Consider the following 143,431-nt stretch of genomic DNA (forward strand, 5'->3'; position numbering starts at 1 on the left):
ATTTTGTGATCTTGTTATTATTACGCTTTATCCAAGATAGGCCTATCTTGATTAGGATTAACGGCAAATAATGCAACCTTCACTATTTACTACATTCAATAATAAACTGCATAGCCTTTTGAGCCAGAAGATGGCGCACTATGCATGCCAAATATGGCTTTGCTGAAATAGAGTTTCCTTGAACTAACTGAAGAAATAACATCCCAAATGTAATGCAAAATGTCCTTGAAATCTACAGGATTGTTTTTTTTTTTAGGATAAGGGCTAGGGGCCAACTGAGAATTCAGCAATTGGCTGTGTTGCTCCCTCAACATGGAGCTCCAGAACCGAGCTTGGCTCACAGCTGGACCCCGGAAAACCTGGGTTTGTCTCCCTGGACCTCTGCTCCCTATCCTGGGCTGGCCTGGGCAATCTGCACTTGGCTCTGGGCCGCCACTGTCAGCCCAATACAGAGATCCAGAGGATGAGCCAATAAATCATGTGCTGGACAATATTTGTAGGCTACTTGATATACTCTTTATACAAGTGGGGAGCTTGAGTGAATTGAACAAATCAAAATCATAATATTAGTCCAAAAAGTCTTTATTTCTGAATTCCAATGAAAAATAATGCCACATTTATGCCCACACAGCAAAGGAAAACATTCTTTGCACAGGAGGTTGGTGGCACCTTAATTGGGGAGGATGGTTCGTGGTAATGGCTGGAGCGGAATCAGTGGAATGGTATCAAATACATCAAACACATGGTTTACATGTGTTTGATGCCATTCCATTAGATCCGTTCCAGCCATTATGAGCCGTCCTCCCTTCAGCAGCCTACACTGGTTCTTTGTTCACAAAAGCTGGTGCATTCAATTGTTCAGTTTCTCATCTACAAAGGGGGCATCAAAGGGAATGAAATAACTTAAATATAAATTCTTTAACATTTTCTAACCCCCCCCCGAACTTACATGGTGAATCACCAGGGAAGGACCGGTCGATAAGCAACAATTAGGTCAATGATTTCACAATAAGGAAGTAAAAAAATAAGTAAATATACAAAACTGTAATGGGTCAACAAAATTAAATGTTTTACATTCATTTATCATTTCTTTAACATTAATTATTAATTGTATTGTATTGTTCAGTGAACATTTTGAACCATTTCCTAAATAAATAATTTATATTCAGAGGGGTTTCAACTAACTTCAAATTAAATAAGGCCTTAACACTTAACAAACCTAGAATATCTGGACACAACGTAAGTTACCATTAGCAAAATGTGGATATCCTCACTTGGATTCAATTAAGACCATTGAGGTATTTACGTCTCAAATATTTTTGATTTAATATGTAAAAAGGTAAGCTTCTCATTTGTTTTCCTTGACTAACATACCATACATAGCCAGTGAGTTTGTGACAAATCACTGATACAAATGCATTGAATTGTTGGCCTCACAGACCTGTCCGCACAATCGCTTGTGTACACACACAAATACATAGTCATCCTTCCTTGATGGTGGATAGTAACAGCCTGTTTGGTGTGTTTCGCTGCACCAGTAACTGTCTATGTACAGTAGCTGTCTGTCTTAAAGGGTACTGTAACAGTGACCTCAGTGAGGTGATGCTAAAAGCATTGGGGAGAAAACACCCAATAACTGGAAAGGATCGCAAAACAATAGAACAATTAAACGTACAAACAAATAATAGGCTACCTGTTGAGAATCTAACAGCAAAGAGAAGGTCGTTGGTAGAACAGAACATTCACACCATTCATTTTGTACACTCAATTCCAAAGGTTCGTATCAGTACATGAGCATGCCTTTCAGATGATCATATCCCCCAGTTATCAGTCAGTGCGACTCCGGTAAGGTTAAGGGTCAGGGCGAGGTTGTAAATCTCACACAAACTAAACAAGACTTTGGTCACAGTTCTAGCTAAAAGAAAGACATTCATTTCAAACCATTCATTTTGTATCAGCATTGCCCAGCCACCTATCCCATCTACCCTCACGAGGATTCCAGTCACAAATATGTTTGCTCCTTCTTTCCTCATACCACAGCCCTATGTTATTGCACAATTACATTTACTTAGACCAGGTAGTCTTCCCACAGTATACAGAAACTGTCCACCAAGCTAAGGGTCTTCAGAATATGTACTGGAACATGGCTGGTAAGAGTTTTGTTATACATTGTTCGGACTGTGACCTGTGCTCTCAATACCAGATGTTTGTGGAGCAACTGCTTGATTGGTAAATCGTTTTAAAATCTTTACAGGCGAGCTTCAGACTCTTCTGTTGTTTAAGCCATGCATGTGTCAGCATTCAATGGCATGCTGGTAGAAAAACGCATTTTTTTTAAAGTTGATTTCTATTATCAACATGTAGCTAGCAGCTAACAGGTCTACGAGCATGGTTCTCTGCTAAATATAAAAAGTGACTTTTATTAGCTATCTCAATGTACTTTGAAGTTGTATATGTCTATAGCTTTAATAGAGAAATATAAACCAACAAAAGGGTTCCTTACACATGATTTCAACAGAGCCCATTTGTTTAATGGGTAAATGGATATAGTGGCCTTTCTAACGAAACAAGTACGTACATCCAGTCATTTCACCATACAACCTAATATGTATCAGGAAAATACCCATCTTCCCTACTGTGGTTGCAGCAGGAACTTTTGCCCGCTGAGTTGTACCGGAATACCAAGATTGCTATTCGCATGAAAACAACCTATTTCCCAAATCTTAAAGGTAACCAGATACACCAACCCCCCACAAAAATGTCCTTTATAATCCACACACCGTTTTGTAAATTTCACTCTGCGCCACGCCAATTCACAGGTGGTGTGATCCTGTACACCAAACTTTCACTGTACTGTAGTCACTCTAAGGAAAGCTTAGGCCAGAAGGCGAGGGAGGCCAGTAACACTGAAGAAAAGTAGAATAACAGATCATTCGATAGACTCCATTTCAGTACTCTAGTCCTCACTGCTACTAGAAGGTGTGTGTGTTTGGGAGGATCAACATTTGAGAGGTGAGAGACAGCAGGGTCATGTTCAGAAGTCACAAAATAGGAGAAAGCAAACAGGAGGTGCTACGGCAGGGATGGGCAACTTTCCAAAAACAAAGTATCTTATTGTTTAGAGTAACAATAGTAGAATACACAAGGTGCAATTTCTAAATTTGGTTGTGCATAAGCAGTTTCTCTTGTTATGTCAGTCACTGACAGTCCCTCAATTTGCCCATGTCAGCTAAGATATTTTAGATTGGTAGTTAGTCTAGCCAGCTTTCTAAACTTGTAGTAATTATGGTAAATTTAACGGCCGGGGGGCCCCCATTGATTTTATTAGTCACTCTCACTCAGATATATTAAAAACTGCAAAACTGCATATTAAAAACATCTCTCCACCCTATGGCAAAATGTGTAGAATAGCAGCAAATTAGCTGTAAAGCTGAAAAATCCTCTCCTCCCCAAGGCAAAATGTGTAGAATTGCAGGAAATGAACTGCAATTCTAACTTAGGGTCCCCCAAAAGGCTAGGGCCGGACTGACTGCATGCGTGGGTATGGATGTGGGTAAGCAGACCCGCGAGCCACTGCGGCCCCTCGTGATGAGTTCCGATTTTTTGTGGCCCCCACCCTCACCAAAGTTGCCCATCCCTGTGCTACGGGAACTTGTTTAATAAGAACACATATTTTCATTTTCAAAACGTTTTGCTTTGTGGTGCCCTACTGAACACAACCCAGGTGTGGAGCTTTAGTGTTACCTCTCGCAAACCTCTGAATATCTGTGAGTCTTTGAGAGCACAATGGCAGTGGTGGCTAGTAGAAGATGGGAAGAAGGAGGACTATTTCTAAAGATCACGCTATGATGTTTCCTTTGCTCCATCAAAATATAAAGCTAATCATTTGTAGAAATAGATAGTGTACCGTTTAAAAAGCTCATTTTCAGAGATTGTGTATAACTGTGCTTCTCTTTTTTCCTTTTGAGGCTAGCTGCATATGTATCATTGACAGAAAATCATGTTGCCATGAAGAATTAGGTTGGCCGGTCACCACTGAATCTTAGTGACTTTTGACCTCTAGTCCAAGTGTGTTCCTATTGGCAGGCAACCGACTCCTCCCCTCTAAGCAACACAAGTACAGTATTTGAAACACTGGTGACACCAAGGGAGACTCAATAGTCGAAGGTGGCCTTCCACTCCTTGTCTCCTCTCCTCCCCTGGACTCATCTGAAGAGGAGAACAGGCTAAGAAGCCAAGCTAGACAATTGAGATGTGCCCCAACAATTACAGAACAAACAGACAAAAAAGAAGATAAACATGAGTGAGGTCATAGATGGCCTATGAGGATGAGTTCTGTTCAGAGATTGGGGCATTAGGGTGAGAGCAGTATGGTCCATAAGAGGGTGAGGAGAGGGTAGAGGGGGTCTAGGCTTCGGTTTAGGTTCAGGCTGTTCCACTGGCAGAGTAGGAGAACTGGGGGAAGTGGGGTCTCCTGTCGCTGTCGAAAGACTCCATGCTGTCATCTGGGAAGGAAAAAGAGGGCAAGTTAGAGAAAGAGAGTTAAAGCGTAATTAATTCAAAACTGACATTCACGTTCCAAAATAATAAAACTCAGTAACAAAGCAGTTAAGTCAAATTGTGGTTCAACTAGTAGTATGAAAGCTACTAAGCCCACTAGGGGTAGTCATTGTGCTATACATCCATCAACTCTTTAAAGCAGGGGTGTCAAACATATGGCCCGGGGGGGCACAAATTACTGCACTCAGTATCAGAAAATAGGCTGATCCTCTTGGAAGTCTCGTAGATCGATGCGTTGCACGTGTTTTTGTTTATAGAGTCCTTTGCATAAACTACCACCGTACGCCACTTCTCTGTTAACCTACAGAAATACAAGATATCAGACAGGATAGTCCATATCTCCAATCATCTTCGCTGATAGCGATGTTGTGTTTCCATAAGTGGATTTTTATTTTACCTTTATTTAACTAGGCAAGTCAGTTAAGAACAAATTCTTATTTACAATGACCACCTACCGGGGAACAGTGGGTTAACGACCTTGTTCAGGGGCAGAACGACATATTTTTACCTTGTCAGCTCAGGGATTCGATCCAGCAACCTTTCGGTTAATCACTAGGCTACCTGCCGCCCCATATGCTTAACATACAAAATATATAAGGGGAGGGAGGGTACCTTGTCCTGGAGGCGTGATGGTGATGGTCTGCCCGGTGAACTCCACATCAAAATAGCGGGTGTCTGTTTCCGAGGTGACCTGGGGCTTGAAGGGTGGGACCAGCTGAGAAGAAAAGGAAGGAGTCATGATAGTGGGCACCTACATGTCATAACACTTGTCATAACCAAGAACAATGAGAACTAGTGGAGGCTGCTGAGGGGAGGACAGCTCATAATAATGGCTGGAACGGAGCGAATGGCATCAAACCCATGGGAACCCTGTGTTTGATGTATTTGATACCATTTCACTTATTCCGCTCCAGCCATTACAACGAGCTCGTCCTCTCCAGTTAAGGTAGCTCCGACCTCCTGCGATGAGAACACATAGAAAGCTAAGGATACGATACCTTCTTCTCATACACGTCTTGCCACTCGATCCCAGCGAAGAACTTGTGCTGCATTATCTCCTTGGCGTCATCAGGCCCTCCACCTAACCTAAAGAGAGGCACACACACACACACACACACACACACACTGACTCAGTGTCTTGCACTACTTTACCTATAGTTAAAAGCCATTTGTTTTCAGGCTGCCATAGCACTTCATTTATTGAATGACCATTGTTAAAAGCAAGGTGTTTTGAGGTTGTACTTTCAATCAATCAAATCAATGAAATGTATTTATAAAGCCCTTTTTACATCAGCCGATGTCACAAAGTGCTATACAGAGGGGAGGACGGCTTTAGCACGTATTGGTCGTTAGCACGTAGGGCGCTCCGATTGGTGTTACCTTAGTCTGTGTTACACCTGTGCTGGTTGCCATCTCATTAGTGGGAAGGCGTTTCATCTGTGCTGACTCAGGTGCTATTTAAGAGTGGCTGGCCCAGCGCTCCAGTTGTCTTGAGAGAAGTGGAGGGTCAACACCTTTATTTGGCTCTCCCTATTTGATTTCTAGAAAAACATTCATTTGTCTCATTTCCCTGATCTAATTTTGCTCCACCTTTTTCGTTTGCTTCCTATCTTTAAGTTATGTGTGAGATTATCTTTTTGCCTCTTCTTGGGCAAATTTAGTGGACATCTTTTAGGTTCCAGTTGTTGTTGCTCCTAAACCCCCCCGTTTCGTTTTGGTTGTTGGTCAGTGACTCTTTGTTAGTTCCCCCTTCTGTTTAGCGCCATTTTTGGTTTTCTTGCTTGGGTATGTAACGCCACCGCATACACATGCAGAAACATACTTCACCCTGTCTTACCTCTGCTTGGGGTCCTTCTTGAGCAGACCAGAGAGCAGGGACTTTCCCTCGGGCCCCAGGGTCCTAGGGAAGCGGATCTCCTCCATCAGGATCAGCTCAAACAGCTTCTCGTGGTCCTGGTTGTAGAAGGGCAGTCGACCGCACATCATCTCATACATGACCACACCCAGACCCCACCAGTCCACAGCACGACCGTAGTCATTGTCCTCCAGCACCTGTGTGTTAGGAAAGGGGGAGGTAGAACATGAGTGTCATGTACAGGTGGCTAGTAGATCCTCTGGAAGGGCTTTCAAACCCTTAACTTCTATGTTAGTGGTTCTGATGATAGCTTTCTATCAGTGGAAGAACAGGGTTGATGGGTAGGCGTTTACCTCGGGGGCCAGGTACTCTGGCGTCCCACAGAAGGTCTTCATGGTGGCCCCGTCCTTAATGCCCTCCTTACACAGGCCAAAGTCTGTGATCTTGATGTGGCCGTCTTTGTCCAGCATCAGGTTTTCCAGCTACAGTAGAGAGAGAGTTAGGGAGGTTCCAATAAGAACACATATTATTATTTTCCATTGCGAAATGTTTTCCGACTCCTTAACTTACCTTCAGGTCCCTGTAAACCACGTTCTTCTCCGAGTGGAGGTAGTCCAGCGCCGACACGATCTCCGCTCCGTAGAACCGGGCCCTCTCCTCGGAGAACACACGGTCTCGTGATAGGTGAAAGAACAGCTAGGTGGAAGGAGATGGCGATTGTGTCAATTACATTTACGGTCACATAAATCCGACCCATTTCCCCTCACCCTTACTAGTATTAAGTTCACTCCCATCAATTGTCTTACATGTAGATTAAGGAGCCATGTCTGTTCTATTCATTACAGTTCATCTGCAAGGTTCAGAGTATTTCACCTCACTGATAAGGTCTATACCCCGGGTAAAATGCAACACAGTACTCACCTCTCCTCCATTGGCATACTCCATAACGAAACACAAGCGGTCAGGCGTCTGGAAGGAGTACTTCAGACCCTTAATGGTAAGGAGAAGGAAAACGTTTAAGAAACACAATGCTACCCATTTATATTAGGGTAAAAGTAAACAGAGGGAACACATTTGCTGATGCACACCAATGGAATGGTCTCTCACCGTTAAGAAGGGGTGTTTGGAGTTCTGCAGTACTCTGTTTTCAGTGAGAGTGTGCGCTACTTCATCCTAGAGAAGACTAAGGAGATGAGCTTGATCCAAGTAAAGGAAATACCAGTATGTGCAGACACAAACTGAGACAAAGACACACGCACACACTCGTCTACTCACTTTCGCCACAATCACTTCTTTCTTGAGGATTTTCATAGCGTAGTATTTTCCTGTGGCTTTTTCCTTCACCAGGATAACCTTCCCAAAAGTGCCTTTTCCCAAGAGCTTGAGGTATTCAAAGTCGGGCATAGTCTAGGAGTTGAGAACAAAGAGTTGGATTAACTTTATTTGACCATATCTAAAACCCTGCCGCTGGTATTTGTCTTGTATTAAAGTAACACAAAATGCTGAGTAGAAAGGGTTAGGGCTAGGGTTGGGTGTACGCACCACTTTAAGTTTGGGTTTGGTGAGGTACATCTCCATGTCCATGGGGTCTGGCGAGGAGTCCATCCTCTCCTCCTCCTGTTTCTGCAGCCCATCAGCCACCTCCTGGATGGCCTTCGTCCACTGCTCCCTAAGGATGGAAGGAACCAGAGGGGGATGTCACGTCCTGACCATAGAAAGCTTTTATTTTCTATGGTAGAGTCGGTCAGGGCGTGACAGGTTTTTTTTCCTAGTTGTTATTTTCTATGTGGGGTTCTAGTTTAGTTTTTCTATGTTTAGGTGATTGGTGTGATTCCCAATTAGAGGCAGCTGGTAATCGTTGTCTCTAATTGGGGATCATACTTAAGTAGCTTGTTTTTCACTGGGGGGTTATGGGATATTGTTTATGTATAGTTGTATTATAGTCACGGTTCGTCTATTCTTTATTTGTTTTGTATTTTGCATTACGTTTCACTTTATAATAAATTATGTGGAACGCTACTCACGCTGCGCCTTGGTCCGATTATTTTTATGACGAACGTGACAGGGGATGACTCTACGGGCTCTATTTTCGGCTGGTGCTAAGGAAGCGCAAGTGTCAAATGAACATTAGTTTGCAATTTCGTCAAGTAAAAACTGACGCACTTTCATTTTCCACCCCTTAGGCCAGGTTTGGACATTTACCTGTCTCACATCAGCTCGCTTGCGCTGAGGTGGGAGGGATGGAAATATTTAAGATGCGCCAATAAGCCAATCACAGTGAAACTAGGGATATTTAAGGCCAACCAAAATTTGGTCTTAGCGCTAACTCAATTGGTTACGGCATTGATTTAGCCAGCGGAGGCACACACAGTAGCCTTACATTAGTGTACATCACTAATGTTTTATTCAAATATCAGAGCAGCAAAACAGTCACAGAACTTCTCCTTTTTTATTTATTCTGGACATTCTTTTTTTCAGCTTCTGTGAAAAGTTTGGACTCATTATGTACAATGCGCATGAAAGGTGTCAGTAACTGTAGGAAGCCTGTTTAGGAACATCAAGTTATTGAAAAAGACTGCTTATTGTTTTTTTGTTGATCAAAAAATCTTCCACTTTCCTCTGCCGGACCAAACTGTCAAATTGTGGGAGATCTGATCACTGTCCGTGGTGCTTAATCCGCTTGTAGGCTATATTTGCCCGTTTGTTTACCTTTCACGTAGCAAAGCATATCAATGGCAGGCTATAGCTATATGTACACATTACCAGTAAAAAGTTTGGACACGCCTACTCATTCAAGGCTTTTTATTAATTTTACTATTTTCTACATGTAGAATAATAGTGAAGACCTCAAAACTATGAAATAACACATACAGTGAGGCAAAAAAGTATTTAGTCAGCCACCAATTGTGCAAGTTCTCCCACTTAAAAAGATGAGAGAGGCCTGTAATTTTCATCATAGGTACACTTCAACTATGACAGACAAAATGAGAAAAAAGAATCCAGAAAACCACATTGTAGGATTTTTAATGAATTTATTTGCAAATTATGGTGGAAAATAAGTATTTGGTCAATAACAAAAGTTTCTCAATAATTTGTTATATACCCTTTGTTGGCAATGACACAGGTCAAACGTTTTCTGTAAGTCTTCACAAGGTTCTCACACACTGTTGCTGGTATTTTGGCCCATTCCTCCATGCAGATCTCCTCTGTTTTGGGGCTGTCTCTGGGCAACACGGACTTTCAACTCCCTCCAAAGATTTTCTATGGGGTTGAGATCTGGAGACTGGCTAGGCCACTCCAGGACCTTGAAATGCTTCTTACGAAGCCACTCCTTCGTTGCCCGGGCAGTGTGTTTGGGATCATTGTCATGCTGCAAGACCTAGCCATGTTTCATCTTCAATGCCCTTGCTGATGGAAGGAGGTTTTCACTCAAAATCTCACGATACATGGCCCCATTCATTCTTTCCTTTACACGGATCAGTCGTCCTGGTCCCTTTGCAGAAAAACAGCCCCAAAGCATGATGTTTCCACCCCCCTGCTTCACAGTAGGTATGGTGTTCTTTGGATGCAACTCAGCATTCTTTGTCCTTCAAACATGACGAGTTGAGTTTTTACCAAAAAGTTATATTTTGGTTTCATCTGACCATATGACATTCTCCCAATCCTCTTCTGGATCATCCAAATGCTCTCTAGCAAACTTCAGACAGGCCTGGACATGTACTGGCTTAAGCAGGGGGACACGTCTGGCACTGCAGGATTTGAGTCCCTGGCGGCGTAGTGTGTTACTGATGGTAGGCTTTGTTACTTTGGTCCCAGCTCTCTGCAGGTCATTCACTAGGTCCCCCTGTGTGGTTCTGGGATTTTTGCTCACCGTTCTTGTGATCATTTTGACCCCACGGGGTGAGATCTTGCGTGGAGCCCCAGATCGAGGGAGATTATCAGTGGTCTTGTATGTCTTCCATTTCCTAATAATTGCTCCCACAGTTGATTTCTTCAAACCAAGCTGCTTACCTATTGCAGATTCAGTCTTCCCAGCCTGGTGCAGGTCTACAGTTTTGTTTCTGGTGTCCTTTGACAGCTCTTTGGTCTTGGCCATAGTGGAGTTTGGAGTATGACTGTTTGAGGTTGTGGACAGGTGTCTTTTATACTGATAACAAGTTCAAACAGGTGCCATTAATACAGGTAACGAGTGGAGGACAGAGGAGCCTCTTAAAGAAGAAGTTACAGGTCTGTGAGAGCCAGAAATCTTGCTTGTTTGTAGGTGACCAAATACTCATTTTCCACCATAATTTGCAAATAAATTCATAAAGAAATCCTACAATGTGATTTTCAGGATTATTTTTCTCATTTTGTCTGCCATAGTTGACGTGTACCTATGAAGAAAATTACAGGCCTCTCTCATCTTTTTAAGTGGGAGAACTTGCACAATTGGAGGCTGACTAAATACTTTTTTGCCCCACTGTATGGAATCATGTAGTAACCACAAGTGTTAAACAAGTCAAAATATATTTGAGATTCTTCAAAGTAGCCACCCTTTGCCTTGATGACAGATTTGCACACTCTTGGCATTCTCTCAACCAGCTTCATGAAGAATGCTTTTCCAACAGTGTTGAAGGAGTTTCCACATATGCTGAGCACTTGTTCGCTGCTTTTCATTCACTCTGTTGTTCAACTCATCCCAAACCATCTCAATTGGGTTGAGGTCGGGTGATTGTGGAGGCCAGGTCATCTGATGCAGCACTCCATCACTCTCCTTCTTGGTCAAATAGCCCTTACACAGCCTGAAGGTGTATTGGGTCATTGTCATTTTGAAAAATAAATGATAGTCCCACTAAGCGCAAACCAGATGGGATGGCGTATCGCTGCAGAATGCTGTGGTAGCCATGCTGGTTAAGTTTGCCTTGAATTCTAAATAAATCACAGACAGTCACCCGCAAAGCACACCATCAAAACCAACTGCTCCATGTCATCACATATGGGAATCACACATGCAGAGACACGGCAGTTGGAACCAAAAATCTCATTTTAACTCATCAGACCAAAGGACAGATTTCCACCTGTCTAATGTCCATTGCTCATGTTTCTTGGCCCAAGCAAGTCTCTTCTTTTTATTGGTGTCGTTTAGTAGTGGTTTCTTTGCAACAATTCGACTGTGAAGGCCTGATTCACAGTCTCCTCTGAACAGCTGATGTTGAGATGTGTCTGTTACTTAAACTCTGTGAAGCATTTATTTGGACTGCAATTTATGAGGCTGGTAACTCTAATTAACTTATCCTCTGCAGCAGAGGTAACTCTGGGTCTTCGTTTCCTGTGGTGGTCCTCATGAGAGACAGTTTCATCAGAGCGCTCGATGGTTTTTGCAACTGCACTTGAGGAAATTTCGAAGTTCTTGAAATTTTCAGTGTTGACTGACCTTCATGTCTTAAAGTAATGATGGACTGTACTTTGCTTATTTGAGCTGTTCTTGCCTAATATGGACTTGGTCTTTTACCAAATAGGGCTATCTTCTGTATACCACCCCTACCTTATCACAACAAATTAACTTTTCACAAGGCACACCTGTTAATTGAAATGCATTCCAGGTGACTACCTCATGAAGCTGGTTGAGAGAATGCCAAGAGTATGCAAAGCTGTCATCAAGGCAAAGGGTGGCTACTTTAAAGAATCTCAAATATAAAATATATTTTGATATTCTTTCACACTTTTTTGGTTACTACAGGATTCCATACGTGTTATTTCATAGTTTTGTTGTCTTCACTATTATTCTACAATGTAGAAAATAGTAAAACAATTAAGAAAAAGCCTTGAATGAGTAGGTGTGTGCAAACCTTTGACTGGTACTGTGTATTTGGGAGCAGTATAATGATGAGTGGACATTCCCACTTTCTCCTTATAGTTGATCTTCTTCCAGCTCCTATGAAAAGTTTGGATGTGGGTAAAACCCTCCATAGTCTACGTCGTCTTAGGCCTAATATCATATGCCCACGTGGAACAATTATGGTGCCTGTAACTGTATTTAGACAGCCTATTTAAAACAAGTTGTTATTTTTTGTTTAAAAAATGTTTTATTAGAATTATTCACTGTCTTTTTAGGTCTCATCAATAATTAATTTAATATTGATTATTGACAATGTTTGGCATGTCCATGGCTCAGACATAATGCATTTTACAGTAGGCCTATTTCAGTGTAAATCCATTTTGAAGCCGTGCAATTTCTTAGAACAATGTGGACTGCAAATATGCTCAACATATTTAGCAAATATGGGATAGGCCTACATTTGTTTTTTTTTGTTTCTGTAGGCTATTTAACAAACTAGGCTATAACAGACTAACACTCAAATTGGAGTTGTGAAAACACAATACATAAAATTCTTTACATACACAACTTGAAGCAACCACATATTTAGCCATGGAGCACATTCCGGTTGGCCAGTGAGGGATCAAGCCTAGACACACCCACAACTTACTTATTAATCAAAACCCAGCCCTTTCGCGACACCGTCAGCTACTGCGCCCATAATTCTGGTTGTGAAAATAGCTAAAGTATTTCAGACACACCCCTGACCCAACCACCAGCGCTACGATTGACCATTATGTTAGGTTCGTTAAAATAGAGCCTTGTGTGTGCAATCTACCTCTCCTCTGGGCTGTCCACGTGGAAGGTGCGCTCTATGACAGTGGTCCATTGCAGGCAGCGGATGATGAATGTGTTGGGCTTAGGACGCTCTGTTTTCATCAGCTGACATTCTGCTGGTCATAAGGAAGAAGAAAGAGCGAGGGAGAGAAAGACGGGAAGCGAGCGAGAGATATGTCACGCGGTCAAGTGAAACATCAGGGATGCATAGAGTGTAGTGCAAGGCTAGAACAAAAATGTGGAACCTCGGAGGAACTCGAGGACCAGAGTTGAGAAACACTGCACAATTATTTGGTTACATTTTGTGGTTAGGGCAGAGAGTGTCAGAGGGTTGCCTTACGTGCTACTGAGAAGTTATTGAGTGGCGTCTCCAGTTGGTCGACGTCTTGCGGTCGCTCCTTGTACCCGATAAATGTACCGTCGCTCTTCAGCAAGAAATACCTGGGTCTCCAAGTCTTTATGTACTCTCCTGAGAGAGAGAGAGAGAGAGAGAGAGAGAGAGAGAGAGAGAGAGAGAGAGAGAGAGAGAGAGCATATCACATCAGAAAGGACAATACTCTGTCAGCCTTGGTCAGTGCAATCCTAAACCTAGCCCAGTCTGAAGAGCATTAACAACACGGCGCTATCGCTAACCCTAGGGTGAGCTAGTAATGATAGCACTTTGGACAAGCGTGTGAGAGACAGATTCTCTCAGTCTGGTTGACCGCAAACTGAGGCCTTTCTCCTGGTGGTTTCAGAGAAAACGGAACTTCTCTTATTAGGCCTTTTCCTTCTCCTTTTTATGCATTTGTATTATTGCTTGTTTACCTCCTCTTTACACATTATGGTGTGTGTTGCCAGCCTGTACTGTACCTTTAAGACAGGCAGCTAGTAAACACGGGGTCTCACCCAGTTTTTTTATTTTTATAACTGTGGCTAGAGGTACTTCTGGTAATCAACAACCAGATTCTAGAAAACAGGAAGTGACACACTAACAGCATGGGTAAACACCACAGTTAGAAAAGAACAAACCCCAATCAGGTCTAATGTCAGTGCTGCTGCTGCTGACTCATTTGTTAACCGCTCAAAGAGGTGCGATGAGATCAGAATCCTCGGAAAACAGTTTTTATTTTCACACGCACACACTGCAATGGAATGCCTAATGAATAAAGCAGCCGGAGTGTATGCATGCTACCGAGCCTGTGCATGTTTTCGTGTGTGCATGCGTGTGGCATGGACCGGATGGTGTTTTCACATAGCCAACAGCTGCAGGCGCACAGGATGCTCCTGGGGCAAAGAGTGAGCTAATGAAAAAGCTGTTAACTTATAAAGTTAATCCATCTCTGTCTATTAAGTGTTGTTGCATGGTGCCTGTCTAGACTCACACAGCAATGCCACTCATCTCCAACCCATTTCTTTACAAACAGCACATAAGCCTGAAAACATGTTTGAAGGTACATGTTTTAAGTGGGTGAGCCTATGATAATGTACTGTGCTGTAAGTACCTGTGCAATGTGCTGCTAAATAGATACTCTAAGGACAGTGATTTCTAGTGACAGAACTGGACAGGTGAAAGCAATCCATCCATGCACCTCCACCCTAATGCTAGATCGGTACAGTTGGGGTAAAGGAGGGAAGGCGAGGAAGACGCAGTAGAAAATTGAGATGCACACTAATAAAGCATAAATGATGGAAAGCTACCCAGGCAGGCAGGAAGTTCAGTTTATTGGGATCCTCATTAGCTACTGCACATGCAGCAACTACTCATCCACAAAACGTACAAATACATGACAAAGTACAGAACAGTAATAGACAAGAACATCATAAGTGTACATTAAATTCAAAATAAATAAGAGTTATATATAGGAAAGACCACAAGAAAAAAAACGAGAAAAAAACTGTTGACAGTGTACAAAATATTAGGAACACCTGCTCTTTCAATGACAATAATATCACCTGTTAAATCCACTTCAATTTGTGTAGATGAAGGGGAGGAGACAGGTTCAAGAAGGATTTGTAAGCCTTTAGACAATGGAGACATGGATTGTGTATGTTTGCTATTCAGAGGGTGAATGGGAAAGACAAAAGATTTAAGTGCCTTTGAACAGGGTAGTGGGTGCCAGGCGCACCAGTATGAGTGCGTCAAGAACTGAAACGCTGCTGGGTTTCTCACGATCAACAGTTACCCGTCTGTATCAAGAACGGTCCACCACCCAAAGGACATGCAGCCAACTTAACAACTGTGGCACACATTGGAGTCAACATGGGCCCGCATCCCTGTGGAATGCTTTCGACACCTTGTAGAGTCCATGCCCCAACTAATTCAAATCAAACTCTATTTGTTACATGCGCCGAATACAACAAGTGTAGACCTTACCTTGAAATGCTTACTTTACAAGCCATTAACCAACAGTGCAGTTCAAGAAGAGTTAAGAAAATATTTACCAAAGAAACTAAAGTAAAAAATTATCAAAAGTAACACAATAACAAGGCTATATACAGGGGGTATCGGTACCAAGTCAGTGTGCGGGGGTACAGGTTAGAGGTAATTGAGGTTGTTCTAAGGGCAAACGGGGGTGAAACTCAATAATGTTTAATGTTTTGTACACTGTGTATACATATTCAGTACAGTTAAATTAGATCTTTAGAAAGAGGAGAGGCTCTAAGATAAACATATTGTATCTGTTTTTAAAGTTAAACTTGCTTTTTGCCTGAGTAACCTGTGGTGGCAGAACATTCCATGATGACATGGCTCTATACATAACTGAGCGATGCATTAAATCGGTTTTTGGTTTGGGTACAGTGAAGAAACCCATAGTGGCATGTCTGGTGGGGTAGGTACAGTATGTCTGTTTGAAGTGTATGCAAATAGATTATGCATGTGATTAGGCATTTTCAACACACAAATACTTATTAAAAAATAGAGAAGTAGTCAGTCAATTTCTCAACCATGAAAGACTATCATGCATGCATTATTATTTATTTATTTGGGGGGCTAGATCAGCTTTAATATTGGAGATAGACTGTGGCTTCCATCAATGTAATTGTCTGCATAATTTCTAATCCTACAAACATTTTATTTTTTATATATACAGAGTTCCTCTGTGGAGATGGGAGAACCTTCCAAAAGGACAACCATCTCTGCAGCACTCCACCAATCAGGTCTTTATGGTAGAGTGGCCAGACGGAAGCCACTCCTCAGTAAAAAGGCACATGACAGCCTGCTTGGAGTTTGCCAAAAGGCACCTAAAGACTCTCAGACCATGAGAAACAAGATTCTCTGTTCTGATGAAACCAAGATTGAACTCTTTGGCCTGAATGCCAAGCGTCACGTCTGGAAGAAACATGGCACCATCCCTACAGTGAAGCATGGTGGAGGTAGCATCAGACTGTAGGGATGTTTTTCACTGGCAGGGACTGGGAGACTAGTCAGGATTGAGGCAAAGATGAACAGAGCAAAGTACAGAGATCCTTGACGAAAACCTGCTCTCAGACTGGAGCGAAGGTTCACCTTCCAACAGGACAACGACCTGACACTGTACATATCTGATGTTAGAGAAGCTTCCATTGAAGAATACTGAGTTATATTGGATAAGTAACTCTCCAACCATGCGATGACAGGTAATGTAAAGCCATAGTTTTTTAATAACAAATGAGGATCAATAACAAACGGAACACTGAAATCTAGCAATACAGCTCCAACTATCATCTTATTATCCATTTATTTTGGTCAATCATCAGTCATCTGAGTCAATGCAGTACAAGTTAGGTGCCCTTCCCTATATGCATGCTGAGCGTCTGTAGTTAGCATTGTATTTGTTCTAACACAACACTCTCCAACAGTTTACTATGAACAGGCAGCTGTTACAGCCAGCAAAGGGTGCTTTACCATTTTTAGGTAGAAAAATGTCTGTTTGCATCAGAGACCTTATCTAACATCACACACATATTCTCCAGATACTGACAATTTGTACTTGGTGGCCTATAGCAGCACCCTAAAATAAGAGGCTTCAGGAGTAGCAGGTGGATCTGCATCACAGCACTTCTACTTCATTTGTCATGAGATCCTCTCTGAGCTTTACAGGAATATGGCTCTGAATATATTCAGCAACACCTCCCCCTAGGCATTCCTGTCTTTTCAAAATACACTGAACAAAAATATAAAACGCAACATGTAAAGTATTGGTCCCATGTTTCATGAGCTGAAATAAAAGTTCCCAGAAATGTTCCATACGCACAAAAAGCTTATTTCTCTAATTTTGTGCAGAAATTTGTTTACATCCCTGTTAGTGAGCATTTCTCCTTTGCCACGATAATCCATCCACCTGCCAGATGTGGCATATCAAGAAGCTGATTAAACAGCATGATCATTACACGCAAATTACTCATCTCATGAGGCTGGATATATTTATATGAGCTAACTTTAAACCTTTCTGGGGTAGCTTATATAAAACTGAACTCAATGATAAATGGGTTGTATTTCTAATAATTCTATTTATGATAATAACAAAAGGAATTAATCCATTTTTGAGGAGATTATGTTCAGCAGATGCCTGGTTTAGCTCGGCTGCAGCACGTTGCTCTATTCTTGGTTCCACTTCTGGACTGTTGGTCCCTTCTGATTGGGGTGTTGTCCTGTAAGCATGGGGGTAGTGGGGTGGGGGGGTGCCGTCCAATCTGGATGGGGTCCGATGGTGTAGGGTGGAGCTGGCCGCTCTGGATGGGGTCTGATGGTATAGGGTGGAGCTGGCCGCTCTGGATGGGGTCCGATGGTGCAGGGTGGTGCTGGTTTCTCTGGGCGGGGCCCGATGGTGCAGGGTGGTGCTGATATCTCTGGGTGGGGCCCGATGGTGCAGGTTTCTCTTGGGGGGGCCCGATGGTGCAGGGTGGTGCTGGTTTCTCTGGGCAGGGCCCGATGGTGCAGGGTGGTGCTTGTTTCTCTTGGTGGGGCCCGATGCTGCAGGGTGGTGCTTGGTTCTCTAGGTGGGGCCCGATGGTACAGGGTGGTGCTGGTTTCTCTTGATGGGGCCCGATGGTGCATGGTGGTGCTGGTTTCTCTGGGTGGGGCCAGATGGTGCAGGGTGGTGCTGGTTTCTCTTTGTGGGGCCCAATGGTGCAGGGTGGTGCTTGTTTCTCTGGGTGGGGCACAATAGTGCAGGGTGGTGCTTGTTTCTCTGGGTGGGGCCCGATGGTGCAGGGTGGTGCTGGTTTCTCTTGGTGGGGCCCGATGGTGCAGGGTGGTGCTTGTTTCTCTGGGTGGGGCATGATGGTGCTTGTTTCTCTTGGTGGGGCCCGATGGTGCAGGGTGGTGCTCGTTTCTCTGGATGGGGCACGATAGTGCAGGGTGGTGCTTGTTTCTCTGGGTGGGGCACGATGGTGCAGGGTGGTGCTGGTTTCTCTTGGTGGGGCCCGATGGTGCAGGGTGGTGCTTGTTTCTCTGGGTGGGACACGATGGTGCTTGTTTCTCTTGGTGGGGCCCGATGCTGCAGGGTGGTGCTTGTTTCTCTTGGTGGGACCCGATGGTGCAAGGTGGTGCTGGTTTCTCTTGGTGGGGCCCGATGCTGCAGGGTGGTGCTTGTTTCTCTTGGTGGGACCCGATGGTGCAAGGTGGTGCTTGTTTCTCTTGGTGGGGCCCGATGCTGCAGGGTGGTGCTGGTTTCTCTGGGTGGGGGCTGGTGGTCTTGATCTTGGAGGATGTATGGCAAAGTTCCTCTTATTTGGGGTTTTTGCTTTGTCCCAGAGCAGTTTATTTCAGTTTTCTAGCAAACACCTTGACACCCTGTTTGATCAAGTGTACTAGGTTGTACATCAGCTGGGGGTGAATGTCACAGTGGTTCGCTAGGTAAACATTGTCAAAGAGAGCACAGCCTATAGCCAGCTCAGCATTGTTGCTCTGAATAATGTGGAAGGGCACATCTCCACGTAACAACAGGGTGGACACAGTGATTTTGTGTTAGGAAATCCATCTGCAACTCTGGCTGCCACTTGCTGCATTGCAGGATCTACATGTCTTCTCATTTCTATCAAATCATTAGTAGCTGTGTGAATTTTATTACGTTTGACCCCATTTAATGTGTTGCTTGACAGACGGACATGCCAGTAGTGCTGAACTTTTAGTGCTTTTTAAGGTCGGTTCGGTTTCAGTTCGATCATGTGTGTGTATCTAACCTAACATAGCAGCCGTAAAAGTGTATCCATCTGTGTCCGAGCCAGAAAAGAACAGGCGCAATGGATTATGGTTAGTGTAGTTAATTGCCACGTTTATTTGCTGAACTTGGTTGAATATTTGCTCAAGTAAAACAACTCCCTTCAGCCCAGCGTCCCACATAGTTCTTGACTTAATTTATCTCGTGAATGATTTGATTTCTCTCCAGAGAAATGGCACGTTGGGCTCACAAAAACCTAAATGGAGCTCAAGTAATTAATCAGACGTCGGTCAATTGGCTGTTTAATATACGGAAAAAACATTTGGTTAATCAATAAGCACTACATGCCAGGGAAAAGCAGTTTCTCTGAGAAATGTGTCCTTGGAGTCACAAAATAAAAGCCATAGGGTGCTCTGACTGCGTGCTGCTGTTGTGGGCTGTGGTGTCTGGAGTGATGTTCTTTGGAGTGCAGTGGGGTGGTGACCACAGGTGGCCTTTCCTTGTCTTCCTCTCTCCTCAGGGTCCCAGCATGGCTCCACTGGCACTCTGGGACTGGGATGTGAGGATCTAAGGGAGGTCTGGTCAGACCCATCTGACGAGGAGAATGTGAGGAGTGAGGAGTTGCACTGGGTCTGGTTACTGACCTCTTGTGCTGAGTGTGTGAATTCTGGGAGGTTCACTATGAGAAGCTGTGGTACTGCTGATGAGGGGATGTGAGGGTGTGGCAGTGAGGGTTGTGGTAGGGCCCAGTTGTTCTCTTATATGGTGGATGGCGCTATAGCAATTCTATGACAGCTAACATAAGTCAACAGTGGCTGAACATGGTGTTGCAGTGACAGGGAAGATAAGAGATACCAGTGCAGTCTGGGATAGAAGGAGGAGGATGTGGTTTCAAAGGAACTGTGTGGCTTATAATAAGAATCCACTTCCTCCTGTACCTCCCCCACACATACACACTCGGAAACACACACACTCGCTCTGATACACGCCCACTCGGGGACACACACCCACACACACACAAAGGCCTAATCTAATTCAGCTCAGCCAACAGTGTGGTAACCAGGCCCCTCGAATAGGCAGTTTCTTCTAAAAGAGGCAAACACTGTACACTATTGTGTTGTATGCATGTGGATAGATACAACAGAAGCAACTCAAACTAAGTACCGCCACCTTTATTGGGGGAGCAATCATCCATGTATGTAGAGATAGATATATATATATATCACTGTGAAAAGAGTATGACATGCAAATAGCTTGTGAGCAGAATGAATGCGAGGGTAGACAGTTCCTGTCTATACTTTGAGATAGACTAATGGGTCAAAACATCAGTCAGATGTCATACCTGTCTCTGACCTCTTCCATTCAAGCACAAGCACAGACGACAGAGTGCTCCAGTAGTCTTCTGGTCAGCGGTCCCATTTGCAAGCAACTATGAACCTTATGCTAGGCCTTGGTAACAACAATGTGGTACAGTAAGTGCTGTATGTGTCCCTTTGATAACTCAGCACACATTTCTCATCCATATGTAAGTTTTAAGAGGAGACACCACCACCAGTATATCTCTGCCTTGCAGCCACTCCTCAATATGCCTCACCTGACCCCGTACTGTGCTCAACCACACTGGGTCTGAGGAGGCGTTTGGTAAGGAAGGTACTGGTTAGCCTGGCTGACACATGACCACCCTCCCCCCACCCTACAAATCCTCTGCACCAACTGTAACTGCCAATCTCCACAGACTGATCCCGGTGTACCCGTCTCCTCTGCAACGTTTGCAAACGGAATGCTTTGATCAGGCAAGAGTGGCACACCATCGCAAGCCACATAGCCCCAGGCTAAAGGGTGTGGCTACTTTGCCATATCAGGAACCAACCAGCTGCCAAGACACTAAACAGTATTTAGGCTGATGCTGGGATTTAAGAATAAGCCTTTCCAGTTGTGAATCTTGAGTCGAGGAGTCACCTCCAAACCACATTTTTCTCCTACCTCGTGTATGACTCATTTGCTTGGAATCAGAGGACTCCTAGCCATGCTGAGATATTGGCAGAAAAAAGGGAAAGGTAGATGCATTCCAGGGAGTCCAGATGTTTTCCTTAGAGCAGGCTTTTCCAATGGTTGACTAACACCTTGGTTGGAGCCCCTGCTGTGTTTAAATGTGAAGAGTCCCATGGAGGTCGCCCTAGCATCCATCCGTGTTTCAATGTGAAGAGTCCCATGGAGGTCGCCCTAGCAACCATCCGTGTTTCAATGTGAAGAGTCCCATGGAGGTCGCCCTAGCATCCATCCGTGTTTCAATGTGAAGAGTCCCATGGAGGTCGCCCTAGCATCCATCCGTGTTTCAATGTGAAGAGTCCCATGGAGGTCGCCCTAACATCCATCCGTGTTTCAATGTGAAGGGTCCCATGGAGGTCGCCCTAGCATCCATCCGTGTTTCAATGTGAAGAGTCCCATGGAGGTCGCCCTAGCATCCATCCGTGTTTCAATGTGAAGGGTCCCATGGAGGTCGCCCTAGCATCCATCCGTGTTTCAATGTGAAGTGTCCCATGGAGGTCGCCCTAGCATCCATCCGTGTTTCAATGTGAAGGGTCCCATGGAGGTCGCCCTAGCATCCATCCGTGTTTCAATGTGAAGTGTCCCATGGAGGTCGCCCTAGCATCCATCCGTGTTTCAATGTGAAGGGTCCCATGGAGGTCGCCCTAGCATCCATCCGTGGCTTTTGATTATCCCTGGAATAGTGGGAAAGTCCAAACTCGGTCGGCAGTGATGGAACCAATGCCCTTCAGTATTCGCTTAAACCCAACTAGTTGACTCACTTGAAAGCAAGAAACCTGGCATAACCGGGTCATTCAGGCTACATTTATATACCTTGCTTCCATTACATACAAACCAGTTCAGCATATTGTCAACCATACAGAGGAGACATGATGCACGTTGGCATGTTTAAATTAGGTGGCTGGTATACAGCGCTTGAATGAGCATGACCCTCCTAAACTAAAGTTGTTGTATAAAGTTTGAGAGTGACAGGTGGGAAAAGCATGAGCATTTTAAAAATGCACCCTGAGCTGAAAGAGCCTGACAGCACCACCCTGCAGCCTTCATGGTTTCCCATGGGTGATGTCACCATGGCCACATCGAGAGAGACAAAACATCTCCCCCCAAATCCCTTGTGGGCAAAACAGGCTCGCCGCCACACTAAGCGGCACAAATCCAGCATCGGCTGCCTTCCTTTTGAACAGGGCCCAGAGCCATTCCGGGTGGTGTCTGTCTGCATAGCTGAACTGGGATGACCCCCAAACTCCTAGACACGGCGCTACACTGTCCGACTGTCCGAGGCTGGAGGGAGGGAGGATTCTCCCGTAATAACCCATTGGCCTTGCAAACTCCTCGACCGTCCAACTTCCACAGAGTGTGTAGGAGTCTTACTGCTGCTGTCGCTCTCCACCACACCCTTATCCCTGCTCCATTGCAGAAAGTTAAGTTGCGCCTCTGTGATTGAAAAGGGTTTTGTACACAACCCAATAACAGAATTCACTCAGAAATATCCAGTGTAGGCAATTAGAGGATTTCATATGTGAAAACAAACATAAGTGGCTGAAACCATCGTTTGTCATTGTCAGTCATTCTCTGAACTCCTTCATTTTGCAATCCGTTCTTCCCCGTGGCTACAGCTGTGTCGAGGTGAGGCGGCATGCGCTGGCGACAGTTCAGTCATACAGTGGGGGGTGTCATCCTCTTTGTTTATAGAACACAGAAAGGGTCAAAGGTGAAGCAGGTGCAAGTGAAAAACATGCACGAGGTTTGGCTTGGGTCACAGCAGAGACCCAGAGTTCAACCTACACACAGACTAACCCAAAACAATAGAAAAGGTTGAAAAACAACCCTTTGAAGTTAATAGTGCATTTCTATCCAGAAGAGGGCAAATATTTTGTTTCACCCACTTAAGTCCTGATATAACCTCTACTAGTGTGTGTACACTAACAGGTTTGTTATGAGAATGTATTCACAGGCCTTAGGTGTTAGGATCAAACATTTTATGGACCATGAACATTCGTAGGGGCCATTAAATACTTCAGAGCAGTAAACATTCTTATAGACCGTAAACCATATTGAGGACCATAAACATTGCATCACTTGCATTGTAGACCTGGTTATCTATGAATGGAGCTGAAACAACAGGAAGCAATCTCAGAAATCTGTGATACTGGGACGACTTTATCTGTCCATTTAGGTCAAAAGACAACAGGTTGGCTAATTAAAAAGGATGCAAAAATAACCAGAAAAATCTACAAAGAAATCTACATTTATTTCATATCAAAACAGAGGAAGAATCAATGGAAGATTGTGTGATTTCCAAAGCCTTAGGTAAGAGGGTGGGGGAGATGTAGGGAATATGTATTTACCTCGTTTGTGAAGCCATCCCTCCTTCACAATGACTACTTCGCCCATGGTGGTCTGCGGAGGAATGGGGGTAAGGGGGAGGTTCTGTCCACTGAGGGAGTCCCACAGAAGGAGAAGACACTCTGGTCCCCTTCACTCAAATCAGAAGGGTCTAGTGCTGGGGAAGGTTTCAGCCAGCACTGGTTACCTATTGGAGTAAGACAAAGAGACAGGCTGGATTTGAACTAGGACACCCTATTACACATTCTTCAATGCTGCAAATATTAACACAACACAGGCAGTGATAAAGCGACATTAAGAGACAAAGAAACAAGGACTTCAAATGGCAATCAGTTATTATTCCAGAAAAACAGCTCAAGTCATTTACTATACAGTTACAAAGCAATTACTAAATCACTATGTAACAAAATACAATGTTAGAGTAATTACAGTTTTACTACACATGAATAAGGACAAATTCATGTAGTGTTGCTATTTCTATCTGTATTTTCTGTAGCGTTGCACCCTACTGAACCAGTGTCTGGTATTTGTTATTATAAACTGGGTGGTTCGAACCCTGAATGCTGATTGGCTGACAGCCGTGGTATATCAGACCGTATATTTATTTTTACTGCTCTAAATTACGTTGGTAACCAGTTTATAAGAGCAATAAGGCACCTCGGGAGTTTCTGATATATTGCCAATATACCACAGCTAAGGGCTGTGTCCAGGCACTCCGCATTGCGTCGTACATAAGAACAGCCTTTAGCCGTGGTATATTGGCCATATACCACACCTCCTCGTGCCTTATTGGTTAAATTAAAAGACCGGGTCCTTACTCGGATGGCACCAAGACACAGAACTATGCAGACCGTTTAGCAGCTGTCAAATCTTTCTACCTTGTTATGGCTACCACCCCCACGTATCCCTCCATATCTATCAACAGTGGAAATATTGCTTCAAAATTGTCCCTTGGATATATAGCCTACTTTGTGCAATGCCATATAGGATCATTTAATACATTTAAGTGATAATGAACGCCCTCGAAGCCAGTGTTTGGAGGATACATTGGCACGGGTGTTGTTAGGCCCGAGACAAAGTCGAGGGGAGGCAAACCGTGCCAATATATCCTCCAAACACCGGCTTCAAGGGCATTATCACTTTTATATAATGGGTTACCAAGATATTCAAATAATGATTGACATATTTTCTTTAAAATAATTTGATAAATGTATTCATACTATTTCATCCTTCCACAAGATATAGCCCCGACAAAACTAGAGTTGCTACCCAAGCCAGCTGGTCGTTCATTCTATCGGTTTGGTTGCCAGAGATGCAACTCAGTCGTTCAGTCTTTTTGTTCTGTATCTATGGACGCGACACAGGTCTTCGTTCTAAATGTTCCATTGCCATATTGGCTGGCAACATTCTTATCCCTTGCTTGCTAGCTAGCCAACTACAGCTAACTTACAGTCATGTCAAACATTGCAGCCAGAACAGTAGCTGCATTTGTTTAAGCTGTTTCCTAGTGACATTTATTTGGATGCATCCATAACAATGAGCTAATGAAGCGCGATTTCGCCAGTCGTAGAAAATGTGCTCTCATCAGGACACTGTTGTTCAGAGGAGCTAGCCAACAACGCAGCTAAACACAATCACTTCAAACTGAAGCTGGGAAGACTACAAACTAGCTGCACTTCATTTCATTTTCTTTTTTCAATTGACATTTCTTTGTGTATATATATCCATAAAAAATTATGCCAGCTGATTCATGACTTCGAATGGCTAGGAAAAGCTGCCTGCCCGTCTGTCTCATCCCGACACGTTCATTACTATGGGACAGCTGGAGATCGAATGTCAGAGAGACAGACAGCAAGCTTTATCCAAACCTCCGCTGTAGAAAACTAAGTGTTTTTATAGTGGAGATCAAGTTTACAAATTGCCTGACTGGGCTGATGAGACAGTGGATTGCGCAGTCAGATGGAACAGAGTAAATAGGCATTTTAACATTATAGATTTAGCCAGTGGTATCTTGGGGAAAAGACACCGGCTGGAATGCAGTTTTAACCAATCAGCATTCAGGATTAGAACCACCCATTGTGTAAAATGAAATAATAATCAAGGTGGTTCACAGGATGGGTGTTCTGCTGTTGGACCAAACTAAATCAGGTATATTCAAGGAATGAGGGAAATTTCAGATTTCCATTGGTAGGCCTAAAAATTATAATATAGTACTACAACTACACTATGATCACCATGATTAACATTAGTGCTAGGCTAAAAAATAAAGAGAACCGTTGCTGAGCCTTGCGGAGCTTTATTTGTCCTAATCCTCTGGTTGTTGAAATCCTGCCCCTTGACTGCAACCCAATGATATTATATTAAATGACACCAATGTTCATCAGAATGATATGACTAGCCATGAAAAGAGCTTAGGAATGCATTGGCAGAAGATCTGTACGATAGAGAGAGGGGTTAATGCAGGTTCACATTATTTAATATGGCTTCAACAGACAGCAGGTGCTGTCTAGCACAGCAATATGCCAAGTGTTTCTACTGCTACTGTCAAACTCTGTATGGAAATGGATGCATTCCAGATATACATTTTCTGCACGTCTATACAAATTACAGGACGGTTATAGCATGTTGATGTGGTTGTGCTGAGATGGTAAAGATGTTATCCAATGACTTCAAGGCACAGGGCTGGGGGAAGGAGGCAGCAGTTCTGCAGACGAAGCCCAGACAGAACACCCCTCCCCACTGCACAACCCTACATGCTCCATCTAGCAGCTAGTTACATAAAACAACCTGAAACTGTCTTTACTATGCAGCTTCTTGTTTTTCATCTACCGATCAAGTATCATTTCACCTGGGGAAAAAATAACAGATGCCCATAGTGAACTGTTCAGAAGCCCAAAACAAACAGACATGAAAGACAGGAGCAAGTATGTTTACAAAATGGCCATTCAGTCGACCGTAGCCCATCAGGCTATTTGTTTCTGTTTAACTAACTAGCTGCTAGCCATGTTCTGATTTCTTCATTTGAAGATCTCTCTCCAGGCCTATTGCAACCATTGGTGGTCACCAAATTATATCCAGGGGAGCTACCGTTAAACCATCAATACACGTGCTAAGTAACTGTCCAGTGAAAATGTACTTTTAAAAGTTATTATTCTGTTAACTCATACCCATATAAATGTTCTTGACTGATCCTGTATTTGTGGCCAAAGCATAAATTGAAGACAAACACACAAAAAAAACACCCTAAACTATGTAAAACAGACCATTAAAAAAATGCTTGCCATTTCCTCATAAAGTATGATGTCATACTCCTGAGGAGGATGAGCTGGCCAATCAGCCTACTGTCAATATAAATATGTTTCTATGACCAGTATACACCCATACCATTCTGTTGTTGGGATATGCCCACACTATTCTAACACGAAAAAGCTGCTTTTAACATATGTAATTCCAAAAATGTTGGTAAGGAAAACTATTTCACGCATATTGTAAGTCATTATAAGTCATACTTCATAGAAATCTGGAAACACTGGACAATTACTTTAACCTCTCTAGGGTAGGGGGCAGTATTTTCACATCCGGATAAAAAACGTACCCGATTTAATCTGGTTATTACTACTGCCCAGAAACTAGAATATGCATATAATTGTTTGATTTGGATAGAAAACACCCTAAAGTTTCTAAAACTGTTTGAATGGTGTCTGTGAGTATAACAGAACTCATATGCCAGGCCAAAACCTGAGAAGATTCTGTACAGGAAGTGCCCTCTCTGACCATTTCTTGGCCTTCTACACCCTCTTTATCAAAAACAGAGGAGCTCTGCTGTAACGTGAAACTTTCTAAGGCTCCCATAGGCTCTCAGAAGGCGCCAGAACGTTGAATGATGACTTTGCAGCCCCTGGCTGAAAAACAGTAGCGCATTTGGATAGTGGTCGATCTGAGAACAATGAGACGGGTGCGCACGTGCATGCGAAGAGTCCATTTTACATTTTCAGTCTTTGAACAAAAAAGACATCTCCCGGTCAGAATATTATCGCTATTTTACGAGAAAAATCGCATAAAAATTGATTTTAAACAGCGGTTGACATGCTCCAAAGTACGGTAATGGAATATTTTGAAATTTTTGGTCACGATACGCGTCCGCGCGTCACCGTTCGGATAGTGTCTTGAACGCAAGAACAAAACAGAGGATATTTGAACATAATTATGGATTATTTTGAACCAAAACAACATTTGTTGATGAAGTAGAAGTCCTGGGAGTGCATTCTGACGAAGAACAGCAAAGGTAATCCAATTTTTCTTATAGTAATTCTGAGTTTAGTGAACGCCAAACTTGGTGGGTGTCAAATTAGCTAGCCCGTGATGGCGAGCTATCTACTCCGAATATTGCAAAATGTGCTTTTGCCGAAAAGCTATTTTAAAATCTGACACCGCGATTGCATAAAGGAGTTCTGTATCTATAATTCTTAAAATAATTGTTATGTTTTTTGTGAACGTTTATCGTGAGTAATTTAGTAAATTCACCAGAAGTTTTCGGTATGTTTGCTAGTTCTGAACGTCACATGCTAATGTAAAAAGCTGGTTTTTGATATAAATATGAACTTGATTGAACAAAACATGCATGTATTGTATAGCATAATGTCCTAGGAGTGTCATCTGATGAAGATCATCAAAGGTTAGTGCTGCATTTAGCTGTGGTTTTGGTTTTTGTGACATTATATGCTAGCTTGACAAATGGGTGTGTGATTATTTCTGGCTGGGTACTCTCCTGACATAATCTAATGTTTTGCTTTCGTTGTAAAGCCTTTTTGAAATCGGACAATGTGATTAGATTAACGAGAGTCTTGTCTTTAAAATGGTGTAAAATAGTCATATGTTTGAGAAATTAAAGTAATAGCATTTCTAAGGTATTTGAATATCGCACCACTCGATTCCACTGGCTGTTGACTAGGTGGGACGATTTCGTCCCACATACCCTAGAGAGGTTAATAATTTGTATTAATAGTAATTTCTTATCAAGAGGGGAAAATAAAACATCCCTGTACTGTCCACATCTAAAATGTGTAACTAAATCAAGCAAACATGAGATCAACGGATCTGCAGGTTTACTCGTGGGTTTTTGTTTGCAAGCAAGGCTGCTTAAAGGCTGGCATCTCCCATTGGTAGAGTTTGAAGAAATCCTGCACTATAGCAAGGTGGTTGCAATTGGCCAGTCAAATCTAACTAGTTAGGCTACCCCACAGTAACAACAACAAAAGGTGAATTGCAAAATATTAGAAATCTACACATGGTATTCTCTTGCCCTGGTAGGGCTTCAATCTGTGCAGTACAAAGGGGCAAGCCAAGGGTCAAGAGGTTGTGTGTATGTAATGTCTCCTATAATGAGTTGCCTGTAGGAGAGAGCGAACAAACCCAGAGGGGTTCACCAGGAGGTCGTACACAGCTCCCAGAGAGGCATGTTTGTCTGTGTTGAGGCAAACATGAAGTTACAGACCTTGCGGTGACCTTTTTTGCTTGCTGCCTTGCAGTACATGGAGCCCCACTGTCAAACCACACTCATGTTGCACAGCACAGAAAGAATGCTGACAGGACTAAGCCGAGGTTAAGGTGAGGAAGCCAGGAAGGGGGAGATTGCGAGACAGTGATTTTTCATTTCTTAGACCTTGTGGGAACTGTCCGTCAACATAAAACGCACATTTCCATAGGATGTACAAACTCAGCGAGCCACACTATAAGTCAGACTACATCCGTTGTGATCTTTTAAGGCGCATTGAAGACATACGTAGTCTTCAACAAAACAGACAGACCCCTAACTGTACAGTCGTGGTCAAAGGTTTTGAGAATGACACAAATATTAATTTCCACAAAGTTTGCTGCTTCAGTGACATTAGATATTTTTGTCAGATGTTACTATGGAATACTGAAGTATAATTACAAGCATTTCATAAGTGTCAAAGGCTTTTATTGACAATTACATGAAGTTGATGCAAAGAGTCAATATTTGCAGTGTTGACCCTTCTTTTTCAAGAGATCTGCAACCCGCTCTGGCATGCTGTCAATTAGCTTCTGGGCCACATTCTGACTGATGGCAGCCCATTCTTGCATAATCAATGCTTGGAGTTTGTCAGAATTTGTGGGTTTTGTTTATCCACCTGATGTCAGCTGGCCTCTTGAGGATTGACCACAAGTTCTCAATGGGATTAAGGTCTGGGGAGTTTCCTGGCCATGTAGCCAAAATATCGATGTTTTGTTCCCCGAGCCACTTAGTTATCACTTTTTCCTTATGGCAAGGTGCTCCATCATGCTGGAAAAGGCATTGTTCATCACCAAACTGTTCCTGGATGGTTGGGAGAAGTTGGTCTCGGAGGATGTGTTGGTACCATTCTTTATTCATGGCTGCGTTCTTAGGCAAAATTGTGAGTGAGTCCACTCCCTTGGCTGAGAAGCAACCCCACACATGAATGATCTCAGGATGCTCTACTGTTGGCATGACACAGGACTGATGGGGACCTTTTGCAGAATATCAGTCTGTCCCTGATGTTTTTCCTGGAGAGAAGTGGCTTCTTTGCTGCCCTTCTTGACACCAGGCCATCCTCCAAAAGTCTTCGCCTCACTGTGAGTGCAGATGCACTCACACCTGCCTGCTGCCATTCCTGAGCAAGCGCTGTACTGGTGGTGCCCCGATCCCACAGCTGAATCAACTTTAGGAGACGGTCCTGGCACTTGCTGGACTTTCTTGGGCGCCCTGAAGCCTTCTTCACAACAATTGAACCGCTCTCCTTGAAGTTCTTGATGATCCGATAAATGGTTGATTTAGGTGCAATCTTACTGGCAGCAATATCCTCGCCTGTGAAGCCCTTTTTGTGCAAAGCAATGATGACTGCACTTGTTTCCTTGCAGGTAACCATGGTTGACAGAGGAAGAACAATGATTCCAAGCACCACCCTCCTTTTGAAGCTTACAGTCTGTTATTTGAGCTCAATCAGCATGACAGAGTGATCTCCAGCCTTGTCCTCGTCGACACTCACACCTGTGTTAACGAGAGACTCACTGACATGATGTCAGCTGGTCCTTTTGTGGCAGGGCTGAAATGCAGTGCAAATGTTTTTTGGGGATTTAGTTCATTTGCATGGCAAAGAGGGACTTTGCAATTAATTGCAATTCATCTGATCACTCTTCATAACATTCTGGAGTATATGCAAATTGCCATCATACAAACTGAAGCAGCAGACTTTGTGAAAATTAATATTTGTGTCATTCTCAAAACTTTTGGCCACGACTGTACATTTGATTTGCATCATGTTTTTTCACCCAGAATGGGATGTACAGTGTAATGAATCTCAGACGGACCTATAGGCAGACCAGAGGAACTGCTTTGAGATGATCCGGTGATAGCAAGGGGGGTGCAGCAAGGGCCCTATTGACTGGGACTAGCCAATGAGACCAGAGATGGTAAAAGGTAGACTAATTCCAGAGAAAAATCCTGCTGCCCCCAGCATACACCCCTCTTCCTCCCTTTCTCCTTGCTACACACACACACACCCACCACCCCTCAATGTCTGGAAGGGGTGGGCATGACTAATCGAAATACTCAAACAGACGTCAAAACTCAATATTGAACCAGAGATAAAAAATATAAAAAAATTAAAAGAAAGTCCAATACTGTAAAACTATTTGATCAAAATGTTGTCTTGACCAAAAAGTTCATTTACTTTGACTCTAGTGTTCCATTTGTACCTGTGCATTTGCAGGACACAAGAAAAAACAAACCAAGCCAAGCATCACACATTCTGCTACCCAAAAGCCTTTACCCCTCTGAGTCTCACTCAATTGTGTTCCGAGCGCTCCCTCTACACACTGGAGTGCGCCTACAGAAATAAATGCCCTTAAAAACATATCTAACTGATGGGATGACGACAGTTTTATCACCAATTTAAAATGGACTGGTTAACTGAAGTAGCAAAATATGTGTTCCAATAATGAGCTGCAATTTTGGAACAATTGCGTAATTTCCCGCTTCAGCTACTTTGCGGTTGTCACTAGCTGCCAGTCACAAAATCAAAGTCTCTATATCAGAAAAACTCATGAAAGGTTGGACATAAGGTCAGCAATGTGGTTCAGGGTTAAGTTTAAAATCTGATTTTAAAAAGAGAAATTGTAGAAACAGGCAGGGTTTATGATTAACGACTTATTGTTTATGACTGTGGCTGTGGTAACTAGTGACGACCCTACTTTGCAAATCGCTAGTGCCATTTAAAATTGGTTAGCCTAGGGTATAACCACCCTAAATAGACAAGTTCCAGACTGAAAATATGCAAAAACATTATTTTGATAAAGACAAAGATCATATTTTCGTCAGAATCATTAAGAATAGACCTACTCAACAAACACATGTCTAGGCCGTAATACCTCCCCATGTGGTGTCCAATGTGGACTTGTTAACAGTCAGGATAAACTAAATCAAAACGTCTGTATATCAAAAAGAAGACCTATTTTGGTTTGTACCCCTGAAAAATATTTTTCAGCTCTCCAAATTAAGCCCAGTTTCAAATGATCACTGTTTGAGAATAAGTGTTACAGACAGGAGATGTGCATCACTTCTGTTCTATTTTTACTATAAAATGTGTCTTGACTGTGATACGGACTCAGGAAATAAGAGCATCTTGTCTGCTAAATTAACAAAACAAGGCTACGCCATTGCACAGCCATAGGCTTCTACAAACAAGCGCCACACTGCTGAAGGTTCAAATTCTAAAAGCTTGATGATTAGTTGATTATTTGAATCAGCTGTGTAGTGCTAGCACAAAAACTAAATGTGCACCCCTTTGGGTGCCCAAGACCGAGCATGGGAAACCTTGGCATGTAGACAAATTCACCACAAAAAAATTCCAGTGCAGGCATTGTGTTCTAAAAATAGCTTTTATTTATTTATCATTAAGAGTACTCAAAGAAAAAAAAAGTACCGCGAGTACTCAAACAGTTCAAAAAGGTCAAATGTCCATCCCTAATGTCTGGCTCCTCGAAAAATGAAGTACGCTTTATGCGACATTCTTTAGTGCGGACCCATCACACCCTTTTGCTTTCTGAATTCACAGATTTTACACATCAACCAAACTTCTGGGAGAGCGCGATGGTCCCTTTTCGATTTCCTTGGTACGCACAGAAAGAGACCACAGTGTTCCTGTGAACGACATAAATATTTAACAACAGCCCTCTTGCCCATGTGGTTAACTCCCCTGCCCCAACGTGCAGCACAAACACACACTCGTATTATGCCAGCAGAAGCACACGGATGCACAAACACACACTCGTATTATGCCAGCAGAAGCACATGGGTGCACAAACACACTCATATTATGCCAGCAGAAGCACATGGATGCACACAAAACAGCTAACACTAAATCATCCAACGACAGACATACAAAACATGTAAGAAACAGAAACACTCACTCCTCTCACACCTGTCTACAGCATGCAGTCCAACACATGGGAGCATGTAGAAACATGTGCAGTAAACACATTCTCACAAAAACACCTATAGGCTGATACAAATGGTCATGTCATGCACACACAAAACCAGACTAACAACTAACAAATGCTACCGTACCAAAACCACACAAAAATGTCTCATACATGCAACACACACACACACACACACACACACACACACACACACACACACACACACACACACACACACACACGTGTCCCTTAGGACCTCACACTGACATCTCCTCCTGGTTCAGGCACACTCCTGCAGCCCAGAGCGCTCCTCCCCTCCCAAAGACGCCTGCACGTCCCCCCCCCACCCACCCACCCACCCCGCCACTGCCGGCTGGCTGCGGAGGGGAAAAGAGACTTGGCACATGGCCAAAACACTCGCTCCCTCAGACATACACACACACACACACACACACACACACACTGCAGCACTCGAACGAACCCAACGCCCTCACAGCTGGTCACGTGGCCAAGCCAGAGAGGGAGGGGAGGAGAGGGAGGGGAGGAGAAGGAAGAAAGAAGGAGAAAGAGTAGGAGCGAGAGAAAGACCGATACAGAGGGAGGGAGAACGAGAGGGAGGAATGGGAAAGGAGGGAGGGAAAGAAAGAGGGAAAGAGAGGAAAAAGAGAGGCCCCTTAGGGTTGCCACCGCCACGCCTAGTTCGACATTTGTGGCCTCGTCATGGTGGAGTGTGCACCACGCGCCCCAGTGTCAGGGAGCCAGGGAAGCTGCTGCAGAGAAGAGAGAGGGAGTGTATAAAATACAGCAAGAAAGAGGATGGACTCTTCTTCATGCCACGCAGCTGCACATCCACAGCTGGGATTTGGGGGATGTCAGTGGACATGCCTCGACATTAATTAACATGTGGAGTTGCAGGGTTTTATGGTGAATAGGGTGCATCCCAGCAGCGGCTCTGTGCAAGTGTGCCTTTCAAAGTACAGGAGATGTTGGCCCTTTGGAAAGGATGATAGCAGGCAAATAAACCTGCAGTTTTGTCAATGGATTGAGTTAACAGCACACAAAGTCTGCCAGGCCAGAAACAGCAGACGGTAGATAATGTGCATGAGCCAGTGTGTGCAGTGCAAAGGCTGAGGGAGGACTTTTGGGTGGAATCACCCTTAGTCCTAACGACTCATACATGTAGCAGCTGTTTCTGCCAGGTACAGATCCTAACAGGTAGAGTTCCCCAGGTTTATTCCACTAAATGGGTGAAATGACGCAAATGCAAGAGTCAGCCACGTTGCCCATAGTAGACCTATTTTGTTTGCTGTTCTGTTTGGTTACTAACCAGGTGACCACTGACCATGTTTGCTAATGATCCCTTACCTTCTAGTACACAATATTCTAAAGAAAGACCCCCAATCCTGTGGTGCGACTTTCTTCAGATTGACTGTTGTTTCCAATCATGTCTGGCAACTTTGAATAATCTGTCAGAATCAATTGAGACAGAAACGTGACAAAAGTTACTCATGTAATCAGTGTGGAGGTAACTTCTGTTAAGAGTTGTTTAAAAGAGTCTGTCAATATCCTCACATTCAACAGGCTGTCAATATCCTCCCATTCAGCAGGCTGTCAATATCCTCCCATTCAGCAGGCTGTCAACATCCTCCCATTCAGCAGGCTGTCAACATCCTCCCATTCAGCAGGCTGTCAACATCCTCCCATTCAGCAGGCTGTCAACATCCTCACATTCAGCAGGCTGTCAACATCCTCCCATTCAGCAGGCTGTCAACATCCTCCCATTCAGCAGGCTGTCAACATCCTCACATTCAGCAGGCTGTCAACATCCTCACATTCAGCAGGCTGTCAACATCCTCACATTCAGCAGGCTGTCAACATCCTCAATGTTCAGGAACAGGCTGAGCAAAAGGGAACAATGAGTGGGTAAATAGCATAGAAGGCGCATTTACTGGACCCAAATATAAAACTCATTTCCAGATCCATTCCTTGAATTCTAATGACTTTGGACAGGGTGGTTCGCCTCTGAATTACAGTGTTTAGATTGTTGTTTGTTTTTATGTTAGGTAACTAAGCAACCACCACACCCCTTGTTTTCGAATGGACCACCTTGAGTGAGTCGCCACATTTTTTCTGAGGAGCGTGAAGATGGGTAAAAGAGTGCTTATTTATGCAATTAGTGTACAGCATCTTTCCCCTCCCTGTAAAACATAAGCATATGAAATACACTCAGCTTAGTTAAGAGAGACTTACTGGGTGTAACAACTGGGCTGGCGCTGTAAGCTTGACTGGATGTCTGCGCGTGAGAAAGAGTTCAAAAGAGACTGACTATGGATTGCAAACAGAAGTGTCTGTTTTAAGGTGGTTGTGGCTAGTTCCTTCGTAAACCCTTGAGAAGTAGCCATGATTAGACGTTTCTTCCAGACCTCATCTGTCTAGACAAGAAATTGGGTTGAAAGACTCTGACAGCTGACATGCTGTTTGACTGATATCCTTCACGCTGCCCCGCTCCTTGACCTCTGATGGGATTCAAAGAGTTATCTTTCTCAAACACACAGAGACAGTGGAATGCTTTGAGGGCTGTAAGAGGTGAGGGTGGACCCCTTGTTAAAATGTCATGAGATCTGGAAGTTGTGTGTGTGTGTGTGTGTGTGTGTGTGTGTGTGTGTGTGTTGATACAACAACTCCTCTTGCCATTTGCCTGATAATACATCTGAACCTCTTGGCTCGCTGACCAGCACAATACGCTTGTCTGTGCTACAGCAGCCGATTCCAGAGACATTCCTCATATTCAGGCTACAACCAAATATATGAGGTATTTACATCCACACGGCAAACAGTTCACACTACCGCTTACTTCAAAAGGTTGTCACAGCCTGTCTCTTACACTCTCCATCCTCTGGTGTGTTTTTTCAGTCTTTGTATTACGTTTTAGGTCTCCTGCTCCTCAAAACAACCGCAGGCACACACACATTGTATGTGAGATGTTCGTAACCATCTAACTTTTGGCTTCAAAATGATTTATCTGCCATGTTTAGCAACAACTGGGTGTATTGACCATGATCAAACAAAGATGTTGGCATTTAGTAGAGAACTGTTCCCAACTGCAATGGATTATTTTCATGGCAACTTGTTTGTTTTAAGCCTCAATATGCTCCCTCTTCGTCCTCTGAAAAACTGTCAGTGGTACCCTGGCATCACCACAAATCTGCCTTGAATCCTGTCTGACCTCCTTGTTAATGTGTGCTCTCTCTCTCTCTCTCTCTCTCTCTCTCTCTCTCTCTTCTCAAGGTAATCCACACACACTAGATTTTAGGAGCATGTCTAAGAGGAGATAGCAGTTGTGTGAGAGAGACAACGTGTGTGCGTGGTGTCTGATTTAAGAATAATTTGCATGTTATTCATTATGCTCACAATAACCCTGCCCTTGGCTTGGGTTTTGGTATCGAAAGATGCTGAGTTGGGTACCAGAGGAAAGCTACATTTTCACAGGTCACTTTGTAAGGATTTTAAGTCCATTTTTCTGTTATGTAATTGTAGTGTTTTGAGAGGTATTTTTGCTGTAGGCATAATTTCAGCTCAATTATTTCTGGAGATTGAAAATGAATACTAGCCTCTGTCCATCACATCTTGTTTTTAAATGCTTCAACACAAACACACAATCTCACTATCTCCTAAACTTTCTATATTTTGTTCTCTAAGTAATATGGAGTAAAAGTTAAAAAGTAATAAGAAGAATTCATTGTGATTATTGCACTTCCTCGCTTGTGGCAAAATCCATAATTGAGAATAGGCAGATGCACTGTAACTCTGACAGTTTAACATCACATCATTTTTGCAAATGGCATGTCATGACACAAATCGATCACACAAAGATAGTGTAAAATCTTTTTTTTTTTTAAATGCAGTAAAATAGGTCATTTAGAACTTCATACAGTGGTTGCTTTTCATGAAATACATTTTGTAATCAAATCACCGTTTGAATACAACGTTTCAGCCAATCTTTTAGGGTTGATACACGAGTAGCCTGTGTGGATACAATGTTTCCACACTATAACGCAATAAGTGGGGGCCATTGTTACAGTAGGGTTACAGCACACGTGTTAGCCTACTGCAAAAAGCAGGTTCCCTTATTCTCTATGGTTAGTCTGCATTGTAGAAAATATATCAATGGAACAACCTTCAAGTCCCGGTCAGTTACTTCAGGTTCATCAATAAAATAATTCAACTAAGTTTCAACTAAATGAGTCTACAATACAATAATGAGTGAATAGGCTGAGCTTCACCAAAGAACAAAAAGATGTTGGAAAACTTATTGGACTTGTCACTAATAACACTGTACGGCGGATGTACACTCCTTGCTGTGGCCAAATGATGCCAAGCGGCATAAAGCAATTGTACTACTAACATAACAATTAATGACAGAGAATTGACTTTAGTTTCCCGAGCACTGTGCGCGACACCTAAAAAAAAACAAGATTGTCCAGTAATTATGTGAACTCTTCGTAAATATAATGTAAGAAATGGAATAACGTGCATTACTGTGGAAATGAGCTATGCGTCACAAAGCTACACATTACACACGTTCGGCTAAGTGGAACAATATCCCGAATTGTAAATATTTCTCATATTTTGTCTCGTTTTTTTTTTTTTACAGTTCTAGGCCTAGTAGCAGATTGGGTAAAGAAGATATCCGCATCCCACTGACTACAATAGGAACTACCCTTTCTGGCATGACTGAAGACTGAAACAACAAAATAAGAAATCAAACACAGTACTTTACCTTAACCAATTCAAATGTTATTCCGGGCCATTGCTTGGACTCTTTGACAATGTATCAGCAGATATGTCCATGCGTATTCGTTAATGTATCCTCGTGCACTAGAAGTCTAGCCTTTCTCCCATTAAACCAACCGAGCCTTATGTCTGAACGACATTTGAATCGCTCCTGGGTCCTAAAGCCGCCCGCATACCTGTACCGTAACCTCATTTGCCTTTTCACCCGTTTCAAGAGTTCAGTGTGTGCGTTGCATTGAGTGTGTCCCTCAAGATGCAAAATGCCACGTTTTCTGGGACTGTGTTGTTAAACTAGAACGTTATACGGGATGATGATGATAAAATTGAGAACTTTACTGTAGGCAGAAACAACTTGCTTTGGATCTATCTAATGTATTTACGGGTAATTGAGAGAACATTATCTTTCATTGAGAGAATATTCTATCATCATTATTGCTAAAATGAGAATGAATACCCCTTATGAGTATAATTGATGCAGAAAAATACCCATTAGTTATATAAGCTAATTACTTACAGTATACACTATAGCAAACCATTAGTTGGGCTCTTCTTTCTTGATAAGTTACATGAATGCCACATATTTACCATAATGATTGGGAGGGAGTGCATTAGAAATATGGAGCAGCGTTTGTGTGTGTGGGGTGGGGGAGTAGTGTGTTTGTGGGGTGGGGGAGTAGTGTGTGTGTGCCTACTCATATTACACATGAAAGTGTGTAATAAAGGTGTAAGTGTGTAATAAAGGTAATGCCACAATGACAACACTTCAACACAGTTTCGGTAAAAAGCCTCCATGATGAGGTTTAGGGATTCTTTTTTTGCCACAGAGGAAATCCCCTGTCAGAGCCTCAGCCGGTAAACAAGAAGTCAGAGCAGAGTGGGTCTGCCAGCAGGACAAAAGGCCTCCATTCAGCTGGCTCAACTACGAGAAACACACACACAGCCGCGCTTCATGAGCTATTTGTTATTGGAAAACTACTCGGACACTTTTCAGTGTTCTGTGACACCACTTTGGTTCATTGACCTCATTTGGAGTGGTTACATGCTTAACTAGGCTACTGCTGTCTAACTGTTCTGTCTCACAGACTTTGTCTCTTAAAGAAACTATATTTCCTTAAATGTCTCACTTTCATTATCAGTCACAATTTGTTTAGTTATGAGATCAGGAAGCTTATATGTAGCTTGTTTATTTCCATACCTCTTTACTTTGTGACACAGAGAGTTTGGCTTTTATAGTATTACTGTTGTATAAAGTAATCAACAGAAATGGATTAACGAGCAAACCGTTACTGTATGTTTTACTGTATATTGACCCCCCTCACTCATTCTCTCTCTTTCTCCCTCTCTTTCTCTCTCTCTCTCTTTACAGCGTATTCAGAAAGTATTCAGACCCCTTCACTTTCTCCACATTTTGTTACATTACAGCCTTATACTAAAATGGATTAAATAAAAAAATGTCCTCAATCTACACACAATACCCTATAATGACAAAGGGAAAACATTTGTAAAAATTTTGCAAAAAACTGAAATACCTTATTTGTATAAGTATTCAGGCCCTTTGCTATGAGACTCGAAATTGAGCTCAGGTGCATCCTGTTTCCATCGGTCATCCTTGAGATGTTTCTACAACTTGATTGGAGTCCACCTGTGGTAAATTCAATTGATTAGACATGATTTGGAAAGGCACACACCTGTCTATGTAAGGTCCCACAGTTGACAGTGCATGTCAGAGCAAAAGCCATGAGGTCGAAGGAATTGTCCGTAGACCTCTGAGACAGGATTGTGTCAAAGCACAGATCTGGGGAAGGGTACCAAAACATTTCTACAGCATTGAACGTCCCCAAGAACACAGTGGCCTCCATCATTCTTAAATTGAAGAAGTTTGAAACCACCAAGACTCTTCCTAGATCTGGCAATCAGGGGAGAAGAACCTGATGGTCACTCTGACAGAGCTCCAGAGTTCCTCTGTGGAACCTTCCAGAAGGACAACCATCTCTGCAGCACTCCACCAATCAGGCCTTTATGGTAGAGTGGCCAGACGGAAGCCACTCCTCAGCGAAAGGCATATTACAGCCCGCAAGGAGTTTGCCAAAAGGCACATAAAGGACTCTCAGACCATGAGAAACAAGATTCTCTGATTGAACTCTTTGGCCTGAACGCCAAGCATCACGTCTGGAGGAAACCAGGCACCGCTCATCACCTGGACAATACCATTCCTACGGTGAGCATAGTGGTGGCAGCATCATCTTGTGGGGATGTTTTTCAGCGGCAGGAACTGTGAGGCTAGTCAGGATTGAGGGAAAGATGAACAGAGCAAAGTACAGAAAGATCCTTGATGATAACCTGCTCCAGAGCACTCAGGACCTCTGGGGCGAAGGTTCACCTTCCAACAGGTCTTTGAGTAGCCCAGCCAGAGCCTGGACTTGAACCCCTTTCGAATATCTCTAGAGAGACCTGAAAATAGCTGTGCTGCCATCCAAACTGACAGAGGTTGAGAGGATCTGCAGAGAAGAATGGGAGAAACTCCCCAAATACAGGTGCGTCAAGCTTGTTGCGTCATATTCAAGAAGACTCATGACTGTAATCGCTGTTAAAGGCGCATAAAGAAAGTACTGAGTAAAGGGTCTAAATAATTATGTAAATTACATTTTTTTAATATATTTTTTTAATACATTTGCAAAAATGTCTAAACATGGTTTTGTTTGTCGTTATGGGGTATTGTGTGTAGATTGATGGGGGGGGAAATAATTTAAGGCTGTAACGTAACTAAATGTGGAAAAGGTGAAGGGGTATGAATATGTTTCGAATGCACTGTGTATGTATATATATTTTTTTTTTTCTGGTAAGAACTCAGCCCCCCAAGCAAAGGTCAGATTGCCAAAGCATCTGGCACCTTCTTCTCCCCTGAAGTGTTTTTCTTACAATTACACACAGCCAGAAAGAAAATAGAGCTCTTAAATCCAATTAATGAGAAGATAACCGTTTCTCCCTTGGGTCTTTGTGATGACACATTTAGTGATGCAAGGTTTTGTTTTCTTCTAAAAGAGAAATACGGTATTGCCCAAGGCAACAGACACCTGCCGAGAAGTGTTTTAGGTGTCATTTAACACTTTAATTGACCACAGCTTTCACTTTTACACATCGCTATCTCTTCAAAAAGGAATTTCCATGTCAAAACCACAGTATGGTTACTGTATGTTTTAACTCAAGCTGCAACAAATTATTTTTCACTAATATCTGTCAGGTCTTTGAGTGTTATTATGACTGGATGTTTTCCCAGATGAAGCAAAGAGAGAAAGAGAGAGAAAGCAAGAGATAAAGAGGGGGGGGGGCAGAAAGCAAGAAAGAGAAAGCAAGAGGGAGAGTGAGAAAGAGAGAAAGCAAGAGAGAGAGAAAGAATGTGAGGTGAATAGAAAGATAGAGCAACAGCAGAATTGGAGGCAGATGGTGTGACAGAAGACAGTGACACCCCTACTGTGCAAAATGCTGAGTGGCAGTCTGTGAAAGAAAGCCACACACAGCACCTTTTCTCTTCAAGCCCAATCTGTCTTTGCTGTGTTGCCCACTTATAGTGAGGGTCCTACTGGGAAGGTTATTGTAATTGAGCCACACCTACAGTATCAATCTACTACAGCGATGTAATAGTAATGCAACTACAATCTAAAGTAATAGCAATGTAACTCACCTCAATAAAAGTATTGTGCTTCAACTGTTCAAGTTCTATGTGGGATTTAATGGCTTTGTTTGAAATCAGAGCCATTTTAGATAGTACATATCTCTCTGAGGTGCTTCTGATACCCAGACTCTAGCATGTTGTAAATTACATTACAAGAAATAAATAACGTGGACATCCTCCTCAATATCGGCAATTAAAAGTTATCCAACAGCCAGTATAAAACCAGAAGCAAAGATATGACCTCGTTTCAACATTACGTTAGTATTGGCTCCTGCTGGACCAGAGGAACACAACAGGTGTAACAACAAACATCCAGAAAAGAAGGCACAAACACATAAATATAAATGTGCAAGGAAAGGAAGAGATGTTAAGTAGCGAAACAGGGGAAAAGACCTCCTGTTCCTCCCCTGCAGGGACACAGTTCCAGGAACATTTTCTCATAGCAACTATGGATTTAATGTCAGTAAAAGAGACAAAATGGCCCCCTGCTAACCGGATGAGAAACTCCAGCAGGCTTGTATCTAATATGCCCTAACCTTCTCATGACACAGCCCTTCCCTGGGTCACGGTCTCTGGCTATTTTCAGGGAAGTGACAGCGGGTGGCGGTGGCTTTCTGGGGTGACACTCAGAGCAGGGGGGAGGGTCATGGGGACCAGGTGTGGTAAAAGGGACAAGTGGCTGTGATTTAATTTCAAAGGGTCTTAATCTGATAACCTGAAATGGCCAAACAGGAGCCCCATTGCCACTATTTCAGCAGTGAATGGCGGTGCAGTCGTACCGGCCTCTCTGATGAGACTAAATAGAGACAATGTTCCCATCACCACTGTCTCACCAGCAGGTTACTATCCACACCGCTGCCAAATAAATAGAGGGATTTCAGGTTCTGACAGGTGGAAAGAAAGTCCCTTGAATGACATTTTCCTATGTATTATGTCCACCTATTATGTTCTCAGAATGGTGCAGATAAAGGTAAGGAGATAGAAAGAGGAAGCCCCTTCAGACTGTAGAGATGTGCTGCCAATTGAAATAATCCAGTGCGGTACATGATGTCAACTCCCCAGTATTCGCCAGAGTTGTGCCTACTGTTATCTTTTCTTGACAGAGGGGTGAGCCAGAGATGTACACTACCGTTCAAAAGTTGGGTCACATAGAAATGTCCTTGTTTTTGATAGAAAAGCACATTTTTTGTCCATTAAAATAACATAAGATTGATCAGAATGACAGTGTAGATATTGTTAATGTTGTAAATGACTACTGTAGCTGGAAACGCCAGATTTTTTATGGAATATCTACATAGGCGTACAGAGGCACATTATCAGCAACCATCACTCCTGTGTTCCAATGGCACGTTGTGTAAGCTAATCCACGTTTATGATTTTAAAAGCTAATTGATCATTATAAAACCCTTTTGCAATTATGTTAGCACAGCTGAAAACTGTTGTTCTGATTAAAGAAGCAATTAAACTGTCCTTCTATAGACTAGTTAAGCATCTGGAACATCAGCATTTGTGGGTTCGATTACAGGCTGAAAATGGCCAGAAACAAAGACCTTTCTTCTGAAACTCGTCAGTCTATTCTTGTTCTGAGAAATGCGAGAAATTGCCAAGAAACTGAAGATCTTGTACAACGCTGTGTACTACTCCCTTCATAGAACAGCGCAAACTGGATCTAAACAGAATAGAAAGAGGAGTGGGAGGCCCCGGTACACAACTGAGTAAGAGGACAAGTACATTTGAGTGTCTAGTTTGAGAAACAGACACCTCACAAGTCCTCAACTGGCAGCATCATTAAATAGTACCCGCAAAACACCAGTCTCAACGTCAACAGCAAAGAGGCGACTCCAGGATGCTGGCCTTCTAGACAGAGTTGCAAATAAAAAGCCATATCTCAGACTGGCAAATAAAAATAAAAGATTAAGATGGTCAAAAGAACACAGACACTGGACAGAGGAACTCTGCCTAGAAGGCCAGCATCCCGGAGTCGCCTCTTCACTGATGACGTTGAGGCTGGTGTTTTGCGGGTACTATTTAATGATGCTGCCAGTTGAGGACTTGTGAGGCATCTGTTTCTCAAACTAGACAAACGAAACATAGATAATACACAACAGATCAATTTTATGCGATGTAACAGATTTATTTGCATATCAGATTTCCACTTGTAAAAGTGTTGCACTAGAAAACTTTTGGGGTATCACAGTGTCATTTTCTTAGCTGTTACAGTACAGTGCCAATGGGGGACATACTATTACTGGGAAAACATACATTTGACTGGCAAAAAAATCCATAGAAACCGAGCTCTAATTGCTACAACAATACATTTGTTTTATATAATCAAATGTGTCACAGAAGCAAAGAACAGGATCCCTGTGATTTTTCAACATAGTGTGGACAGCAAAATACAGTATCGCACTTCAGTTCATGGACAAGTATGAGGACACATGATTTCCACCTTGACCACAACATGTCATATAACTACCTAATTCTGGCCATTGCACATTGCATTGTTCAAAATAGTTTTACATATCAGCTGTAGTTCTAGCATGCAAGTACTATATTAGACATCAGATACTGGCCAATGTTAATTCAAGTCTAAACAACGTCGGTTAGCTGACATGACAGCAATATCAAATCAAAACAATATTCAACAAAAGACGAAAATGCTGTATCAGTGCAAAGAACAGAATTGGAACATAAACAAGTCGATTTGAACTCACCTAAGACAATTTCATGGTTTGTAAATTGCAACAGAGAAGAACTACTGTGACACAATCAATATAACTATTATTTGCTCACTTTATTGTTCTTTTTGAACCATGTATAGTAGATCATGGTGGTTGTACAAACTCTCATTTGAACCTGTTTCTTAGTCCAGGAGTTGGGGTCTGTGCAGCTGCTGCAGCCCCTTAAAAAAAAACATTTTCACAACAAAAGAAACCTGACCAGAGCAGATAAAGCCATACCACCTCAATTCACCTTCATGGAGAGAGGAAGGAGGAAGGACAAAGGTCTTGTTGTGTACTAGAACATCTGGATCATAGACTCCCTGGCCTTGCCCACTCCAACCCATTTGACTGGAAAGAGAAAAAATTGATTAAGAGCTATTGAAAAATGTTTAAGTATTGATTTATTTCATTTTAAAATAACAGGTAAGTCCTGCATTTGGAATAGAATACTTACTGGGTACGCCGACGTGGTTCTCCACAAAGCGGACGTAGTTCTGGGCTTTGACTGGCAGATCTTCCCACTTCCTACAGGCTGAGGTGTCACTCTTCCAGCCAGGCAACTTCTCGTACTCCACCTCCACTTTCTGCAGGACGTCCATGTTAGCTGAGGGGACATGGGTCATACAGAATATAGAGAAAGGTTTCGTGTTAACAATTTCCAAATGAATCTTATAAAGCCAACATCATCTTCTTTGTTTGATTCACCACGTATACATGTATGAAGAGAATATGTACACTTGCAGTCAGTCTTACCTGGGAAATAGGGAATCTTTTTGCCCTTGAGTTTATAAGACACTCCCACTTTGATTTCATCCATCACATCAAGGATATCAAGTTTGGTTAATGCAAACCTGTTATTGAAAAAAACAGGGTAAAAATGTAACATATATCTCTAATCTCTTGTCAATCCCTTATTAAATAAAGGTTAAATAAATGTTTTTATTTAAAAATGGCATCTAAGCTAAAAGTTCCCAATAAGATCCACTAGGTGGCAATGTAGCCCAACTTTTCTATTAAAAATACAGGACTGCACAACTGTAGGGAAAGGGGCAAACCCTGCAGTGAAACTCACGCCGTGAAGCCGTTTATCATGTTGGCGTAACGCAGGATGACCAGATCCAGCCAACCACAGCGTCGTTTCCTCCCTGTGGTCACGCCCACCTCATGGCCCCGCGTCTGCAGCAGCTCCCCAACCTCCTGTAAGGACGGATGACAGCAGAGAAGCTGGTCTGAGCAATCAGACCTTCAACTACTCTATTCTGTGTAGACTTGACTACTTCGAGTTGAATTCTAACATTATGTTCTACAATATAGATCTCCTCTAATTTGTATTTAATGTATCATGTTTGGGGTTCGACTCACATTGAGTTGTTCTGTGGGGAACGCCCCGATGCCCACCCTAGTGGTGTAGGCCTTCACCACCCCGTACACATCACCAATGTTCAGAGGGGGGATGCCCAGTCCTGTACACACACCACCCACGGTGCAGTTTGATGATGTCACAAATGGGTATGTACCTGGGAGACGAGCGCAAGATTTTAAAGGAATGGATTTGTGATAGCCTCCTGGATGTGCACCAGACCCAGAACTATCGGGCAATGTCTACTTTTGAAATGTCCTTATTGCATAATAATGACTATATGTGGTTATGTCAACAGGTGTAAACAAGGACTGTGTAGACCCAAACACAAACCTACTCTAAGGATACATACCATGCCTATGAACATCATACCATGATTCTCGGGCCAACAGTGCTTACTCATATTCATGTGTCTATACCCGCCTCGTACGGTCAGCCATAGGGGAGTATAGTATTTCCTTACCAAAGTCAATGTCAAGCAGGGCAGCGTTCGCGCCCTCCACCAGAATCTTCTTAGGGGGTCCATTAATAGCGTCGTACATGAAATAGACACCGTCTCGCACCATGGGTCTTATCCGCTCAGCATACTCCTAAAAGGTTAGACAGGGTGCACAGGGGAGATTTGTTCCTACTGTATGGATAGATGGATAATGAGAGCAGAGCTACTGTAATTGTCATCTGCTTCTCTGATGCTAAATTTAGACATCACCCCATGATGTGGTGCATTTCAGGGTCATTACGGGGTGATGATGATTATGATGAGTTAGGAGTATGCCCAATTCAGACAGACCTTTTCTACTAGCTGAGGGGGGGTTGTTTACCTCATCGCCATGTCAACACATAGTGTACACAAATAGCACGGGAAAAAGCGCACTTCATGAAACTCACCTTTAATTTCTTCAGCTGACCTTCAACATCTACCACCAGTGTGGGGAACATGGCCTGGTACTGCTGAGCAAGATTCTTGAATCTAGGACCAAGCCACCATCAGAAGAACATGAATACACTTTTATGTTCACAATAAATGTTCCTATTGTCAGGAAAGCCAAATGCCAATTGGCACTCTCCATAACCTTACCTCGTAGAAAACTCTTTGAAATCATCTAGGAGGTCACAGATACGCAGCCCTGTACGTGACGCTTTGCTTGAGTAGGTCGGTCCGATGCCTTTCTTTGTGGTTCCAATACTGTATGAAGTAAATGTTGAATTATAACACTAGAATTGAGGAAAATAATATTTCAACACTACAGGAATGCTAATAAAACATTGAATCTGGTAACACTTTACTTAAAGCCTGCAGGTAATGCTTAATAAGACATTACAAGCATTGTATGGTTTTATAATGAATCATAATTCATGACAAGTCTTACAATGCATTATTCAGTGGTGTCATGTAAGTACTAACTATGTTTGTTTTCTGGGGTATCTGCACTTTACTTTACTATTTATATTTTTTACAACTTTTACTGCACTACATTCCTAAAGAAAATAATGTACTTTTTACTTCATACATTTTCCCTGACACCCAAAAGTACTTGTTACATTGTTCATGCTTAGCAGGACAGGAAAATGGTCCAATTCAGGCACTTATCAAGAGAACATCCCTGGTCATCCCTACTGTCTCTGATCTGGCGGACTCACTAAACACAAATGCTTCGTTTGTAAATTATGCCTGAGTGTTGGAGTGTTCCCCTGGATATACGTAAATTAAAAAAACAAGTAAATTGTTCCGTCTGGTTTGCTTAATATAAGGAATTTCATATGATTTATACTTTTACTTTTGATACCTACAGTTAGTATAGTTGAGCAATTACATTTACTTTTGTTACTCCGTACTGTATATTCAAAATCAAATACTTTTAGACTTTTAGTCAAGTAGTATTTTATTGGCTGACTTACTTTTTCTTGAGTCGTTTTCTGTTAAGGTATCTTAACTTTACTCAAGTAATGCAATTGGGTACTTTTTCCACCACTGGCATAATTAATGAATCTCAATGCATTACACCTGCAGGCTTTAGTAGTGTTGTTTAAGTGTTGTTTGAGCCCTGCAGAAGAAGGTGTAATTTACTGTTCTTACTTTTTCCCGTCCTGTGCTTGTCTCTGTATCTCCTGGAGCCCGTCGACTGCCTGGTGGAAGTCAAACACTGTCCAAAGGGTAAACAGGTTATTTCACACCATGGACACATAAACACAACAGCAGAACATGTCATTGGAACATGTGAGCAACATGAGAGACTATGGGATAAATGTATCTCCATGTTCTATAATTATCTGCAACAACTGTTGACAAACTGTTGTCACAACACCAACGACATGAAGTACAAACATATAAATCGATTAGCAATTGATTTGCGAACAATCAGCAATAATCACAGCCGTTACTATGCTTGTTTGTCTGTTTTAAGTGCTATCTGAACTACATGTCCTTTGCCCTCTCTTTTAAATGCAGCTGCTTTCCCATGAGACAGTTAGTTACCAATGTGGGCCCTGTCTGAGATTATCAGTCTCTTCTCCCAGTCTTTAAGGCCTGTGGGAAGGAAACATAAAATAGTTAGGCACTCTGTCCTCTCATCTGCTGACTGCTGTTCCTTTCTAAATAGATTACTAATGTGAACATTCTAAGACAAACTATAGCTAATTACTCCACTTAACACAGTTTTCTAAATCTTCCCACCTTTCTTTTCATTTTTTTCCGCTTCTTCTAACAAGCCTGGCAGATGAATGACCACACCATTGCCTACAGAGACAGAAGGGATGTTTTGTGTAAAAATAGATGCGATTTGATATGATTTTTACATACAGTACCAGTCAAAAGTTTAGACACACCTACTCATGCAGGGTTTTTCTTTATTTTTTGTTACTATTTTCTACATTGTAGAATAATAGTGAAGACAAAAACTATGAAATAACACATATGGAATCATGTAGTAACCAAAAAAGTGTATTTTATATTTGAGATTCTTCAAAGTAGCCACCCTTTGCCTTGATGACAGCTTTGCACAATCTTGGCATTCTCTCAACCAGCTTCATGAGGTAGTCACCTGGAATGCATTTCAATTAACAGGTGTGCCTTGTTAAAAAATTCATTTGTGAATTTTGTTTCCTTCTTAATGCATTTGAGCCAATCAGTTGTGTTGTGACAAGATAAGGGTGGTATACATGAAAATAGCCCTATTTGGTAAAAGACCAAGTCCATATTATAACAAGAACAACTCAATTAAGCAAAGAGAAACGACAGTCCATCATTACTTTAAGACATGAAGGTCAGCCAATACGGAAAATGTCAAGAACTTTTAAAGTTTCTTCAAGTACAGTTGCAAAAATCATCAAGCGCTATGATGAAATTGGCTCTCATGAGGACCGCCACAGGAAAGGAAGACCAAATAAATGCTTAACAGAGTCTCAACATCAACTGTTCAGAGGAGACTGTGAATCAGGCCTTCATGGTCAAATTGCTGCAAAAAAACCACTACTAAAGGACTGTGTGAATCAGGCCTTCATGGTTGAATTTCTGCAAAGTAACAAGTACTAAAGGACACCAATAAGAAGAAGAGACTTGCTTGGGCCAAGAAACACGAGCAATGGACATTTGACTGGTGGAAATATGTCCTTTGGTCCGAGTTCAAATTTGAGATTTTTGGTTGCAACTGCTGTGTCTTTGTGAGACGCAGAATAGGTGAACGGATGATCTCTGCATGTGTGGTTCCCACCATGAAGCATGGAGGAGGAGGTGTGATGGTGCTTTGCCGGTGACACTGTCTGGGATTTATTTAGAATTCAAGGCACACTTAACCAGCATGGCTACCACAGCATTCTGCAGCGATACGCCATCACATCTGGTTTGCGCTTCGTGGGACTATCATTTGTTTTTCAACAGGACAATGACCCAACACAACTCCAGGCTGTGTAAGGGCTATTTTACCAAGAAGGAAAGTGATGGAGTGGCCTCCACAATCACCCGACCCAACCCAATTGAGATGGTTTGGGATGAGTTGGACCACAGAGTGAAGGAAGAGCATCCAACAAGTGCTCAGCATATGTGGGAACTCCTTCAAGAAAAGCATTCCAGGTTAAGCTGATTGAGAGAATGCCAAGAGTGTGCAAAGCTGTCATCATGGCAAAGCGTGGCTATATTCAATAATCTAAAATCTAAAATATATTTTGATTTGTTTAACACTTTTTTGGTTACCACATGATTCCATGTGTTATTTCATAGTTTTGATGTCTTCACTATTATTCTACAATGTAGAAACGGGTAAAAATAAAGAAAAACCCTTGAATGAGTAGGTGTGTCCAAACTTTTGACTGGTACTGAATGATTTGACAGTAGGCCTACATCTTACTGGCAAACCAAAGAGCAGAGTGACTGGTTAGGGTGATCTGCTGGTGATAGGGAATAGAAATGTACACACCGATCACAGAAACAGCTTTAGAGTTGATGATCCCACTGGGTAGGAGGTGGAAGTCATACTCCATCCCATCCACCACCACCGTGTGACCTGCATTGTTACCGCCCTGGGGTCCGAAACACAAGAACAACAGAGAGGGCACTCAGGAACGCAACAAATGTATGGGTTATCTTATCTCCTCCAACAAGTCTACCCTATCTAGGCCATCCCCTCCTCCCCTAATCCTCTCTTCTCTGTTCCAGCCTCCCCTGCCTGCAGATACACAAGACTGACTAGTCACTCTATAAAATGCCTAGGGGGGAGGGGTGCCTGGGGAAATAGTTTTTCCCAGATCAAACTAACCGGCAGTCAGCAGAACTAGACTAGTAGCTATTTTAGCCGCAGCAGCGATCGGGACAAGGTGACACGACACCCCCACACACGTACTCCATGTAGTCTGGGATATGGGGGGAGTGCAGTCTGCCCTTCTCATGTATCCATGCTTCCCCAGGCATGTGACTCCTCTTTATCCCCTAGGCTGGCAGGCACACTGGAGGAATGGGGGCATCCCAAACTGACACTCAAATCACATTTTATTGGTCAGATACACATGTTTAGCAGATGTTATTGCGGGTGTAGCGAAATGCTTGTGTTTCTAGCTACAACAGTGCAGTAATCTCTGTCAAGTAATATCTAACAATTTCACAACAATACACACAATTTTACGTATCTTTGAGGACTTTAAACGTTACATATAAGGAACTTGCTTCCTTGTCCTAAATGTTATGTGTACAGTATGTTGTTACTTCCAGTATCCCCTCTGCAGCTGCATTTCAACCCTGTCTTTCTGCAGGATTCTCTCTTACGTCTCCACCAGTGGGATCACAGATTTATGCTGTCAGGTTTACCAATACCAGTCACAATCCCTTCCTTCGGCAATGACAAAGAGGAAACTAAATGTGCTAATGTTAACACGTGTAACACCTCTGCCAATTACAGTAAATAAACATTAAGACATCTCTGTCATCAGCAGTAGCTTACTATAAATACGCTCTGCCATATTTGTAAGGCTACTTTCCAACAAAGACTAGTGTTGATTTGTCAGTCAAAGGACCAGAATGTTCTTGATTCAAATGATTTCCACCGGAGCACTGAAAATGATTACGGAGTGAACAACGTGAGGCTAGTATGAAAGAATGAATATAGAAAAATACTTACATTAGTGAGACATGCCAACAAAAGTTCAGAGATTAAACACCATTTGGCCATATTCAATAACATCATTCATTACATTATCCACGAAAACAGCCTTATCTACACAGACAACTCAGAATGATAGCATTGAGTGACCTTAGGACACTGCTGCCCATTGTCACTGCCAAACACTCTCAATTAGGATAACTGAACACCACTCTTCAAAAACGCCATGGTTTTCTATACTGGATAGAGAATATTTCGGCGTCCAATTTATGTAGATTTTGGAGCGACGGCGCGGGCAATAACATAACCATGTCTCTTGTGTATCTCTGACTTCCAGTTTTGTGTTGTCTCTGGACAAAGTGCTCACTTAACGTCCCAAGCATCTCAAGCGAGTCAAGATAAATGTGGATGAAATGCCAGGGGAAAACACTATTTTTCCACTGCAGTAACTCTTTTTGTGACCAAATGGTAAAAATGCTGAAGCTGCTAAAATTGGTTCCTGATTTTTCCATATTTTATCTCAAAACATTCTGAAGACCCCAGTGTTAATCAGAGAACACAGACGAAAGCCAACATGTCTCTGTCACTTTGCATAACTATAACGCTGATGGAATTCCCTTGGGTGACATCAGTGTCAGAAGTAGGAGTGTGTATATGGTCCACGTCAGTGGGGCTAGAGTTGCATAATGGAATGCATTATAAGCTGTATCCCAAAGAAGGGGTAAGGATCCACTGACATGATGGGTGCAAACTGTCAAAGGCTTGTGATCCATTTGCAAAGGGATGCGCTGACAGGGGGACTAACAAGGGTCCAAATCCCAGAAACAACACTGTCACCCTAATTGGTTGCAATATGTTGACAGGAGCCTTCCCCCCCCCCCCACCTGGCAGGCAAAATATTTTAGTGGTCCCCCTCTTGGCAGTTAATGTCCTGCAATTCTACACATTTTACCATGGGGCATAGATAAAATGATGCAGATTTAAAGCACATTTTCTGCAATTAAACACATTTTTACATGGGGAACAGAGAAGATTTAGCAATTTTATAGCTAATTCCCTTCAATTTTACACATTTTACTATGGGGTTGAGAGAAAAATGTGCAATTTTAAAGTTAAATTCCTGCAATTTTAGAAGTGTTCCAAGGGATGGAGAAAACAATTTGCATTTTGCTATAATTACTACAAGGTTCAGATAGCTGGCTAAACTAAGTTACCTAGCAATCTATAAAATGTGAGCTGACGGGCTCAGTGGCAGCCCGTCCAATAGAGCGTTAGGGGCAGTGCCTCACTATTTCAAAAATATTTACAGTACCAGTCAAAAGTTTGGACACACCTACTCATTGCAGGGTTTCTTTATTTTTACTATTTTACCAAGAAGGAGAGTGATGGAGTGCTGCGTCAGATGACCTGGCCTCCACAATCACCCGACCTCAACCCAATTGAGATTGTTTGGGATGAGTTGGACCGCAGAGTGAAGGAAGAGCATCCAACAAGAGCTCAGCATATGTGGGAAGTCCTTCAAGACTGTTGGAAAAGCCTTCCAGGTGAAGCTGGTTGAGAGAATGCCAAGTGTGCAAAGCTGTCATCAAGACAATGGGTGGCTACTTTGAAAAATGTCAAAAATTGATTTTGAATTGTTTAATAACACTTTTTTAGTTACTACGTGATTCCATATGTGTTATTTCATAGTGTTGACGTCTTCACTATTATTCTACAATGTAGGAAATAGTAAAAATAAAGAAAAACCCTAGAATTAGTAGGTGTGTCCAAACTTTTGACTGGCACTGTATTTTATATCATTCAAGGATTATGTTTAAAATGTCCATAAAATGTCCATAAAAATGTGGTTAATTTTTTTTACATATGACTGTTTAAAAAATCTATTCTTAAAAAAAAGCTGTTAAGTTATCTACTGCTCTGCCATCAGCAGCTCTGCCCAGAGGGAGTTTGGTTTGCATTGCCAGCTATTAAATTGCTATTTGGGGTTAAAGCAGCAATGAGATTGCAGGATTTCAGTACCTGACTTTTACTGCACAAAGTAAATGGACTGTCCTGGGGCATTGAAATGAACGCTTAGACCTTCTGAGTCTGCTCTATGCTATTGCTCAATCAGAATCTGAACAGATGGTGCTAAAGAAAAAAAAAGGCTCTGTGCCCAATTCGCAACACTGTTTTTTGTTTCTCCTGCCATTAGATGCTAGCTTCCGGCAAGCTAGTATGCCAGTAGCTAGTTTGCTAGCTCATATGCCCATCAGGTCTAACTAAAGTTACTGGTGACCTCGTCATCCTTGTTACATTGTGCTAGCTAGCTATCCCAAGTTATATCATTTGTTTTCACATCTGTGCTAGTTGCATTTTCCCTGTGCTTATGTCACCGATGCACTTGTGCGCTGGCAGCAGGCTGCTTGTTCTAAAAATATAACTTTTGATAATTCTGCTTTTACATGCAAAAGTGTAATAGGTGTATTTATGCTGTTGCTTAATTAAATGCACAGATCACTTTATATATCTTCCCAAAGAAACAACCGGTAATTTGAAAACTTGGGCTGCACCGGGTATTCAGCCGATCAGCTGCCACCACTGCTTGGGCTAATTGAGTGACTGTCAGACATAACAAGAGGAAATCTTCTAATGCTCTGTCAAGTTTTGGAATTGCATGTTGTGTATTCTACTATCCTAACTAACAGTAAGTTGAAAGCCCAACTGACAAAAAAACTAAATGTGTTTAGGTTGGGTGTTTTTACTTTGGGGGGGCCTCTAGCGGCCGCTTATGGGCCCCTAGCAGTCGCAATGTGTTGCTTATGCCTAGAAATGGCACTGCCTTCAGTAAATCACAGTTGGTTAGTCTACCACTTCTCTGATGATCTGCGCGCATCACTGCGTGTTGACACATATACATATATATCAGGCCACGGTATCAGGCCATAGAACTGAGGGGAATGTGGCATGCCACTGATGCCGCTGAGACCTTGGGCTGTCTGGAACATAGCAAGCAAGTATAGCAAGCAAACTGTATAACAAGCAAACTGTGGCGCTGGCATCCCTCGCCTCTGCTGGGCTGGGCCTCTCCAAGCCCTTACTGTAATAGAGCTTGCATAGATACCTAAACTTCTCAGGGCTAGGCGTCCCGTCAGCGGGACACCTGTCGACAACATCTGGTGAAATTGGAGGGCGCGCAATTCAAATAAATAATCGTAATATTAAACATTTATGAACATACAAGTATCTTATATCGGTTAAAATCTTAAATTCTTGTTAATCTAACTGCATTGTCCGATTTACAATAGGCTTTACAGCGAAAGCATACCATTAGATTGTTTGAGGACGGTGCCCCAAAACATATTTTTCAACCAGCACAGGCTTCATAAAATCACAAATAGCGATTAAATAATCACTTACTTTTTGAAAATGTTCCTCTGTTTGCAATCCCAAGGGTCCCAGCTACAACATGCATGGTCGTTTTGTTAGATAAAATCCTTCTTTATATCCCAAAAAGTCTGTGTAGTTGACGCCATCGATTTCAGTAATCCACTCGTTCAACATGCAGACAAAGGAATCCCCAAAACTACCGCTAAAGCGCTTTGTTAAAACAAGAAACCTCATTTGTATTTAATCCTTAGGTACCCTAAATGTAATTAAACTATAATATTTAATACGGAAACAAGTATGTTCAATAGAAAATAAAAATTTGCAAATGCGCCCACAGACTGATTTCCAACTGTGACTCCTTGTACCAAAGCTCAAAATTCTTCCTCGTTTTGGAAGAAACAAGCCCGAAACCTTGAACAAAGACTGTTGACATCTAGTGGAAGCCTTAGGAATTGCAATCTGGAAGCTGGAATTGCATCAGACCCATAGCTTTCCATTGAAAGAGCATGGGATCTCAAAAAAATAATAATTCCGGTTTGTTTTTCTTTGGATTTTCGGCTACCATATCAATTGTGTTTTAGTCTCATACATTATTTTAACATTTCTACGAACTTCAGTGTTTTCTATCCAATGGTACCAATTATATGCATATCATGACTGGTCCTGAGTAACAGGCCGTTTACTTTGAGCACGTCAGTCAGGCAGAAATTCAGAAAAAAGGACCCTAGCCCTTAAGCATATAAAAAGAGCCCTTAAGCACACATAAAGAGCTCCTAACTCCTGTTGAGCCGGGTTCATGTTACAACAGGCGGGTATTTCCTTGAATAAACACAGGGTCTTTCAATCCAACATGTCACGGTGCTGCGCTGAAATAGTTCATGCCCAATCTGCTTTCTCTCATGCGCCTGGAAACAAAGTTAACTATGAACTATGAATCAAAATATACACTTTTCACACTGGCACCTACTTTACACTGACTGACATTGCAGAGTTGCACAGCGGAGCAGCTGGAATTGTTAACAGGTGCGTAAAACAATGTGTCCAAATAAACAGAAAGATCTTGCATGTGCAAACTTCTCAAATAAAGAAAAACGCAGACACATATAAAAATGAGTACATTTCTTTATGTATTTTTATTTCCTCACCTGGCATCTGCAAATGATGTCCGACTCTGTCGCCAACAAGTCGACCACTTTTCCCTTCCCTTCGTCGCCCCATTGTGCACCAAGTACAACTGTCACCTTGTTCCCCTTGTCGTTTCGAGGTCGCTTCCCCCCTGTGCCAGGGTTTGTATAACAACTTTTGTGAGACATATTTATCCTACGCCAGCGCACTGCACGTAGTAAAATGACAACTCGTATGTGATGAGAAATATGTCCCCTCAGTGCTCAAGACTCCGGTCTAAACAAAAACCGGTTTGCCGCCTGATATTGCGGGTGCACACCCACGGTAGTCTAGACTGTACATGATCTCGTGTCTATATTTACCGCCAGACCCTTATCAGTTGGTCAAGACTACCACGAAAGCGAGAGCCAATGAGAATCCATATAGTGTAGGCCTAATCATTCTCCGAGCGCTTGTCTCATCTGGATGAAGCTACTCGCACACGTTGCGCACACCATGTTGAACCAATGGACCGGCCATATTTTAACTGTGAACATATTTTAACTGTGAACATACTGTCCCTAGCTATTAGCACACACATATAGCCGAGATAGACAAATCGCATTAAAAAAATGCATGGAGTGTATCAGATTATTTTATTGTATTTAGAGTATTTTTATAGCCTACTAAATCCCTGATTAGCATAGCTTTATTTAAATGACAGTGTTAATGCAGAGTGCAATAAGAAACAATAACTGTTACTGTTACAAAAGAGACTACAGCAAATTATCACTATAACATTGTTGTGTCTGGAAAAACAGGTGAGTTTATTATTATGGTCTATCTATGCTGTTACCTTGTCAATATTTAATGGATAACTGATCATGAACCAATATTCATTACAGTCATTACAACAATGCTTGGCTGTAGGCAAAAGAGGCCCTCTATTTGCCAAATTAAACGAGGGGCCCTCTATTTGCCAAATGACACGAGAGTCTGTATCAACAAGTAAACATAACATGTAGACCTACTGTAAACATTTGTCTCAGTATCAAATTCAAACATTCTATACATAGACATGTTGATTTTTGTCAAATAATGTATAATATTTCAATGAAATTGTGTCCAATACATTGAATGTCCATGATGAAATTGTAACATGCAAATTATCCCATCATCATCATCATCATCCATACTTCCTGGGGTTGGTTGCAAAGCAGTTCCTGTCATATCATTGCCAAGTCCTGTTATCGATGTAGTAAATAATACAAAGACCCCACTGTAGGGGGTGCAAAAGGAAGTCTCCATTTTGAAAAACAAGCATCACCTAGGTTCGTTAGGTAATCCTTTGAAAAAAGTGTGAAAAACATGCATGGCTGATATAGATATTTGTAAGTACAGTATAATGTTAATGTATACCATAGCATTTGTTTGGCAGACAGGGGTGGAGCACTGGAAGATGGCATCAACATTCATTGTTTCTTTTTGCCTTTGGCCTTGTCCTTCTTCTTGCGTCCACCTAGAAATAGAGATACAAGATAGAATCAGTGTTGTTGCATATACCAACCACACAGCTATAGCTAATTTAATTTCACCCAGAATACAAGAGGATAGACCGTTGAGACCCGTTGCTACACTAGGAGCTGAAAGGAATAAGTAAAGTAAATCAACAAGATGAGAGCGCATGGAAAGGAAGCACCCCCAAACCATGGAGACAAGGACACAAATATAGGTTAAGCTTGATGTTGTTCACCCCCAAACCATGGAGACAAGGACACAAATATAGGTTAAGCTTGATGTTGTTCACCCCCAAACCATGGAGACAAGGACACAAATATAGGTTAAGCTTGATGTTGTTCACCCCCAAACCATGGAGACAAGGACACAAATATAGGTTAAGCTTGATGTTGTTCACCCCCAAACCATGGAGACAAGGACACAAATATAGGTTAAGCTTGATGTTGTTCACCCCCAAACCATGGAGACAAGGACACAAATATAGGTTAAGCTTGATGTTGTTCACCCCCAAACCATGGAGACAAGGACACAAATATAGGTTAAGCTTGATGTTGTTCAGCCCCAAACCATGGAGACAAGGACACAAATATAGGTTAAGCTTGATGTTGTTCACCCCCAAACCATGGAGACAAGGACGCAAATATAGGTTAAGCTTGATGTTGTTCACCCCCAAACCATGGAGACAAGGACGCAAATATAGGTTAAGCTTGATGTTGTTCACCCCCAAACCATGGAGACAAGGACACAAATATAGGCTAAGCTTGATGTTGTTCACCCCCAAACCATGGAGACAAGGACACAAATATAGGTTAAGCTTGATGTTGTTCACCCCCAAACCATGGAGACAAGGACACAAATATAGGTTAAGCTTGATGTTGTTCACCCCCAAACCATGGAGACAAGGACGCAAATATAGGTTAAGCTTGATGTTGTTCACCCCCAAACCATGGAGACAAGGACACAAATATAGGTTAAGCTTGATGTTGTTCACCCCCAAACCATGGAGACAAGGACACAAATATAGGTTAAGCTTGATGTTGTGGGATTTTGGTGAAGCTGTGTACGTTCAGGTGAAGTAGGTAGAATTGTCCCCTGACAACTGATCTAGGGTCAGATATTTGAATTGCCCTAACGATAAATGGTCATCTGTGAATAAGGGCAACTTCTGCCTCAAGTGTTTACATAACAAGGAAAGTGTATTGAGCGTCAGACCCATAGCAGTCCCTCTCTCCAGACTGCACACTGGCGGTTGGTGTTAGGGTTAGGGTTAGGGTTAGTTAGGAAAGTGTATTGAGCGTCAGACCCATAGCAGTCCCTCTCTCCAGACTGCACACTGGAGGTTGGTGTTAGGGTTAGGGTTAGGGTTAGGGTTAGTTAGGAAAGTGTATTGAGCGTCAGACCCATAGCAGTCCCTCTCTCCAGACTGCACACTGGCGGTTGGTGTTAGGGTTAGGGTTAGGGTTAGTTAGGAAAGTGTATTGAGCGTCAGACCCATAGCAGTCCCTCTCTCCAGACTGCACACTGGAGGTTGGTGTTAGGGTTAGGGTTAGGGTTAGGGTTAGTTAGGAAAGTGTATTGAGCGTCAGACCCATAGCAGTCCCTCTCTCCAGACTGCACACTGGCGGTTGGTGTTAGGGTTAGGGTTAGGGTTAGGGTTAGTTAGGAAAGTGTATTGAGCGTCAGACCCATAGCAGTCCCTCTCTCCAGACTGCACACTGGCGGTTGGTGTTAGGGTTAGGGTTAGGGTTGGTGTTAGGGTTAGTTAGGAAAGTGTATTGAGCGTCAGACCCATAGCAGTCCCTCTCTCCAGACTGCACACTGGCGGTTGGTGTTAGGGTTAGGGTTAGGGTTAGGGTTAGGGTTAGTTAGGAAAGTGTATTGAGCGTCAGACCCATAGCAGTCCCTCTCTCCAGACTGCACACTGGCGGTTGGTGTTAGGGTTAGGGTTAGGGTTAGTTAGGAAAGTGTATTGAGCGTCAGACCCATAGCAGTCCCTCTCTCCAGACTGCACACTGGCGGTTGGTGTTAGGGTTAGGGTTAGGGTTAGTTAGGAAAGTGTATTGAGCGTCAGACCCATAGCAGTCCCTCTCTCCAGACTGCACACTGGCGGTTGGAAGATAATAGACCCATACACCCCACAGGAATGTCATCTTCAGGGGACATCTGTGATTTTAACATCCCTTAGCAGAGTGACAAAGATTTACAGCACACTGACGACAAATTGCTTCGCTGACATGTTCATTTATAAAATAAAATAAAAATGGGGGCAACAATTCATAAAAGAAACAAAAAATGGGGGAAAATCTGGTAAAAAGGGTTAGTTTGCAGTAGTAAGTTCCCACTGGGCTCACACTGGTTAAATCATTGTTGTTTCCACGCCATTTCAATGAAATTACATTGAACCAATGTGGAATAGATGACGTTCTTAACGTCAAATGCAACATCCTATTTATAGAGGCTTGTTCCTTGTTAGACACTACATGTAAAATACACAAAATGTTGCTCAAACCGAGTGAATCAATAACAACCTAAAAATGACCCACAAAACCACTGGCCCAGATCTGATCTAATTCAATGATTTACTCTGTGTGTGTGTGTGCACGTGCATGTGTTTGTGTGTGGTGGTGGTTGTTGGTAGGGAGAACAGGCAGTTCGGCTGAGGTCCTGCAGTGTTCAGTAGGTCGGTATGCGTTCCGCCAGGCGCGAGGTGTATCACATCTCCCATCATAAGGTCACCCTGGGTACTGGGGGGATCCAATGATGGCAAGCCTACAAATCTCCAACGACCCAGTGCTAGCTGACAGACAATATACAACCACCAAAAAGCCCCTGGGAGTCATCCATAAAGCACCAACACATAGCCAGCCAGGCTAACCACACCACATACCCCCCAGACATGGAAGAGAGTTGAAGCAGGGACAGTAACTGCAAGTGGCGTATGAAAGGTCACTGAGGAAAAGGGAGGTATATGCAGGATGGACAAGACGCAGAATTGAAAGGAAACCAGTGAAACAGGACCCTTAAATCACCAATTTATTATTATTTTTTAACTAGGCAAGTCAGTTAAGAACAAATTCTTATTTTCAACAACAGCCTAGGAACAGTGGGTTAACTGCCTTGTTCAAGGGCAGAACAACAGATGTTTACCTTGTCGGCTCAGGGATTTGATCTTGCAACCTTGCGGTTACTAGTCCAAAGCTCTAACCACTAGCCTACCTGCCGCCCCACCAATGACCTGGTTAGATCCATGCAGGATTAGTGGATGGTGTTTCTGGGATTCTGAAAAGCCTGAAAGAAGGAGAACCTACCTCAATGTAACACACAACTCTTTTTAGGTTTAGTGTGGCCTTTTCCATAGCTCATGTCTGTTTTTAGGGAATTAAAGACAAGAAACAAAGTTTTCCTTACAGGACAAAAAAAATCAAGATAAGCAAGAATGGTTCATTTTCTATCGAGATGAGGATAGTTCTGAAGATATTACCTTCGCTATGTCTCTTAGTATCCTTAGTATCCCCCCGTTTCTGTGTCTGTTGTTTGGGCTCTGCGTCACCAGCAGCTGTGTTTGAGGGGGACTCTGATGATTGACTCTCCTCTAACCCCTTTCCATCAGCCCCACTTTCCTGGTTCCCATCTATCTCTGTGTCTCCGCTCTTTGGACCATCCCCACCAGCTGAGAATGCATTCCTGTTCACATCCTCAACCTCTGAATCAGCAGCCTTAACCCTCTCCACCTCTGGGGACTCCTCCTTGACCTGGCGGTCAGCCAAGGAATCCATCCCAGGTTTGAGGTCCTCACTCTGTGTGTGATCACAGGTTCCCTGGTCCTTGGTGGTGGTGGTGGTATGGAGGTCTGAGGGGCCTAAGGTTTCGGGTGAACGCGATATGAGTGAGGGGTGTGTGGGGAGGCCGGATGAGGACTCCCTTACGACTGAATCTCTGTCTTCTTGTCTTTGGTCATTGGGTGATGTCACCTTTTCAACTTCATCTCCATCTTTAGCATCTATAGCAGACAATCCCTCAGGCTGTGTGCCCTGCTCTAGAGGAGGAGAGAAAGGAAAATGATTCATTAAAGATATTAACATAAAGCACAACTAACTACATTTAACTCCTCTACAAACCTCCTCTACATTCTACATGCAAGCCTTTCAGATCTACACAAGTGCCTAGGGGTTAGAGGTAAGAGGGTGTTTCTGGACAGGGCCTTAGTAATATCTTTCAAACAGCTCAAGGCAGCAGCAGAATCAATGGCCAGTCCCATCCTCATGCTCACCCGGAAGACTGCTGTCCCTTTTCTTGTCTGCAGAGGGCAGGCTTGTCCTGTCGGCCTGGGGCCTGGTCTTCCTCAATGCATAGCCCTTCCTGATGTCAGACAGCAGGTGGTCGATTATGCAGCCCTCTTCCTGGACCGGGGGGGCTTTACGAACTGGGGTTGAGAGACAGAGGGTTCATCTCAAAACAGTCCACCCTGATACATGCAATGCTCTGATAGTGCGTTTGAATTTGGACTGGTGAACTGCAATTATCAAATGTGCACCTATAGGTTCCACTGTCCTTAGAAAGTGGCATAATTTCCTCGTCTCCTTTCCTTAATCTGCACTGAAAGACTGGACAGTTAAAGGCAATGGAAGCCTTCTATTTTGTGAGCAATGCTTTCACCTCCCCAGTTCTTCAAGATCAATGCAGATGAAGGAGGAGGAGACGAGGAAAGGGATCTTCTGAAGACTATTGAGACACAGCCAGGGAGAATCCCTTTCAGAAGCAACAAATGATCCATGCATGATTATGATGTTGGTAATGGGACACTGTTGAGTCATGAGTATAGTCACCAGGGAGTGCCCTGAGGTAACAGTGTTATTTGGAGTCTTGGCTGGCGGTTAGACTCACTTATCTTCCCGTTATCCCCTCTTGGTCGCTTGGAATCCTCCTCCTCCTGCTGTTTCTTCCTCTTCTCTGCCTTGATGGCTTGCTCTCGGCGGGTCTGATTGTCCTGGGATTTAAAAAAGCAAGAGAAAACACACAGTAGCACAGGTATCCAGAATGTGAAACCATAGCAATGTGGTATTTAATCTCTGAACAAAATTGGAGGACCTATACAGTCAAAATGTATGACCCGGTTTGTGGAATAAACACAGAAAGATATACTTCAATTGAATGGTTTTATATAGGAACATCAATAGGTGAAGTAGGTCCATTAGTTATTTGTTTCTCTCACCTTGATAGCTTTGATGAAGAGTCCCCTGAAGGTCTTTATAGTGCTGAACAGCTCCTCCAGAGAGAGACGGGATGAGTCCTCACACAGATACAGAGCCAGATCCTCCTTCTTCCTGTCAATGGAGAAAAACCTCTCCTCCAGCTCCCTGCAGGCCTCCAGGCTTCCCTAGAGTAGACAGCCAATTCAGGGGGATTTATTTAGTTATGATCTGGCAACAAACCCGATGAAGTCACAAATCTCTAACACCATTGAAGGGGAGCTTATGCGAAACTACAGTCACCTGCTCTCTGCTGGTGAGGAGAGGTATTGCAACCCACCTGCATGGCAGTTAGATACTGCTCCTTGATGTCCTCCACAGAAGAGGAAGCCACCTTCTTCTCTGAATCTTTCAACCGCTTAATGAGCGAGCTCACCTCTGTCTGGATAGACTCCAGATTCACACTGTGGAAGTAAACAATAAACTTGGTAAGAATAGCATAGCCTCCGGTGTCAAGCTTTGATTAGACTCCACAATGTTGTATACAGCTTTTTCCAATACCCAGCAGCCTTTTCACAGATCTCTAAATCATCTGGAAGGTTCAACAGGTCATCATGGTTCTGCTCCGCCTCCTGTAGGATGTGGTGGAGCAGCGTAATGCGACTTTTATTGGCCTTGGTCTCAGTGAGCTTCAGCAGGGTTCCGATCTTGAAGCCCTCAGCGTTCCCCGTGTGGCTCCCCTGTAGAAAAGAGATAGACAGACAGTTCTCTCACTAACAACTAACAACGTTGTTGTGAGACCATATTTTTTGTGTTTGGTTATAAACTCAGCAAAAAAAGAAACGTCCCTTTTTCAGGACCCTGTCTTTCAAAGATAATTCGTAAAAATCCAAATAACTTCACAGATCTTCATTGTAAAGGGTTTTAACACTGTTTCCCATGCTTGTTCAATGAACCATAAACAATTAATGAACATGCACGGTCATTAAGACACAAACAGTTTACAGACGCTAGGCAATTAAGGTCACAGTTATGAAAACTTAGGACACTAAAGAGGCCTTTCTAATGACTCTGCAGATGTGGCCAGGGCAATAAATTGCAATGTCCTTACAGTGAGACGCCTAAGACAGCGCAGCAGGGAGACAGGGCGAACAGCTGGCAGACCACGTGTAACAACACCTGCACAAGATCGATATATCCGAACATCACACCTGCGGGACAGGTACAGGATGGCAACAACAACTGCCCGAGTTACACCAGGAATGCACAATCCCTCCATCAGTGCTCAGACTGTCCACATTAGGCTGAGAGAGGATGGACTGAGGGCTTGTAGGCATGTTGTAAGGCAGGTCCTCACCAGACATCATCGGCAACAACGTTGCCTATGGACACAAACCTACCGTCGCTGGACCAGACAGGACTGGCAAAAAGGGCTCTTCACTGACGAGTCGCAGTTTTGTTTCACCAGGGGTGATGGTCGGAATCACGTTTATCGTCGAAGGAGTGAGCATTACACAGAGGCCTGTACTCTGGAGCGGAATCGATTTGGAGGTGGAGGGTCCATCATGGTCTGGGGCGGTGTGTCACAGCATCATTGGACTGAGCTTGATGTCATTGCAGGCAATCTCAACGCTGTGCGTTACAGGGAACACATCCTCCTCCCCCATGTGGTACCCTTCCTGCAGGCTCATCCTGACATGACCCTCCAGCATGACAATGCCACCAGCCATACTTCTCGTTCTGTGCATGATTTCCTGCAAGACAGGAATGTCAGTGTTCTGCCATGGCCAGCGAAGAGCCCGGATCTCAATCCCATTGAGCACGTCTGGGACCTGTTGGATCGGAGGGTGTGGGCTAGGGCCATTCCCCCTAGAAATGTCTGGGAACTTGCAGGTGCCTTGGTGGAAGAGTGGCGTAACATCTCACAGCAAGAACTGGCAAATCTGGTGCAGTCCATGAGGAGGAGATGCACTGCAGTACTTAATGCAGCTGGTGGCCACACCAGATACTGACTGTTACTTTTGTTCAGGGACACATTATTCAATTTCTGTTAGTCACATATATGTGGAACTTGTTCAGTTTATGTCTCAGTTGTTGAATCTTGTTATGTTCATACAAATATTTACACATGTTAAGTTTGCTGAAAATAAACGCAGTTGACAGTGAGAGGACGTTTCTTTTTTTGCTGAGTTTAGTACTATATGGCATCACATGTTATGGATTCTTACGTAGTTAAGGAAGTTTCCAACGTCCAGAATGAGCTTGCAGAAGCTTGGCAGTCGAGTGCTCACCCTCAGACCTTATAGGATAGAAATAATAACCGATTAAAGAGAATAAAATAAAAGGAATTTTAATTAGTCGTAGGGGTGATGAGAGTGGTAGGGCAGCCAGCCTGGTGCCTGGACTTACTCTCACAGGCCTCATCCAGCAGCTCAGCTTTAGGCTGCATCATCTGTAACACTGAGCTGATCTCCTCACACAGCAACATGCACTCGATCCTCAGGGCGTAGCTGGGGCCAAACACATACACACGACCAAGGTCAACATCCAGGGTGAATCCGTCCTAGCTCATTGAATGCTATTAAACTGTGGAGAACTTTACCATGGAACGGCTAGGAGCTGGAGATAAAACTGGTCCACACCAGCTAACTTCTCTCTCGCTCCCTGGTAGGACGTGAGGTTATCCATCTGAGTGGTGGGAAAAAATGTTTTTCCTATGAACATAAACTGACAACAAACATTTGGTTCCCAACACTATATCGCTATCAAAACGGAAAAATGTATTTAGATCTAAAAATACAGTGGGGCCGCTTGAAATGAACCAATGAACTTGGCAGGGATTCCTGTGCCTGCACGCACCTCATGCTTCTCTGGTTGTAGCTTCTGTAGCTGTTTCAGCACCTCCACATCGAACTTGGAGCGGTCCCCTTTTTGGATCATGGCCACAATGTCCTCATGTGAGCTGTTAGGGGACATACAAATTACAGTGTCTTCAGAAAGTATTCATACCCCTTGACTTATTCCGCATTTAGTAGTGTTACAGCCTGAATTCAAAATGTATTAAATTGACTTTTTTCTCACACCAATCTACACACAATACCCCATAATGACATAACATGATGCAGCTACCACCATGCCTGAAAATATGAACAGTTGTACTCAGTGATGTGTTGGATTTACCGCAAACATAACGCTTTGTATTTGTATTTATTAAGGATCCCCATTAGCTAATGCCAAGGCAGCAGCCACTCTTCCTGGGGTCTGGCAAAATTAAGGCAGTTATACAATTTTTAAAACATTACAATACATTCATTACAGAATTCACAACACATTAAGTGTGTGCCCCCAGGCCCATACTCCACTACCACATATCTACAACACAAAATCAACACAAATATAATGTGTGTATGCATGTGTCTGTGCCTATGTTTGTGTTTCTTCACAGTCTCCGCTGTTCCAGAAAGTGTATTTTTATCTGTATTTAAAAAAAATCTGATTCTACTGCTTGCATCAGTTACCTGATGTGGAATAGAGTTCCATGTAGTCATGGCTCTATGTAGTACTGTGCGCCTCCCATGGTCTGTTCTGGACTTGGGGACTGTGAAGAGACCATTGGAGGCATGTTTTGTGGGGTGTGCATGGGGTGTCTGAACTGTGTGCTAGTCTTTTAAACAGACAGCTCGGTGCTTTTCAACATGTGAATACCTTTCAAAAGTCCCTCTTTGTGACACCTGACCACAAGACTAAACAGTAGTCCAGGTGCGGCAAAACTATAGCCTGTAGGACCTGCTTTGTTGATAGTGCTGTTAAGAAGGTAGAGCAGCGCTTTATTATGGACAGACATCTCCCCATCTTAGCTACTGTTGTATCAATATGTTTTGACTATGACAGTTTACAATCCAGGGTTACTCCAAGCAGTTTAGTCACCTCAATGTGCTAAATGTACACAATGATTTGTCCCAAATACAATGCTTTTAGTTTTTGAAATATTTAATACTAACTTATTCCTTGCAACCCATTCTGAAACTAACTGCAGCTCTTTGTTTAGTGTTGCAGTCATTTTAGTTGCTGTAGTAGCTGACGTGTATAATAGTGTTGAGTCATCTGCATACATAGACACACTGGCTTTACTCAAAGCCAGTGGTATGTCATTAGTAAAGATTGAAAAAAGTATGGGGCCTAGACAGCTGCCATGGGGAATTCCTGATTGTACCTGGATTATGTTGGAGGCTTCCATTAAAGAACACCCTCTGTATTCTGTTAGACAGGTAACTCTGTATCCACAATATAGCAGGGGGTGTAAAGCCAGAACACATACGTTTTTCCAGCAGCAGACTATGATGGATAATGTCAAAAGTCTCACTGAAGTCTAACAAAATGGACCCCACAATCGTTTTATCATTAATTTCTCTCAACCAATCATCAGTAATTTGTGTAAGTGCTGTACTTGTTGAATGTCCTTCCCTATAAGCGTGCTGAAAGTCTGTTGTCAATTTGTTTACTGTAAAATTGAATTGTATCTGGTCAAACACAATGTTTTCCAAAACTTTACTAAGGGTTGGTAACAGGATGATTGGTCGGCTATTTGAGCCAGTGAAGGGGGCTTTACTATTCTTAGGTAGCGGAATGACATTTGCTGCCCTCCGGGCATGAGGGCACACACTTTCAAGTAGGCATAAATTGAAGATATAGCAAATAGGACTGGCAATTATGCTCAGTCATTTTCCATCCAAGTTGTCAGACCCCGGTGGCTTTTCATTGTTGATTGACAACAATCTTTTTTTTCACCTCTTCCACACTCACTTTAAAACCTGTTGGGGCTAGGGGGCAGTATTTGCACGGCCGGATAAAAAACGTACCCAATTTAATCTGGTTACTACTCCTGCCCAGTAACTAGAATATGCATATAATTGTTTGATTTGGATAGAAAACACCCTAAAGTTTCTAAAACTGTTTGAATGGTGTCTGTGAGTATAACAGAACTCATTTGGCAGGCCAAAACCTCAGAAGATTCCAAACAGGAAGCGCTCTCTCTGACCATTTCATGGCCTTCTTGATCATCTCTAACCAAAACAGGGGATCTCTGGCATGACGTGACATTTTCTACCGCTCCCATAGGCTCTCAGAAGGCGCCAGAAAGCTGAATGGTGGCTTTGCAGGCCCTGGCTGAAAAACATTAGCGCATTTTGTAAGTGGTCGATCTGAGAACAATGAGACTGGGGCGCGCGTGCCCGAGCTGACACCATGTTTACTTTCTCTTTCTTTGAACGAAAACAACCACTCCCAGTCGGAATATTATCGCTTTTTTACGAGAAAAATGGCATAAAAATTGATTTTAAACAGCGGTTGACATGCTTCGAAGTACGGTAATGGAATATTTAGAATTTTTTTGTCACGAAACGCGTCGGGCGCGTCACCCTTATTTACCCTTCGGATAGTGTCTTGAACGCACAAACAAACTGCCGCTATTTGGATATAACTATGGATTATTTGGGACCAAACCAACATTTGTTATTGAAGTAGAAGTCCTGGGAGTGCATTCTGATGAAGAACAGCAAAGGTAATAACATTTTTCTTATAGTAAATCTGACTTTGGTGAGGGCTAAACTTGGTGGGTGTCTAAATAGCTAGCCCTGTGATGCCGGGCTATCGACTCAGAATATTGCAAAATGTGCTTTCACCGAAAAGCTATTTTAAAATTGGAAATAGCGAGTGCATAAAGCAGTTCTGTATCTATAATTCTTAAAATAATTGTTATGTTTTTTGTGAACGTTTATCGTGAGTAATTTAGTAAATTCACCGGAAGTTTGCGGGGGGTATGCTAGTTCTGAACGTCACATGCTAATGTAAAAAGCTGGTTTTTGATATAAATATGAACTTGATTGAACAAAACATGCATGTATTGTATAACATAATGTCCTAGGCGTGTCATCTGATGAAGATCATCAAAGGTTAGTGCTGCATTTAGCTGTGGTTTGGGTTTATGTGACATTATATGCTAGCTTGAAAAATGGGTGTCTGATTATTTCTGGCTGGGTACTCTGCTGACATAATCTAATGTTTTGCTTTCGTTGTAAAGCCTTTTTGAAATCGGACAGTGTGGTTAGATTAACGAGAGTCTTGTCTTTAAAATGGTGTAAAATAATCATATGTTTGAGAAATAGAAGTAATAGCATTTCTAAGGTATTTGAATATCGCGCCACGGGATTGCACTGGCTGTTGAGTAGGTGGGACGCTAGCCCATAGAGGTTAAGGAATTCAAAATTACAATTCTTGTCTTTCATAATTTGGTCAGATATACTTGGATGTGTAGTTTCAGCATTTGTGGCTGGCATGTTGCTGGCAAGTTTGCCAATGAAAAAATGATTCAATTAGTTGGGAATCAGTCGATTTTGTAATGAATGAGCCATCTGACTCAATGAATGAGGGAGCTTAGTTGGCCGTTTTCCCCAGCATTTCATTGGCGGTGCTTTTTACTATCATTCTTTATGTCATTTATCTTTGTTTCATAGCGTAGTTTATTCTTCTATTTATTCAGTTGTCACATGATTTCTCAATTTGCAGTATGTTTGCCAATTGGTTGTGCAGCCAGAATTATTTGCCATTCCTTTTGCCTCATCCCTCTCAACTAGGGTTGTAAACGGTCGGAAACCTTCCAGTAAATATCCGTAATGTTTACGAAATTTTCCATGGGAAGTTAAGCCCTGGAATTTGGTGAATTTTGATTAAATTCCTCAAAAAAGCTTATAGCAGTGAACCTTTTTTTAAGGCAATTCTATGTCTTGTGGCATATTTTGGTTAAACTATCCCCAATTCAATGGAATTGCAACTCTCTGCATGCACAGTGCATTCTTCCATCACATGTGCAATGCACTCTTCCATCACATGTACAGCTGATTCTTAAGATCTTCCACACTAATGAGATGCTATTGAGCCCACACTACTACACTGTCTAAGCCAAGGATTACATGCTTTCTGGTAAATTTTGATTACAATACTGGGTGGGGTGAATATATTTTATTTGACATACATAATTTTTTCTTAACTAGTAAATAGTAGCCTACAGCAAAGTGTGTTTAAATTATTTCTAACTTGTTAACAATTTCCGCTAGTTAGTTTTTGCTACCATGTGGGTTCTAGTTTGCTTGAGCCTGCAACTGAGGAGTGTTAATTCACTTGTTTCCATACATGTTTCATTTGAAAACATTTATCTTACAAAGGAGTTGTTTAATCTAACTGCTTAACTATTTATCTGTACATGGAATTGTATTTGGGTTTTTTTACAAATTATTTTCTGATCTTTACAGGAAAATGCCACGGGCACTATCTGATGTGTGGAGACATTTCACTGCAGCTAATGTAGAAGGAAAAGCTGTGTACATTTGCAATTACTGTGCCAAATCATATGTGAAGAAATCAACAAAGATGCAGAATCATCTGGCCAAGTGCATAAAGTTCCCTCAACAAGCAATCTCTGACAAAAGTCCCTCTACTTCTATTTGAGGTGAAAATTATGAATCAGACACCTTATCGGTAGCAACAGCTCATGGTCCTCCTGGAATCAGACGTTTTTTTTACTCAATGGAGGAACGTAGTCAGAGAAATGCTGATGAATGTCTTGCTTTAGCTGTGTATGCAACTGGTTCACCTCTGATGCTCACAGGCAATGTGTATTGGAAGAGATTTCTGAATATTTTTTGCCCAGCATACACCCCTCCAACCAGACATGCTTTATCAACTCATTTGCTGGATGCAGAGTTCAACATAGTTCAATTGAAGGTCAAGCAAATCATAGAGAAAGTAGACTGTATTGCAATCCTCTCTGATGGGTGGTCGAATGTTCGTGGGCAAGGAAAAATGAACTACATTTCCACCCTTCAACCAGTATTCTACAAGAGCACAGACACAAGGGACAACAGACACACTGGTCTCTACATTGCAGATGAGCTAAAGGCAGTCATCAATGGCCTTTGACCACAGAAGGTATTTGCACTGGTGACAGACAATGCTGCTTGGTCTAAAGTGGAGGAGTCCTACCCTCACATCACACCCACCCAAGGACATCATGGCACTGAAAACAATGGATACATTCTACAAGAGAGCCAAGGAAATGGTTAGGTATGTGAAGGGTCATCAAGTTACAGCAGCAATCTACCTCACCAAGTAAAGTGAGAAGAATAAGAGCATCACATTGAAGCTGCCCAGCAACACCCGTTGAGGTGGTGTTGTCATCATGTTTGACAGTCTCCTGGAGGGGAAGGAGTCTCCAAGAAATGTTCACATCACAGTCTGCCGATATTGACAGCCCCATCAAGAGGATCCTCCTGGATGATGTATTTGGGGAGAGAGTGGTAAGCAGCCTTAAACTCCTGAAACCTATAGCAGTAGCCATTGCACGGATTGAGGGAGACAATGCCATCCTGTCTGATGTTCAGACTCTGCTTGCAGATGTAAGAAAAGAAATCCGTACTGCCCTGCCCACTTCACTGTTGCTCCAAGCAGAGGAAACTGCAGTTCTGAAATACATCAAAAAGTGTGAAGACTTCTGCCTGAAGCCCATACGGAGTAGGCACAGCGGCTGCAGACACAGGTAACCCCAGCGACGAAGGTGCAGGAAGATCAGGCTCCAGGGCGGCGAAACTATTCGTTGTTTGTATCCACTCCAGGCCTCTCATTGGGAGTGTAGTTTGCTTTGCGGCTGGCCGCTGTCTTCAGCTTACACGGCTCGTGACATGTGACCATTGTTGATTGCCATGCTCCTCTTGCTGTGCTCCTTCGACTCTGCTATCAGATTGGGGAGGAGAGGCAGGAGATGGCTCCCCTGGCGAACGAACTCCGGGCAACACCGGCCAGTCCAATAACGACAAACGACAAGACGGAGATGCATCCAACATGCGAGGAAGCCATCCAGCAACCGGCATAGAAAAGGTAAACATTCCCCTCTATCAAGGAAGCCACCTCAAGCCTATAATCCTCGGCAAGCAAACAATTGCCACATTGTAACTCTGAGTGATCCAGTTTGTCCTAAAACACAGAATAATAGATATAACTCCTACAGCGCTGGAACCGTTCATTTACCTCTCCAGACAAAGAGGGCCCCATTGGAAAACTCATCTGGGACTAACTTTGTTAGCTTTATGGCTAACGTTAGCAGCTTAGCTAGGTTAGCGGCTCTTTCAAGCAGACTTTAACCTGTATTCAGGACATAAAGTTAATTTATTTGCCATATTTTTTGCAGTTTTACTTGAGAGCATTATTGCAAAGAGGATGCATGTTTTGGAATATTTTAATTCTGTACAGACTTCCTTCTTTTCACTCTGTATTTAGGTTGATATTGTGAAGTAACTACAATGCTGTTGATCCATCCTCAGTTTTCTCCTATCACAGCCATTACACTCTGTAACTGTTTTAAAGTCACCATTGGCCTTATGGTGAAACCATCCAAAGTGTAATTAATAACTTCACCATGCTCAAAGGGATATTCAATGTCTGCTTTTTTTTCAATAGGTGCCCTTCAAAGCGAAGCATTTTAAAACCTCCCTGGTCTTTGTGGTTGAATCTGTGTTTGAAATTCACTGGTCGACTGAGGGACCTTACAGATAATTGTATGTGTGGGGTACAGAGGTGAGGTAGCCATTCAATAATCATGTTAAACACTATTATTGCACACAGAGTGAGTCCATTGCTATTTATTATGTGACTTGTTAAGCACATTTTTACTCCTGAACTTATTTAGGCTTGACATAACAAAGGGGTTGAATACTTATTGACTCAAAACATTTCAGCTTTTCATTTTGAATTCATTTGTACAAATTTCAAAAACCATCATTCCACTTTGATATTATAGAGTTGTATGTGTAGGCCAGTGACATAAAATGTAATCCATTTTAAATTCTGTCTGTAACACAACAAAATGTGGAAAAAGTCAAGGGATGTGAATACTTTCTGAAGGCACTGTATTTCAACAGTCTTCTACTGTACCTATCAATTCTTAAGTTGCCTCCTTTACTAAGACTCTCTTCTTCATATTTCTTGCCTGAAAATACTCACCATCTGAATTGTTTTAAGAATATGTTCAGGTTAAGATTTTTCTTGGCATCGATGAAGGAAATCTGTAGATGGAGAAAAAGTGTGATGCTTGAAATTAAAACAGGGGATGTGTTAAGGAAAATGACAATAATGATGAAGGGAGAAGAGAGAGTGAGATTATAAGGCCATTTCAAAGTCTAATGAGATGGGGTAAGACCACATTGATTACTCTCTCTACCTCTTTGGGCTCCTGTTTGACCGCAGGGGCGCTGCCTTTGGCCTTTGACTCAGTCACTGGCAGACAGAAGAGCTCCTCAATACTGGAGTAGTCAGGCTCCAGAGAATCTGACTGTACCGATGTCCACATGGAGTGACTGTCTGGAGCAAAAGAACAAAATGGTGTACAGTATTTGAATTATGACTTATACACTACACTCTGAGTTGAATTGTATCCAATTTGCACTTGTCAGGGTCAACTGTATTTGTTGGTTTAATTCAATGGTGACACAATCTGACAGGTCCCTTACCAGTCACCACTCTGGATGGCAGCTTCTGCCAGTTGAGCTTCTTCATGCGTAGTGTGGGGCAGCGGCCCGCCTTGGGTGGAGGGGCATAGTAGGATCGGCCCAGCGTCTGCACACTCTGGGCCATAATCATGTCACCGCCACCAGGGGGAGGTGGGGGGCCCATACCAGGCAGTGGTGGTGGGGGTGGGGGACCCATCCCAGACAGTGGTGGTGGGGGTGGGGGGCCCATACCAGGCAGTGGTGGTGGGGGTGGGGGACCCATCCCAGGCAGTGGTGGTGGGGGTGGGGGGCCCATACCAGGCAGTGGTGGTGGGGGTGGGGGACCCATCCCAGGCAGGGGTGGGGGAGGCGGTGGACCCCCATGCCCCATCCCTGGTAGAGGAGGTTGGGAAGGAGGGAGACCGGGGAGAGGTGGGGGAGGTGGAGGGGGCGGCATCCCAGAGAAGCCAAGAAGTGGTGGGGGTGGAGGAGGAGAAGGTGGGGGGGGAGCAGTGGCAACAGGGGAGGTAGATCCTTTAACGAGGACGACCAAATGATCGGTCAATCTTTCTCTCAGGTCTATCTGAACGCCCCTGTCTGTGGTCTTGACCTTGACCTTAGGTGACCCTTGCTGACCCTTGGAGGACACCAGACGTTCCATCAAGCGCTCGGTGGAGTCAACTTCAGCTAAAGAACACACACACACACACACACAGACAATGTCAGTGTGAAATAATATAAACCAGCCAAAACATGTCAGCGTACATGGCCACACTAAATAAATGATGAAAATGATATTTTTATGGACTATGAAGGTGATTGATCTCAGACTCACGGTCCTGTGCCAGCAGAGTAGCACGGTCAGCCAGGACCTCCAGGGCCAGCCACACCTCGCTGTGTTCCGGCCCCAACAACAACAGAGCGTGCAGGATGGACAGCAGCTGCACCGAGGCAGGGGAGCTACTCACCTGGAGCGAGGGGAGTGGGTTATATTACTTGTATTATCTGCTGTGGGTTTTAATTACAAATAAATACACCCTTTATTGGTGCTTACTTTGGTGAAGAGTGTGGTGAAGACTTCCTGGTGACTGCTCATGTCAATACCTCCGTACACGCTCTCCATCTCAGCATCATCATATGCCATGGTGTCCTCAAAGGTCTCACACTGGATGTTCAGGTCCACATCATCAGTCTCCCTGTAACACACACACAAACATACATAAATACGTATTTCCACAGAAAAAAAACAAGTAGCTGTGTGAAAGAAAATTGGTGTGCTGTGCATAACAGAGCATTTGCTTATTCAGAAAAAGTTTATGTATATATATTTGAAATAAATAAAAATCTACTATGCAGAAGACTCAACTTACCTCAGTTTTGGAAGTAAATCCAGTAATTGTAGCCCTGCGAGACAAAGAATAAGTCACAGTTAGACATTTTCATCCAGTTCGACATGTCCACATAGAGATCCTATTCAATTACTAGAGGGGCTATGTTACAAATCCTAAAAGTTCTACAATGGGGTGAAAATGGCAGCCATATCGGTCTGGGAGAAATCCAAACCAGTCTAACTGAATTAATGGCAGTAGAGGCATAATCCTGATTTTACTTATAAAGTAAGGCATGTGATATATATCATAAATTGTGTAATAGAATTATTGTCAAACTAAAATATTGTCATATAATTATAAATACTGTTTAAACAGGTTTTATACCCATTTTCTGTATAAAAAGCATCTAAAATATATTTAAACAGAACATGTCAACATGCTATTGTGTATACAGTGTATATATAATAAATCAAAAAAATATGTTTTACTATTTTGCTGAAAGGTGCAGTGAAATGTGTTGGTTTACAGGATCAGCCATAGTAGTACAGCACCCCTGGAGCAAATTAGGGTTAAAAACCTTGCTCAAGAGCACATCGACACATTTTTCACCTTGTCGGCTCGGGTATTCAAACCAGCGTCTTTTCGGTTACTATCACACTGCACTAACGGCTAGGCTACCTGACGCCCTATTATTGGATACAATATCAGTACGTGTTGCATTTACAACTTGTCTAAGTCCTATCATCTACTGATTTCCACCAGCGTATGGCTGTGGACTGCATTGTTTGGATATTGGCATACTGGCAGTTAAACAAATTAATGGAACCATTCCTCTAAAACTGGCTGGCTATCTAACTAACAAACATACAGTACGGATAAATTCTTTAAATTCATTATTTCACACAATATCTTATCGCAGCACTGGCAAACCATGGTTGACCAACTCCCTGACCAAAATGGCTGACCTTAATTCCATCATAAGAAGGTTCCTGACCATTCTAGTACTCTAATTCTTAATTCTATGAATGTCCATCTCTAATTCCTGTATTCAAGCCATTGTTTATAACGATTGCAATATCTTCATCATTATGATAGATTTTTCAACATATGAAGCACTCCACACCATGTAGGCTACTGTATATAAGCATTATTGTGGTACTTCTTGATACTAGTAATCAATTTGTGCATGGTTGATCTTTAAAGGGTACAGACACTCCTTAAGCCTCTCCGTTTCCTGGGCAACAGTATTGGAAGGTCAAGTAGACATATACATGGCAATGGAAACCTTTCTCAAGAAACAATAAGTGAATCTAAATACTAAAAAGCATTATTGGGAAGATACACAAAGCTAAAATTGGAGGTAGTGAAAGCAGGGTTTCCTTGTTTCTTTTCTTCCATTTACACCCGTGCTTCTCTGTGTATGTGAGTGTTGAAGAAGCATGATGAAGAGGTAGTGATACCGATGAACTCTTTGCGTAGTTTGTCCCTCTTCCTCAGGTCCTGTACCCTGTAGATGATCACGTTGACCACACTCATGAGGATGACCATATACGGCACGTTGTCCGTCGCATGCAGCTCGTTCATGATGACGCTGAAGCGGTACTGGTGGATCTTCACACTCTGACAAAGATATATAGTTATGAAGATAACATAAGTCAGCATGCCTAATTCATGAAGTGCAGGGAGATGCCTTATCTAAAGTAGGCTTTCCTTATCTAGACGAGGTAAAATACATTTTCACAGGCCTCCTTTAATACTTTGTATGAATTCAAGGGGTATCAATGCTGCTTCAGCTGACAATTGGTTTGAAAGTAAACCATATGAAAATAATTATCAGAATTTGTCTTGGTGTATATTTATGCTGTTCTGTATAAATAAAAGGTGATGGCAGGGTTACACCTTACTTTATAGTGATCCAGGGCGTCCATGACCAGGTGGTGTCCCTGTGGGTTGAACATGGTGAGGGCTGCCAGCAGCTCAAACACCTGCATCTTCACCATGGTGTTGGACGTGTCCAGTGCTGCCAATCAAAAAAAGAGATCATGTTCCAACAGGCAGACAGACAGACAGACAGACAGACAGACAGACAGACAGACAGACAGACAGACAGACAGACAGACAGACAGACAGGCCTTTGCCAAAACTCTTGCCACCCTTCTTACGAGCCCTCTTTCTCACCTTGTGACAGGGTCCTGACGTATCCCTCATTGTCCAGTATAAAGTGCAGCCCAGCGGAGGAGTTCATCACTGCCTTTACACAGGCCACACAGGTGAGCTGAAGGATGGCGTCAGCGATGCGGGCACACCCACGGCCAGACAACCTCTCCAGGGCCTCCATCAGCAGATCCAGCCCATTGAGCTCCAGGAACTGCACCATCCAGTCCTGGTCACTCCCCTCCAGACGCCTCCGCAGCCCTGAGTAGTTGACCACCGTGGGTACCTGGAGCAGTCGTATGCATAGCTCTGGATCTGCGTTCTCCAAGTTGGCCTCCAGGTGAGCATCTGGGTCCGGGGGGCTGCTGGTCAGGTGCTCCTTTAGGGCCTCCCACTTCCCTTTGGATGCCTTGGCTGCCATGGCAACCAAGAAAGGTGAGCTAGAGGTAGAGAAACATCGTGCAATGTTCGTGTTGTTACACATAAGAGTGAAATAGAGACCCACAACAATTGAAACAAAATTCAAAAATAAGTCTGTAAATTATGCATCGGTTTGATTTGGAGGAACTACAAAGCATTATTAGAAAGATACACAAAACTAAAATTGGAGGTAGTGAAAGCAGGTTCTCCATTGTCAAAGACCTGCCTGAAGAGAAACTTCCTCTGAACTCAGGGGGGGTAAAAGAAGAGGAACTCATCAGGAACTGCCTGAAGAGGAACTTCCTCTGAACTCAGGAAGGGTAAAAGAAAAACAAATATCCTTTTATGCTGAAACTCTGAAAATCCTACTTGTAAACTGGGAGCAACAAGTTGTGTCCATTCACATGCTTTGAACTTGTTGAGAACCCCTGATTGGCTAATGGCAAACAAGCTGTGTCAACCATGAACTAAAGCTACAGCTATCATGCTCATAACCAATTTATAGTGTTCAAAAACCATATTAATAGATGTATTTTTATAAATAATGTTTTGTTGTTGCATCATTTCCTTAGTACACTAGGTGCTATCTAGAACCTAAAAGGGTTTTTCGACTGTCCCCATAGGATAACCCTTTGTAGAACCCTTTTGGATCCAGGTAGAACTCTTTTGGATTCCATGTAGAACCCTTTCCACAGAGTGGGAACCAAAAAGGCTTCTCCTATGGGGACAACCGAAGAACCCTTTTGGAACCCTTTTTTCTAAGAGCCTAGGTGACGTCAGAGTTCATCATGTGGGAGAAGTCGGAGCTCAGGATGAAATGACACAAGTTCCACCTATCAATGAAGATTTGGAGGGGCATTGAAGTGGATTATTCCCAGTTGTATGTTCATATTTACGAATATATGAGATGTTATGAACGCAGCATTAGCATTGTCTAAAATGCTGAAGTTGGTTGCTGTTGCTAGTAGAGGTCGACCGATTAGGATTTTTCAACGCCGATACCGACTATTGGAGGACCAAGAAAAGCCGATACCGATTAACCGGACAATATTTATATATTTGTAATAATGACAATTACAACTATACTGAATTAACACTTTTATTTTAACTTAATATAATACCTCAATAAAATCAATTTAGTCTCAAATAATCAATGAAACATGTTCAATTTGGTTTAAATAATGCAAGAACACAGTGTTGGAGAAGAAAGTAAAATTGCAGTATGTGACATGTAAAAAAGCTAACTTTTAAGTTCCTTGCTCAGAACATGAGAACATATGAAAGCTGGTGGTTCCTTTTAACACGACTCTTCAATATGTTGAATCTGACAATTAATCTGGATGGTTGTACAGTCGTCTCAAATAAAACTGTGAAGGACCTCGGCGTTACTCTGGACCCTGATCTTTCTTTTGAAGAACATATCAAGACTGTTTCAAGGACAGCTTTTTTCCATCTACGTAACATTGCAAAAATCAGAAACTTTCTGTCCAAAAATGACGCAGAAAAATTAATCCATGCCTTTGTTACTTCTAGGTTGGACTACTGCAATGCTCTACTTTCCGGCTACCCGAATAAAGCACTAAATAAACTTCAGTTAGTGCTAAATACGGCTGCTAGAATCCTGACTAGAACCAAAAAATGTGATCATATTACTCAAGTGCTAGCCTCCCTACACTGGCTTCCTGTTAAGGCAAGGGCTGATTTCAAGGTTTTACTGCTAACCTACAAAGCATTACATGGGCTTGCTACTACCTATCTTTCCGATTTGGTCCTGCCGTACATACCTACACGTACGCTACGGTCACAAGATGCAGGCCTCCTTATTGTTCCTAGAATTTCTAAGCAAACAGCTGGAGGCAGGGCTTTCTCCTATAGAGCTCCATTTTTATGGAATAGTCTGCCTACCCATGTGAGAGACGCAGACTCAGTCTCAACCTTTAAGTCTTTACTGAAGACACATCTCTTCAGTAGGTCCTATGATTAAGTGTAGTCTGGCCCAGGGGTGTGAAGGTGAACGGAAAGGGTGGAGCAACGAACCGCCCTTGCTGTCTCTGCCTGACTGGTTTCCCCTCTTTCCACTGGGATTCTCTGCCTCTACCCCTATTACAGGGGCTGAGTCACTGGCTTACTGGTGTTCTTCCATGCCATCCCTGGGAGGGGTGTGTCACTTGAGTGGGTTGAGTCACTGACGTGGTCTTCCTGTCTGGGTTGGCGCCCCCCCTTGGGCTGTGCCGTGGCGGAGATCTTTGTGGGCTATACTCGGCCTTGTCCCGGGATGGTATGTTGGTGTAATCGGCCATAATCTGCATCCTAAAATGCCGATTACCGATTGTTATGAAAACTTGAAATCGGCCCTAATTAATCGGCCATGCCGATTAGTTGCTAGATGCTAGGGTGTGGTCTCTTTTACAATGTAACAAAAACCAAATTTCAGTTGTTCCCTCCTCTCTTATATACAATTGAAGTCAGAAGTTTACATATACCTTAGCCAAATGCATTTAAAACTCTGTTTTTCACAATTCTTGACATTTAATCCTAGTAAAAATTCCCTGTCTTAGGGCAGTTAGGATCACCACTTTATTTTATGAATGTGAAATGTCAGAATAATAGTAGAGAGAATTATTTATTTCGGCTTTTATTTCTTTCATCACATTCCCAGTGGTTCAGAAGTTAACATACACTCCATTAGTATTTGGTAGCATTGCCTTTAAATTCTTTAACTTGGGTCAAACATTTCAGGTAGCCTTCCACAAGCTTCCCATTCCTCCTGACAGAGCTGGTGTAACCGAGTCAGGTTTGTAGGCCTCCTTGCTTGCACACGCTTTTTCAGTTCTGCCCACAAATTTTCTATAGGGTTGAGGTCAGGGCTTTGTGATGGCCAGTCAATACCTTGACTTTGTTGTCTTTAAGCCATTTTGCCACAACTTTGGAAGTATGCTTGGGGTCAATGTCCATTTGGAAGAGCCATTTGCAACCAAGCTTTAACTTCCTGACTGATGTCTTGCGATGTTGCTTCAATATATCCACATAATTTTCCTACCTCTTGGTGCCATCTATTTTGTGAAGTGCACCAGTCCCTCCTGCAGCAAAGCACCCCCACAACATGATGCTGCCATCCCCATGCTTCAGGGTTGGGATGGTGTTCTTCGGCTTGCAAGCGCCCCCCTTTTTCCTCCAAACACAACGATGGTCATTATAGCCAAAAAGTTATATTTTTGTTTCATCAGACCAGAGGACATTTCTCCAAAAAGTACAATCTTTTTTATGGCGGTTTTGGAGCAGTGGCTTCTTCCTTGCTGAGCGGCTTTTCAGGTTATGTCGATATAGGACTTGTTTTACTGTGGATATAGATACTTTTGTACCTGTTTCCTCCGGCATCTTCACAAGGTCCTTTGCTGTTGTTCTGGGATTGATTTGCGCTTTTCGCACCAAAGTACGTTCATCTCTAGGAGACAGAAAGCGTCTCCTTCCTGAGCGGTATGACGGCTGCGTGGTCCCATGGTGTTTATACTTTATACATACTATTGTTTGTATAGATGAACGTGGTACCTTCAGGCGTTTGGAAATTGCTCCCAAGGATGAACCAGACTTGTGGAGGTCTACCATTTTTTTCTGAGGTCTTGGCTGATTTATTTAGATTTTCCCATGATGTCAAGCAAAGAGGCACTGAGTTTAAAGGTAGGCCTTGAAATACATCCATAGGTACACCTCCAATTGGCTCAAATTATGTCAATTAGCCTATCAGAAGCTTCTAAAGCCATGACATAAATTTCTGGAATTTTCAAAGCTGTTTAAAGGCACAGTCAACCAAGTGTATGTAAACTTCTGACCCACTGGAATGTTGATACAGTGAATTATAAGTGAAATAATCTGTCTGTAAACAATTGATTGAAAAATTACTTGTGTCATGCACAAAAGTACATGTCCTAACCGACTTACCAAAACTATAGTTTGTTAACAAGAAATTTGCGGAGTGGTTGAAAATCAAGTTTGAATGACTCCAACCTAAGTGTATGTAAACTTCCGACTTCAACTGTACCACTTTCAGTATAAGATCAAGATTAAATGTAAATTAAAGTTGGGTGAACTATCACTTCCACTTCAGTTCTGAGTGTGACTGTTTGGACTTTACAGAGTTCTATAGAGGGCACACTACTAGTAGGCCTATGCCCTGTCCCAGACAGCAAGCTCAAATATCAGTCACTATCACTGTGTCTTTCACTGAGGTCGTAAGATCTGACTGCAGGTCATGCAACTGGAGACGGGCGGCATGTGGCAGAAATTAAGCCCCATGGGCCACCACAAAAAAGGAGGTGAAAAGTTATAATGGACGAATGTGAGAGAGGGGCATTTACTAATAAACAAGACAGTTAATAGACGATCACCAGGTCTTCCTCCTTTGACTTTGATTGAAAAGGTTAAAGGCTTTTCTATAGTCATGTTCAATTGAAAAGCCATTCTGTAAAATTTGCTGCAAAAAACAGCCATCAGCATAATATGGGATAATGCATAGTTAATTTGGTGTCATACTTGCTGAATTTGCAACAGCTTTGTGAGTATACTGATTCAGTCCCATTGTTGCTTGGAGCTGCGGTTTAAAGAGTATTCAGTGCCATTGGGACATAGATTAGTGACTGACAGATTGGCACATTTACAGCCACTCAACTTTGTGAGGACAGACAGACAGGGAGTGACCTAGGCTTGGGCGGTATACCGTATATGCCGTATACCAGGGTATTTTAAAATACCAATGGTATGATTTTCAATACCGTCAAGCTTGAGTTATAAGCCACTGCTTATAACTAACTATAAGTTAACTATCTAAAATGTGCCAAATGTATTATCTCCAGCTCAGGGCTCCAGCTATTTATTTGGTTTGCTAACTTGCTAGCTAAGTGGCTAGCTTGCAAGATTGGTTACAGTAGACACATTCACCCCCCCTCCTGGATGAAGATCCCTGATGACACATTTTTATTAAATGTTTACTTTTGGAAAGAAATAACGCCCCTTATGTGCACTGCCGGTAATACTGTATACCCCGGTATGCTACAGGAACAGTATAAAGTTATGAAAATATGGATACCGCCCAACCCTAGATTGACCCAGTCAGCTATTCAGGCCTGTTAGCCAATACAATCACATCCCTCGCAGTGAATCTGATATGAGTGCTCCGTCTCTCTCTCCCCCTCACACAAAAACATTTTTGTCCTGTCTGTCTCTCTCTTGGACACTTCCTCCCTTCTATTTCTCTTTCTATGACTCTTTTTCCCTGACCCTCCCCTTTTCTCCCTCTCTCACTCACCCTTTCTTTGTTACTTAATTTTGTCAGAAGCCGGAGTCTTTCCAAACCAGTAGTAACACATAGGAACCTCAGGTGGTATGATATCTTTAACTGTCAATGGGTGTGTTTCATAGATAAAAGCAAGTGTCAGACTCTTACCTCAATGAGGTATTTCTCAAGTGGAGCTGCAACAATTTTGCTACTTTTAACAATTTCCACTGAAGATTTACCAAAACATAATTACAGGAAAAACTGTGCAGATACAAAGTTTGGTAACAGAATAAAACTGTTACCAAACTTTTCATCTGCAAGTTTTTCCAGTAAATGTTTTTTTTTTTACTGTGTAAATTGTTCAAAGTAGTCATTGTGCATAGAGTTGTATGGTTTGTTAAACTTTGAAATCAATGGTTTTTGTTTGGAATACATTTTAAAGTGAAAAATCAGAGTCTCAATGAATTTCCTTTAACGTGGAATTGCCCTATGCTAGATAAATCCACATTCCAGTGATTGCACAAGAACGCAAAGAATCCAAGCCAGACTTGTTGGTGAGGTTGGAGTATCCTCCTTCTAGCATAGGGAGAAGAAAATCAATGAAGTGCTCCTTTAACAGACCATGGTTCTGAGAATGGGTGGGGTCCACATAAGCAGAAACCTCAATGTGCAGAATGCCCTCTGCACTATGGAGACATCCTACTGAGGAAATGTGACTCACACAGTTCAGGCTAGTGAATCATATCCTCCTCCTGTAGTCTATGTTCTGTCTACTCTCTCTCTATTACAGTGCCTTTAAACTCTGCGTCCGTTCACATTGATTATCCAAGCCAGGCTTGAAATATACTACTGACAGAAAAAATGATTCATGAATAAACTTCTGTCACCCACAGAAGCTACATTATGACATCACTTGTGTGTCTGTTTGAAGTTGAAACATCAACTTCGAGGTCAGTTTGAAGGTTTTTAATGTGGTGCTTTCCAGTGGTGCTGGAGTAGAGAGGCTAAGATTTTCCATAAACACAAAATCCTGATCTGTGCTGATGGCTTTTTTCCCTATTGCTGCTCACTAATCCTCAGGTTTCCTGTCCAACAAAGAAGCATATACACCCCAGTATTTCTACTTTGCACACTCATCTGTCAAATCTACCATTCCAGTGTTTTAATTGCTATATTGTATTTACTTTGCCACCATGGCCTATTTATTGCCTTTACCTAACTTATCACACCTCATTTGCTCACATTGTATATAGACTTATTTTTCTACTGTATTATTGACTGTATGTTTGTTTTACTCCATGTGTAACTCTGTGTTATTGTATGTGTCGAACTGCTTTGCTTTATCTTGGCCAGGTCGCAGTTGTAAATGAGAACTTGTTCTCAACTTGCCTACCTGGTTAAATAAAGGTGAAATAAATAAATAAATAAAAAAATATGACTATTTCCATTGAAAAATGTACGTTTTGGAAAGGCTACTGGTCTGGTGCAACATTGAGATAAAAAAAAAAGGATGTACAGTATAACCAACCGGAATGACACCATACCTCTAACTTAGAACATTAATACCGGGGCTAACAAGTAACAACCAATCCACACTCAGTGGCTTTATAGGAAAACAGTCTTGCCATGTGACTGGAATGTTCATGCTTCAAAAATGTCCTAAGCTAAGCACATGCTGAAACATTCAACAAGTTGTGGAATTTCGGGAGCTACAATGACATAGTCTTGAGAACACATTACCGTGAATACAGGAATCCCTGGTCTGAAAGGGTACATTATTTGAACAGGCTTCTGCTTCTATGCTGCCTGGAAGGGAAAGGCTGAAGGAAACAGACATATTTCCTGCAGCTTAAGATGGGATGGGGACAGACAGAGAGACAGAGAAAAAGACTCTTTAGGAAATAATTATTAACTTTTGTTGTGTTATTCTCTCAGTCACATTCCTCCCAAAGTTGACCTGGGGTCATCTATGTGGATTTGCGTGATTATATTGACAGAGATTTCTGAAAGAGCCCAGAGATCATTATTGGTTCATATAGAGGCCGCAATGGCAATACCATGCAGTTATCAACAGGGTTGGGTACAACTGAATTAAATCAATTCAGGAACTTACAGCACGGATGTGTTTGCAGTCTAAGACGTACAGTACTGTGTGGAATGTGATATGCATGCAAAGTATGCAGAAACTCTAGTTATTCATTCATTCACACCCCACTGTCATTTACACACATTATGTCCCTTAGAATGTGTAGCATGACATTCCTGGAGTGCTGGATATACTGTACAATGGGACTTCTTGTCAACATCAACATCAACATCATCCAGACCAGCATGACCCTGGCAGAGAGAATCTTCCTGGAGTCATGTGAAATAAGGAACCAGGCCATGCGCTATGTAATGTGACCTCCTTAAATGCTTACAGAGCAACTGAGCAATCTATGCAGTTTATGATGATGGAATCACTATAAAAGACCTAAATAAAGATGTTCAGTAGCCATGGAAGTTTGAAACATAATAAACCTTGGCTCATCTCATGCAAAGGAATGGTTTTATATGGTGGATACTATTGGGCAACTAAGGCAATTGCCTGGGGCCTCGCATCATCAGGGGCCTTGTGAACTTGCCATAATTTAGTTTAATAATACATCATTTCTCTGTTATCTTGCCTTCCTCCTCCACTTGAGGCCTTCCTCCACTCGTGACATACCTCTGAGGTATGCTATTAGCAGTAACCAGAGCGGTTTCTGTTTTGTTCCTAAAAATGTATCTTCTGGCGCATCTCAAAATCAATTTATTTTCTTTGAATTTGGCTCCAGCTTTTGAACGGAAGCTATTACCGATTGATGAGACTCATTCATGGTTAGATGCAAAAAAGTGAGATGGTTTGGGATGAGTGAAGTAAAAGCAACAAGTAGTCAACATATGTGGGAACTCCTTCAAGACTGTTGGAAAAGCATTCCAGGTGAAGCTGGTTGAGAGAATGCTAAGAGTGTGCAAAGCTGTCATCAAGGCAAAGGGTGGATACTTTGAAGAATCTCAAATCAAAAATGTGTTTAACACTTTTTTGGTTACTACATGGTTATTTACTACATATTATTTCATAGTTTTTATGTCTTCACTATTATTCTACAATGTACAAAATATTAAAAATAATGAAAAATCCTGAAATGAGTAGGTGTGTCCAAATGTTTGACTGGTACTGTAGGTATTGGCCAGAAGTTCTATCCACCATAGAGATGGATAGAGATCACTACTTGGAAATAACCCGTTTTTGCATGGACATTGCCATTGAGAACTTCCACCATTTTGAAGTAGTCAACTGGGTGGGACTTCCTATGGGTTAAGTAAGGATCACATGATCCCATCTAGGTCATCGGGTGGGCTCAGCCAATGAATTCTACTTGTGAGCATTCCATAACTGCAGGTGGCAGTAAATCACCAACCTTGACATTATACCTGTTCAAACAACAAACTCCAGGTGGCAGTATGTACCATTTCAGTTTGTTTACCAACTCATAGATGTAGTAGAAGAAGAAAATTGAGTACTTCAAAATGGAGATGGCCTCAATGGTGCTGCCCGGTGCTCTCACAGACACCATAATGGGACAAAAGACGAGTTGTCTATGGTCCCTAACTTGAACATCTAAAACTAAATAGAAAACATGTAGAAATGTTAATGGACTTATCTATTTAAAAATAACTGCCCTTTTCTGGCCCGCAAATTGCTTTTGATTAACAAATGGGTCCGGAACAAAACTGAAATCCCGATGTGACCCTCGGACCAAAATTATTGCCCACTGCTGTTCAATGTAGTGATACAAAGACCTTTACTAGTGAAGGGCATTTCAAATCTTTTCAGTTAGCCTTTTCATTTTGGTTTATTCATCTAAAAGAGCCGTCTCCGAAAAGCTCTTCGTTCAGTAGCCATGAATGTTTTTAATAGACATGGGCAGGGGCCTCAGACTGGCCTCGGCCTAGGGCCTCCAAATCACTAAGTCCGCCCCTGGGAGCAGTAACATAATCAACAGCTGTTGACCTTCTAGCTAGCTGCATGTGCACCTTTGTCAGCAGAGGATCTCCACTAGCAGTTCCTCTTCCCTATAAATCCAGGGCATCACCCTCTGGGACCCAGTCAGCAGATTGTTAGTCAGCATCACAATGCCAACACTAGTGGTCAGCTGTTTGTTCACCCACACTCTCCCGCAATTGCTAATAACCCATCCTCAACCACCAGATTATATGTGATAAAGTGAAAATCTGAGGCCAGCACCCGGCCCTAGCCCACTAATATAAAAAATACCCTATATGCTACAGTCAAAGACAGCTGAAGATTTAACCCATCTGAACAGTAGGCTACAGTTCCCTTGCATTTCCCTATTTGAAGTCCCCATCTTGTGACTTGAATTTGTATAGCTCCTCACCATCATCACATATAGGCCTAACATAGCCGGCACTGCTATCATCCTCTTTTAGCCTACCATTTCAACAAATCTTTCCCAAACATTTACTTTTCTGGCCCTCTTTATTTTCAACTCTCCATTTCACAGCTTTTCTCTAATTAAACTGCGACATTGTTCTTTTTACCTCCGTGGATTGACACGTTCCCATTCCCAAAAACATGTGGCGATTGGCGTGTAGACTATTTGGCACGCCTACAGTTAGGCTCTAAAGCTTATAGGCTTACGCACTAATGCCACTTAGCCTAAAATAATTCAAGAAAAACCTAAATGTAGCCTATAGATATAAATTGCACAATAATTATACATTTATGGATTTTTTAAGGTATTTTTTTCTCTTTATTCAATCCGCCCTTCATCCACACAATATTTAATGACCCTAAACCCATCTGCCCTGTGGATATAACCGCGGGAACTGCAGGGTATGAGTCAACCAGTGCCTCACCTGCCACATAACACAAATATAATTCTGTATGAAACTGTGCTTAAACACCCATTTTGTCTTGAGCTTCCTAAATAGCATAGTCCCTATGTAAATAAATCATATAGCCTTCTTAAACCTATCGAATTTCATTCTAAACTAATGGGCCATTCTGTCTTATTAACAGCAACATCAAACAAGAGCAGTTCAGTGAATGAAGTGACCTTTGTCTTCTGATCAAATCCGGTCAATGAGCTACATCATTGATTTTGAATCAAACACATACATCTAATTGGCCGCATTTGTGTGGCAGTGTTTTATTTTGTTTACAGAATGCATGGTTGTGCCGCATGCACAACTGCATACAACACATAACGCACACACACGCGCACTCCTTCTCATCTGATCTGTAAAGCCTATGTAGAAACACCAGACTGTCATGATCAGCTGTGTATGTGAGATGGGCATGCCATGGTAGCACTGACCGCCCTCTTGTGTCCGTCCCTTTCTGTCACTCACACATGTAAACAATACATGGCCACTCTAGAGTTCAGTGGACATAGCACACTTACATAATCCAGTCATTAAACAGACATACACGTCACACTATCACCTAGCCATAACTATGACTAAAAAGAAAATACGTTTTATAATCTGAGTTCTTTGTATCTCTTCTTAGTCAAAGATATGGCTAACAATCACCAAATGTGAAGTGCAATGTCAGTTCTTTATGAACAGACACAATCCCATACTAACATTTGCACATATATTTTTATCTTTACTACTAATTGGTAAATGATCAGTAAAGAAATAGGCTACTTTGTGACGCATTGGCATCTTCACAAGCCTGACACAAATGTGGCAGAACATTGACAGTGGAACTTCACATTTGCCCCAGTCTGGTGTCTCACACTAGATGTAACATACTACATTTTAGTCATTTAGCAGACACTCTTATCCAGAGCGACTTACAGTTATGAATGCATACATATCATACATTTCTTTTTTTTGTACTGGCCCCCCATGGGAATCGAACCCACAACCCTGGCGTTGCACACACCATGCTGGCATTGCAAACACCATGCTCTATCAACTGAGCCACAGAGCCACTACATGTAAAAGTAACACACTCAAATTAGTATAATATGTTAGGTTTGGTATGGTTACATAAGACAGAAGGTTACTGTTATGGGTGTGTAAGGCAAAAAATGAAAGTAAGGTGGTTGGTCAGGATAGAAACGTCTAGCAACCCAATGGTTCGTGTTTGAATCACATCACAGACAACTTTTAGCTAATTTAGCATTTTTGCTAATTTGTAACTATTTACTACTTTTTAGCTACTTTGTGACTACTTAGCATGTTAGCTAACCCTAACCTTAACCAATAACCTTAACCCCTAGCCTAGTTAAAGTTAACCACTTAGCTAATGTTAGCGTTAGCAACCTAGCCACCCTAACTAACGACAGCTACAACAAATTGGATTTGTAACAAATCATACGTTTTTGCAAATTCGTAACATATTGTACGAATTGCAATTCATAACATACCATACGAAATTGATGATGGACATCATCAAATTAGTACCAATGGAACTTAACATACAGCATCATACTAATTGGAGTATGTATCCCGGATTTACTTTTACTATGTTATGTCCACCCCTGAGTCTAGGTTGTTTGCCCAGGCTATGAACGATCAAGACAATAGAATTCACATCATGATACAATATACAACTATCTTACGTTGGACAAAAAGTTATTGTTAATGAGTGATGTGGTTCTCTCCGTCCAAGTGCTTAAATTGAACAAATTACAGATGTTACCATTTTTTCCCATAAAGTCCTCATTATGAAATGTGTTACTCTTACGTTACTGAGTCCCTTAGGCTGCACGAAGGACGAATTCCACAGCAAATCGAAGGCAACACTAATATCGAAAAGTAGCCGCTTTACTACAAGTCCTGCGTTCTAGTAGAAACTATGGAATATAGACTGTTGTGTCCAAACCCTGCTGCGCTGTTCTCTGCATCTCACGGACTGCGCGTGACGAAAAGCGTGAGGGTAGAGAGTAAACATAGCTCCGCCTCCTCACCCACACATCTGGATTTTGATGAATTCAGCGAAATGGACCAGTCTGGACCAGTCGTCCTGTTGTTGTTGTTCAATGTCTCAATACTCTTGTCATATCATTCATCTTCTTGAATAATCAAATGTTCTAGACTAGGTAATATGAATAGGGTTGTCATACTGAGGTAACATTTGTTTCATATTGGATATTCGTACCTAATATTTGATATTTTTATTTATTTTATTTTATTTCACCTTTATTTAACCAGGTAGGCTAGTTGAGAACAAGTTCTCATTTGCAACTGCGACCTGGCGAAGATAAAGCATAGCAATTCGACACATACAATAACAGAGTTACACATGGAATAAACAAAACATACAGTCAATAATACAGTAGAACAAAAGAAAACAAAAAGTCTATATACAGTGAGTGCAAATGAGGTAAGTTAAGGCAATAAATAGGCCATGGTGGCGAAGTAATTACAATATAGCAATTAAACACTGGAATGGTATATGTGCAGAAGATGAATGTGCAAGTAGAGATACTGGGGTGCAAAGGAGCAAGATAAATAAATAAATAAATACAGTATGGGGATGAGGTAGGTAGATAGATGGGCTGTTTACAGATGGGCTACATACAGGTGCAGTGATCTGTGAGCTGCTCTGACAGCTGGTGCTTAAAGCTACTGAGGGAGATATGAGTCTCCAGCTTCAGATCTCATCATATCTCATCATAATATGGATAAGTTGTTTCCTACTAATTATTTGCCTACTTTAGCAATGTCATCATATTTCCATGCCAAGTTAGACGAAACAGTCACATTAGCCTGAGAGGTGCAATGCATGTCTAGGGCCAAATAAATATTGGATGCACCTATTGTGGAACAAGCTAACTCAAGCCTGACTACAACAGTGTACTAACTAGCAGCAACAATCGCCTTCATCATCCCCTGATTCAGAATATACCATTTTCATAGTCATGGCATGATTTGTGTAAGAGCTATTGAAGGTTGAAAGCCGAAAGAGAGAAAAAAAAAATATATATATATATATATATATATATATATATAGAAAAAGAAAAATAAAAAGTGGATTTTTCCCCATCCTTCCCTGATTCAGAATGTCTCATTTTGTATTATGTATTTATTTTGGATCCCTATTAGCTGCTACTCTTCCTGCCCTGTTCTTAGCCAATTGCAATTTACCTAAGGCACTCTTTGTGGCACCTGTCCACACGACTGAACAGTAGTCCAGGTGAGACAAAACTAGGGCCTGTAGGACCTGCCTTGCTGTTAAGAAGGCAGAGCAGTGCTTTATTATGGACAGACTTTTCCCCATCTTGTCTACTGTTGTATCAATATGTCACCTCATCTCGCTCAATTTCCACATTATTCATTACAAGATTTAGTTGAGGTTTAGGGTTTAGTGAATGATTTATCCCAAATACAATGCTTTAAGTTAAACTATTTAGAATTAACTTATTCATTGCCACCCATTCTGAAACCAACTGCAACTCTTTGTTAAGTGTTGCAGTCATTTCAGTCGCTGTAGTAGCTGACGTATATAGTGTTGAGTCATCCGCAGACATAGACACACTGAACTTACTCAAAGCCAGTGGCATGTCGTTTAGTAAAGATTGAAAAAAGTAAGGGCCTAGACAGCTGCAGTGGGGGAATTCCTGATTCTACCTGGATTGTGTTGGATAGGCTTCCGGGTAAAGAACACCCTCTGTGCTCTGTTAGACAGGTTACTCTTTATCCACAATATAGCAGGGGCTGTAAAGCCATAACACATACGTTTTTCCAGCAGTAGACTATGATGGATCATGTCAAAAGCCGCACTGAAGTCTAACAAAACAGCCCCCACAATCTTTTTATCATCATTTTCTCTCAGCCAATCGTTGTGTAAGTGCTGTGCTTGTTGAATGTCCTTCCCTATAAGTGTGCTGAAAGTCTGTTGTCAATTTGTTTACTGTAAAATAGCATTGTATCTGGTCAAACACCATTTTTTTCCAAAAGTTTACTAAGGGTTGGTAACAGGCTGATTGGTAGGCTATTTGAGCCAGTAAAATGGGCTTTACTATTCTTAGGTAGGGGAATTACTTTTGCTTCCCTCCAGGCCTGAGGGTACACACTTTCTAGTAGGCTTAAATTGAAGATATGGCAAATAGGAGTGGCAATATCGTCCTCTATTATCCTCAGTAATTTTCCATCTAAGTTGTGTGAGCGGAGTTTGCCTTTTTGCCCAAAATTTCATTTAAGGTGCTCCAAAGTGTTTTACTATCATTCTTTATGTCATTTATATTTGTTTCATGGTGTAGTTTCTTCTTCTTTTTATTCAGTTTAGTCACATGATTTCTCAATTTGCAGTATATTAGCCAATCGGTTGTGCAGCCAGAATTAGTTGCCATTTCTTTTGCCTCATTTATTTGAATTTTATTTTATTTCACCTTTATTTAACCAGGTAGGCTAGTTGAGAACATGTTCTCATTTGCAACTGCGACTTGGCCAAGATAAAGTAAAGCAGTTCGACACATACAACAACACAGAGTTACACATGGAATAAACAAGAGTACAGTCAATAACACAATAGAAAAAAAGAAAGTCTATATACAGTGTGTGCAAATGGCCGGGAAGGTAGGCAATAAATAGGCCATAGTAGCAAAGTCATTACAATTTAGCAGATTAACACTGCAGTGATAAATGAGCAGATGATGATGTGCATTTAGAGATACTGGTGTGCAAAAGGGCAGAAAAGTAAATAAAAACAATATGGGGATGAGGTAGGTAGATCGGGTGGGCTATTTACAGAAGAACTATGTACAGCTGCAGCGATCGGTTAGCTGCTCAGATAGCTGATGTTTAAAGTTAGTAATTGAGTCTCAGAGTCAATCAGAATATAAATGCCATCTGTTATTAGCAAATTACTGATTTAATGAACTTTGTTTCTTAAGTTACATATGTTAATGTGGGCTATTTTTAGCACTTTTCTGCAATGCTTTATTGTTTTTATTGCTTTACTGGGTAGCTTAGCAGAGGTAGACATGCTCAGGTTATTTATGTTAGTGCAGGGTGAGCTGCACACAGTGGACTTCCTACTAGGGGACACCGCCTCAGTGTCAACAGTATAACTCTGGTTCATAGGCACGTGATTACCACATACAATAGCTGTAGGATCAGCAGAGGCATTTAGGACAGTAAGAGGGACATACATTAGGGTACTTACATTAAGTCTTCCAGCCCCTCTGGGATAATGTACATTTGCTGAAGCATTATGACAACTCGGCGAGACAATGGTAGGGATTAACTGAGTTGGGCTTGGGTCATTGATAAGTCATTGTTTCAACGCAGCCTTATATTAACGTGAAAGGATCCAGGAGTCCAAATGATGTGGGTGCATCCCATCCTCCTTATAATATGAGCTTTGTTTCCAGAAGGTATCAAAAGTGTCAATAAATGTAACACCCGCAGAGCTGCAATAGTCTCGTAGCCAGTTATGTAGGGCTAAAAGTCTGCTGAACAGTTCAATGCCATGATTTAGGGATGGCAGAGTGAGCCAATCAGTTCTTTAAAATACATCTTCAGCTGTTCTGAGCTGCCCTTTGTAATGTCATTGAATACCAAATGAACTATGAAAGACTCAATTTCTGCCACGACTTACGCCGAAGTTGGTCCCTCTCCTAGTTCGGGCGGCGTTCGGCGGTCGACGTCACCGGCCTTCTAGCCATCGCCGATCCACCTTTCATTTTCTATTGGTTTTGTCTTGTCTTTCCTCACACCTGGTTTCAATTCCATCAATTACATGTTGTGTATTTAACCCTCTGTTCCCCCCCCCCATGTCCTTGTCCGGAATTGATTCTTGTTAGTGCTTGTGCACGTTATGCTGGTGGAAACCGGGTCTTGGTTGACCCATTTCATTGATTGTTCTGTTTCCGGTGTTTCTTTTTATGTTTATTAAACGGCACCGTTGTAAATCAGTTTTCGCTCTCCTGCCAGTACGCACCACGTTACAATTTCCTGATGCTGGTTTAACATATTTGGGAGCAGTTTATTGATGTCCTCTACTCGTGCTCCCGGATAGCACAATGTTTTTGCTCCAGGGACTGAGACATTTCTCACCATTGAACTGTTCAATACAACGGTCGGAGAAGGGAATTCCCACCCCTCACAAAATTCGTTGAGCCTTTCACGGGCCCACGAGAAGCAGGTTAGCGTTTGCCCGCTGCTCCCGGCAATCGGTCCAGACCTCCCACAGTAGGCAGTACCCCGTCAGATCGAGAGAGCGAAAGGAGGCGAACTCGACGACGAAGCCGCTGCTGTAGTCAGCGTAGTTGGAGTTAGCACTGCCGTCGCAGACACAGGCAGTCCCAGCGATGAAGACGCAGGTAGATCAGGCATCAGTGCAGCGAAGCTATTCCTTATGTCAATCTGCTTCGAACCTCAGTCACTCCAATCCACTTAGCAGCATGCCGCTGCTTTCAGTTTCCACAACTTGTGACATGGGAAAAAATAACGACATTTCATCAACATGAAAAACCTGTGGATTTTTCTCCATCCGCCCCATATTCAGAATATGACATTTTCATTGTCATAGGTCTCTGTGGAAGAGCTATGGAAGATTTAAAGCCCCCCCAAAAAAACATTTTGTTACATTACAGCCTTACTCTAAAATTGACTAAATACTTTCCCCCCTCATCAATCTAAACACAATACCCCATAATGACAAAGCGAAAACAGGTTTTTCGAAATTTTGGGACATTTATTACATAGGTATTCAGACCCTTTGCTATGAGATTTCGAAATTGAACTCAGATGCATTCTGTTTCCATTGATCATACTTGAGATGTTTCTACAACTTGATTGGAGTCAACCTGTGGTAAACTAAATTGATTTGACTTGATTTGGAAAGGCACACACCTGTCTATATAAGGTCCCACAGTTGACAGTGCATGTCAGAGCAAAAACCAAGCCATGAGGTTGAAGGAAGTGTCTGTAGAGCTCCGAGACAGGATTGTGTTGAGGCTCAGATCTGGGGAAGGGTACCAAAACATGTCTGCAGCATTGAAGGTCCTCAAGAACAGTGGCCTCCATCATTCTTAAATGAAAGAAGTTAGGAACTACCAACACTCTTCCTAGAGCTGGCTGCCCGGCCAAACTGAGCAATCGGGGGAGAAGGGCCTTAGTCAGGGGGGTGCCAAGAACCCGATTGTTACTCTGACAGAGCTCCAGAGTTCCTCTGTGGAGATGGGAGAACCTTCCAGAAGGACAACCATTTCTGCAGCACTCCACCAATCAGGCCTTTATGGTAGAGTGGCCAGACGTAAGCCACTCCTCAGTAAAAGGCACTTGATAGCCCACTTGGAGTTTGCCAAAAGGCACCTAAAAGACTCTCAGACCATGAACACAAGATTGAACACTTCAGCCTGAATGCCAAGCGTCAAGTCTGGAGAAAACCTGGCACCATCCCTACGGTGAAGCATGGTGGTGGCAGCATCATGTTGTGGGGATGTTTTTCAGCGGCAGGGACTGGGAGACTAGTCAGGATCGAGGGAAAGATGAACGGAGCAAAGTACAGAAAGATCCTTGATGAAAACCTGCTCCAGAGCGGTCAGGACCTCAGACTGGGGCGAAGGTTCATCTTCCAATAGGACAACAACCCTAAGCACACAGCCAAGATAGCGCAGGAGTGGCTTCGGGACAAGTCTCTGAAGGTCCTTGAGTGGCCCAGCCAGAGCCCCATTGAACATCTCTGAGAGACCTGAAAATCGCTGTGCAGCGACGCTCCCCATCCAACCTGACAGAGCTTGAGTGGACTTGCAGACAAAAATGGAAGAAACTCCCCAAGTACAGGCGTGCCAAGCTTGTAGCGTTATACTCAAGAAGACTTGAGGCTGGTGCTTTAACAAAGTAGCCACCCTTTGCCTTAATGACAGATTTGCACACTCTTGGCATTCTCTCAACCAGCTTCACCTGGAATGCTTTTCCAACAGTCTTGAAGGAGTTTCCACATAATCTCAGCACTTGTTGGCTGCTTTTCCTTCACTCTGCGGTCCAACTCATCCCAAACCCTCTCAATTTGGTTTAGGTCAGGGGATTGTGGAGGCCAGGTCATCTGATGCAGCACTCCATCACTTTCCTTCTAGGTTAAATAGCCCTTACACAGCCTGGAGGTGTTTTGGGTCATTGTCCTGTTGAAAAACAAATGATAGTCCCATGAAGTGCAAACCAGATGTGATGGCGTATCGCTGCAGAATGCTGTGGTAGCCATGATGGTTAAGTGTGCCTTGAATTCTAAATAAATCACAGACAGTGTCACCAGCAAAGCACCCCTACCCCATAACACCTCCTCCTCTGTGCTGTACGGTGGGAAATAAACATGCGGAGATCATTCGTTCACCCACACCGCGTCTCACAAATCAATCAATCAATCAAATGTATTTATAAAGCCCTAATCACATCAGCTGATGTCACAAAGTGCTGTACACAAACCCAGCCTAAAACCCCAAACAGCAAGCAATGCAGGTGTAGAAGCACCATGGCTAGGAAGCTAGGAAGAAACCTAAAGAGGAACCAGGCTATGAGGGGTGGCTAGGCTGTGCAAAGTGGAGATTTTAACAGAACATGGCCAAGATGTTCAAATGTTCATAGATGACCAGCAGGGTTAAATAATAATAATCACAGTGGTTGTAGAGGGTGCAACATGTCAGCACATCAGGAGTAAATGTCAGTTGGCTTACATAGCCGATCATTCAGAGTATCTCTACCGCTCCTGCTGTCTCTAGAGAGTCGAAAACAGCAGGTCTGAGACAGGTAGCACGTCCGGTGAACAGGTCAGGGTTCCATAGCCACAGGCAGAACAGTTGAAACTGGAGCAGCAGCACGACCAGGTGGACTGGGGACAGCAAGGAGTCATCAGGCCAGGTAGTCCTGAGGCATGGTCCTAGGGCTCAGGTCCTCCGAGAGAGAGAGAGAAAGAAAGAAAGAAAGAAAGAAAAATTGAGAAAAAGAGAGATTTAGAGAGAGCATACTTAAATTCACACAGGACACCGGATAAGACAGGAGAAATACTCCAGATATAATAGACTGACCCTAGCCCCCCGACACAAACTATTGCAGCATAAATACTGGAGGCTGAGACAAGAGGGGTCGGGAGACACTGTGGCCCCATCCGACGTTACCCCCGGACAGGGCCAAACAGGCAGGATATAACCCCACCCACTTTGCCAAAGCACAGCCCCCACACCACTAGAGGGATATCTCCAACCACCAACTTACCATCCTGAGACAAGGCCGAGTAAAGCCCACAAAGATCTCCGCCACGGCACAACCCAAGGGGGGGCGCCAACCCAGACAGGAAGACCACGTCAGTGACTCAACCCACTCAAGTGATGCACCCCTCCTAGGGATGGTATGGAAGAGCACCAGTAAGCCAGTGACTCAGCCCCGGTTTGTGGCAGAGAATCCCAGTGGAGAGAGGGGAACCAGTCAGGCAGAGACAGCAAGGGCGGTTTGTTGCTCCAGTGCCTTTCCGTTCACCTTCACACTCCTAGGCCAGACTACACTCAATCATAGGACCTACTGAAGAGATGAGTCTTCAATAAAGACTTAAAGGTTGAGACCGAGTCTACGTCTCTCACATGGATAGGCAGACAATTCCATGAAAATGGAGCTCTATAGGAGAAACCCCTGCCTCCAGCTGTTTGCTTCGACATTCTAGGGACAATAAGGAGGCCTGCGTCTTGTGACCGTAGCGTACATGTAGGTATGTACGGCAGGACCAAATCGGAAAGATAGGTAGTAGCAAGCCCATGCAATGCTTTGTAGGTTAGCAGTAAAACCTTGAAATCAGGCCTTGCCTCTCTACACAGGAAGCCAGTGTAGAGAGGCTAGCACTTGATTAATATGATACATTTTTTTGGTTCTAGTTAAGATTCTAGCAGCCGTGTTTAGCACTAACTGCTTATTTATTGTTTATTTATTGCTTTATCCGGGTAGACGGAAAGTAGAGCATTGCAGTAGTCTAACCTAGAAGTGACAAAATCATGAATACATTTTTCTGCATCCTTTTTGGACAGAAATCTTCTGATTTTTGCAGTGTTACAAAGACACGGTTGGAACCAAAAATCTCCAATTTGGACTCAAGACCAAATTTCCACCAGTCTAATGTCCATTGCTCATGTTTCTTGGCCCAAGCAAGTCACCTCTTATTATTGAGAAAGGATACTTGGTCAGTTGTACAACTGAAATGTGTCTTCCGCATTTAACATAACCCCTCTGAATCAGAGAGGTGCAGGAGCCTGCCTTAACTGACATCCACGTCTTCAGCGCCCAGGAAACAGTGGGTTAACAGCCTTGCTCAGGGGCAGAACAACAGATGTTTACCTTGTCAGCTCAGGAATTCGATCCAGCAACCTTTCGATTACTGGCCCAACGCTATAACCACGAGGCTACCTGCCGCCCCGGCTGTCCTTTAGTAGTGGTTTCTTTGCAGCAATTCGACCGTGAAGGCCTGATTCACACAGTCTCCTCTGAACAGTTGATGTTGAAATGTGTCTGTTACTTGAACTCTGTGAAGCATTTATTTGGGCTGCACTTTCTGAAGCTGGTAACTCTAACGAACTTATCCTCTGCAGCAGAGGTAACTCTGGGTCTTCCATTCCTGTGGCGGTCCTCATGAGAGCCAGTTTCATCATAGCGCTTGATGGTTTTTGCGACTGCACTTGAAGAAACTTTCAAGGTTCTTGACATTTTCCTTTTTGACTGATGTTGATGTCTTCAAGTAATGATGGACTGCTGTTTCTCTTTGCTTATTTGAGCTGTTCTTGCCATTATATGGACTTGGTCTTTTACCAAATAGGGATATCTTCTGTATACCACCCCTACCTTGTCACAACACAACTGGTTGGCTCAAATGCATTAAGAAGGAAAGAAATTCCACAAATCAACTTTTTAACGTGCCCTCTCTTTTTAAGAAGGCACACCTGTAATTGAAATGGTCACCTGTAATTGACTACCTCATGAAGCTGGTTGAGAGAATGCCAAGAGTGTGCAAAGCTGTCGTCAAGGTAAAGGGTGGCTATTTGAAGAATCTCAAATATAAAATATATCTTGATTTGTTTAACACTTGTTTAGGTTGTTACATGATTCCAAATGTTGATATTTCATAGTTTGATGTCTTCACTTTTATTCTACAATGTAGAAAACAGTAAAAAATAAAGAAAAACCCTTGAATTAGTAGGTGTTCTAACTTTTTGACCGGTAGTGTATATGAATTTCAACAACCAAATAAACCAGTGGATTTTTCTCCGTCCTCCCCTGAATCAGAACATATCATTTTCATAGTCATGGCACGATTTGTGTAAGAGCTATAGAAGATTGAAAACCAAAGCGATACAAATCAAATAAAAATGCAACAACCAAAAAAGCTGTGGATTTTTCTCCATCCTCCCGATTCAGAATATATAATTTTCATAGTCATGTAAGAGCTAATGAAAATTGAAAGCCAAACAAATAACACAATAATGACATTTCAACATTAACAACAAAAAAGCTGGGAATTTTTCTCTATCCTTCCCTGATTGAGAATCTATCATTCTCATAGTCATGCCACGTTTTTCTGTAAGAGCTATTGAAGATTGAAATCCAAAATCGTATTTAATTTATTTTCACACAAAAAAAGGTAGATTGTTTCCCATCAACCCCTAATTCAGAATATTACATTTTCATAGTCATGGCATGCTTGGTTCAATAGCTATTGACAAGAGAAAATTGAATATCCAAGATATAAGATATCATTATTTTACCCCTGGTGCTTGACCTCACTATTCACACAGTTGCATGTTAAGTGTAGGAGTACACTTGAAAAGTTTTAAATGTCTATAAGGATGTCTTCAACATTATTCTAGCTGGAGAAGTATGGGTTGTATAGGTTAAGATAAAGGGTGAAAGGTCTAGGTCTACATGAAAAGTAAAGCCGTCTGACAGTCAAATCCACCCAGGCTAGGTCACAGGAGGGTAAAATGAGAACAGACATTTCAAAACAAGTCTATACATGCTCATGCAGGCGATGTGCTCTACTTACCTGACATGCCTTGTACGCAGGGCTATAACTACATATGACGACATCGAGGTCCGGAGCGTTGTACGTTTTTTGAATTTTCAGCAGTTTTCCTCATGTTAAACCTGTATGTCACTCACTGACTGTCACTTAATTAGCCCATGTCAGTAAACAATTTTTAGATTAGTAAATTAGTCTAGCCAGCAATCTAAACTAGTAGTAATCATGGCCCAATTACCGATCGGGCACACAGGGCATGTGCCCATGGCCCCTGAACTCCAGGGGGCCCCAATTTATTTTGTTAGTTACTCTCACTCAGATATCATATTAACATTGCATAAGTCATGGCAAAATGTGTAGAATTGCAAGGAAATTAGCTGTAAAACTGCAACAAAAAAGTTATGTAGAGCTAACTAATTTGTTAACTTTTTGTTAATTAAATAGTTTTTTTGCTAACAGATCCCTGTATTATTAAATTATATTTTTTAATCCCGGTGCTGAGTTAATGTGCGTTAATGTGTAGTGGCTAATTGTATAGCTAATAGGCTACGTGTTTGTAGATCGACTGAGGTGAATGAAGTTCCAGCAACCAATGTGATAATTGCTGGGGTTATTTTTGCTAGTTTTTGCTGTTCTCCAAATAGCATTTTAGAGTTTTTAAATTATATAGAAATGCAGTAAATGAGCTTTAGTGAGCCACCTGTCTGGACCTCACTAAAACTCAGACCCTGGTTACGGCCATGCTTGTATGTACCATCCCCAATGCATTTCCGGTATTACCACCTGTCATTGGAATGCCAACCATGCATAGATAGATACCCACCTTTAATGATAGATAGTCAGAAAGAAGCAATCCTCATCTCAACAGTCCGTAAGGTACACTATCCTGTTGATACAGGCTACCTGCCAGTGTAAACCTAGCTCATATACGAACATGCCTATGTCAGTTTGGATAATGGATAATAATTTTGTTGTGACTGGGTCAGTCAATGCACAAAGCATAGGCCTACTGAGGCACCTTGCCGTTCTCCTTAAAACAGTAAACTGATCAATGATAAGGAGTGGGCCACTATGCTTTAGCTCAGCGGGTTAACACATTCTTGGGGCACACAGACGATTCAAGTTCAAATTCAGTCAATCACACAGGCAGACTGGGTAACAAGAGAAAACATGACTCTCCAAATAGAAACTTTTTATGTGGTTGTCCTAACCCATGATATATTGAAGAATGCTGCTCTTATACAGCCTGTGATGGGATCTGTATTTGGAACTTTTGTTTCAATGCTCCTCCAAAAAGGTACAATAGTTTAGCTTCCACATTTGATTAAAGCTGAATAGATTTTTCAGCCGTGGGTGTGCGAACATTGAGTCATGCTGACTGCAAACGTTATCTCTCACACATCCGGCCTTTAACTAAGCCGATAAAAACAGACTATAACCCTTAATCAGTTACCTTTATTTCGATTTTTAAAGGATGGAAAATTAAGCGAACCCAGATGATGATAAGTCTGTAGCGTGGATTAATTATTACAATACAATGACTATGTCAACAAACACAGCAAATGTTTTTGGAACAGTGGAGGTTTGCTAAAGGATAACCTATGCCATGCCCAGGCTTCTACCACACCTGTGAAGGAGACTGCTAAAAGGGAGACATGACAAGAACAGCTGTTTGGTATGAATGAGTCATCAGTAGTGGCTTCAGCCCCGGATGTTTTCAGTCCAGCCCTGAACATTTTGATGGTCAAAAATATATAGATTTTATTTTTTATTTTTTTCAGTCTGATATGAGTTTCCATAACCACAGATCACTTGCACTATTCAGTATATAAGAAAAAAAAATGTACGGACAAACATATGACAAAAATAAACAATACAAAATACCGTGTTAGGCAGGTAGCCTAGCAGTTAAGAGTGTTAGGCCAGTAACCTGAAGGTTGCTGGTTCAAATCTCTGCGCTGATTAATTGAAAAAGCTGTCGATGTGCCCTTGAGCAAGGAATTTAACCCTAGTTGCTCTGGATAAACGCATCTGCTTAAATGTAGTAGGGTTGTCACTACTTAACAAAGTCATAAATATGGCTAAACCCTGCCCATTTCAGATTTGAAACCTAACCGTAACCACACTGCTAACCTTATGCCTAACCCTAACCTTGAATTAAGACCACAAAGCACATTTCTGTAGCCAATTTTAACTTTGTGGCTGTGGATTCTGACATTGTGGCTGTGTTACCTAATGGAAACCCAGTGGCAGGCACTGCAAGAAGCCTTTGGAGTGACACGGTAGATGCTGTGATACGTCCCTGGTTAGATGTCAATGTCGTCATTCAACAAAACACCTGTCTGTAGTATAGCACAGAGCATATGGCTATTCAGAACTTCTTCCGAAAGAGAGGCAAAAAAGGCTAGCAGTTTGAGCACAAGCAGGCAGGAGTGAATGAGGTGGAGAGGGCAGAACAGCCAGAAAGTCAAAGCGCAGCAGCAGCAGCAGAGTTAGCCACATGTTTGTGTAGGGGTGGTTGTAGCTAACTAGCTAGTTTCAGTGTTGCTTTCCTCGAAGCGAGCATAGAAGTGATTTAGTTTGTCTGGTAGGCTCGTGTCACCGGGCAGCTCGCGGCTGTGCTTCCCTTTGTAGTCTGTAATAGTTTGCAAGCCCTGCCACATTAGACGAGTGTCGGAGCATGATTCAATCTTAGCCCTGTATTGACGCTTTGCCTGTTTGATGGTTCGCCACAGGGCATAGCAGGATTTCTTATAAGCTTCCGGGTTAGAGTCCCGCACCTTGAAAGCGGCAGCTCTACCCTTTAGCTCAGTGCGAATGTTGCCTGTAATCCATGGCTTCTGGTTGGGGTATGTACGTACAGTCCCTGTGGGGACGACGTCCTCGATGCACTTATTGATAAAGACAGTGACTGATGTGGTGTACTCCTCAATGCCATTGGAAGAATCCTGGAACATGTTCCAGTCTGTGATAGCAAAACAGTCCTGTAGTTCAGCATCTGCTTCATCTGACCGCTTTTTTTATAGACCGAGTCACTGGTGCTTCCTGCTTAAATTTTTACTTGAAATCAGGAATCAGGAGGATAGAGTTGTGGTCGGATTCACCAAATGGAGGGCGAGGGAGAGCTTTGTACGCGTCTCTGTGTGTGGAGTAAAGGTGATCTAGAATTGTTTTTCTTCTGGTTGCACATCTAACATGTTGATAGAAATGAGGTAGAACTGATTTAAGTTTCCCTGCATTAAAGTCTCCGGCCACTAGGAGCGCCGACTCTGGGTGAGTGGTTTCCTGTTTGCTTATTTCCTTATACAGCTGACTGAGTGCGGTCTTCGTGCCAGCATCTGTCTGTGGTGGTAAATAAACAGCCACGAAAAGTATAGCTGAAAACTCTCTAGGCAAGTAGTGTGGCCTGCAATTTATCACAATATACTCTACTTCAGGCGAGCAAAATCTAGAGACTTCCTTAGATTTCGTGCACCAGCTGTTGTTTACAAATATGCACAGACTGCCCCCCCTCGTCTTTCCGGAGTGTGCTGTTCTATCTTGCCGGTGCAGCGTATATCCCGCCAGCTGAATATCCATGTCGTCATTCAGCCATGATTCCGTGAAACATAGGACATTACAGTTTTTGATGTCCCATTGATAGGATAATCGTGATCGCACCTCGTCTTGAAGGAGTTCCCACATATCCTGAGCACTTGTTGGCTGCTTTTCCTCTACTCTGTGATCCAACTCATCCCAAACCATCTCAATTGGGCTGAAGTCGGGGGATTGTGGAGGCCAGGTTATCTGATGCAGCACTTCATCACTCTCCTTCTAGGTAAAACCACACATGCGTAGATCATCCATTCACCTACTCTGCGTCTCACAAAGACACAGCGGTTGCAACCAAAAATGTCAAATTTAGACTCAGACCAAAGGACAGATTTCCACCGGTCAAATGTCCATTGCTCATGTTTCTTGGCCCAAGCAAGTCTCTTCTTATTATTGGTGTCCTTTAGTAGTGGTTTCTTTGCAGCAATTCAACCATGAAGACCTGATTCACACAGTCTCCTCTGAAGAGTTGATGTTGAGATGTGTCTGTGTTACGGATACAAGTGTGCATCCTGTGTTTCTTTTCTCGTTGGGAAATGACTAAACCGTTGGGAGATGTTGTTTGCATTTGTAGCTGATACGGTCTCTTGTGTGCCCTGTTCCTGAGTGTTATGTGACTGACCATTGGTTGGTTTTGGTTTTGTCATGTTCTAACTTTCTAATACATAGGACAACTCTTTGTTCAAAAAGGATGCCGGTGGGCGGAGTTGGGAGGGTCGTCAGCTAAATGGGAAGCACCTGGGCTCGGGTGTGTCCCAGGATAAAGAGGCCTCTTCCCCAGTCATTGGGAGACTCTCTCCATGCAGACACCTTGTTTTTGGTTGTGCTAGTTATGGTATCTAATAAATATATATTTTTGATACTCCTTGTCTCCACGTTGTCTCCCTTTTGTTGCGAACTCTGAGCCGGTTCGTAACAGTCTGTTACTTGAACTCTGTTAAGCATTTATTTGGTCTTCCTTTCCTGTGGCGGTCCTCATGAGAGCCAAATTCATCATAGCGCTTGATGATTTTTGCGACTGCATGTCAAGAAACTTTCAAAGTTCTTGACATTTTCCGCATTGACTAACCTTCATGTCTTAAAGTAATGATGGACTGTCGTTTCTCTTTGCTTATTTGAGCTGTTCTTGCCATAATATGGACTTGGATTTTTACCAAATAGGGCTATCTTCTGTATACCACCCCAATCTTGTCACACCACTACTGATTGGCTCAAACACATTAAGAAGGAAAGACTTTCCACATATCAACTTTTAACAAGGCACACCTGTTAATTGAAATGCACTCCATGCGACTATCTCATGAAGCTGGTTGAGAGAATGCCAAGAGTGTGCAATGCTGTCAAGGCAAAGGTGGGCTAAGAATCTAAATAGAAAATATATTTTCATTTGTTTATAACACTTTTTTGGTTACCACATGACTCCATGTGTGTTATTTCATAGTTTGGATGTCTTCACTATTATTATACAATGTAGAAAATAGTAAAAATCAAGAAAAACTCTGTAATGAGTAGGTGTGTCCAAACGTTTGACTGGTACTGTATGTGTTCCAGAATAGAGAGTGTTCCAGAGTAGAGAGACCCAAAGTAGCTACTGTAATTGAGTACTGGCAGTGTCTGCTGTGGCAAGTGCAAGTTTCATATCTAATCTCTCAATGTTCATCTCAAAGTGCATCAAATTCATGCATTTAGCTGTTGAAATTCCTTTTCTCTTGTTGGGGAAGGACGTCTCCGGACCCCCCTACTGGCTTTGGGCTAAGCCCCCAATGTCTTCAAATCCTAGAAATTTCCCTGGTCAGCAGTGGGATGTAGATCTAGCCTGACATAGTGATTCTGGCCCAGACAAAAGCTGATTCATGTTATCTCACACACAGATGTGGAAGAGAATCAATGGTGCGGTTGTGCCTCAGTCCCATTGTTGAGATTTTATGAATCCCAAGAGTAGAGTGAACAAAATGGAGGTTATTAAATAGGATACAGGGAGGACAATTTGCCCAAATCGAACTGTCTGAGTGTGGTAAAAGCAAACTATAAAGATGGATGGCCATATTGAGTATAGAGCTAATTAATTCTTCAGTTTCTTATTACATTTTTATTTGTAATTGGGCAAATTAGATGTATGGATTATTATTGATTTCAGTTTCTGTCAAAGAGCTTGAGGGAGATAAATAAAACTCAATCAATCTATCAAATAATCGCCATGGACCGACTGGACCATGAAATAATGAAGTAAGCTACATGCCACCCAATAAAAGGCTGTGAAATACTGCCATCAGGTGGTGTGGAAAGACAAATTGTTGTGATAGTTGTTAGAAGATAGGGCACCAGTAGGTGGCAGTGTTGTTAAAGAATAAGATTGGCTCAGCGATTTATGGTTTTTATTTTACAAATGAAAGCTTACGGTACAGATTTTGCACAAATGTGATTTCCTTGTGCCAGGCAGAGTTCATGCTCCACCTTAGCCAAAACAAAATTATATCTAAAAGATTATGATATGAACAACGAGAGGATTGTCGGTGAGCTTTGATTTTCTAAAGACATTTATTATAGACTGATACTGTTCACAGTCACACCATAAACCATGTAATAACTTTTAATAGACTTATACCGCTTTATATTCCTAAAGATTTGAACTTTCCCCTTGAGTAGTTGGTAAGAAAAACAAGAAATATAAAATAGGCCTATCGTATACACTCTAGTGAGTCTGCTGGGTCGTTCTACGAAATAAGTCCCTTTTGGGTTGTGCAAAAATAACGTTTTATTTCACCTAATTTTAACATTCTGTAATGTAACAGGGTTGACGATTTCATCTTAAATCAGCCATAAATCCCCTTGTGACATGAGGAATGGAAGCTTGTTGTGTGCAACAGGAAGGAACAATTGAATGCAAGCTATACAAAAATGTGTAATTGTCAATCTATGGGTAACAAGTTTGACGTTTTATGCTCGACCCACTCAGTATTTCAACACAAAAAAACAGAAATTACATTATGATTTGACTATTAGATGTTCAATGTTTTTTTTAAAGTAACAGTTCCACCATATTAACACAAGAGTTCAGTTCACGTAACAGGGTTGACCTTAAAATGAGGGACACGTTTTTTTTTACATAAAAATTGATCACTAACCACATGAAGAAATGAATTTGTCAAAGCAACAAAACAACTAGGGCTTTACAATGATGGTGACAACTTGGAGAAATGTTGGGGTTAAAATCTTCCTAGAAGTCACAGAGGGTGCATAGATTTGGCACTTTAGCAAGTATTGATTCATATAAAAAAAAAGGCTTTTAAAATCTTATATTGGTGCACAATTTAGACATAAAATATCAAAGGGACGCAAAAGGGACTCATTTCGTAGAACAACCCAGCTTCTGTCCTTATTGCTACAGCATATGTCTGACTATGGGAGAGCTAGTGTTCATTGTCCCTGAATAGTAGGCCTAAACATTGAAAAGCAAAACCCACCAGTCTTATTTCAGTGTTTCACAATAGAAGTTGTCAGACAAGCATAAGTCATAAACATCTGCCTCACAGCTATGTCTCATACGTAGTTTACCGTCTGTCTTTCTTACCTTTCACATGTCTCCTCTATACACCTGCGTTACAAAAGTCACATGATCCGGGTGGAGTGTCATTGGCTCACAGAGCTTTCACCTGAGAAAGGCAACCGTACAAAGCGTTGACCCAGATATGACACATTGCTCTAGTTAGCCAAACTAACAATAGAGGCTCATATCATCTTGCATCCAATATAAGAACATTTTATACAATCTGTCTTCTATGAAGACAGTAATTAAAACTAAATGTGCCAATTAGCGTCCTGGCAATTGAAAATAGTCCAGCCCATTTGTCCATCCATGACACAACCCCTTTCAATCCCCATTAGAAAGTAAGGAACTTTTAGTTTATCTCCCCTATATATTTTGGGCTTCTTGAAAGGCCCTTAGAATAAAATATATTACATGAGGGCCACACTTCCCAAAGTCTCACTGGTGAAGCTGGTTCATCACTTGCAGCACATCGTCTAGTATGGACGGCCCCAAGTCAAGGTTCAGGACAAAAGACGAGTCTTCATCGACCCCTGGAGGGGCCTCCACTGGGGGACAAGGAGCCTGTTGGGGAGCCGTGTTCAATTCGGATCCATCTGGCCCCATCGTTAACCCTCCCTCCTCCTTCTTTTCCTGCTCCTGCTTTACCTCCTCTTCTTGGTGCAACCTGTCATGCTCCACCACCTCCACAACATCCAGTAAAGGCGGAAAGAGGCACCTCTGGTGCCTGGAAGCCTGGGGAAGTGTTCTGGCTTTGGCGGCCTGTGCATCCATCTCTTCTGGGCTGAGGAGGCGTGGGGGCTTGGGTGGGGGTGGGGGGGTCTCATTGGGGTTGATGTTGGAGTAGAGGTCCTGGTGGCTTTGAGAGCTGTGGAGGATGAGACTACCGGTCCGCTGGAAGGTTGCGAGGTCGCCGAAGACATCCCCGTGGGCATCCAATCCGATGTGGGAGAGGTGGCGGAAGTCACCCAGGGGTAGGCTGATCATGTTGACTGATAGCAGCTCACGGCGCTTCTGCTTGCGGGGCCAGCGCATGCTGGCTGATTTGAGGTACAAGCTGGTCTTCAGAGGCATCTTGGACTTAATGTCGTGTACCGTCAGTGAGTTCAACACTTTTAGGCTGAAGTGGAGGTCACTCAGTTGAAGGGTCCAATTGACCTTTAGGCAGCTCTGAAAATGTGAGGACAAACAAACTAGGTTAAGGAAACTCACTTTTAATGATTTTGTACTTATTCTTTTGTTTATTTTTTATTTTGGCATTTCATAGCTACACAGCCTAAAAATGCCAATGCTAAACAACCTTTGCTACAATTGTTATGATCATCAGGATCATTTGCCACGATTGTCATGAAATTGGATTCCAGGTTGAGATGGGTAGCTAGCAATGGCCATATATGGACTGGTAACTGCAGCCATGACTGTATAATAAAATAACCTGTTTTTCTTGTATACGTGTCTAAGCAAACACACTGTAATACTTTTCTAACTTCACACACACAGCTTGCGGCACAAAGGTTTTGTTATGGGTGTGACCTTAATCTAGTAAGAATTGATGCCTAAAGAGTGCTGAATGCTGAATTATTAGCCTCATAGGAGGAAAAGTCTAAACGACCTCTTGTACTGGAAAGTGAACTCTGAGGCACATTAGTCTGTTAATAAGTAACCTTGGAGACTTGTTTTATTTCAGGGCCATTACTTTTATCTCTGACCTGATAAAAATGCTTTTTTCTTTGACTGTTGGTGTTTCTGTGATTGCTTTAGCTGGGGTTTCACTCGTTGTCATCGTTCACACTATGTTTATGTGTCTAAAGCTACTTGAACTTTGGAGACAGTGTTGCAAGCATGGCTTGTTGTAACTGGTAGTATCACATTTCTTCTCATTAAGGAGAGAGTTTTTCCCCAGGGCAGTGTTTCATATTACCTGTAATGGAACAATGCCTTGAGAATTCTAAGGAAAATTGTTTACTCCTGACTGGAAGACAACCTGGTTAGGGACTTTCCTAATTTGCCTAAAATGTGAAGGTGATGCTGTCTTATTTGTATTTTATAGTCATAGCAAAAAGCATCTGAGGAAAATGCTGCTGTTTTAAGGAATTTGCCCTATTTTTCAGACAATGTTGAAATCCCCAAGGTGGGCTGTTTTTCTGTACAGTTAGTACAAGGTTTTATAATCTTCCTGATAGTTCCGATCATGGATCCTCAATAATTTAGTTCCAATGGATCTACAATTATTTCGTTTTTACATCTAATATTTGTATGGGGCTTTTAAAGAGAGCTATGAGGACAATGTGTCAGAAATACTGCCTCAGGTAAGCTGAGGTAGCTGGCATGATTCAAATAAACAGTAAAACGGCCAACTTGTTATGTTGTGTCCAGATTGAAATAATCATTTATTTGGACAATTAGTTGGTCCACTGACACTAAGTCAAGATGTGAACCACTAACTAAATCCATTACAGTATATAGGCCACACACTCTTTGTTCATTCACTTATTGCTTAAAAGTCTTAAAAGCTTACCGGTGTCTATCTTTGTTTCCACACAAGTGAGGTGATCAGGAAGCAGTCTTTCTATGCTTTCTCAGTATATTTGCTCTTCTCGCTCTTCTCTGCGGTTTTAGAGCACACAGCTCTCTAGACGTTCCATGTGCGAAAAGCGCCCCTGACTCTGAAACACTGACACGGTCTACTACCCTAAAGCACAGACACAAACTGAGCTAGACTGCCTTATCAGCTCACCTGTGTCTCTGGGTTGTGTTAGTTTAAAGTGATAAACCTTCGGTCCCTCCACCCTGATTTATCAATATCTCTGTCTGTGTGTCTTCTCTCTTGTGACTATCTTCTCTCAGGTAGTCCTCTAGTCCCAATAATCTCTGGAATAGAGAGTCAGCTCTTATTGTGGAGGTGTGACAAAAGAGGAGGGGTGTATGACGCTCAGGTGAACTCTTCACTGCTAGGGTTTCTTCAACGAAGGTAGGGAAAGGGGGAAGTGTTCTAGATTATATCACTTGCCCTGTGGGTCTCAATTTACTGTTGAGAGTTAGAATATTACAATACACAAGGTGCAATTTGGTAGTGCATCAGCAGTTTTTCTCTTTAGAAAGTTTGTTTAGCCAGCTACCTACACGTGGAAGTAATCATGGCCGAATAACTGACCAGGCTTGCAGGGCATGTGCCCAGGGGCCCTAACCTCCAGGGGGCCGACATTGATTTTGTTAGTCACTCTCACTCAGATATCATATGAACATGGCGTAAGTCATGGAAAAATGTGTAGAATTGCAGGAACATTTTGCAGTTTTAAAGCTAAATCATGTTCACCCCATTGCACAATGAGTAGAATTGCATGAAATTAGTTTTAAAATTGCAACATTTTATCTCTGCCCCATGGCAAAATGTGTAGAATTGCATAAAATGCGCTTTAAAACCAAAACGTTTTCTCTACGCCCCATGGCAAAGTGCATAGAATTGCAGGAAATTAGCTTTAATAAAACTATTTTGTTTTTCTCTGCCATCGAGGGGGACCATTAAAATGTTATACCCCAAAAAGCTAGCGCCGGCCCTCCCTCCTCTCCAAACACACACCACCTCTGTCTTCCTAATCCACTCGGTATTAATGAAAAAGTTATTCTCTGCTCAGACACAATGTTCAGTTTGTCATAATAGTCCTAAAGGTGAATTATGTAATTCATCTCTCACTACAATGATAATGGTATGTTACAAACACTGACTCAGAGTATCTTATATCATGCCTTGATAACTGTCTTTCTCATTTTCTTGCCAATTTGTGGATTTGAGCATTATTATAGACTTTTATGGTTGTTTCTGAATTGTGCCTTTTCAAGGCGCACGACATTTTGGTTTGCGAAGCAAATGATCAGTCTGGTCCTAGGCTTTTACAGGTCATGACCAGTGGAAAAATGTACCCCTCCAATATTAAGAAGGAATTGCATTACTAAATCACCAGCTGAACACCTTGATTTCTTAGAGGCGGCTGTTAGGTACACATGGTCAGGGGACCTGCATTCCAAACCCTGTTTGCTTCACACATTCATTAGATAAGAACTTGTTGCATAATCAGCTTGATCTAATATGCAAACAAACTCTCTTTCTCACACCTAAAGAACATGCCGTCTCTCTGAAGGGTGTCAATAAAATATCAACCAAAATGGATATATAACCTACCATTTAAGGACCGTTTAGATTCTATATGCATTTCTCCTTAGCAGCAGAAGGAAGGAGATGAGCAATGCCAAATGAATCTGAAGCTTGTGAAAAATGCACAGAGCACTATGAGAACAAGATTCTCACACATTGCACTCCATAGACCTGCTGTAGCCAATAAGGAATGCCAATCACCAGATAAGCTCTTTCTTTCACTTCTGTCAGTTACTGCTATTGTGGGCTGTGGAAAGAGAGGAAGCAAACAACCAAATAATAAAACGTGCTTTGTCAGTGATGTTCCCTCTCATTGTTTTCGGCACTGAGCATATGTCAGGTCTGCTGAGCACAAACTTGAATGTTGTGAAAATTCTGTGCAACTTCCAGCGCATTTACTGTGAGTACTGAGGCTGTACCCACGTTAAGTTTCCGTTTTAACAGTGGTCAAGTAGGTTACTGTGGCTAGTTGATCATAATGTAGGTCTACCAGAGTGGCCTACCATCAAAAACAATGGAGAAAATGCATCCCATAACATTTTAACATGGAAATAGCTGTTCTATCATTCAGCCTGCTCAGTTTGGCCAGTTGGCCAGCTCTAGGAAAAGTCTTAGTGGTTTCAAACTTCTTCCATTTAAGAATGATGGAGGCCACTGTGTTCTTGCGGACCTTCAATACTGCAGACATTTTTTGGTACCCTTCCCCAGATCTGTGCCTCTACACAATTTGTAAACATTTCAAAAAACCTGTTTTCACTTTTTCATTATGGGGTATTGTGTAGATTGAAGGGAAATAACGATTTAATCCATTTTAGAATAAGGCTGTAATGTAGCAAAATTTGGAAAAGTCAAGTGGTCTGAATACTTTCCGAATGCACTGTAGATACTTTGTAGTCAGCAATAGAGGAGTGATGGCTTCCCACAAGAACACAAAATGTGTACATCTCTAGATATCTTTGAAAAGCGAATCAAGTAAAGAGCTTTTTTTGGTCTTAAAGGAGCACTGTTGTATTTTTAGGCTTGAATAAGCTAAGTAGCCAATATGCAGAGGGTAGCACAATTTGTCTGATTCTCTGTAATAATGGTATGGGAATAATAATGCATTTTATTTTGTAAAGTGGTTTCTTGCATCAAACATCACAAAAACATTTTCAGTCACCTCCTTGTCTGAAGAACAAGTGGATTAACAGGTTCATGTCAAGCCCTGCATGTTTTTTTCAAACGTCTCATGGAATGTTGGCCTACATTGAACACCACACATTGGCTGTAGAAGGGCCTTGGTCAGGGAGGTGACCAAGAACCCGATGGTCACGCTGACAGAACTCTAGAGTTCCTCTGTGGAGATGGGAGAACCTTCTAGAAGGACAACCATCTCTGTAGCACTCCACCAATCAGGCCACACGTTTGCAGGAGGAATACAGTAGATTGGAACATTGCCGTCATAAATAAATAGCATTCGATGAGAAAACATAACACAAAAACACAACTGGGCTATTTTTATTTTATGATTTATTGAGGCCTTAAAAAATACATGATACCAAATGTGCAACATACTATAGGATTTGTCACAAGCAACAATTTAGTAACATAGAGGACTGTATGTACAGTAGTGAATGTAGCTACATCAAAGTGCAATTTGTTTGAATGTCTCCAAATTATATTTTACTGCAAATACACTATGACATCAGTGTTGTAGGCACATCAAATACTGTAGTCACGTCATATAATATAATCAACAATTCAATTACACCGACAAATGTTCTAGAGAAAAAACATACAGTATATCCTTACCCAAGTTATCACTGACCATAGACACCCCTCCAATCAACAAACACACAGTGAATGCAGTAGTACAAGTCTAACTGACTGGTGAAAACACTCATGCATTGTTGCAGTGAGACCAAGTGGTTAGTAACAACTTTCACATGATGGTGTCCTTGTTTAGACACCAAACCATTGTTTGCCCCACACCTGTCATGGTCACCACAGAGAAGCCCACCTTCTCCAGCTTGTCCAGAACCACCCAGGGAGAGTCTTCCACATGATACTCCCAACTGGAAATGCAATGATCTCGTTATTATTTGCCTGAGAACACATTGCATTAGTACCACATGCATATCCATGGCATCCGAAGGTTTTACATTTATAAACCAACACTGTGGTGTTTGGGTATTTGTTGTAAATTCATACAGAAATTCAGTAAATGGAGTAAGCATAGTTAGGGTCCATGAAGTAACACTAAGGAATTTGTATGCCCTTTGAAGGGTATGTTGTTAACACATGTTTTACACTACACATTTTCTGTAGATTCTGAGCTTCTTTTAAAAAGCAGTAAATGATGCAAGTTACTCACAAGTTGTTGCCCAATTTTTTGGTCTTTCTGGCTCCTAAGTAGTTTATTATGGATGTGTCTGAAAACTCATCACCAACCGTTGTTGGACCCGTCTCCTAAAGCACAGTGATAATGCAAGGTAAACTTCATTTCTAATACCAATTACTGTATATCTTGCACAAATTGTAGAAATAAAGCAAAGTAAAAGATGTTTGCCACAACTCATCTTTACGTTATATTGACCTAATTGTGTGGCTCTAGTTAAATAAACCAACACATTGTTGAAGACATACATGTCTCTCTCAACATATGCAAAATCAAAGGTGAAAATAGAAAATTGGCTACTGACCAGGTGGAGTAGTGTGCTGATGAGAATATATTGCATCTTTACAAAAGCTTCACAGATGTTGGACGTTTTGCTGTCTCTCTGTGTGGCTAAATAATGCTCTATGGTTTGGGGATGCTTCAGGTGATGGAGCTGGGTGAGTTGTGTGTGTATACTGACTAAAATCAGCAATTTCCTGCATTGAGAAGGCATCACCAACACAGATACTATCTTTAATATCCTCAAGGCTGTGCTACAGAAAAATGACAGACAGATTAAACAAACTCTGTCTGTAAACTTGTCATTCTGTGCAGACTGCAGAGCAATATTACTGGACATTGGAAAACATGTTTTTCTAGAAACCTTTCATTTCACGCAACAAATGAATCAATGGTTTAATTAGCTTCAGACCGCAACTATGGGAGTCTGTTGGGACATGGGGCTGACTTGTTACCAAGTACAGGAATTCCTCCGCAGAGTTGCACTCAGACAAGTTTTTTAATTAACCTCCGACTTGCTATGCGTTCGTACTTTTAAAAAATGAAGTCTGTTTTTTTTCTCGATTGTTTTATTAAACAATTTTTGATTAGCAAACTAATAAAACAACAGAAGACAAACATATGTACATGGTAAGAGTTTAAGAATTTAAATTTTTGAAGTATCAACGCATAGCGACTCGGAGGTTCATTTAAATGACTCTAGTCTGCGCCCAACTCCGTGGAGGAGTTGAGGTACTTGGCAAATATTAGTATCCAAAATGTATGATAAATGCACAAAAAAAGAAGAACCTTGCCTATCCTAAGACTCATGTTTGGCGATAATAAATAAAATACCTGTGAAACATAATTTTTGGTTGCATAATCTATAATTTCCCCAAAGGGTCCTTGCTATCTGGGATCCTTGGGACTTTTAGGAACCTGTATGGAAACGTTGTTTCCCGAGGGAATTATTATTATGCAACACATTTTAGGGAATCCTGCATTTGTGATTCTTCCCAGAGAGGAAAAGAGAGGCCCAACTCGGCGGAAAATCTGTCTCCCTCCAACAAGAAAGGAGTTGTTGTAAGGACGTCAGTCAATGAGAGTGTTGAATTTGGTGAACACATTTTTTGGGGCTTATTTGGTATAAACAGTACTGACTCCCAAAATGAGTACCAGCACCTATTTCAGTCCAAGTCAAGCACTGACAATATGTCAGTTTGATGGAAACATCTCTGGTGGGAAAATGTGCATATTGTTTAATACAGATTTTAAAATATTATTACGAAAATCTGTTACAAATTGGATGGAAACCTAGCTAACGTCAGGAGTAAACATGTTGCCAAACCTAGCCAATTTAGTGGGTAATCTTTTTGGAAGATAATTAAATGTCAGTGCAAATGTAAGACCTCCCAACTGAAATACCAAATTGATTCTGTATTGACCAAACATATTTTTAACCAATTGAGTTTAAGTGTTAAGTCATCAAAATCCAACACTTCCAGACCTCCTTCAGATCTCTTATTTGAGAGTATAGACTTTTTCAATTTGAGAGACTTAATTTTACAGATGAAGACAAGAAAGATCTTGTTAATCTCTTTAAAGGTAGAGTGATTTACAAATAAAGACAATGAGGGGTACACAAGACAGAAAGTCCCTCTGCCTTGGACAGAAGCACTCTCCCAAGTATAGATAGATCCCTTTGTATCCAATTATTAAATATGTTCTTGATTTTCTACATTTTAGGAGAGAAATGTCTGCCTGAGTGAATTTTAGATGTATTCCTAAATATTAAAAGCAGTTCTATGAGAGGAATATTTTCTATTTCTTTATCATCCGAGTCATAAAAACACAAGATTTCACATTTAGAAACATTCCGTTTGAATCCAGACGCAATAGAGAATGCAGTGCTGGCATTAAGGGCATGGTCTTTGTCTTTAAAAAAAAAATAGTAGCATCGTCAGCCAGCTGGGAAATTTTGATTTCTCTGTCAAAAGTTGATAAGCCATGCACATTTGCATTATTCAGAATTTCTAGAAAAATTTCCACTACCAAAATTTGATATTTTAGTATCACAGAACTATTTATCTCTGTAAAACATGCAAATGACTTTGATAACATTTTCACCAAAACCAAACATTTTCAGATACCGAAAGAGAAAAGAATGTTAAATTCTGTCAGGCTTTACAAATGTCTAGAAATAAAATAACAGCATCTGAGTCAATTGCTTCTGAATAGTCCATAAGGTCCTAGACTAAAAGAATTTTGGAACTTATGTTGAATTTTTAATTGTATCTATTCCTTTCTTTAATCTTTTGGCATAAACCAGAGCAATCAATATTTAATAAAGTGATTGGTCTCCAATGGTCAATGAGAAAGGGGTCTTTATCAGGCTTTAGAATAAGTGAAATAAGGCCCTGCTTCACAGCGGAAACAATTTCACAATTTTCAATGCAATCTTGAAACATATTAGAAATAGGGTATTTTAGTAACTCCAAAAACGACCTATAAAATTCAACTGACAGGCCATCAGGGCCAGGTAATTTCCCTTTTTTCTCCTCGACACAAGTGATTCGCAAACTGAGTGGAAATTGTCGTGGAAATTCATCACCGTGTCATGGAAATGACCACCAGGGACACTCATAGTCGATCTTAAAAGAATCATCCGTTATTATCAGCGCACTGGAGAGTTTCCAACCATCTCAATGCACATAGTACGCATGTCAATCAGGAGCTCTGCTGGGGCAGTCCCATCAGTTGTCTTATATACGGCTAGACACAGACAAGTTATATTTGCATGATTTAGCATAATTCATTCATCATTACCGTTTTGTTTAATTCGTGTGACCGACCAATACTGGTTCATAACATGTGACATACCAATACCTCACTAGGCTTCTTCTCCCTAAGCTGAGACCTTGAAACGGACATAGCTTTGGTTCTCAAAACAAAGGTCTGGGCATACTGCCACATTGCAGCTACTGATAGTGAGGATTAATTTAGTCAGTCACTTGCATGAACACAGAAAACGGTTATTAGAAAAGCACATGAATAGAACACTGAAATTAGTTATTAGAAAAGCACAAACATAAAAAATTTCGAGCTCATTCCCTCCTCTTATCACTTAATCTGTGATAATCATCAATACATTTTAATGAAAGCATTTAGATTTTAGCTTCTATATCAAAATACATCATTATAATAAATCATAATAAAGGTTATACTTCCATTAACGGGAGTGAAATCAACACATAAAACCAGACACTTCATAATTTCAAGCCCTTCATTCTGGGTTATCATCAACAGTGGCAATGTGTTCGGCGAGAACAGTCACATTAGAAGAGTGATCTGGGACAAAAGTACAACGTTCATCGCTAATGATTGCACAAGTGCCCCCTTGACTCTGGTTTGGAGAGACAATTTACAGTTCTTTTAGCATTGCCAATTTTCTCTGTCTTTAGAGATCTCCTGAATTTGGTCTAGGGCACATGCATATTGACTTTCACAGGGAATAGAGAGAACACATGTTATAACAGCTTCAAACTAACCTTAATAAGAATGAGATTGGGGCAAGGCTAGCCCAAGCTACAATCTAGTGGCTCTCCTCACAATTTAGGGGCATAGGTTTGTCTAGAAGCCTCGGTATTGACTATTGGTAGTAGTAATAATTTGTCAAACAAATAATTTGTCTGGATTTCCTGAATCCGGTAGTATTAATAATTTGTCATACAGTAAATAATTTGTCTGGATTTCCTGAATCAGAAATGCCTTAAACTGTTGTTTTGGTCTCTCCTCTCTCGAGGTTATGGTGAAGGTGACCACAGATGGTGTCTAGATGCATGGAAGGGATAAATTGACCAAGAACAGTGTGAACCTCAACACCCCCTCTAACCAGCTGAAGTAATGGCCACAATTGCGTTCAGTATGGTCCTTCACCAGTTCTACTGTGAGACCTGAGTCCAAGCCAGCAACCTGTACACAGCATCCAGTCGAAGCCATCAATTGCCTTTTCTCTTAGGAGTGCGACATGAGTCCACGTGGAGTGAGCATGTAGAGAGATCCCGTCCAAACTTCTCTCATGCTGCTGGTGTACTGGTAGGAAAATGGACAAAGACCTAATGGACTGTAAAGGACAGTGGTGGCTCAGGTGAGAGACATTATCAAGAGCCATCCACTTTGAACATGTGCCATTGGGAGGACGAACTGAAACACTATCTGAAGAAGAACATGAATAAACACCAGAAGGATGAGTGCCGGGAGGGAAGGGGGTGGTCAAGCGTGCCCGTAATTAATTTATCCAAAATTGTTTATTTGGGGTATCAGGTTGATTGTGGAGGTCTGCACATTGTGAAATGTTTAGTAATTTAGATTAAGAATGCATTGAGATACCAATCTGTCATTACCACAAGTGATGAGAATAGTTAATAGTATAAAAATAAGATGAATATACTGTATGTCAATATAAATGTACATTGAAGGTCTTAAATTAAAGTGATAGAACCAACGTGAAGCACTAAGAACTGTCATTCTAAATTTGAGTTGGATAATGTATCTTCTTAAAGATCCTATTTTCATTGGAAACATTAAAATTGTTAACCAAAGATATTTTTGTGTGTTTAGATTTGGGTCATGGAAGTAGATGGGAATTCCTCAAATGTAAAGTCAGAGTTTTAGCAATTAAACGTGGCAAAGAGCTGAAGCACCTTGGAGAAAAAGATTTAATGAGCAATCTTGACAATCTTCTAAAGAAAGAAATTATCTCAAGAAGAACCATCTGTACTTAAATCTTTACAACTAGACTTAGAACAGTTTTACACAAATCTGACAAAGGGTGCTTTTGTCAGATCAAGAACAGAATAGATTGAAGACGGGGAAAGAAACACCAGTTATTTCTTTGAACTTGAAAAGAGAAACTAGTTCAGACATGGAAATGCCCTCTTTCACATTTTCTCAGGTGGACTTTTGCTTGGGGTCTGTGAGGTAAAGGAGTTGAAAGGACCTTGTCCTGGTCCATCTCGTTCTTTCTCTTGCTTGAGCTCACGGCATCCTGTGTGTCCATCCTGCTCTGGCTCTTGTCGTTGCTAGCTAGCATGCCTGCTGTCTTCTGTGAGACTTGGCTATGTCATCTTCTGTTGTCTTTATGTCGTGCTCTGCACCATTCAACTTGACAAACTCTAAACTTGCCATATATAGCTAAAACCAGATATAGTTAGATTCTTGCTACATTGATAGCAAATATTGGACTTTTAACCACCTAACCCTCAAAGTTGCTTGGACAAGTCAGAAAATAGTCCCTCTCACAGCGATTCCATCTTGGCTCTAGTAGCGCAGCATCTCTCACCATTGAATACAGGCAGTTGACGTCAACAATTTGTCAATCAATCAAATGTATTTATAAAGCCAATGTCACAAAGTGCTATACAGAAACACAGCCTAAAACCCCAAACAGCAAGCAATGCAGATGTAGAAGCACGGTGGCTAGGAAAAAATCCCTAGAAAAGGCAGGAACCTAGAAGAAACCTAGAGGAACCAGGCTCTGAGGGGTGGCCAGTCCTAGACAAAAAATGATTACAATAATGAGATGTATCCACCAATCCAAAGAAAGGATAGACGGGAGGTAGACAGCCTGCTGTGCCGCTTTGTGGACAACGACTCATTGTTAGGACGGAGAGACATGTATCTTGTCAGTATATCCATAATATTTGGTGTTCCACATGAGACTGGTGCCCTGAGAGTCTGTAGTTTCGAGAATAAGACCTCGCCAATAGGGCACAAGGCATTTCGTGAAAATGTAGGTCGGAAATATGGCGGAAACGGAAGCACTGTTTGAGTCTGGTGGCGCGTTGAGTAAAGTTAATGGAAATGAGTGGAATACTGTAGCATTGAAGAATGGAGCAAAACAGGCTAAAGTTGTTAATGAAGATAGGCCTCGGTCTAATAATTCCTTGTTGGAGTACATGGATAAGGATGTGTTTTTGGGAGATCCATTTGCGGTCAAGGAGATGGTGGAGGACGCACTGGAAAAGGTGGATTCAATCAAAGTGAACCAGGAGTGGTATAGTGTTGATTTATTGTATGTCAGAAGAACAAAAGGAAAGTGCATTGTGGCTCTGGGAAATATCGGAGTATGAAGTAGAAAGCCTTGATTATTTGAACAGGGCACCGGTAAAAGGCATCTCTGGTGTCGCTGTGGAAATTGAGGCTGAAAATCTAAAAGCACCACGCACCAGGAGTAGTGGTAGCTCTCAAACTCTAGGTGGCCTTCTGCCTTCTCCCTACAGTTCTCATTAGCTTCGACCACCTCACGTGTACTACAATCCCAACGCTGTGTTTTAATGTCTAGAAAATGGCAATAATCATCACTTGCGATATGGCTCTTGAAACATATGGCCCTTATCTTTCATCAGCGAAAAATAATCCTTCAAATTAAAAAGATACACTTACTGTAACAGATTTGCAGAGCAATACAGCTATGGGTGCCTCCATCTGATGAAACTACACTTCCGCTACTCTTCCCAAGTAACGCTTACACACAGGTGTTTGGAGCATGCTAGATAGCTAATTAGCACAGGTGGTTTCCTCGTCTTCAGTAATTTTTCCACAAACAAGCGCTGTGACAGAGATATGGCCGTGTGGGAACACTATCCCTGTCAAGATGTGTATCAACGTAACTTTGTTTTTCAATGATTCCGCGCTGATATGAAAGATAAGGTCATTGTGCTTCCAATACCCTATCGCAAGCGACACGTATTAATGTACAGATTGAGTGTCGGGGTACTGCCCCCTAAAGAAGACGCCTTCCTCCAATGACTTATGTGTAATATAATGGAACTCAGAGTCCTGATCAAAGGCTAGAGTAATGGATGGAAAACAAAATGCCTATGCATCTGGTGGACATCGGGCTTAAAATGTGGATGTCAGCCGCCGATAAACCCCACAGAAGAAGGGGCGGGGACGACACCCTGCTTTTTCTCTTTGTTCTAGTAGCATTTAGACCGAGTGATTGCCCTTAGGGACTATGACCCACTGTTCCTACCTGCTGGGGCGCTGGTGTTATGAGGTGAGCCGAACAACAAGCTTTTTATCCTTAGTCAGTGTCTTATCTTGGAACTTGGCTGCAAAACAACAAATAACAATACAACCAATCCTATGCTAACTAAAACGTGTACCTGTTTTTTTTATTCTGTCGGTTTCCACTGTTGGCCAGCTGGAGAGGAAGGCCGCTTTGGCTGGCTGGAGAGGAAAGCGGCAGCGGCCTTCCTCTCTGGCCCGCCAATAGTGGAAACCAACAGAATAAAAAAAGAACAGGGACACGTTTTATGACAAATCACCAACATCTACTCTCCACGAGGCCCTTGAAAACTTCCTCAAGGTACTTTTTTAATTGCCCAACCCCAAATAGACCCTTAACCTCGATGTAGAATTAAAAAAAAAACATTGAAAGATTTGTTGTCAGTTTTATTCTACCTTATTACCTTGTTTGATTTCAGGCGGAAGAACTGAACCCGGGATTCACTTTTACCTTTCGTTTCATTCTTTAGGACGAGGATAGTGCTAAATTGGAGGTGGAGCTGGCAGCCTTGATTGACAAAGCGACTGACACCATCCAGGAAACAGTGGGTGCTGCTGGATGGCCATTGGCCAACTAGTTCACTCGTCACAGGCCACCCAATCAGCTGTGTGCTATAAACAGCAACCACGCTGGGTAGATATACAGTGGAGTCGGAAATTGACACCCTTGATAAAGATGAGCAAAAATGACAAAAAATAATGAATATACTGATATTGTATGCAAAAAAATTTTTTTATACCAATTTAATTGCTCAGCAAAAGATATTGTTTAAGTAAGAATAGTTTCTCTCAAAAAGATAGGGGTCAAAATACCTCACCTTGCGAGGATAGTGGCACTGAGGCTTTTCTAAAATGTTTTATGAGATTGGAGAACACATTGGGAGAGATCTTAGACCAGGGCTCTCCAATCCTGTTCCTGGAGAGCTTCCGTCCATAGGTTTTCGCTGCAACCATAATCGAGTGCATCTGATTGTTATAATTAGCTGGTTGATAAGTTGAATCATGTTAATTACAACAGGAGTTGGAGCGAAAACCTACAGGACCTTAGCTCTCCAGGAACATTGTTGGAGCGCCCAGTCTTTACATTTAAAAAAATATATATTTTAAACTAGGCAAGTCAGTTAAGAACAAATTCCTATTTACAATGACGGCTTACACCGGCCAAACCCGGATGACGCTGGGCCAATTGTGCACCACCCTATGTGACTCCCAATCACGGCCGGTTGTGATACAGCCTGGATTCGAACCAGGGTGTCTGTAGTGACGCCTCTACCACTGAGATGCAGTGCCTTAGACTACTGCGCCACTCGGGAGCCCTCGGGTCTTAGACCATGCCGCCATACAGAATCTTTCCAGATCCTTGATATCCTTCGTCTGCGCTCATGGACTGCCCTCTTCAATTCAAACCACAGGTTTTCAATGGGATTCAAGTCTAAAGACTGAGATGGCCATCGCAAAATGTTGATTTCGTGGTCAATTAACAATTGTTTTTAATGGATTTTGATGTGTGCTTGGGGTTATTGTCCTGCTGGAAGATCTATTTGCGGTCAAGTTTCAGCCTCCTGGCAGAGGCACCCAGGTTTTGGGCTAAAATGTCCTGGTACTGGGTAAAGTTCAATGGAAGCAAAATAGCCCCATAACAAAAGATCCACCACTATATTTTACAGTAGGTATGAGTTTCTTTTCTGCTTATGCACCCTTATTTTGATGCAAAACCCTCCACTGGTGTGTGTTGCCAAAGAGATCTATTTTCATGTCATCCAACAAAGGTAAACGCCTGGAGTCTGCTAAACGGAATTGGCCCTTAAATTGGAAACGGTGCTTTGGTCAGAGGCCATGAAAATAGATCTCTGGCCATGCACACCAATGGTGGGTTTTGCGTCGAAATAAGGATGCATAAGCAGAATTATATATTTTTTTATCCTCGCAAGGTGAGGTATTAAATTTGACCCCTAACTTGAGAAATATAAATACTTGTTAAACAAAATGTTTTTCTCTGAGCAATTGTATTAGTACAAAATATACTGCTCAAAAAAATAAAGGGAACACTTAAACAACACATCCTAGATCTGAATGAAAGAAATAATCTTATTAAATACTTTTTTCTTTACATAGTTGAATGTGCTGACAACAAAATTACACAAAAATAATCAATGGAAATCCAATTTATCAACCCATGGAGGTCTGGATTTGAAGTCACAATCAAAATTAAAGTGGAAAACCACACTACAGGCTGATCCAACTTTGATGTAATGTCCTTAAAACAAGTCAAAATGAGGCTCAGTAGTGTGTGTGGCCTCCACGTGCCTGTATGACCTCCCTACAACGCCTGGGCATGCTCCTGATGAGGTGGCGGATGGTCTCCTGAGGGATCTCCTCCCAGACCTGGACTAAAGCATCCGCCAACTCCTGGACAGTCTGTGGTGCAACGTGGCGTTGGTGGATGGAGCGAGACATGATGTCCCAGATGTGCTCAATTGGATTCAGGTCTGGGGAACGGGCGGGCCAGTCCATAGCATCAATGCCTTCCTCTTGCAGGAACTGCTGACACTCCAGCCACATGAGGTCTAGCATTGTCTTGCATTAGGAGGAACCCAGGGCCAACCGCACCAGCATATGGTCTCACAAGGGGTCTGAGGGTCTCCTCTCGGTACCTAATGGCAGTCAGGCTACCTCTGGCGAGCACATGGAGGGCTGTGCGGCCCCCCAAAGAAATGCCACCCCACACCATGACTGACCCACCACCAAACCGGTCATGCTGGAGGATGTTGCAGGCAGCAGAACGTTCTCCACGGCGTCTCCAGACTCTGTCACGTGCTTAGTGTGAACCTGCTTTCATCTGTGAAGAGCACAGGGCACCAGTGGCGAATTTGCCAATCTTGGTGTTCTCTGGCAAATGCCAAACGTCCTGCACGGTGTTGGGCTGTAAGCACAACCCCCACCTGTGGACGTCGGGCCCTCATACCACCCTCATGGAGTCTGTTTCTGACCGTTTGAGCAGACGCATGCACATTTGTGGCCTGCTGGAGGTCATTTTGCAGGGCTCTGGCAGTGCTTCTCCTGCTCCTCCTTGCACAAAGGCGGTGGTAGCGGTCCTGCTGCTGGGTTGTTGCCCTCCTCCACGTCTCCTGATGTACTGGCCTGTGTCCTGGTAGCGCCTCCATGCTCTGGACACTACGCTGACAGACACAGCAAACCTTCTTGCCACAGCTCGCATTGATGTGCCATCCTGGATGAGCTGCACTACCTGAGCCACTTGTGTGGGTTGTAGACTCCGTCTCATACTACCACTAGACTGAAAGCACCGCCAGCATTCAAAAGTGACCAAAACATCAGCCAGGAAGCATAGGAACTGAGAAGTGGTCTGTGGTCCCCACCTGCAGAACCACTCCTTTATTGGGGGTGTCTTGCTAATTGCCTATAATTTCCACCTGTTGTCTATTCCATTTGCACAACAGCATGTGAAATTTATTGTCAATCAGTGTTGCTTCCTAAGCGGACAGTTTGATTTCACAGAAGTGTGATTGACTTGGAGTTACATTGTGTTTAAGTGTTCCCTTTATTTTTTTGAGCAGTGTATAATTTCCCCAATTTTTCTTGGCATAAAATATAGCTCAGTATTTTATTTATTTTATGCAGTCATTTTTGCTCCTCTTTATTAATGTGTCAATTTCAGAAGCCACTTCATATCACGTCACTGTGACATGGTTCAATATGGTTTAAAAGCTATTATATTGCAGTCCCATTACAGCTCAATTGGTGTCAATACCTCGGAGATGTCTTTTTGTTAGAGAGAAATATTACTTTAACATTTCAATACACAGTCCTTTCAAATGGATGTCATGTCAATTTGTGGAATTATGTAAACTGAGTTAAAATAACTTCTATGTAGTCAGGAGATCTAATGATAAAACAAGTTTAATACAATGTGTCTTATACAGAAACTATGGTTCTTGAATGTACAAACAAAACAGGGAAAATGTAGTAGTTAAGGGTGTCAAACCTTGTTAGTTAGGGGGCATGTACTGATGTTTATTCTATTAAGAGCAGATGTTTGACAAATAAAGAGAATTGATCTATTGATGTAGTTGAATGTCAAATCCAAAGATGTTTTAAATGGAGAAAAAAAAGGTAGAAAAATCAGACAACCTCGAAAAACAAAAACAAAACCACAAACATACATCTTCTAAATATATGTCCACCTCTACCAGTGGAGTTAATACAATTAGAAACATTATTTTACAAGTCCACTGGGTTGGTGAAAAATTTCACATTTCTGTGAAGCTGAGCTCCCTCTCAAAGCCTCTATAGGCCCATATACTGTATAATACAAAATGAGTATCTAGTGTAAGCCTAAGCATGGGCACATCACTGTGCTCCTTAGGGCAATAGGCAACATTCTCTATGCAAAGTACCCTCTCGTACTATAGGAATGCATTCTTCCCTCAGTAATGGGACAGTCCAAAATCATATCAACCCAACAGTTAGGGCCAGCATCTCCATATTAGTCATTTTCTTAGCTCTTACCTCAGGGAAGTGTGTACACACAAACACACAAGAGCGGCCATTGTGCAAGTCTATGGTAGCGGGTGAGGGGCATAGCCACATGACATACAGCCATGCTCTCACTCCCTGGTATGGTGCCAGCTGAGCTCAGTCCTTGGCGTCACCCACCCCATCTGCGTTGATGGCAAACATGGCTTCAGACTCTGGGAGGCAGGGCGAGTCGTAGATTTTGCAGATTCTCGTTTCGCCGCGACCTTTCCTCAAGTACAGTCTGAAAACAAGGAGTGGTTTTAGCTTGATAGCTAGCTGTATTCTTCTAGAACCCAGTGGCTTAACAACGGGTATGCTACGTTTGAAACCATTAGAATGTGAACAAGAGGGAGTACAAAAGAGCCACTCACCGCGTAGTGGAGGCATGTGCCATGATGTTGCCCCCGATAGGTTTTTTAGGGTCTGCTGAGAACATGGCGGCGCCGTCTACCTGGGCCACCACCTGATTGGTTATCACCACAGCAACGCCAAACTATGACAAGGCGAGAGCCAAAAAATGTTTTTAGCATTATGACCATACCATGAAGAGAGTTGTGCACATATATAAAATGGATGTACAGAGAAGGGTTCAGAACGTTGCTGATATAAACATATTGTATTAGACCGACACCAGCGCAATAGGTAAGGAGTTCAGCGAACAAACAAAACCCCTGTAATTCTAGCCCTGGACTTACCTCGTCTGCTAGCCTTAGCAGCATTCTCAGGAAGCGTCCCAGGTGGCCTTGCCGTGCAGCAAGCTCTCCCCTCCCGGAGTAGTCGGTCCTGTAGAGGGCTGTGGCACTGTCCACTATCAGCAGGGCATACCTGAGAGAGAAGGAGCCATATGGTTAGAGACCTATAGCACTGCAGACTGGGTGACCATAGGGGTATTTTACTAGGATTTCTTTGAGGGTACTGCCCTTATTCCAGATCACTAATTCATGCCATAAACAATAGTATTAACATGGAAGGAAAGCAAGTAATATGAGAAATGGAAAAACATCTGAAGGGTTGGAAACCTCAGGAAGAGGGAGGGAGATGGGCCTGACCTGGACTCTGCCATCATGGCTGAGGCTTGGTAAAGCAGCTGGGTCTGGTGATCTGTGTTAAAGGCCCTAGCGTAGGCTACATTGTCCAGAACGTCACTCCCAACAAGTCCATACCTAATAAAAGACAACAGTACCTTCTGGTGTGATACAGCTTTTTGAAGGAAGTACTGCATTTGCAATGGTAACTCTCTGAACAGACAGAAATTGATGCCCGTTATTCCTGTAGTGGAATAGTGTGGCTCCAAATTTCAATCTCTGTCAGTGTCATTTAACCCATTAGTTACTCCATTGTTATTGTGTTGGTCCATGAGAGAACTCACCTCTCTGCTACAGCCAGTAATCTCTCTGGTCTGAAGGTCCCCTCTGTATCAATGTACATGGCTTTGCCCTCTCCACCACCCTGGTCAATGGGCAACTGTGTTGGGGAAAAGCACAATAGATCAAAAACGGAATGTCCTGAGTGCTATCGTCATATGCTGTGAGCAGATGTGATTGGTATGAGATATGAGTATACACCCAAGTCTGCCTTTATTAGTATGAAAAAGAATGGCATCATGACAAGTACCTGGCAGGTGACTGCAAGGGTGTGGCACAGCTGTGTTTTTCCTGTCCGGAACTCGCCAAACATTTCTGTGATGGAGCCTGTCTCTATCCCACCTGAGAGAGAGAGAGAGAGAGAGAGAAAGCCTTTTTCATACACACGACAACAACAAATACAACTGGGCAACTCAAAAATCATGTCCCGAGTCATGACAACAGTTCTAAAATCTAGGTAACTGGCAAAGATCCCAGCCTCACCCTGTAGCAGCTTGTCCAGCTCTTTGGACCCAGTGGAGATCTGGATGATTTCAGCTCGGCGTTGGTGGAACTCTGTCGCTGTGGTGAAGCCCATGGGCACTAGTTTGGCAGCTTCAGCCTGGAGAAAATTACATAGAGGAAGAGGAACGTCAGCCACAGTCATAATATCAGACCTAATGTTAACTGTGGGCAACCCAAAATGAGCAGAAAATAAAAACTCAGATTGGAAAATGAAGGTGACCTAACCAGAACTTTGTCTGCTTTGGCCTCACTGATCCCCTTGATGTTAAGCAGCTCCTTCTTGGGGGCATAGGCCACTGCCTCAATGGTGTGGAACCCTGCATCCTCCAGCTTCTTTATGTCACTGGCACTGATGCCACATTGCTGTGTAGGAAACATTGCAAATGTAGGCCGTCATTGTAAATAAGAATTTGTTCAACACTGACTTAAATAAAAGGTAAAAAAAAAGGTTAAAAAAATTATAATAAATGCACCAACACCTACCTCAAGTCTGCTCAGTAGCTGTGGTCCAAAGCTCTCCTCCTCCTCTACCTCTGCCTCCACCCTGGCCTCGCTCCTGACAGCCATCTGGATTTATGGACAGGTGAGGTATGTCTTTCAAAGGGGAAAATATTTGACGCTGCAAGAGTTATAACTCTATAGCTAGTAAACAAGTATTTTTCACTGAGGACAAAACAACTGCGAGGCAGATAGTACTTTCCATTGTGTTAGTTACTGAGACACACTTGATCAAGACTGGGTTTTTTTCCCCCATTGGAAATGAGAAAATATTTTAACTATCAACAGAAGTTACACAACCAGCAATTGCAACCAGCTACTGTACAGTAACGTTAGCTGTTCAAGTTGTTGATGTTGACCTTTCCAGCCTGTTCATGCATCTAGTAATCAAACAATTATTGACTTACTAAGTGAAATAGAAGACTTAGCTAACTAGTTCACCTACTAGTAAGTGTTGTTTTTCTTGTTTATTGGACTTGCAGTCTTTGAATTTGACTGATATTCATGAAAGGTAACGTTACCTAGCATTATTAGGCTAATTTGTTCAGCCGAGCTCCTGAATTACATGATCTGGCATGTCTGTGAGTGACTTGGCTTACATCCAAATATTTAACTCAAAATAGTAGCTAGCTCATGTTAACTTTAAGTTATGGGATAGGATTTATCCAACGTTGTAATAACAGCGTCCACTCACCTCTAGTTTGTGTTGCTTGAACTAAAATCTCCCGCTCGCTAGTCAACGTACTTGTTTATCAGGCTACGTAATTACGCTAACCCTTCCCTCGAGTGCTGGGATTGGACAGCGTTGGGATGCGTCCCAATGAAAAACATGTACTTCCCCACTCCCGTGTCATTCCCTTGATCTGCATCTGAAAAATCAATATATGGAAGCAAGCTAAATGTAGTGATCAGTAAGCACTATATAACCTACGCTTTTGCTATTTATAAAAACGTTTGGCTGGTGTGCCATCACCCATCTGAGCAGTCGGCTGTGAATGTCCTCACTGGCTAGTACAATTATGCTGACTGTGATTTGGGTTCTGACCCCCCACAGGATGTGCGGTAAGAACAATGCTGATGCTTCTCTTTTAAGGGTTATTTCCTTTTCCTCTTAGCACACACACACTTTTGGTCATTTAACATGAATCTTGACTGGGAGTGAATCTTGGTGGAATAGGATTTGTGTACAACATAACAGTATCAGTAAAGCGTAATAATTATGCAATATAGACAGGATATATGAACATGAATGAATAAGCATAATATTACACTATTATAACACAGCTATAAACCGGGCTATAATCTTAGTAGCATAAACATTAACCTAAAGAGGAACCTCTTGTCAGAGAAAGAGAAACCTATTACTGAGACTTGACAAAGTAAAGACTTATGGCACCCTAACAAGACTACATGAATGGGGTGTGTGCATCGTAATGTAAGTTGGAGGGAGGGTTATTGGATTTCTTTTTACATGTGTAATAATGGGTAATTACCACAAATGACTTAGTAACTTTGATCAGTTTGCAACCATATGTTCTATTGTAGCGTTATTACTATTATTTCATGTTGGAGTTGCCAATACTGCTTGGCATATTGTTCATAGTATGTAGCCTTGTACCCATTGTGATATGTGTCATTGTTTTATTGGTAAACATAGTTTTCATATGTGCATGATACTGTAGTGTCTCTCCGGCCTGGTGCGAGAGCCTGCTGTGCTGAGGTCTTATCTGATCTGCCCTAGAGCCACAAGGTCGCAAATTACTCTGCGCATGTGCGACCTCCAAGACCCGTCTAGGAGAAGCGCAACAACCGCTTTAATTAACAAAGGCTACTATGGAAAGCACTACAGTATCATGCACATATGATAACTATGTTTACCAATAAAACAATGACACATATCACAATGGGTACAAGGCTACATACTATGAACAATATGCCAAGCAGTATTGGCAACTCCAACATGAAATAATAGTAATAACGCTACAATAGAACATATGGTTGCAAACTGATCAAAGTTACTAAGTCATTTGTGGTAATTACCCATTATTACACATGTATAAATAAATCCAATAACCCTCCCTCCAACTTACATTACGATGCACACACCCCATTCATGTAGTCTTGTTACTGTCCACAACAGTCCTCACAAATGTGTCTTCTTTCTTTGGACAACGATAACACTGACATGTGTGGGTGGGTGCAGTGTCCAGATGTGCCTTTCCAAGCACTCTGATTGGTTGGGAAAGGCAGCTATGGATTTATTTTTTTATTTAACTGGGCAAGTCAGTTAAGAACAAATTCTTATTTACAATGATGGCCTACCCCAGCTGAACCATCCACTAACCCAGACGACGCTGGGCCAATTGTGCGCCGCCCTATGGGACTCCTGATTACGGCCGGTTGTAATACAGCCTGGGATCGAACCCGGGTCTGTGACGCCTCTACCAGTGCGACGCAGTGCCTGAGACCGCTGCGCTACTCAGGATCCCTTAAAACTAAGATAACTAAGGTAGGCTAAACAGCCAAACTAACGGACTGTGAGGGAAATTTAGGAAGAGAGGAGGGGAGCAGGACAGCCTTTTTTACACTATTACTACACATTACAAATCAGAGAAGATGAAGGGAAGGAGACAATGAGAGGAGGCCACTGTAGACTATTGAGATGCAGCCATATGAGCATACCAGTAATTTCACTGAGGGGGTTCGATTAATCCCACCCAGGCACGCCAGTGTAGGCGTGTTTTCTATCGGCTGAAAGGTGATTGCATTCGAGACGTGCCCCATTCAAAGCCCACGCCAAAGTCGGCTCAAAAACAAGTGAGGTAATAAAGCGTGTAGTAATTACTAGGATTCTGTTTTCCATTGCAAAAGGGATTGATTTAGATACAAATGCTTTATCTGCCTTCCCAATGAAAACTAGTTAGAACATTCTAACATTTATTTTATGGGAAAGATATGCATGTTTCTAGATGATGCACCATGCTGTCTTGTTGACAAAATGACTGAGCAGCGCAGATTACTGTTTGATTTGAGAAAGGCGTGCCTCCCTCCCTGCTTTTGCACAATTACGTAACGGGTCTATGCCCAGTGGCGCACGGATCAGCATAATGAAATCGGCCTAATGTAAAAATCTTGTTGAGTTTCCATACTATGAAATGATATACAGTACCAGTAAAAATGTTTGGACACACCTACTCATTCAAAGGTTTTTTCTTTCTTTTTTACATTGTAGAATAAAAACAAAGACATCAAAACGTTGAAATACCACATAAGGAATCATGTAGTAACCAAAAAAGTGTTAACATTTTATAGTCTTCAAAGTAGCCATCCTTTGCCTTGATGACATCAGATGACCTGGCCTCCACAATCACCCGACCTCAACCCAATTGAGATGGTTTGGGATGAGTTGGACCGCAGAGTGAAGGAAAAGCAGCCAACAAGTGCTCAGCATATGTGGGAAGTCCTTCAAGACTGTTGGAAAAGCATTCCAGGTGAAGCTGATTGAGAATGCCAAGAGTGTGCAAAGCTGTCAAAGGGTGGCTACTTTGAATAATCTGAACTATATTTTGATTTGTTTAACACTTTTGGCTACTACATGATTCCATGTGTTATTTCATAGCTTTGATGTCTTCACTATTACTCTACAATGTAGAAAATAGTACAAATAAAGAAAACTCCTTGAGTAGGCGTCCAAACTTTACTGGTACTGTATATATTTTTATGATGGCCAGATATGATCTGAAACACAGCTTTCAATTTGTTCAGAGAGAGAACTGAAGAGCCAAGTTAACAATTTTATGTTAAACCAGTGTTTGTTATCGTAGAGAAAACATGGGTAAAAGTTGTAGTAACATTTTAATAATGATTCAGACAATTAACAAAGACAAAATGTTATTGTACTATTCAAGCTTTTTTCAGTTATTGTAATTCTTGCCATAGTTTTGCTAGAGGAAATACATCAATAATGGTTTGAAATGGCCAACTATTAATCCCTTATGAAAAAAATTATACAAGTGATCAAAACCTATGGTAGAAAACATGTAAAATTAACACAAAAGACAACGTGGCATTGAACATTAATAAATGGAATTAACAAACATATACACATTTTCATTTTCTACATCAGGGCTGCCCAACCCTCTTCCTGGAGATCTACTGTCCTGTAGGTTTTCAGTCTAACCCTAATTTAACATATCTGATTCAGCTAGTTAAGGTCTTGTTGAGCAGCTACTTAGTAGAATCAGGTGTGTTAAATTAGGGTTGGACTGAAAACCAACAGGACAGTAGATCTCCAGGAAGAGGGTTGGGCAGCCCTGCACTACATTGAACAGCCATTGACTGGAACTGGTCTCAGCACAGCAGACTTTCATGGATCCTCTTGACAATCTTGGTCAAGTAGTTCTTGGCTGGTGTTACTGATGATACAATGTCTTCCACCTGGTCTTTCCTGTTTAGAAAAAAAGTATTATTAGTGTTACAGTTGTTAAAGGTGCACTGTTGCAACAATGTACAAATAAGACTTGAAACAAAATGTGTATGTGCGTGAGAAGACAAACATCAAGTCTTACGTTGTGTTTCCAATGTGATTTTGGAAGTTTTGCACATGAAAGAGACCGAAGGGGTAGGCGGAGGTAACGGCTACTGTCATCTCAAACTTGCTAAATGACTTGAGACTGGAGAACAGGATTCGAACTCTGAAATAAAGACGACAAAACAATGAGTTTTGCATTCAGAAAGCTGTTATATGGAACTATATCTATAAAATCCCCTAGCAAGGACAGTCCCATTTAAGTCAACATTCTCTGATGTCTGATCTGTCTAGTTGTATTTCTATGGTGTGTGATCTTACTGTGTGTCCACACAGCTGATGTCCAGGATGTCCAGCCTCAGAGCGCCCCACTTCTTCATCAGGTGGATCTCTTCTCCCAGGAGGCGACAGCGGCTTACCACCAGACCCACATCATGCAGCAGCTGGAGAGCGAGAACCAGACAGATATTATACAGCCAAAACGGAACCTCTGTGGACATGCAATGTGATTCTGGGATACATTTAAAAACACCAACCCCTTTTCTGGACTTCACGTCATGTGGATCATCCTTTTAACCAAGCCTCACACTTACCTTGGGAATGTATTGACTGGTGGGGTACTTCTTGAACCAAGTGGTTTCACTGCCTATGTACTGGCATAGAAGATTGTGTACAAGCCGAGAGTAGCACTGTGACTTTTCATCTGTAAGAAAGAAGAGGTGAGTTGGCAAAGAAAGAGTCCTGTGTGTGGCGAGAACCAAGAAAATATTCTACATTAAAGTGTCAGAGCTTAATTTCTCCCACCATCCATTTGGCGTTGAAATGTGATGTCCATGATGTTACGCTCAGTCTGTTCACAGACCTCTCCTCCTATATAAGAGAGCAAAGCATTAGAAAAACATTGACATTTATCTTAAAGCAACCCTTTGGAAAAAAAACTGCAGAGCAAAACTACTATAAAACATAGTAACACATTTAGTGCAAGGAAAGTTATACTATCAAGGAATATATAGCACTATATCTTACCGTCAGGTTTCTCAAACTGCACCTCCAACAGCAAGGACTCGTAAAGAAAGCTGTAGACTGTCTTCCTGTCATCTTTCTGCACAAACTTCCATTCATTCACTCTGAAACCAAAAGAGGCCAAAAATGTAATTCAAAGTTGAATGGAATAGTAGGCGTATATGCAGGGAGGAAAAATGTATCCCTGTCCGGAAAATGAGAAACTTACCTATCCAGCGTGGCAATATGTTTCTCAAGTTCCAGAGTTTCCTTTCGGAGTCTGTCCACTTTGTCCACAGAGTTTATCTTCTGTAGTTCCAATTCACACATTTGCCTGTGGAGAAAAACAAATGGTTTCCATTTCTCGGCACATCCAGCGGAAGGGAGTAAAGTAATACAAATTAAAATCTCAATAGAGACCGTAGCTCTGGCGACGACAAAGAAAAATCCAATTTATTTGCACTAAATTATGATTCAAGCAATGTAGACTTACCTTTCACTTTTAGCAATTGCTTTGTTGACCTTCTCCAACCCTGATAGAATGTACTCAACATTAACATGTCAAATACCAAGCACACCATTGATTAATAATTAAAAATGTAATTAAAAAAAGAAACCCAAGATTGTGGCGTCATACGTTACCTTGCTGCCTTGCTTTCAAGGTTGGCTCACAGTCCTCTACTCCTGTGCCCTCCACAGCTGCAAGTTCTGTGGCAGACAGAAGAAAGAATAAGCATGCAAAACCTCAAATTCAAAATCAATTACCACGTCTAATACCAAAAATTATCTTATTAAGATGACAAGCATGCATTGTGAAAAATGATATTAGGTCCCTTGGTTCAAATTGAAGTACAGTAGAGAATATGAAAGGCTCAAAAGGAGATGAACTCAAATCCAATATACCAGCTTCCAAGTCATGTAGACATTCATCAAGGTCTTTCAGACACTGATCGGTCTTCTCAATATTTCCTCTCAAGTTATGTTGTGCCTCCTGTGAAGATGTAATGGGACATTAATAAAACAGTTAATTAGCCGAGTTTTACACACACACACACACACACACACACACACACACGTGGAAAGCATAAGTATTTTTCAGTCAAAGGTTACTAGCAACATAGTGAAGGGATTTTTGTTCTCATCAGGGGTCTTACCCGAGTTGTGTGCACAAGGTCAGAGTACAAAACTGCTTTCATTTCATGAGATCGCACTTTGCTTCTCTTTCTGAAGAATGTCCTCCTCTCTTTCAACTTTGAACCAAAAAGCAGCAACTGGGGAAAATAAGCCACAACATCAAGAGGGGTGGTCCAAATGGATCATTTCTGTATCAAACTGACTAGTGATAGCAAGAGGGAAATCAATAAATAACCAAAGAAAATAAAAGACAAAGTTAAACACCTCTTCATCTGAAAAGCCCTTCACCGCCTCCCAAAGTGTTCCATTAACACTTTGCAGAAGACTGTCTTGGTCTCTCAGACGTACTTTCAACCTGAAATCAGAAAGTACACCAAAGGGATGAACATACATGGCTTGTTATTTACTAAGCAGGTTACAGATTTGAGCATTGTTTTTTACGTCATCTTACGGTAAATAAAATGCAACAAAAAGCGTCACAATGACATGCATAATTAAACATACCCCTCCACCATTTCTGTGAGTATCTGGCAGTCTGTCTCATATACCCTCTGTTTGGGACGGTTGATATGCTTCTCGATTAACAAGTCCTCTGTTTTGCGATCGAGATCCGACACAATCTATAAGGAGATGAAAATCTGTATTTAGCACCTATATTTATTGTGAGGGTCAGCAAGTATTATCCTTAGTAATAATTCCTCAAAAGTTATTAGTAATGACATTTTTTTGTCAAAATTCAATTCTAAAGACAAAGGTTTAAGATTTACTCTCGCAGGCAGAATACTCTGTCGAGGTTTATGGATGACAAAGTCGATGCTGAAGAGTTTCAGGAACTCAGCCACTGTAATGCTGCCATCTTGGAGTTTCTGAAATTAAATGTGAAAGAGCAGTGAAAACACAGTATAATCGGAAATGGTAACAGGAAAAGTCAATATAAAAGGGAGTTGTTGACATACCTTCCGTACATCAGATGTGTAGTCCCCGGTGTTGTCAAGCAGGGACTCGAATTGGCTTTGTCTGTAAGCTGCAAAATGGCATCAAGTTAGTATTGCCTACCTAACCTAGACAATGCACTTTAAAAGGGATCAAGGCAGACAAGGCAATGACGAATGTTTGAATGAGACAGTCAAAATAAGCAGTAGTAAAAGCGCCTCAAAACTCACTTGACTCAAATGTGCCCTCACATCGGAGGTTGGAGTTGCTGCTGGATCCATCAGCTGCAGCTCCTGTACAGTTACTGTCCCACTGAACTACCTGTGTGTGTGGGATCTGTCAAGATAAAATGTGAAAAAATAAATGTATTAACTCGTATTGAATACATTTAACAAAATAAATGTGAACTGATTAAATGAAAAACAGTATTTACCATTTCTTTGATGTTTTCTGTTGATGGCTTATTCCTCTTTACCTCATCCATGGAGTCATCGTGGTCCTCTTCTGGTAGGGGCCTCTTCTGACATTGGGTAACAGTTGGGACCGGCTCTTTAAAGACCTCATGCGCCACAACATCCTTGATCACCTTGCCTAAGAAAAGATTTCCCTTGTCGTCGACCCCCTGAGGAGACTTGGTTTCCATAGTTTCTGATAAGTCCTCTTCACTGCTAATGTCTGGAAGCACTTCATCATCAATGTTGTCCATCGAGGTGTTGCTCCTCAGTTCATGAGTGCCACCCAAGCTATTCTTCTTCAGAAGTTTCCCAAAATCTGTCACGCTATTGAACTGGTTTGATTCAGAGGGTTTGGCTATTTGTGGGAGTTTGGGCAGGAAACCACCAAATGACAGTCGTGATGCAAGGCATTTACTTTTCAAGTTAAAAGGAGCAGTCATATTAGGTTTGTCATTGTGAATAATATGGTCTTCCAAGTTGACACTTGCTGGTTTCTCAGTCATTAATCCCATGGATTTAGACCCATAGTCTACAGTTGAAAAGGATTCTGTCGCTACACTGTGTTGGTCAGAGGTCCTCATCAGGTGAGATAAAGGTGCAGTGCAGCTACCCATCACTTCTGTGGATTCATTTATCATGCGGCTCATATGATTAAGTTTCAACTGCAGATCTGCCAAACTCATTCGCCTGGTCTTTTCCTTCTTCGAAGGTACATTAACATCTTCTATTGAGACTGAAGAGGCAATGGGAGAGCTTTCTGGTCTGTTAGGAATAAAGGAGCAGTCTTCATCTTTCAGATCAGGATCATTTCGGTCTGCCAATCCCTTTAGGTCAAAGTGTTCTGTAAGGTTAGTGGGGATTTCTCTAGGGTGACCCTCCGGTAGACACAAGGAAATTGCATTTGTGGTGGATGAAGGGCCCTTCACATTGGTAGGTGCATGTTGTTCAATTTGCGTTGTGACAGCCTTGGTCATCTCCATTTCATGATCCTCAGAAAACATTTCAGTTTCATCTCTGGCCCTTTTCTTCTCCTCCAGGTTAGAGGGTACAGCTACAGGATTATTTCTGCAACGTGTCGCTTCTACTACTCGTTTCACTTCCATATCATTTGCCTGACTAATTGACACATTCCCTAATGGTGGATTTGTTTCAGGGGAAAACATGTTAATAACTTTGGATTCAATTGCAACAGTCTGGCTCCTTGTCAGTTCCATTTCATCAGAGTCAGAAAATGTAGGTGCCTTTTTACTGCAGAGGATTTCAACACCTAACTGAAACGTAATCTCACCATGTGCACTCTGCTCTGCGGGAGGAACCATTTGCAGGGTCTTACTCACACTGGATAAACGTTGCCTTGCTCTGACAGGGTCACGGTTCCCCATCTTGATGTTTTCAGACTCAATTACAGCGGTCTGACTTCTCGTTATATCCATGTCATTTGAATCCGATGATCTACGTTGATCGGTTTTGTGACCCACGTCCACGAAATGATTGCCCTTTGCTCCAGTGAAGTTTGTCTTTGAGATTGTGGACATCCTAGCTAAGTTCTCACCCTCATGGGCAGAATGTGACACATTTGTTAATATCTCTGCAGTGAGAGCTTGAGTCACCTCCATACAATTGTCGTCCTCCTCAATAAGAGTTTTATTTGATTCCAAAAAGCTGACAAATCTTCCTCTACCACCTTGGAGTGAAGGAGTTACACCAACAAAACCTCTGGTGTCAATAACCCCAGTTTGGCTCCTTGTGATTTCCATGTCATCTGTACTAAGATCTGCTCTAATCAGGCTCTTCTCAAACGTTTCCTTTTGGTGTTTTGATATGGGGAACAATCTGCCAGTGGTCTCATCTGTCATGTTCAGACCATTTCTGTGATCTATAGACACAGTGAGAGATTTGGTCATGTCCATAACACAGTCATCCTCTGATATATGACTGGGTCTGTTGGAAGCTGACATGAAGGATATACTTTTCCTTGTGTTTTGCATGCGATTGACCATATTGAGGCTTTTGGTGTCGATGGCAACAGTTTGACTTCTAGTCATCTCCATGTCATCAGGATCCGATATGGCTACAGAAAAATCTTTCACCTGATCCAGCGCCCTCTTCACACTGTTAGCATCGTCTGAGAAATTGCCATATTGCATAGATGGTGGCACATAGGATTGACCCAGGTCAAACTTGGTCTTCGGTTTGCTAAGAGAAGGCTTCTCCATCACACAATATTTGGAATCAATTACAGCAGTTAGGCTTTTTGTGATTTCCATGTCATCAGGATCAGAAGATGCAGGCTCCCATACTTTATTACTTCTCTGTCCTGAAGTCATCTCCATTTTAGTACTCCGATCAGAGTGAAAGGACATCTCTGTTGTGGGGAACAAGCTCTGTAGTGGCTTATTAATTGCTATATGGCTGTTTGACACAATATTTCCAGTGAGGGCCTCAGTCAGATCCATACCATTACCATCTTCTGAAAAAAACACACCTCTGTGAGAGGATGGCATAGAAGACAAACTTTTCCTTGTATTCCCTAGTAAGGGAATTTCCGTTAGGCCTACACTTTTGGAATCAATGGCAACCGTTTGACATCTTGTCATCTCCATGTCATCTGAGTATGGATAGGAGGTGCTATGAAAGGTCTGCTGATTTTGCTGAACGGAGTGCATTCTGTTTTCTGGGGGAAACATCCAGGGTGATGATTCGCCTTTCTTGGTCGGAGCACACACATTCTCCTGGAGAGGTACATTGAGAGCTGCAGTTAACTCCATGGCATGGTCATCGCCTGAGAAGATCTGGGTTTTATTGGGATCTGATGTGAAGACCACACTTTTCCTTTCAATTTTCTGGGAGGGATTTGGCCCAAACATCCAAATGGCTTTGGAGTCAATGGCAACAGTTTGGCTCCTGGTCAACTCCATTTCATCTGGATCAGTAGAGACAGATACCTGGCTGAAAGTGCTTCCCCTAAGCCGTTGCTCTTCAGAGCTTACAGTTTGCACACACTGAAAAACTCCTTTGCCATCTATCAAAGTTGTATGGCTCTTTGTCAGATCCATATGATCTTGTTCAGTTTGCGTCGTAGATGTATTCATGAACTGAGGCCCTTGCCTTTGAGGGATAATTGAGCCCACTGTACAGTCTCCCCTCGTTGTCGACAAAGCTGGGACCTGATTCTCTTTATCAACTCCTGACCTGCGGGCATTTAGCGCAGCAAGGAAACGTCTGTTGTTTGTTTTTTCTGGAGGGGATGCAGCTCTGTGGAATGCCACAGTAGTTGAGGATTTGGGAGCTATTGGATTACACATGGGGCCACTTGACTTCGTTATACTGGCAAGGAAATGTTCAAACTCTGGATCTATACCTCTGGCTAAGTTGGAAGGGTTTTTAAACGGGGCACAATTCTCTGTTGAGTCCTGAAAACACCCAGTTTTACCTTTCTCCATTGAAAAAGTAAAATCCATGTTTCCACAGGTAGGTGTAGTCACATTGATTTCATTTGGCAGAACAATTGATGATTCTGAATCATTGGCGATGAGTATTGTGTGACTGTGAGTCATATCCATAAATGCTGTGTCCTCTCCTGTGAACATCATTGTTTTCTCCCCATAATCATCCTGGTTGAACATTACATTTTCCTATTAGGAGAAACAATGACTTTAGCGTCTCACGAATAGCTAAGTTCACAGCAACAACAATTAACACAGGTAAGAAGCGCACTGGCATGGTCAATGAAAAAATTGTCAATGTACCTTGGTTTTGGCAATAGTTAAAATACTATTTGTATTATATTTTATTGTTATGAATTTCTAAGTATCTATATAAACATGGGAAGAATGTAGCTACGCCAACGGAAAGTCTAATTTAAAGAGTCACATTTCTCAGTCATAGCTTACCTTATTTCTTTGTTGTGAAACATGGAGGGGAGCATTCAACAAGGTTTCCATGCCTACATTTACAAATGAAGGTGCATAACAGTTAAAGGCATCTTGGTGGTCACTGAGTGATTTATACAGTACCTATCTGAGAATGCAAAAAATCTACTTGATAACTACATTTTAGGCATACCTGTGATTGGTTGAGCCCCATCAATGGAACCCGTATGAATGCTTATATTTTCTGCCGCTGTTAAATCAAATTGCATTTCAGTTGTAAATACATTACATGAAAAAACATGGGCATTTTTTGAAAGGTTGGATCAAATGAAAGTAAAACAAACCCAACTGCCAGAGTTTATATTGTCACATTTTCACTGTTTAGCAATTGCAAAACCAGTCACGTAAAACAGTTCAGCCAATGTGAAAAACATTTGCATGAGTCTCCTCACTTAAATACACAGTAATGTGAAGCATCATATGCTGCTCTACATTGAGAAGAAAATGAGAAATGTCTCAAGCATACAGTAGGCATACTTACTAGTTGTGAGGTTTTGTAGAGGACTCCGGACAGGGGAGCCATTCTTCACATCTCTGATAATCAAAAGGTAATAACATTGTTTATAAGAGTTTCTCATTTTCGTGGCATTGTAGTTTAAATTCCAAATGTGGCACAGCGAAAACGTTTTACTTTGAAAACAGTAGAACATCATTGGAAGTGGCGAAACTGACTCTTCGAGAGATCCTCTTCTCTACTGGCTTGACCACCTCCACCTTGTGAAGACAATAATGCATTTTGAGTCAAATGAGATGTCAGAGACATTCACAATTTCCCCAACAGATATTCATTTAGTCTTTACCCGACTCTCCTCTAGCTCTGGGCCAGTGAATTTGATAGATGTCCGTGGAACTTTCAGGATCTGATTAGATGTGGATAAAATATGAATTCAGAGACGTGCTGTTCAAATGGTTGACAAAACATCCTCAAACTAAGTAGTCGTATTGGGAACTGTTGTACTAACCGAAGAAATGCGCCGTTTGGAGGATCCAACATGATCACTGCTGCAATTTAGAAAACAAACCCAAGCAGTTAACGTACCTAGTAATATTAACGCTATACTTGAAATACACAGACACGTAACAATAATTACATTTGTCCTATTTCATACATGTTCAAATGTGTATTATTAAAACGTGTGAATTAGAATATAATTTTACATTTTGCATATCCCACTCCCCCTGAGACACCTTCGGAGAGTGAGGTCATGGCCAGCGATAATTTCATGGCTTAATAAAATTGTAAAGTTAGTGAACTACAATGGAGCTATCAACAAACATATCACTCACTCCGTCCTTGATGAAGCGTCAGGCGGCTCCATCTTCGCCGACAGTTATGAAATAAATACATTGACATAAACACGTTAACTGGCTAGCTAGCAATCGTCGTTCACATTGATAACTGAGTGCTCGATGTGTGAAAGAAAAATACACAAATCTACTTAACTAGCCAAGTTTGTTAATACAGTGAATGACAATTATTAAAATACTTAGCTAGCAAACTAGCTGGTTAGCTAGCTAACGTTAGCAAGAAGCGTTAACGTTAGATGTGTCACAAGTCAAGAGCTAACGTTAGCTAGTTAACTTAGCCATCTAGTTAAGTTGAACACATTCATGTTAAAACGTCGCAAACATAATACGTTGTTAATTTGCCACAAAAGTACTGTACCGTGTAGCTACTAGTTGTTCCAAGTACAATTTTAAGATGCCAGCTATTAAGCGTCAAATCTGTTGTTGGTTTTGAATTTAACCGCCCTCTCTTGAACATGCGCAGTCAGATAACCTTCTTCTTTACGCAGTCTGGGTTGTGTGGAAATGAGCGTTATACTGCCACCCCTGGACGTCAATAAATCTTCCGCCACATTTACAGCGAAAGCTGTAAATAAGTATAAGCGTGTAAACACGCTGGACTCCACTTGTTATTTTAGCTCTACTTACTCCTAAACAACTCATATCGTCACGGCCAGGACCTGTTTTTTATTCCGTTATTCCATTGATTCTGTTCCCAGTTTATGTGTAAAAGAAACACAAAGGCAACAATAAAAATGTTGATAATTGATAAAGGGTATTCTGTTCATTTGTTTCATCCAAAAAATATAGTTGAAAGGGATCAAATCTGAACAACTGACAGGCAGAACCCAGGTGGTGAGGGTACATTTTAGTCATTTAGCAGACGCTCTTATCCAGAGCAACTTACAGTAGTGAATGCATACATTTCATACATTCTTTTCCCCCGTACTGGACCCCCGTGAGAATCGAACCCATAACCCTGGCGTTGCAAACACCATGCTCTACCAACTGAGCCACACGGGACCTGTGTGGGTAGGCAACTACACCTATGCCATGCAAACTCTCAACACCTCTGAAGAAATTCGGCATGGGACCTCAGATCCTCAAGAAGTTCTACAGCTGCACAGTCGAGAGCATCTTGACCGGCTGCATCACCGCCTGGTACGAAAACGATGAGTCAGTCTATAGGGAGGAGAACAAAGACCTGGCAGTGTGGCGCCAGAACAACAACCTCTTCCTCAATGTCAATAAGACAAAGGAGCTGATCGTGGACTACAGGGAACGGAAGGCCAAGCACCCTCACATTCACATTGATGGGGCTGTAGTGGAGCGGTTCAAGAGCTTCAAGTTCCTCTGTGTCCACATCACTAAGAATCTATCATGGTCCAAACACACCAACATAGTCTTGAAGAGGGCACAACAATGGCTCTTCCCCCTCAGAAAGCTGAAAAGATTTGGCGTGGGCCCTCAGATTCTCAAAAGGTTCTACAGCTTCACTATCGAGAGCATCTTGACTGGCTGCCTCACCGCTTGGTATGGCAACCGCACCGGCCTCAACTGGAAGGCTCTACAGAGTGGTGGTGCGGGCAGCCCAATACATCCCTGGGGGCGAGCTCCCTGCCCCTCCAGTCACCCGAGCCACAGACTGTTCACTCTGTTACCTTTTGGCAAGCTGTATCAGAGCATCGGGTCTCGAACCAACAGGCTCCGAGACAGCTTCTACCACCAGGCCATCAGAATGCTATACAACTAACTCTAGCTGTCTCCCTGCACAGACCTGCACATCAGAGATTATTTGCACTAACTACCCACACATCGAACCCCAACACACACATTTACACACAAACACACACACACAAACCCATAAACTCACACACACAAGCATGCACTCAGAACTCTCTCACACACAGTCAACAGTGCTGTTATATTATATGTAATTTACTCTACTCCATGATCAAGCTACTACCCACTCTATATTTGTAAATACCGTGTAAATACAGTCCAACATTACTACTACTACCTCTTCTATTACTTGTTATTTTTGACTTGATTCTTGTATTGTTAATATTGATATTGATTAATGAACTGCACGGCTAGCACATACTCATTTTTCTGCACCTTATATGTGTCGAATACAATTTGATTTTAAAGGGGGGATACTTTTTTATCTGAGAAGCAAGATTATTTTACTGTAAAATGCGCTCTCTGTCGGAATATTGTGGTAAGGTAAAAAAAAATAACTGGTGTTGAAACCAAGTGGTACGGAAGTGACGTTCCCACAATTTTCAAATCTTTGGGCTCTTTTCAAAAAGTGAGTTTCTCTGGTTTTGTCATTGAGTACAATACACGGTAAGGAAGGTTGTTTTATTGCTAATTCGATAAATCGGAATAATTATCAATTAAGTATTGTTTTATTCTGTGGGTGTGGAGGTGTAAATGAGAGTTAGCTACCTTACTACTTCTCCTTGATGCTGATGATAGTTAACGTTAGCGGACTAAACTCCACGGTGAAGGAAGCTTGTCGTTAGCTTGCTAGCTAGCTGTAGCCAATATACTCTAAGAATTGAGCCACTAACGTTAGCAAGCGTATTAACTAGTTATGTAGCAGCTAGATAACATAGACCTAATGTTAGGACTATCAATATCTAACGTTACTGAACAAAAATAAACGCAACATGTAAAGTGTTGGTTTCATGAGCTGACAAAAGATCCCCAAAATGCACAAAAGCTTATTTCTCTCAAATTTCGTGCACAGATGTTACTGAGCGTTTCTCCGTTGCGAAGATAATCCATCCACCTGACAGGTGTGGCATATCAAGAAGCTGATTAAACAGCTTGATCGTGGTGCAGCGGTCTAAAGCACTGTATTAAAGTGTTGTGCCGTCACTACAGCCCTGGGGTTCGATCCCAGGCTGTGTCACAACCGGCCGTGACCTGGAGTCCCATAGAGTGGCGCACACAGGTGAGGGTTTGACCGGGTGGGCTTTACTTGGCTCGTTGCGCTCTAGTGACTCCTTGTGGCGGACTTCAGTCGTCAGTTGAACCCACATTGGTGCAGCTGGTTTCCAGGTTAAGCGAGCAGATGTTAAGAAGCATGGCTTCGAGGGTCATGTTTCGGAGGATGTATGACTCTAATGTTAATTTCTCTGCCATAAGCTGCCTCCAACATCGTTTCAGACGTTTTCAGTACGTCCAACCGGC

At 42.1% G+C, this 143,431-nt stretch overlaps 7 protein-coding genes and 1 long non-coding RNA gene across 15 annotated transcripts; 1 reads left to right on the plus strand and 7 right to left on the minus strand.

Moving 5' to 3' along the window:
- Positions 1-564: 564 nt before the first annotated feature.
- Positions 565-37,971, minus strand: LOC115174699 (RAC-alpha serine/threonine-protein kinase). Of its 3 annotated transcripts, none has more exons than XM_029733489.1 (14): positions 37,812-37,969; positions 23,572-23,756; positions 13,390-13,518; positions 13,051-13,162; positions 7,958-8,084; positions 7,691-7,822; positions 7,523-7,588; positions 7,337-7,405; positions 6,986-7,111; positions 6,769-6,897; positions 6,398-6,612; positions 5,559-5,646; positions 5,173-5,275; positions 565-4,505 (listed from the first exon to the last, which is right to left on the minus strand). In XM_029733489.1, exons 2-14 carry the CDS (start codon positions 23,615-23,617, stop codon positions 4,426-4,428), a joined length of 1,422 nt encoding a protein of 473 aa, XP_029589349.1. In that variant the 5' UTR covers positions 23,618-23,756; positions 37,812-37,969; the 3' UTR covers positions 565-4,425. The 3 variants fall into 3 exon arrangements, with proteins under 3 accessions (XP_029589349.1, XP_029589348.1, XP_029589350.1); XM_029733488.1 differs by having other exon boundaries at positions 13,051-13,165; XM_029733490.1 differs by lacking the exons at positions 565-4,505; positions 5,173-5,275; positions 5,559-5,646 and having other exon boundaries at positions 6,394-6,612; positions 37,812-37,971.
- Positions 37,972-43,611: 5,640 nt separating this feature from the next.
- LOC115174701 (adenylosuccinate synthetase isozyme 1 A) lies at positions 43,612-56,141 on the minus strand. 2 transcript variants are annotated; one of them, XM_029733491.1, is made up of 13 exons: positions 55,684-56,141; positions 49,994-50,096; positions 48,256-48,318; positions 48,058-48,108; positions 47,659-47,725; positions 46,660-46,767; positions 46,470-46,551; positions 46,045-46,171; positions 45,584-45,738; positions 45,294-45,418; positions 44,975-45,072; positions 44,676-44,825; positions 43,612-44,569 (listed from the first exon to the last, which is right to left on the minus strand). In XM_029733491.1, exons 1-13 carry the CDS (start codon positions 55,849-55,851, stop codon positions 44,517-44,519), a joined length of 1,350 nt encoding a protein of 449 aa, XP_029589351.1. In that variant the 5' UTR covers positions 55,852-56,141; the 3' UTR covers positions 43,612-44,516. The 2 variants fall into 2 exon arrangements, with proteins under 2 accessions (XP_029589351.1, XP_029589352.1); XM_029733492.1 differs by lacking the exon at positions 49,994-50,096 and having other exon boundaries at positions 55,684-55,761.
- A 138-nt stretch (positions 56,142-56,279) lies between these two features.
- On the minus strand, positions 56,280-88,972 carry LOC115174702 (inverted formin-2). Of its 3 annotated transcripts, none has more exons than XM_029733494.1 (22): positions 88,807-88,972; positions 76,394-76,809; positions 76,120-76,235; positions 75,676-75,835; positions 74,255-74,288; positions 73,939-74,080; positions 73,720-73,852; positions 72,906-73,571; positions 72,617-72,756; positions 72,400-72,461; positions 65,209-65,311; positions 64,952-65,037; positions 64,759-64,859; positions 64,578-64,648; positions 62,911-63,089; positions 62,690-62,813; positions 62,373-62,537; positions 62,045-62,147; positions 61,431-61,583; positions 60,642-61,196; positions 60,377-60,448; positions 56,280-57,161 (listed from the first exon to the last, which is right to left on the minus strand). In XM_029733494.1, the coding sequence occupies exons 2-22, from the start codon at positions 76,788-76,790 to the stop codon at positions 57,115-57,117; spliced, it is 3,609 nt and encodes a 1,202-aa protein (XP_029589354.1). In that variant the 5' UTR covers positions 76,791-76,809; positions 88,807-88,972; the 3' UTR covers positions 56,280-57,114. The 3 variants fall into 3 exon arrangements, with proteins under 3 accessions (XP_029589354.1, XP_029589355.1, XP_029589356.1); XM_029733495.1 differs by lacking the exon at positions 60,377-60,448 and adding an exon at positions 60,469-60,525; XM_029733496.1 differs by lacking the exon at positions 60,377-60,448.
- Positions 88,973-105,932: 16,960 nt separating this feature from the next.
- On the minus strand, positions 105,933-109,158 carry LOC115174703 (cdc42 effector protein 3). 2 transcript variants are annotated; one of them, XM_029733498.1, is made up of 2 exons: positions 108,936-109,158; positions 105,933-107,368 (listed from the first exon to the last, which is right to left on the minus strand). In XM_029733498.1, the coding sequence occupies exon 2, from the start codon at positions 107,270-107,272 to the stop codon at positions 106,637-106,639; it is 636 nt and encodes a 211-aa protein (XP_029589358.1). In that variant the 5' UTR covers positions 107,273-107,368; positions 108,936-109,158; the 3' UTR covers positions 105,933-106,636. The 2 variants fall into 2 exon arrangements, with proteins under 2 accessions (XP_029589358.1, XP_029589357.1); XM_029733497.1 differs by having other exon boundaries at positions 108,717-109,132.
- A 2,685-nt stretch (positions 109,159-111,843) lies between these two features.
- On the minus strand, positions 111,844-113,263 carry LOC115174704 (GTP cyclohydrolase 1 feedback regulatory protein-like). The gene is made up of 3 exons (XM_029733499.1): positions 113,033-113,263; positions 112,705-112,799; positions 111,844-112,405 (listed from the first exon to the last, which is right to left on the minus strand). Exons 1-3 carry the CDS (start codon positions 113,219-113,221, stop codon positions 112,273-112,275), a joined length of 417 nt encoding a protein of 138 aa, XP_029589359.1. The 5' UTR covers positions 113,222-113,263; the 3' UTR covers positions 111,844-112,272.
- A 561-nt stretch (positions 113,264-113,824) lies between these two features.
- LOC115174705 (uncharacterized) lies at positions 113,825-117,591 on the plus strand. The gene is made up of 2 exons (XR_003871825.1): positions 113,825-114,069; positions 116,789-117,591. It is a non-coding gene; the product is annotated as an uncharacterized LOC115174705 (long non-coding RNA).
- A 6,366-nt stretch (positions 117,592-123,957) lies between these two features.
- On the minus strand, positions 123,958-127,994 carry LOC115174706 (DNA repair protein RAD51 homolog A). 2 transcript variants are annotated; one of them, XM_029733501.1, is made up of 10 exons: positions 127,654-127,994; positions 126,945-127,028; positions 126,687-126,824; positions 126,441-126,558; positions 126,208-126,299; positions 125,963-126,057; positions 125,643-125,756; positions 125,289-125,418; positions 124,965-125,086; positions 123,958-124,834 (listed from the first exon to the last, which is right to left on the minus strand). In XM_029733501.1, exons 2-10 carry the CDS (start codon positions 127,026-127,028, stop codon positions 124,711-124,713), a joined length of 1,017 nt encoding a protein of 338 aa, XP_029589361.1. In that variant the 5' UTR covers positions 127,654-127,994; the 3' UTR covers positions 123,958-124,710. The 2 variants fall into 2 exon arrangements, with proteins under 2 accessions (XP_029589361.1, XP_029589360.1); XM_029733500.1 differs by having other exon boundaries at positions 126,945-127,055.
- A 2,801-nt stretch (positions 127,995-130,795) lies between these two features.
- On the minus strand, positions 130,796-140,718 carry knl1 (kinetochore scaffold 1). The gene is made up of 25 exons (XM_029733502.1): positions 140,610-140,718; positions 140,231-140,262; positions 139,906-139,945; positions 139,744-139,803; positions 139,575-139,657; positions 139,425-139,477; positions 139,077-139,133; positions 138,905-138,957; positions 134,990-138,646; positions 134,787-134,892; positions 134,580-134,647; positions 134,391-134,489; positions 134,128-134,243; positions 133,888-133,978; positions 133,644-133,760; positions 133,393-133,480; positions 133,132-133,197; positions 132,983-133,022; positions 132,719-132,823; positions 132,514-132,614; positions 132,292-132,357; positions 132,081-132,190; positions 131,809-131,930; positions 131,528-131,653; positions 130,796-131,406 (listed from the first exon to the last, which is right to left on the minus strand). Exons 1-25 carry the CDS (start codon positions 140,706-140,708, stop codon positions 131,310-131,312), a joined length of 5,652 nt encoding a protein of 1,883 aa, XP_029589362.1. The 5' UTR covers positions 140,709-140,718; the 3' UTR covers positions 130,796-131,309.
- Between the last annotated feature and the right edge of the window lie 2,713 nt (positions 140,719-143,431).

The sequence above is a fragment of the Salmo trutta genome, chromosome 35 (genome assembly GCF_901001165.1).
Source record: "Salmo trutta chromosome 35, fSalTru1.1, whole genome shotgun sequence".
Taxonomy (NCBI): domain Eukaryota; kingdom Metazoa; phylum Chordata; class Actinopteri; order Salmoniformes; family Salmonidae; genus Salmo; species Salmo trutta.

Bases quoted from the DNA above. Each gene is read 5' to 3' on its own strand.
- LOC115174699 (XM_029733488.1), bottom strand. From the start codon at position 23,617: ATGGGCGAAGTAGTCATTGTGAAGGAGGGATGGCTTCACAAACGAG. The intron at 6,898-6,985 runs GTAAGTTAAGGA...TCTCTACTGTAG, and splicing joins TGGTTTACAGGGACCTGAAG to CTGGAAAACCTGATGCTGGA. The intron at 6,613-6,768 runs GTAAACGCCTAC...CCTAACACACAG, and splicing joins CAGAGTACCTGGCCCCCGAG to GTGCTGGAGGACAATGACTA.
- LOC115174701 (XM_029733491.1), bottom strand. From the start codon at position 55,851: ATGTCTCACAAAAGTTGTTATACAAACCCTGGCACAGGGGGGAAGCGA. The intron at 46,172-46,469 runs GTGAGTTTCATG...CTAACCTTTTAG, and splicing joins GTCAGCTGAAGAAATTAAAG to GAGTATGCTGAGCGGATAAG. The intron at 45,073-45,293 runs GTGAGTTTCACT...TTTCAATAACAG, and splicing joins ATGATAAACGGCTTCACGGC to GTTTGCATTAACCAAACTTG.
- LOC115174702 (XM_029733494.1), bottom strand. From the start codon at position 76,790: ATGGCAGCCAAGGCATCCAAAGGGAAGTGGGAGGCCCTAAAGGAGCAC. The intron at 73,572-73,719 runs GTGAGTCTGAGA...TGTGTTCTTTAG, and splicing joins TACTCTGCTGGCACAGGACC to CTGAAGTTGACTCCACCGAG. The intron at 65,038-65,208 runs GTGCGTGCAGGC...CCCACCACTCAG, and splicing joins TACAACCAGAGAAGCATGAG to ATGGATAACCTCACGTCCTA.
- LOC115174703 (XM_029733498.1), bottom strand. From the start codon at position 107,272: ATGCCTCTGAAGACCAGCTTGTACCTCAAATCAGCCAGCATGCGCTGG.
- LOC115174704 (XM_029733499.1), bottom strand. From the start codon at position 113,221: ATGCCTTCTCAATGCAGGAAATTGCTGATTTTAGTCAGTATACACACA. The intron at 112,800-113,032 runs GTCAGTAGCCAA...ACTGTGCTTTAG, and splicing joins TCAGCACACTACTCCACCTG to GAGACGGGTCCAACAACGGT. The intron at 112,406-112,704 runs GTGAGTAACTTG...TTGCATTTCCAG, and splicing joins AAAAAATTGGGCAACAACTT to TTGGGAGTATCATGTGGAAG.
- LOC115174706 (XM_029733501.1), bottom strand. From the start codon at position 127,028: ATGGCTGTCAGGAGCGAGGCCAGGGTGGAGGCAGAGGTAGAGGAGGAG. The intron at 126,825-126,944 runs GTAGGTGTTGGT...TTTCCTACACAG, and splicing joins AGCTACTGAGCAGACTTGAG to CAATGTGGCATCAGTGCCAG. The intron at 125,087-125,288 runs GTAAGTCCAGGG...GCCTTGTCATAG, and splicing joins TGCTAAGGCTAGCAGACGAG to TTTGGCGTTGCTGTGGTGAT.
- knl1 (XM_029733502.1), bottom strand. From the start codon at position 140,708: ATGTTCAAGAGAGGGCGGTTAAATTCAAAACCAACAACAGATTTGACG. The intron at 138,958-139,076 runs GTATGCCTAAAA...TTGTAAATGTAG, and splicing joins TGGGGCTCAACCAATCACAG to GCATGGAAACCTTGTTGAAT. The intron at 133,198-133,392 runs GTATATTGGATT...TGTCTGCCACAG, and splicing joins TCTACATGACTTGGAAGCTG to AACTTGCAGCTGTGGAGGGC.